At 42.4% G+C, this 144,179-nt stretch overlaps 1 protein-coding gene across 1 annotated transcript; it reads right to left on the reverse strand.

The window, feature by feature from the left end:
* Positions 1-15,179: 15,179 nt before the first annotated feature.
* LOC121865819 (protein maph-9-like) lies at positions 15,180-87,472 on the reverse strand. Its single transcript, XM_042365380.1, has 4 exons — positions 87,464-87,472; positions 84,506-84,796; positions 56,232-56,425; positions 15,180-15,816 (listed from the first exon to the last, which is right to left on the reverse strand). Exons 1-4 carry the CDS (start codon positions 87,470-87,472, stop codon positions 15,609-15,611), a joined length of 702 nt encoding a protein of 233 aa, XP_042221314.1. The 3' UTR covers positions 15,180-15,608.
* Between the last annotated feature and the right edge of the window lie 56,707 nt (positions 87,473-144,179).

The following is a 144,179-nucleotide window of genomic DNA, read 5'->3' on the forward strand; positions in this document are numbered from 1 at the left end:
AAGAGGCCTGCAACAGTGAAGATGACACCGACAGACCCTTCAACCAGCAAGAACTCCAGAAGTCGCTAAAACGAAGCAAGGACACAGCACCAGGGACCGACAGGATAACCTACTCCTTGCTTTCCCATGCCGGTACAGCCGGACACGAGGCTCTGCTACAAGTCATCAATGCTTCGTGGACAGCGCAAAGACTCCCACAGGAATGGAAGAAGGCAGATATACAGCCCATTCCGAAGCCCAGAGAACCAGACAAACCGAGGCCCATCTCCCTTCTCAGCTGCATAGCGAAGACGGGAGAAAGAATGGCTCTCAACCGACTCAAGTGGAAAGTAGGCAGCCCACACCCTCAGATCTTTGCTTACACCGAGAACACCGGCACAGGCAACAACATCACCGAGATACTCAGCACAGTGGACTACAAACCAGCTCTGGTGGTCTTCCTCGACCTGGAGAAGGCCTTCGAACTAGCAAATCCACTGGCCATTACAACAACGCTCGCTGAAAAGGGCGTCAAAGGAAGGTTGCTGGGGTGGATCCAGAACTACCTCACACAGAGAGAAGCAAGAGTACGCTTTCAGGGAGCAACCTCAAGCTACAGGGTCCATGAAAACGGAACCCCACAAGGAGGCATCCTCAGTCCAACGCTGTTCAATGTCCTGATGGAAAATCTTGTCAAACTTCCTTTCAGACAAACAGCCAAGCTCCTATGCTATGCAGACGACTTACAGCTTATAGTAAGAGGATCAAACAGACTAGCCAACACGCAACACGCACTCCAACTTATAGAAGAGGAGTGCAACAGACTTGGACTCAAGATAAATCCAGCCAAGTCGAAAGCGATGGCCATCTGCACAGACACACCAGACAAGATGCTCTCCATACAAAACACGCCGGTAGTCTGGACCAACACCCACCAGTGTCTTGGAATCTGGTTTGACCAGAAACTCACTTTCAAGCCGCAACTCGAGTATCTCAGGCACAGGACGAAGAGCAGACACAATATAATGAGGTCGCTCACCAGCACAACCGCAGGAGCAAACCTTCATGTGCTCAAAGCCTACTACACGGCCGCCATCAGATTGCTGGTAGATTACAGTGCTCCAGCACTCATTGGACTGAGAGAAGACCAAATAGCTAAGCTAGAAGTCATCCAAAATAATGCTCTCAGGACCATGCTCGGAGCACCCATGTGGACCAGAATTTGCAATTTGCAAATGGAAACCGAACTACCACCCCTGGCATCACGAGTCAAGCATGTGACAGCCGGTCTCCTCGCCAAAATCTGTAGACCAGATAAGCCCACAGCTGCCAAAATTCGAATCAGTGCCTCCCTCCACCTCGACCACAGAGTGCGAGGGGCCACCTGGTCGCACGTGGCAAGCGAGGTCATCCGACACCTGCAAGCAGAAACACTCGTCAAGAACAACCAAGACACACGAGACAATGGTTACGTAGTTCCTCCACCATGGAGCCCTCCACCAACCACATTCAAAATTACCGACCTAGGCGATAGTAAAGCCAACCTCCAGAAGGACCTCAAAAAATAACTCTGGAAGCCATAGCCACCGAGACACCGGCTGATGCAGCATCATACTTCACAGACGGCTCGGTGGATCCAAAACATCATAGATCCGGAGCGGCCTTCTACACCCAAGGTCAGACCCTCCGATGGAGACTTTCTAATGACTGCTCCACCCTACAAACAGAGCTGGTTGCAATCTCAAAGGCCCTACAACACGCTGCAACACAACACAACAAGTCCATCATAATTCACACAGACTCGAAATCGGCCATGCAGGCGCTGCAACACAGTCAACCAAGAGACAACGTCCACATCATAACCTCGATCCTCGCACAGCTACAGGAATTCCAAAGACAAAACCGCCCAGTCGTCTTACACTGGATTCCCAGTCATGTAGGGATCGGAGGAAACTACGTGGCAGACGAAGCAGCCAAGGCAGCTACACGTTCTAGTAGCGTACACATTCAAGTTCCAGCAAGCGTGCAACAGATCAACAATCACCTCAGAAAGACTAGCAAGCTCCACATCAAAAAGAGCTTCCTTCACGCATTCAACGCTGGTTCCCAATCAGCCAAATGGTACCTGGCGGCGACAAAAGGGAACCCACCTTTCGCTGACAAGAAAACACCAAGACAAACCCAAGTCAGCCTTCATCGACTACGACTAGGGTACAAGTGCTCCTGGCAGATGATCGGAAATGACGTCATGGAATGCACCTACTGTCAGGAGCCAGCAGCCAACCCACTTGAACACTATCTCCTCGACTGCGAAGTCACACAAAGCCTCCGAAACAGAACTCAAATCTCCCAAGAAGCACACACAACACCAGCGGCCACTCTAACCCGAAAGGCCCAAACAAACCACATTCACCACCTTCTCCGGGTCATCACACGATACCCACCACCCAGATCGCTTAGAAAGTATCCCCTCCCAGCAAGTGCGGACCCCAGTTCGGGGGGCACGCCACTCCAAAACTGACCACGTCCAAGAGTGGGGGTTGGTGGTAAGCGTCCACTGATCGGGGGTCCGCTCACACTTGCAACCTGCAGTATCCTTCCAAATCTGCAGGTAGGACCACCTCCAATCCCAATCCGGTCTGGCTGCTCTAGGAGCTCCAGCCGGAACCACCAAACGGGCCGCCTATAGGCAAAGGCCCGTGTCGGACTACGGTCTGACAATCTCAACAACAACAACAAGCTTGGTCATGTTCATGTTCTTGTAGGCGTGTGGCTTGCGGGCTGTGTGGATCACCGATAACTTCCGGCCCCGACACTTGCTGGCAGACTTGACAACGAAGGTCTTGGAAGGTAGCTTTTCCAAAAGAGACCAAATTCGTCCATGATGAACACCTGGTCGTCGGTGTACTGTCCTTCCTCCATAATCTCACGTAAGAACGGAGGAAAATCCCTAGCCACAACACGGTCAGCACTCGCTTCTTCACCACCAATGTTAATGTTGGTGATCTTGTTCTTCTTCTTATACCTGTGCAACCACCCAGAGGAAGCATTGAAGGCTTTGGGCTCTGCAATTCACATCTTACGTGACACTTCTGCGTACAGTTCACGTGCATACTCCTGAACTGAGCGCGTGTCGACCGCCATGTTCCGTCTTGCCTGACGAATTAAGTAGCTCACAAGTAACTTCTCCGTCTTGAGAAACACCTTGTTGTAGCAATACTTGATCATTGAAGCACCTGTAGACTTTGTGATGTTCATGTGTTCTCTTATCTTGGCTGCATCCTTCTTTATCGTCCAAATTGTAGATTTGTTCACACCATGCTGGCGCGCCAAATCAACCTGTCTTGTTCCTTTCTTCAACTCTAGGATGATCTTGGCCTCCACCTCGTAGCTTAGGGCACGTCGTATCTTCTTTGGCTTAGGGCGGCTGGGTCTAGGTAATGCAAGGTTTTTCTGTGGTGGTGGTGGTCCGGTGGCAGCCATTCTTATAAAATAGATACCGATATACACGGTGTAGCTGGGAGGGGTGTAACTGACGCGGGTAGGTCAAGGGGCTTTATCGCTCCCGCGGCAGGGCACGTCATATTACATTAAACCAATCACAGCTAGCGGGGAGGGAGGTAAGGATGCGTGGCCCAATCACAGTCCCATCGGTCATATGACGTCACCGATAACGCAACAAAGACATACACTACGCAACCTACTCGCGCAGCTTACCCAACATGGTGGGAGGTTTGAAACCAAAAATGGCGCGGCGCGAGATGACCGCCAGCCGCTCTCCGCGTATATGAGTAGATGCACCGCGTAAAGTGAACATTCCGGTTCTGGCGGGGTACCGCGTAAATGTAGAAACGCGTAAAGCGTGGTATTACTGTACTTGTTTCTAAATGGTTCTTTAAATCTCGGTCTAATTTAGATGCAAAATTTATTAATCCCCTAAATACACCTGGATTTACTGAATCATCTTTTTCATCATGTCCACGTAAAGGGATTTCAAAGTTTCCACAAAATGTAATGCAGTCTATTATCTTGGATAAAATTTCACGGTTCTTGGTAACCTTTCTGTTATGCTCATTGATCGAAAGTCTATAGGCTTCACTAAGTTTTTCTTTAATATTTACGCTTCCTAAAAGTGAGAGTGAAACCACGCTTTTAATATGCTTCTTTGACTTTTCATGTTTTTCAGTTTTTTCTTTCATTTTGTTTATATTTCTAAAGCCGTCTTTTGTCCAAGTTACATCACTTCTAATTCCAAACAACAAAACACGGAAAAAAAATAATGCATTTTTTACTTCACAAGCACAGAGCCAACTTTTCCTTTGGTACCATTCTGAATGAAAGCTACAAATATACCTCTTACTGTTGCTTATTCCTGGCTGAGATATTTGAATATCAGGTGAGGGACGGCCTCTTGTCTTAATAGCAACTTTCTCATGAAGAGACAACTGTGAAAATTTAAGTTGTTGAAGTTCACTCACTGTCACAGAACTTGTTTCTTGGGAAAACAAGGAGGCCATGTTTAATTAATTCAAATTCTTCTACACAATAAAATTTCTGGAAAAAACAATGAATACAAAATGTAGTCTCTATGAGTATGAATCATACGCATCATCCCGTGTGGTGCTTACGCGCCGTCTGCTATATCAAGAGTATTTGAATGTGATAAATTGTAGATTATGTGATATCATACAATTTATCACAATCAAATACTCTTGATATAGCAGACGGCGCGTAAGCACCACACAGGATGATGCATATACACTACCTCCCACACTGATAACCAGATCGGCACTGTGTGATCCACAGTGCTCGCCCCGGATTGCCTCCAGGACATGAGCGCATGCGTGTGACAAAGCAAACGCCCGTTATTGGAACTGTCATGTAAGATAGTTCCACATACAGGGATTTTTGTTGTTTTCTCGGAATTAGAGGATGGCCATTGACATTAAGTTTAAGGATTATTGATAATAGTTTTAAATATCTTGTACAAGTATAAATAAATAAACATATATGATATATTATATTATATAATACATATATATATCGGGTGAAATAGGGGGTGCTGCAGTTACACAGTGCCTACCGACGAGCCGCCACTGCTAGACAATGAAACCTTTATCTAATGGACTATATGGAAGGGAATGCTCATTAGATGGGGGTTTCACATTAGACGGATCCTCAATCTAGGCTGCTCGATGGAGGTTTCATAATTTGTATGTATGTGTGATTGAAGTTGTTAGTGTAAAGTATCTAGAGATCTAAATGATTTATATCCTAGCTTGTTTCACCTGACCAACGATTAAACACCTTTGCTTATTTTACCTGACAATTAAACACCCTTAATGCTATGTGATGGGGGTTAGATTAGGTTAATGTTTAACTGCAGTCAAACAGCATGTCCAAAGAGCTCTATGGATTGTGTGAAATAAGGAACTACTGGTAATACAGTATAATACAATGCACCATACTATATGAGATATTATCTTTTTTGCAGGTGCTGTACCGCTGACAGATAATAACTCCCAAAACAGTGGATCTTGAACTACTTTTGAGAGACTTAGAAGACAGTGGAATCCCCTGGTGTTTGGTCTGACAGCACAATAAGGTATGTACTGTACAGTAATGATTGCTCTGTGTAAATATTGTGGTATTTCTCAGTGATTTGATTGTCAACAACTGGGAAGCCTTAACCCATATCTAGTCATGATGGGAGGAAGGCGGGACTACAGGTGCCTCTCCAAGCAAAAAAATCCAAGCCAGACAACGAAACCGAGTATGGGAAAACCGAAGCCTATCAGAGCAACCCGAAGAGGAGGAATAAGCACCAGCTCGGAAACCACAGCAAGTGGCTACAAGGAACAGGTAAATGAGACAACAGCACTCACACAAAGAGGGTCACCCACGTAGGGAAAAATAACCTACTAAAGGAAGCCCTTGGCGTGAAGCACCAAACAAGAAGAAAAAGGGGGGGGAGGGAGGCCAAAACACGTAAAAGGAAGAGCAAAATCCTGAAAAAATGGCTGAAACCAGGGCACCTAACAATCCAAACAACCTGAACCTAGAAAAACAACACTCCCCCCTCCCAAATAGCTAAAGAAAACATTCTGGCAAACTGCTGACTAAAAAACACACAGATGGTGTGAAGGGCAACAGACACAAACCATAATGAAAAGCCATAATGTGAAGAAGCTGAAGCAAGAGAAGAGTCTGGAAAGTCTACCTACAGCAGGAGGCCAGAAGGAATGACTAGACCTGAATCAAACTCAGGTAAGCAGTAACATGGCGCATGTGCAGATTCCCATTCTCTGTTTCCAGTTTTCTTCAACTGCTAGTCACAGCCTATACTGATATAGATGTGTTTAAATTGGCCTTGTCACCTCTTATGGGTGGTATCTTATGAGGTCTAATAGCAAGTGCACTAGTGAAGCTTATCTCACTAAAAATGTATGTACACCTGCATAAGCAATTACACGGATAGAGAGGAAGAAGAAATAAACAATGAAATAGACAATTATTCCTGTGAAATTTATTACGTTAATAGCCACTATTGATATATAAAAGTATGAGAAAAACAGTCATTACTCCCAATATTATTGGATAGTTCATAATAATTTAGGATATTAAAACTTAGAGAATGCATTACATTTATTTGCTTATACAGGTGAAGGAAGACCAGATGCCATTGCATGTTGTAAGTGTCTAAACGTAAAATACAATACAGTATTCTTCGATTTGTCAGTAAATGTGTGAACATTTCTAAGGCCAAATTTCCAATCATTTCTTTTTTTCAGCTTGTGCTCATACAGTAGTCTTGAGTTTTTTACTGGTAACTCAAGAATAATGTTGCAGTGCAACTTTATGCTACGGGTTTGTACTTGTTATCGTGCTGTAAAATTGCATTTACCTACACTTAACTTCACTTGTGAGTAATATAACCTACATATTATTAAAACTAATTTATATATATATTACCTGACCTAATAAGCAGAAGAGTGATAGAAACATTATCTTCCTATGCTACATCAACGATTTTTACCTCAAAATATATTAAAAACAACCTAAATAGTCACATTGTATCGAAAATCGTGTTTTATTTTTTTCCTATGTGATTATCAGCATATACATTACACGGATCCACTCATCTACAGTGATCTATTTGCAAACCGATTAACATCCAGTTCTACTGTTCTACAGTCAGCATGGCCCTGGTTTCGATCCCCGGGCAGGATGAGAGTATAGGCATTTTTTTTATGCCATTTTCCTCTGTCTACTTAACAGTAATTGCCGCCCACACTCTGTGATTTTGTAATGTCTGCTTACCCACCAAACCCAGACCTTTGATATATCAAACAGCAACTAACTTTGTCATTATTAATAGCCAAGTCAATTGGTCATTAAGATCGATCTGAGGGTACTACTGTAATGTAAATGTGCATCGAATACAGTTCCTTCATTTCTTTGTTTTCCGTTATCTAAATTAATATCGAATATATTTCCTTCAGAATCTTTTTGTTCACCATCCTCAGAATTTGACTGGATATGTTTTATCGTAAACAAGCTATTTATATTTTCTGTAGTTACAGTCTGCCTATTTTTTTTCTTATGCGATATTCAGCTCCCGAAGGATGTTTCATAATCATATTTGCGAATTGATATTTTTTCAATGTTAAAAAGAGAAATTGTAAACTGATTGAGAAGCTGTGTAAACCACCAACTAGTTGACGTCGTAAACATACTGCTTAGACCAAGACACTTAGCCTACTCCAAAGTTTACTCGACTGCTCTCAAACGAGGAGGTGATCCACTCCTTTTATGCTCACATTAAATCTGCAATGCTCATCCCGATTGTGGCCTTAGTGTGACTATGATCATTGTTTGTTTTCTATGATCCCAGAGCATTTTTTCTGTGTTTTAAGGCCGTCAGCAGAACGTACAGTAGGTTTAACACACCAATGCCAAACATTTAAATGTAGCTACAGTTGTATTTTTTGGGGATAGCCCACCTGGACATAGGTCATCGATCCACAATGGGGCCTGTAGGGTGAAAAAACAAATGTATAAACAAAAATAAAAATTAGAGGAGAAATAGTGTATGTTAATCTACATCGTGAAGATGACTGAAAACCAGCTTTTTGAAGCGAGACAGATTGTAAGAGGATGGAAGCACAGAAGAAGGCAAAGCATTCCACAGTTTGGCTGTGCAAGGAAAGAGCGATGTACTATAACGGGTGATTCTAGTGTGACCAACATCCACACAGAAACCGCCCTGCCGGCGGTACACAGAATGCCAAATCCACCGAAAATTGCTCGTTAAAGTATTTGTAAAAGAGAGGGAGCGAAGAAACATTGCTGCAAAGAGAAAGTGAAGAGAGATTATTGATTAAAGGGAGAGAGTTAATTAGACGAAATGCCTTTGATTCCACTCTATCTAACAGCTCGAGAGAAGAAGAACCACCCCAGATATGAGAGCAGTACTCCAAGTTAGAACGAATGAATCCCTTATGAACCTGAAACAACTGCTTAGGAGTGAGGTAGCTACGGCATCTGTACATCATTCCCAGCTTTCGGGAGGCAGCTTTAGCTATGTTGTGAATGTGTGGCTTCCATGACATATTAGAGGAAGTGGTGAGGCCGAGCATATCTATTTTAGATATGTAATTTGTCGGAGATATTCTATTTTGGACAGTGTAATTGGTAAATACTGTGTTTTCCTACTATTGAATTTGATCAAATTTCTATCTTCCCATTCGGAGATGCTGCAGATCCGTACTGATAGAAGAAACGATATCAGTTCTAGAAACATATCTAGTTTGAGAGTTAGGGGGAAGAAAAGTGAAGAGTAGAATCATTAGCATAAGAACAGCTGGACTTAGTAGTAGTATGAAGTAAATTACTTTTAAAAAGAAGGAAGAGGGTAGGTGAAAGAACAGAACTCCGTGGAACACCACTATTGGTAAAGAAAGAGAGAGAGAGATATCCCTCGACAATAACTGCTATGGATCGGTTCTCAAGGAAGCTAGAAATGAGAGAACAGAGTGGAAGAGATAAACCATAGAAGAAAATTTAGAAAGCAGAAACTTGTGTCATACCCTGTCAAATGCTTTGGAGATGTCGAGGGCCACGACAAAGGTTTTCCTATCATCCCCAAGAGAGGATGACCAAAGATGGGCGCAGTGGCAGAGCAGATCACAAGTAGATCTCGCCTAGCGAAAATCGTACTGGTGATCCTACAAAAGAGAAAGGCGTTCAAGGTGACTAGAAAATAAGAGTTTAAGATAGTTTCGAATATATTAGAGAGGGGTGACGTTAGGGTAATGGGGCGACAGCTAGAGGGATTAGAATGGCCACCATTAGAATGCTTCCAAGAAGAAGGAGAAGTTTGGGTTTTGAGGCAAAGGCAAGAACAGCGGCCAGAACCTTAGCACAAAGGGGTATTCCGTCTGGTTCATGTGTCTTACTCACAGACAGATTGAATAACATACCGGCAACCTTACGATTGGAGATTATAGGAAAGTACATAGGTTCAGTAGAAGCAGGAGTAGGAGGGGTAGAGTTGGAATTATCTAAGGTGAAGTCAAAGGAATATAAGGTGCCAAAGAGATTGGCTTTACAAGAGGGAGTGTTGGCTATAAAGTTATCAGGTCGGAAAAGAGAAGGAAAAGAAGGATTGCAGAAGGTAATACAGGTTATTTTTGGTTAAGGACCGGAGAGATTTACTTGAGGAAGTTAGTCAGGTCAACGTTTTTTTTATTATTCCCTTAACCCTACGATTCCTATAAGTGATGAAAGAGAAGTGAGTAACAAGAGAAGATATAGTTTCTTAATTGATACGCCCTATCTCTCTCCCCTTACATGCAGGAGAACAGGAGCGTTCAAACCATGATTGTAAAGTGAAAGTTTTGGTAGAAGATGGGATAAATGCACTTATACCACCTCAGCAATGCTATCAGCACCTACCGAATGGAAAAGGCACCATTCATCCCAGGGAAAGTAGGAGAAGAATCCACGCAAAGATTGCCAATGTGCCCTCCGATGTTCGTAAGTTTGTCGTGTAGATCTGAAACACGTGTAGGGTGTTTAATTATTTGTTCCAGATCATTAAGTAAGGAAAAGAAAGTGCCTCGACCCACCTGGGTCATCCCTTGCAGAGCCAAGCCACTCTCTGTGATGTGCAGTACATGAAATCCCCTAGGTAGAGGATATCGGTGTTGGGGTGTGTGGATAGCAGTGATTCATGACAAGAAGTGAGAAAGTCAAAGAGTCCCATAAAGGGAAGATTCAAGATCCGTGAGTCGATCTATAGGTGTATTTGTGTTGCAGTTGGCGCATACACCTCCATTAGAACGGAAAGGGGTATAATTGTTGTAGTTGGAGATTTGAAAAGGTTTGGGTGAAGCTGCCTTGGTCAATTGAGTTTCAGATAGTAGTATGAGATCGGGAGAAGAGGTTAATGGATGGTGCTCCACGGAAGAAAAATTAGATCTCAGGCCGCGAATGTTGGAAAAATGAAGTGTGAAAAAAGCCGGTGACGTCAGTTGAAGCCCCAGTAGTTTGATGAGGGTCAGGTCAACCCTGGGGTTAACAACCTTCTCGACCAGTGGGACCCATCCAACTGATACCATAGGTTAATAAATGATTAGAATGAAATAAAGCGGATCAAGAGTGAGAGAAACTATTGAGATCCTGCATTTTTGTGTAAATGGGGCAGAAAATCAGATCATCAACTTGAGACTTGGTCACTAAGTCTAACCCATATAAGTAGGTCTCAAGGTTTTAAAGACAAACGTGGTTGCGAACAATGTGTACAACAATTATTGATACATTAGTTTGCCTAACAAAAAATAAATGTAATTTTTTTATCTATAAATATTCACTAGAATAGAGTACTTACCGCAAGTTCCGTATCCACTCGATAAATAAACGTGAACAGTAAAAAAATACTTTATTTTTCTTATCATTTCATTTACCTTAAAAATTTTCAAATGCCAATAAATAGCCTCATTTTTAATGGCCGCTGGCGCTAACATACAGTATTTAAATTTTTATTTTTTTTCGCTGTCTCACCTTTTTTCTAGGTATGTTACTGATTTTGAACAGACATGAATGCCGATAAAATCAATTTTCCTAAAATTCTGTTAAACTTTCAAACGAAAATGTCAAAACAAATATGGCAATGTCTGGCCTAAGCTGATCACTTTGAAATTTTTATGAAGTGTTTTATTATTTTGAATTTTTTTTATGAATATCGATCACTTCACTGGCAATAGTTAACGATATATAACATAAAAGACCTATTAGTAAGCCAAGCAGCCCACACCTGTCAAAAAGCAAACACCACACGCCAACGTTCAAAACAGACGACTGTGAGTCTCATTCTGTTGACAGAAGTTGACATCACGAATTGATAGCCGGCTTATCTTAAATATATTAATAATTAGAAGAAAAAACTCATAGTAATAAAATCAGATAAAATAGTAAGTCATTCACTTTAACTATTTGAAAATGGCGTAACATAAAATTTAACTACAAAAAAAGGAGATTATTCAAGAAGTAATTTGCTAAAATATCAGTCACATGTTGAGACATGAAGAAGACCCCCTACCCCTTGGGTAGCGCTCGGAGGGTTCCCCCCATGTGCTTCCTGAGCAGCTGTCCCTCCAGCCGTAGACTAGGCTACGATACACAAGAACACAACACAAGAACACAAGAATGGAGGAAACTGCAGCGGGCCTATTGGCCCATACTGGGCAGTCCCGTTTACACCCAACCCCTATTGCTCATATGAGCATCCAACCTATGTTTGAAGCAATTCAGCGTATTCGAGTTAATGATGATATTTGGTAACTTGTTCCATTCATCCACTACTCTGTTTCCAAACCAGTGTTTACCTATTTCACGCCTAAATCTAAATTTGTCCAATTTAAAACCATTGTTACGAGTTCGCTCCTGGTTGGATAATTTGAGTACCTTTGTAATGTCCCCTTTGTTTAGCCCTGCCTTCCACTTATACACCTCTATCAGGTCGCCCCTCGCTCTACGTCTCTCAAGGGAGTGCAGATTAAGATGCTTTAACCTGTCTCTATACTCAAGGTTCCTAATGCCCGGGATTAGTCTTGTCATTCTCCTCTGAATTCTTTCCAGGGATTCTATATCCATTCTGTAATACGGTGACCAGAACTGAACTGCATAATCCAGGTGTGGTCTCACAAGAGCAAGATACAGTTTTAGGATGACCTCGCTAGTCTTGTAACTAACACTCCTTTGTATGAACCCAAGTACTTTATTAGCCTTGTTACGAGCAAAAACACATTGTTTACTTGGCTTAAGGTTCCTACTTATCATTACTCCTAAATCTCTCTCGCAGTCGGATTTCTCTATGGCATCGTTGTTCATCTGGTATCTGGTTTCCCTGTTTACATTTCCTATACTGAGTACTTTACATTTGTCGATGTTGAATGTCATCTGCCATTTTTCAGACCATTCGAAAAATTTGTTTAGATCCTCCTGTAGTTTTGCCGAGTCCTCGTCAGATTTGATAACACGTCCTATTTTAGTATCATCAGCAAATTTACTTATGTTGCTGTCTATGCCGATATCTATGTCGTTTATGTATATAATAAACAATAATGGTCCAAGTACTGAGCCTTGGGGAACTCCACTTGTGACGTTGCTCCAATGGGACTTAGTGCCGTTAATGCTCACTCGCTGTTTTCTGTCCTGTAACCACGCCCTAATCCATTTAAGGATGCCACCTTTGATGCCATGAGCTTCTACCTTTCTAATTAGTCTTTCGTGGGGGACTCTGTCGAAGGCTTTGCTAAAGTCGAGATATACCACATCATAATTGTGCCCCTCGTCCACTGATTCAAAAACTGATGAAAAGAATGTTAATAGATTAGTTAGGCAAGAACGTCCGCTTGTGAAGCCATGCTGGGAATCATTGATCAATCGGTGCTTCTCCAGGTGATTTCGAATAGAGTTTGAAATGATTGCTTCCAGTAATTTGCCTACTATTGATGTTAGACTGATTGGGCGGTAGTTAGAAGATAGTGATCTATCCCCCTTCTTGAAAATCGGTATTACATTCGCTATCCTCCAGGATTCTGGTACTACACCTGTTTTTAAGGACATGTTAAACAACTTTGCTAAGGGCATACTAAGCTCTTCCTTACATTCCTTTAATACTCTGGCAAATATCTCATCGGGACCAGGTGACTTATTAGGCTTTAGTTTGTCTATTTGCTTACTAACATCGTTACTAGTCACTACTATCTCACTTAATTTGTTTTCTTCACTATCTCTGAATAGAGTCGGTGCCTCGGGTATCATGTTTAAATTTTCGGTGGTGAAAACTGTTGAAAAATATTTATTCAAATTATTGCTCATTTCTCCGTCGTTATCAGTGAGCTCGCCGGAGTCTGACCGTATTGGTCCAATCTTTTCTCGTGTTTTAGTTTGATACATTTGGTAGAATCCTTTGGGGTTTGTCTTCGCCTCCTTGCTATCCTTACCTCATTATTCCTCTTTGCTTTCCTTATCTCGGTTTTAACCCTACTCGCCAATACCCTATAATAGTCCCGGAGGTGAATTTCGCCACGATTTATCCTTCTACCTATAGCCTTCCTTTGGCCAATGATGTTCTTTAAATAATTATTTATCCATTTAGGGTCGTTGTTGTCTGATCTGAGTTTTTTGTATGGTATGTTCTGCCTTTGTGCATTAAGTAACTCGCTATTTAAATTGTCGTGGAACTCGGCAATCTCAGATCTCGTTATCAGGTCGGTGTCATCTGTCAGGTTCACGGCCAAGCGCGACACCCCCTCTCTCAGCTGCCTCTTTAAACTGTCAAAGTTTGCCCTTCTGAAATCTGGTACTTTAGTGGAATTTTCCTTACGTCTGCCCTGAAAATCTAACTGGAATCGAATTTCTTTGTGATCGCTGTTTGCAAGTTCGTTCCCTACCTCGACATTGCTAATGAGGTTTTCTCTGTTTGACAAGACTAAATCCAATATATTATTACCCCGTGTGGGTTCGGTTATATGTTGACTTAGGAAACAGTCCTGGATCGTCTCGAGAAAATCCTCTGATTCTGAGTTACCCGTAAGGTCGGTCCAATCTATTTGGCCAAGGTTAAAGTCGCCTACTATACAGACTTTGTTATGTATGGAAGCCCTGCGCATTTCATCCCAGATAAGTCGCTCATTGACTCTATCAAGATTGGGGGGTCTATATATTACTCCTGTGATTAATTTTTCCCGACCGTCGCTTAATTCTATCCAAATTGTTTCTGTATTCCTCTCAGTTTTTATTTCCTTATTTATTTCACACTTCAGATTATCCCTAACATAGATTGCTACTCCGCCTCCTTTCCTGGTCTGCCTATCGGTATGGAACAGTTTGTAACCCGCAATTTGGTATTCGACTGGTAATTCACGTGTGTCTAGGTTGATCCATGTTTCAGTGAATGCAATTATATCGATTTCTTCGGTACATACCAAGGCCTTAATATCATCCATTTTGTTTCTCATACTTCTACTGTTCGCGTAGTATACATTTAAGTTAGTCGTGTTCTGAGTCCTCCCCTTACCGCGTTTAGTTTTAAACTCCCTGTCTAATTTAGTTTTGTCATCATTCCTAACACTGCTTCCCTGTAATCTTTCGCCTTGTTTACCCACTCCCACTGCAGTCTCCTCCACCCCCGTGCCCCTACGTTCTCTTAGCAGTTTAAAGACTTCGATATCTTTTGAACTGCCCCCTCTAGAGCCCCAGCCAGGGTTGCTACTCCATCCCTAGACAGGTGCACCCCATCCCTAGCATAAAGGTCCCTTCTGCCATAGAAGTTGTCCCAGTTGTCAATGAATGGGACTGATATTGACTTGCAATATCTGTCAAGACGGTCGTTAACACCAACTGCCCTTGACAACCATTCACTGCCAACTCCCTTCTAGGCAGGACACCGCATATGATAGGGATCCCTCCCTTAGTCCTAATACAATCTATGGCTGCCTTGAACTTATCAAGAAGTTCCTCACTCCTAACCTTACCTATGTCGTTTCCTCCCACACTAAGACACACTACTGGTTTGGTACCCTCCCCTGACAAAACTCTGTCTAACCTCTCGGCTATATGCCCTATCCCAGCCCCAGGAAAACATACCCTAGTCCTACGTCTCCTATCTCTCGCACAAAAAGCGATGTGTGTGTGTGTGTGTGTGTGTTTTATGCTAAATAGGAATAATTGTCAATTATCGATAACTGCCATGTATTTCTTTTTGGAGGGGACTTCTGACAAGCCATAAAGGATCATGTAGATCATAACCTAACCTACTTGCTACATTATGATAGTAAACGACGACTTAGATGAAACATTAGAAATTTTGCCATATACAAATTAATTTCCATTGACATAGCAATAAAAACAAAAACTTATCCCTCTTCGGCAAAAACTTCAGCTACTGTATGCCCATAAACAACAACACCTTCCTATACATGTGCGCGAATTATGTGTGCGTAAGTTCATTATAGAATCATAATCAGAACATCTGATGTTTATCATAACTAATGGTTTCTTGTAACTACCAAAAATGGGGATTTATTCAACCAGAATTTCAGTTTAGTCATGAATCATCATCAACATCCCAGTAATGAGTTACTGGAGCCGCCGGGCCACCAGGGGGGTCGCAGCTGCGCCACAATGGATGTTCTTGCATCTTTGTAGAGCCGGAGAGGCTGGCGCTCCTCTACCTTGTCCAGCCACGCCTCGTAAGCCTTAATCGCTTCAGTTGACCGCTCTACGCGCCTTTGCCTCTCAGAGAGCTTTTCGAGTTCAGATGCAACGCTGTTAACGAAAATGCATATTACTATTCTCCACCCTTTCTTTCCCCATTTTGATTAAAATCTTCACAATTAACCTACAAGCATATGTCAACAATAAATCCATCATTTATCAACCTTTTCACCTATTTAAAAACTTGATAACCGACTATATATAAAATAATCTTTAAACATGGAAATAACAAGAATATTTTGTAAACATATAAATAATAAATGAACATTCTCTAAACTTATAAATAATAAATGAATGAATAAAGTATATGATATCCACAAAAAAAATCGTTATGACCTACTGTACGTATATGAGATTTAATGTAAATAAATTTTTAAGCTCCGCATGCAGGTCATAAAAATACATATAAATGGAAAGATTCATACAAAACTTAACTTAACATAACCTGACCTAACCAAACTTAACCTTACCTAGTCAACTTTCAGTATAATTTTGGTCTCTTATGCAAAAATTTCCCTTATCGGCTGAAACATCAGTTGCTTTTTAACCTTTTGGTGAGGAAAATCGAATATTTCCGTTAGTCTCACTCTGTAACGAATTGGGAACGACGAAACATTTCGGCGTTATGTTGAAAGTTCTATTGGAAATGTGAGTGGATTTGTATTTGACTGTGTCCAGAAGGTGCTTTCATCATTCAGTGATCTTTATCACTCACTGTAGCTACTCAACTATCAGTGGCAGTCAGTGTTCCCAGTTCCAAGACCATTTGGGTTTTTCTTGATATCTGTGGTTCTAGTTTACACAGCGGACTTAACTTATATTAATATGAGTAAATAAAGAAAAGGATATTCTTTTTACCTTATTTTTAACATTTTCATACATTTTACGACGCAATCTATCTTTAGAGTATATATATATATATATTTCATTAGCCCAATAAAGCACGCGGACTTCGACATACAATCAACACCTCAACCCGCAAGTAAATCACTGTAGTTGCGCGTGATCCAGGTATAAGCTGATAACCACAAGGAAAGAAGAAAACACGAAGTTCCCAAGCGCTTTCGTGTAATTCACATCTTCAGGGGTGAGTACAGACTAAGGAGAAGTACAAAACAAGGTGTATATATACAGAGGAGGGTGAGACCAGGTCCACAATGATCAGGTATTAGGTAATGACCCTACTAATCTTTAAAAAGCACCGCAACGGTCGGTAGTCAGGTCAGGTCAGGTCACCTGGTTACAAATCTTCTTAATTACAAAATTGTCCAGTTTGTACATGCCATTACTCAAATTCATGTTGACTGCTTCGGTATGTTTAATGAGACTAGATTCTATGATGTTCCTACTGTCAATTGAATTACAAGGTAATATTGAGGAGGCATTATCCCAGGCAATGCAATGCTTGTTATCCCTCAGATGAACAAACAGAGCATTGGATTCCTGGCCAGTCCTAACACCATATTTATGTTGTTTAAGTCTACTTACAAGATCTTTACCTGTCTGGCCTAAGTAAAACATATTACATTCCTTGCAAGGAACTTTATAAATGCAACCAATTGTGTTGTTGGAGGAGTTCTTGATTAACATTTGTTTAACAGTGCACGAGTTTTTAAATGCCACATTGACGTTCCAGGTTTTTAGTTGTACAGGAATTTGAGAGAAATTTTTGTGAAATGGTAATACTAAGAGATTCTTATGGTCATGGGTGGGCTTGGGATCAGTTCTATAAAAAGATTTCTTAGTAATGTTCAGGCATTTGTCTATGAAAGATCTAGGGTATTTAAGGTTTGAGCCAATATTATAGATATATTTATATTCCTCATCAATGAATTCCGGGCTGCAAATTCTCAAAGCACGTAAAAACATTGTTGAAAATACTGACTGTTTGACTCTATTATGGTGGGCAGAATAATAATGAATGTATGAACACACATTAGTAAGTTTTCTATAAATACTGAACTTAAAGGTGTTACCTATTCTGTGTATCACACAGTCTAGGAATGGCAATTTACAGTCATGCTCTAATTCCACAGTGAATTTGATCGAGGGGGCTAAGTTCTTAAATTGTGGCAGGAAAGCTTTTAGGTCCTCATTACTTGGCCAGAGACATAATACATCATCTACATATCTAAACCAGACTGCTGAAGGTGGTAAAATATTACTTAATAGTTTCTTTTCAAAGAATTCCACATAAAGGTTGCTTAATACAGGTGAGAGTGGATTACCCATTGCCATACCAAATTTTTGAGCATAATATTCTCCATTGATTTCAAATTTACAATCCTCAATACATAGTTTGATGAGTTCGATGAAGTCGTCTTTCGAGACGGGCAATGAAATATTTCCAGGGAATCTATGAGGAACTCCAGTAAATCATTAACTGGGACCTTTGTAAAGAGTGACGTTACATCAAAACTGACCAGTTTAAAATCATAATTAATATGTAAGTTATTGAGTTTATCAACCAAATCCATATTATTCTTGATATTAGAGTTAGAAATGTTGCCAACTAGGGGATTTAGTAAAGAAACTACCCATTTAGATAATTTATAAGAGATTGACCCAACTGAGCTAATGATGGGTCTTGCTGGGTTATTAGGCTTGTGGGTCTTGATTACACCGTACATGTATGGCAGTGGAGGGGACGTTGAAGTAAGATGTTTAATGAGAGTAGCTTTGCCTCTCAATAGAGACTTCAGTTTCTTGTTGAACTGGGTGTTAACTGTGTTGAGAGGATTATTTATGAGTTTAGAATATGTTGTAGTATCACATAAAAGGTCATTCATTTTAGAAATATAATCATCTTTGTTTAAAATCACTAATGTGTTGGCTTTATCTGCTTTAGTGACATGTAGATCCTTATTTTTCTTAAGGGCTTGGATTGCTTTGGTGAATCTTTTTGGGCAGTTTGGAATACAAGGCTTAGACATAGATGCATACACAACACCTTTACACATGTTCACTTCTTCACTTGTCAAATTACTGAATTTCTCCAAATTGCAAAATGCTCTGGCTATGTCAACACTGTCGACTCCCTTGTTAGAACCATCAAACTTAAACCATAGCCGAGGGCACACAAGGTATCATTGTCGAGTTGTTTAGAGGAGAGATTCACTACACAGTTGTGATTGGCATCCTTAGTCCAATCACTATTTCTAATAAGGAGTGCCAATTTGTGGTCTATCTTAGCTTGAATATCAGAACGCTCACGCCTCAGGTTATCAAAACAGTAATCCAACATGAATTTTTTCCAATAACTCGGTATGGTCATATTAAAAACACGCTTTTTTTGTCTTACAATACGGAAAGCTTCATCCACTTCAATTTTCTTTATTTCAAAATGTCTCTTGAGGATGATTTCTTGGAACTCATCAAAGGGGCGGTCAGAAATCTTCAGGACACGTTGTGGGAGGATTGATCTCAGCATAACTTTTTCACTAAGGCATGTCTGGAGAAATTTCAAACGTATTTTCAATTTGTGGGCCTTGATCATCGAAGAAGAGTATTCAGTAACGAAAGGAGACAGTCCAGGACAGCTTGTAGAGAAGTAGTAGAAGTGGCACGTGGAATCCATTTATGCAAGTAAATCACTGTAGTTGCGCGTGATCCAGCAACAGTAGGAACATCATAGAATCTAGTCATTAAACATACCGAAGCATTCACATGAATTTGAGTAATGGCATGTACAAACTGGACAATTTTGTAATTAAGAAGATTTGTAACCAGGTGAGAAGGTTGGGTCACCTTACCCTCTGACCTGACTACCGACCGTTGCAGTGCTTTTTAAAGATTAGTAGGGTCATTACCTAATACCTGACCATTGTGGACCTGATCTCACCCTCCTCTGTATATATACACCTTGTTTTGTACTTCTCCTTACTCTGTACTCACCCCTGAAGATGTGAATTACACGAAAGCGCTTCGGAACTTCGTGTTTTCTTCTTTCCTTGTGGTTATCAGCATATATATATATATATATATATATATATATATATATATATATATATATATATATATATATATATATATATATATATATATATATATATATATATATATATATATATATATATATATATATATATATATATATATATATATATATATATATATATATATATATATATATATATATATATATATATATATATATATATATATATATATATATATATATATATATATATATATATATATATGCTGATAACCATAAGGAAAGAAGAAAACACGAAGTTCCCAAGCGCTTTCGTGTAATTCACATCTTCAGGGGTGAGTGCAGACTAAGGAGAAGTACAAAACAAGGTATTTATATACAAAGGAGGGTGAGATCAAGTCCACAATGGCCAGGTACTAGGTAATGATCCTACTAATCTTCAAAAAGCACTGCAGCAGTTGGTAGTCAGGTCAGAGGGTAAGCTGACCCAACCTTCTCACCTGGTTACAAATCTTCTTAATTACGAAATTATCCAGTTTGTACATACCATTACTCAAATTCATGTTGACTGATTCGGTATGTTTAATGAGACTAGATTCTATAATGTTCCTTATGTCAATTGAATTACAAGGTAATATTGAGGAGGCATTATCCCAGTCAATGCAATGTTACCTTGTAATTCAATTGACAGTGGGAACATTATAGAATCTAGTCTCATTAAACATACCGAATCCGTCAAAATGTTTCTTTAGGATGATTTCTCGGAAATCATCAAAGGGGCGGTCAGACATCTTCAGGACACGTTGTGGGGGGATAGATCTAGGCATAACTTTTTCACTAAGGCATGTCTGGAGAAATTTCAAGCGTATTTTCAATTTGTAGGCCTTGATCATCGAAGAGGAGTATTCAGTAACGAAAGGAGAAGGTAAAGGACAGCTTGTAGAGAAGTAGAAGAAGTGGCGCCTGGAATCCATTATGCAAGCAAATCACTGTAGGTGTGCGTGATCCAGGTATACAACTAACAAACCTGGAACGTCAATGTGGCATTTAAAAACTCTTGCACTGTTAAACAAATGTTAATCAAGAACTCCCCCAACAATACAGGTGGCTGCATTTATAAGGTTCCTTGCAAGGAATGTAATATGTTTTACTTAGGCCAGACAGGTAAAGATCTTGTAACTAGACTTAAACAATTTATATATAGTGTTAGGACAGGCCAGCAATCCAATGCTCTGTTTGTTCATTTGAGGCATAATAAGCATTGCATTGACTGGGATAATGCCTCCTCAGTATTACCTTGTAAATCAATTGACAGGAGGAACATTATAGAATCCAGTCTCATTAAACATACCGAATCCGTCAACATGAATTTGAGTAATGGCATGTACAAACTGGATAATTTCGTAATTAAGAAGATTTGTAACCAGGTGAGAAGGTTGGGTCTTCTTACCCTCTAACCTGACTACCGACTGCTGCGGTGCTTTTTGAAGATTAGTAAGGTCACTACCTAATAACCTGACTATTGTGGACTTGATCTCACCTTCCTCTACTGTATATATATTTGTGTTGTTATGTATTTCTCCTTAGACTGTACTCACCCCTGAAGATGTGAATTACACGAAAGCACTTGGGAACTTCGTGTTTTCTTTTTACTTGTGGTTATCAGCATATACCTGGATCACGGCACCTACAGTGATTTACTTGCACATATATATATACTTTACACGGTTTCACTTTCGGCTTTCTCATTTACGCTGTACCTTGCCAGAACCGGACTTTCACTTTCTGCTGTGCATCTACTCATATGCTTGAAGTATAATTTTTTTTTATTTAGCTCATAAAATTCATACAAATTACCCGGCCAGAATATAATTTACATTGTTGGAATTCTTACAATATGATGATCATTTTGAATATAAACATCATGGATTTTGCATTAGACATACAAATTTTAGATCTAATGTAATAATTTGGTTTACACAAAGCAAGTATTTTATCTTTTGTGCAAAATATATGAAGTTTACATTCAAAATATTCCCTGACCTGCAAGGAATCCAGAAATGTCAATTATATTATCCTAATTTTAGTCTGAGGTATTATTTATTACTAAAAGTTAAAATCTAGTTCTTTCACCCAACATTTCTCTGGTAGGGAGGGAAGGTGGGGGGTGGGGGGGAGGGTTGGGACCGACCGACCATCTGGCGCGGTTGGAAGAGGGGGGAGGCAAGTTGGGGTACTTTGATTGACAGATAGTGTCGTGAAGAATATTTTTTTTTTATTAACTGAAGATATTTGTTTTAGCTCATAAAATTCATACAAATTACTGGACCAGAATATAATTTACATTGCTGGAATTCTTACAATATGATGATCATTTTGAATATAAACATCATGGATTTTGCATTAGACATACAAATTTTAGATCTAATGTAATAATTTGGTTTACACAAAGCAAGTATTTTATCTTTTGTGCAAAATATATGAAGTTTGCATTCAAAATATTCCCTGACCTGCAAGGAATCCAGAAATGTCAATTATATTATCTTAACTTTAGTCTGAGGTATTATTTATTACTAAACGTTAAAATCTAGTGTTTCACCCAATCATTTCTCAGAGAGGTAGGGGCCAGTGAGCTGGGAAGAGGGGGGGAGGGGGATTTGAGTCCATTATTTGAATGGACATTAACCTGGCGACTGTATTTCTCTTAAATATTAATTGTGTGAGCATACCATCATAAAATTTAGATGTTATTTTTACTACAACATAGGTATTGTGTCGGAAAAAGTGGAGTTTGGGGGTCGGGCCAGTCTCTATTGGAATTAATCCCATATGTTCTGTTGTTCACTTTACGCGGTTTTCACTTTCCGCGGTACCCTGTGGGTTCAATTGACCGCGTAAATCGGGGTACTACTGTATATATATATATATATATATATATATATATATATATATATATATATGTATATATATATGTATTTATTTATTTATTTGCAGGATTTTTCGTAAAAAAAAGCCAGTGGCATTTCGCCAAAGGAAAGTATATAACAGGAAGGGCGTCATAAAGCTATTTAATGTAGATCCCCATAGTGCACACACCTGGCCACTAGATGGCACTGATTAAATGACGGTAACAGTTGTGTCAGCTGTTTGTTTTGACTCTTGGCCACTGGGCATGGTGAGTGACATGACAGTAACACAAACATGGCGAGAAAGGAAAGGGTTTCACCGTTGTGTGCGGTACAAAAACAAAAACAAAAAACAAACAGAGGTTTCATTAATTATCAAAGGACAAGCAAAGGTAAGTAGATATATTTAGTAAGCACGACACAAAGATAAAGCATATTTTGAAAAGAGAGCAAAGAAGATGTGAGTAAAACTCATGAACCAAGGCTCATTTTCAAAAGTACACAATAGGGTAATGTTTTAGGAGACAGTAAGTACCAGAAGGATTTCATGGAATTGCACCAAATTTTCAGGAGAACTTGTTTGGATGGTATTAAGCAAAAAAAAAATTATGACAAGGCACAGAACCTATCAATACCTAACCTTACCTAACCTTATGTAACCTTACCTAACCTTATGTGACCTTACCTAATCTTACTTAACTTATGAAACATGTGAATAAAGTAAATAAACCCATCACATATTTTGAGCACAATTTATTTCCAGTAACATTTTCTGGTAATTATTGACGACTGACCCGCGGCCGATTTTTCATAGAAAACGATTATAAAAATGCCGCAAGTTCACTGTGTGTTATAGTGGACACTGTTGTAGTTTGTGCAAATGTGTTAAAAAGTGGTTATTTCTAAATTAAACCTAACCTAACCTTAGTTGAGATGAAAAACTAGCCGGACCCTCCGGTATATTAAACAGAAAGAACTTACTATAATATGGTGTAATTTTACGTTTTTTGTGGACGTTTGAGCAGCCGTCCGTACTGAGCATAGGAGTAGATCATACCCGGGCGGTGGACTGTTTTGAAATTCGTCAAAATGATTGCTTGTTTACATCAGAGGATGAGACGTCACCGCCGCATTCCCGCCAAGAAGACAAAGTAGTGTTTTCCTAGGCGCCTAATTATCCTACTGTGCCGCCTTGTGGCAACACATGGTAATTGGGAGCCTCGTGGGCCCAGGCTAGACCAGCAGGAGATCTTGGAGTAGCAGTGGGCCAGATGGATGGTGCATAGGCTCACTGGCATGTGGACACGTCCTGGCACCTACCAACCATTGCCCCGCTGGCTTGAGGATTAACCTTGGCTATAGGAGTAAACCCTAAACGAAAAATCTGTGGTGGAGCCCCACATCAGGCAGATATGCTTACAACAAGACCCGAACTACTACACCGGCAGACAAAGGCAATGCCTGATATACAGGCTACTCTGCCTCTCTCCAGTGTGGCTGCAGCTTGCACTCCTGTCTCACCACATAAATCAACTTACGTGCAGCCATCATCTAGCTCATCATACCTCTCATCATCATCAAAACCCCTATACACCCAAAAGTCCTATGGCGACGGACAAGTGGCGATGGGGTTAGGCAGATATGACTGCCGGGAGATGCTAGTCACACCTCTGCACGTGGGCGGCACATATAAGATGGTCGTTTATGCACTGGGATCTAGGCAGCAGTGCAGTCCGGTCCTGTCTGTGCGACTGAGCAGCCCTTTCGAGGAACCACTCTGCTCACCCCACATGGGGAGGGGGCTAGAAAAGGTGCCCTAAACATACCCTGCCAAAAAACAAACCTGACTGGGCAACTGCACCCAATAAGGTCGAAAACACAATCAAAATCACAGATCTTAACAAAAAACAAACTATACAACTTCTTATGGTCGCTGCATGGAATGTCAGGGCCTTTATGGATACTGGCACAAATGAGTGTCCTGAAAGAAGAAGCACCCTTGTGGCAAAAGAGTGGCTAGGTATAACATCGATACAGCACCCATTAGTGAGTCCCGTCTCCCACACGACGGTCAATTCACAGAATGGGGGTCTGGCTATATACCTTCTTCTGGAAGGGTAAGCCTGCTGAGGAGAGAAACCGCATTTATGGAGTTGGCTTTGACATCTGCCACCGCATCCTACACAGGCTAACTGAAATGCCTATTGGGATCAACGAGCGCCACATGGTGCTGCGAGTCCCATTGAATCACTCACGTCATGCTTTTTTCATCAGTGCATACGCCCCCAACACTGGATGCAGAGGATGATTCAAGGAGGCCTTTTACGCCGACCTCGACAGAGTGCTAACCTCTATCCCCAGAGAAGATAAGGTTGTGCTCTTTGGTAACTTCAATGCCAGAGTTGGCAGAGATGCTGACATTTGGCAGGGAACCATAGAGAGAAATGGACTAAGCATGTGTAATTCCAACGACTTACTCGTCCTCAGCAAGTGTGCTGCACACAACCTCACTATCACCAATACCTTGTTTCGGCAGGCCGACAAGTTCAAAGGTTCGTAGCAACACCCACGATCCAAATACTAGCATCTCAGAAAAAGAGATTGCCGAGATGTCCTCATCACCCATGCCATACGTGGCTCAGACCACTGGGACACTGATCATCGGCCCATCAGAGCCAAGCTCTTACTTCACATCGCCCCAAAACGGCGCAGGCAGCAAGCCTTCAGAAGAGGTTTTAACACCAAGCCTCTGAAGGATCCAGCGGTATGCTTTCAGAGAGCAGCTCGAACATGGGGTGATAAACAACCCGACAACAAACAACCCAAATTCCAATGCCGAATGGGATATTCTCGACACTATCATGATAAAAATCTGCAGAGAACCCTCGGCCACATTGTAAGAATACACCAGGATAAATGTGCTGCTTTAACGGACTGGAAGAACAACCCTTAGTCCTGGACCAAAGCTGATACATTCCACAAGAAGAAAGCGGAGACCTAGCGGGAATTTCACAATCTAAAGAACGACCTGCTTAAAAAAAAGTATGTGAAACACAAAAATTTGCAGATCAGCAGATGCACGAATTTTTAAATTCCACTTAAATATTTTATGGGTCAATCACTCGTGGCACAACCCCCCTCCGCTCATCCGGCACTAACTTAATAATTAAAGGTGATGAAGCCTTCCTTCAGCGCTAGAAAGAGCACTACCGATCTCTAATGTGGATGTCTTGACTACCCAGCAGGTCCCTCAGCATCCAGAGCTGACCCACCTCAGCTATCCTCCATCCCTGGATGAGGTGGCTACTGCAATCAAACAGATACAAAATAAGGAAGCCTCGGGGCCTGATGGAATCTCAGCCAAGGTGCTTAAGGCAGAAAAACCTCTGCTTTCCAGCCGTCTATGCTCTCTCCTGGAGAATATATGGGAAAAGGAGGAATCGTCTCCATCGTCAATATTTTTAAGAACAAGGGAGATCGGTGAAACTGTGGCAACTACCGCGGAATCTTGCTGCTGTCCGTACCTGGCAAGATTATCGCCTGCGTCCTCCTAAAGAGATTTCCTCCTCAGGCGGAAAACTTCCTCCCAGAATCTCATTGTGGCTTTAGACCATCAACCTGCACCACTGACATGATCTTTGCTACCCATCAGATACAGGACAAGTGCAGAGAACAGCATCGTGACCTGTACATGGCTTTCATCGACCTAACCAAGGCCTTCGACTTGGTCAACAGGGAAGCCCTCTGGTGGACCCTCAGCCGCTTTGGCTGTCCACCAAAATTCATCGCCAATGTGAGGCAATGCCGTGATGGCAAGAACGGTACTGTTCTGCACAATGGCACCAGTCTGAGCTCTTTCCCCACCCAAACGGGGGTTAATCAAGGATGTGAACTGGCACCAACTCTCTTCCATTTTCTTGGCTGCCTTCTTTACTCGTGCCAGCACCACTTTACCCAGTGGGGTGGACATCAAGTACTGGATGAAAGGGTCTTTTCAACATAAGACGACTCCACGCAGTAACAAAGGTGTCAGCAGCTTCCATTACTGAGCTTCAGTATGCAGATGACCTCACCCTTGTCGCTCACCATGAACGCGACCTCGACCTCGGCCTTAAGGTGAATGTACGTAAGACTCAAACTCTTTCACCTTGCCTTTGGTTCAGCCACACGTCCACCATCCATGCAGCTTAACGGTACTGCCCTCTCTAATGTTACCCACTTTCGGTATCTCGGCTCCCACCTGTCCACCAACGCGGACATCGATAAAGTGATTCAGCATCGGATCAGATGTGAATCTCAAGCCATTGGCAGACTCCGAAACCGTGTCTTCAACTGTAGGGAGCTAATTATCTACAAGTTACACGTATATCGAGCAGTGGTCCTCCCCACCCTGCTATATGGCAGCGAGACAGGGTCACATACAGGAGGCACATCAATGCACTTGAAAACATTCACCAACGTAGTCTACTTTCCATCTTCCAAGTTCGCTGGGAAGATAGAGAACAAATGCCAGTATTCTTGTTGACACCAATTGTAGGAGCTGCATTGTAGTCACCTAACGAACAGTAAACGTACCTCTGGCGTGCAACTGAAAAGGTATAATAGTGGAGCGGCATGGCTACAATTTTCATAACTTTTGTGCATTTAATGATGAAGGCACCAAATTTGGCACAGCGATGGAGTAATGGTATATGAACATTTTCAGATATGGAACCACTCGATACTGGATTTGAGTGGCCGCTATAAATCAGGGGCGGATCCAGGAAAAAAATTCAGGTTTCACCACCTTACTGTCTTAGTCCTGAGAGACCGTCTAATACTGCGAAGCATAGGGAAATAATAGGCTATAGGAAGAAAGAAAAGGGGGTTCAGAGGCATTCGATGAACCCATAATACGTCAACTGGCGGCCGCCCAAAATATATTTTTTACTTAATGTGCTATTGTGACATAATAATTAATGTGGTATTGTGCTATATAATTAATGTGCTTAATGTGCTATTGTGACTGGGCAACCACCCTCAACCTAGAGCTAAGTATCTTTATGTTTGTTAGATCACTACGAGAATCAAACTTCTCGCTATACATGGATGCTCTGGCTGAACTGTGTCATTGGTTCTTCGCCTTGGATCATACTCATTATTCTCGGTGGGTTCCAGTCCACCTGAAGAGCATGACAGAGCTCTCGGACAAGCATTCTGATGTGGCTGCAAAGTTTCAAGCTGGACATTTCACTGCAATAAAGACAGCCCGCCGTTTTTCTGCAATGGCACTCGACCAGGTCCATGAGCAGAACAATGCCTGCATCAAAGGTGATGGTGGTGCAGTCGGTTTGACTGGAAACCCTAGCGCACTTCGACGGTGGATGGTTGCAGGTCCAGAAGTAGCACGGGTCATTGCTGAATTGGAATCATCGCAGAAAGCTGAGCAAACCAAGGCTAACTTACACCATCATGAGCAAACCAACACGGCGCAGGACAAGTTTCTTCAGGATGTGAAAGCACTTACATTGTCATGGAAGAAATGGGAAACCCATTTGAAGAAGAAAGTGCTGACCTAATGGTTCTTCATACAAAGGAAATCTTGTGTCCAGAAGCCGTGAAGAGTGTGCAAAATGTTGTCAAGCTTGGACGAGAACAATTCCATTCATATGTAAGAGAACGCCTTGAAGACAAGTCTAAGCCTATTGGTGACACTATTAAGCTCAACAAGCTAACACTATTCAGTTCTATGGAAGAAATGGGAAACCCATTTGAAGAAGAAAGTGCTGATCTAATGGTTCTTCATACAAAGGAAATCTTGTGTCCAGAAGCCGTGAAGAGTGTGCAAAATGTTGTCAAGCTTGGATGAGAACAATGCTATTCGTATGTAAGAGAACGCCTTGAAGACAAGTCTAAGCCTATTGGTGACACTATTAAGCTCAACAAGCTAACACTATTCAGTTCTATGAAATCCAAGTCTCCAACTAGGAGTAAACAGCAACTAGCCTTCGCAAAAGACGACTGTGGACTCTTCTCCAGGCTCTACATAGCCTGTCAAACAAGAGAGGGTGATTTGGACGAATTCTTCAAACATGAAAACCGGGCCTATCCACCAGCACTCTCCAGTAATGGGAAACTCTGCTTCAGCAAGAAGGCCGACTTACTCACACCCCTTGAACAGCTTGCTGACAAGATCACTGACGCTCCACATGTCACCTCAATTATACTCGATGGACCTGCCGTTGTGGAAATGTTGAAGCTAGGAGGCAGTAGGACATTTCAAGAATACAGCACAGCTGTATTCATTCCCTATATTGAATCACAGCTCGAATATCGATCTCGACTTGATGTGGTATGGAATTGCTACCTGAAATCTGGGAGCCTAAAAGCAACAGTAAGATGTAACCGTGGCAAGGGCATTCGAAGACGCGTCACTGCCTCTGGTCCTCTACCTAGCAACTGGCAAAACTTTCTCCGCAACAGTGACAACAAAGAGGAACTTTTCAGTTTCCTGTCAGAACAGGATATGCAGTTGGTTGTCAAAGAAAGTAAACAGCTGGTTGTCACAGACAAGAAACAGGTACTCACTGTTCCATCCCGGAAGACACTGCCAACTTGGCACCATGCAACCACGAAGAGGCCGACACTAGGATGATGGTTCATGCAGCTGATGCCTTGGAATGTGGTCATCGGCGAATACTCATTCGTACCGTCGATACAGATGTTGTCATCCTTGCAGTTGCTCTAGCGAATGAACGGAGTGAGGTACTAGATGAACTATGGCTTACTTTTGGCACAGGAAAGAATCGACGTTACGTAGCAGCACATCAGATTGCAAAGACCCTGGGACCTGAGAAGTCGAGAGCTCTTCCAGTGTTTCACGCAATAACGGGCTGCGACACGGTATCTGCTTTTGCAGGTCATAGCAAGAAGGCAGCTTGGGCCACATGGAATGCACTTCCGGAAGTGACAACCGCCTTCCTCAGTCTGGCTTCCACCCCAAGTGGAAGCCAGATGGTGTCCTGTCGACACTGGAGAGATTCATCGTGCTGCTCTATGACCGTACGAATACATGCTGTGACGTGGACGTGCTGAGAAAGAAACTGTTTTCAAGAAAATCAAGATCACTGGAGGATCTCCCACCAACACGAGCAGCTCTGGAGCAGCACATAAAGGGAGCTGCTTATCAGGCTGGACATATCTGAGGACAGGCCGCAATAGCGTTTGTTAGTCTGCCATCACCATGTGACTGGGGTTTGATGAAGTCGGGTGATGAGCTGGAACCACTCTGGACCACACTCTCTGAAGTGTCAAAGTCATGCCACGAGCTCATCTCTTGCGGTTGCAGAAAACACTGCGGTGGCAAGTGTAGGTGCAAAAAAGCTGCACTTAAATGTACTGGACTTTGTGCATGTGAAGGTGGCTGTTAAGGGCAAATATCTACAGAGATTCGTCCTCAGTAGCCAAATGTTCAGAATTTTTTTTTTTAAGTTTTGGGAGTTCGGAAAATTTGTATGTTAATTTTCCAGTGTAGTGCTTTTACTTGTCTTTTTCATTGTAATAAACTTCGAAAACTATCACTAATGATTTTCGTAACCCGGATTATTTATATTGATGCATTGGAATGAGATATGCAACCGTAAAAACAGAAATACATAGTTTAACGTATCCTGAACGGCGGCCATCTTGAAATTCAACATTGCGCCCACATAGGTTGAGTTTCTACTGGTTCCATATCTGAAAATATTCACCATGCATTACTCTATATCTGTGCCAAAGTTAATGCTTTCATCATAAAATGCACAATTGTTTGGCTATGCCCCTGTACTGTAAGGATACTCTTAAGACAAACTTGAAAAAGTGCCAATTCGACCCCCTCACCTGGGAGACAATTATTCTACACCGTAATGCTTGGAGGATACCATACAAGAAGGCGTAAATAATGTCGCGTTAGACCGACTACATAACGAGGTAGACAAACGCCTACGCTGGAAAGACGCTGCCGCTGCCCCTCCCGCACTAGATGTAGCCCCGCACATGTGCAACATCTGTGATCGACCCTGCCGGTCCCTTATCGGCCTCTTTAGTCACCTCAGAACTCACCAACCTAGGTGACATCCTTAATAACTCATATCATTGTATCATAGCTGGATGATCGTCATACTCGATTCCGAGTGACAGCAAAGTAGTACTGTAGTAAGCAATAATTATCTACCAAACGAAGCATTTACACAAAAAATTATCATATCAGATCTTACTGATGTAAATAAAGTAAGAAAATAATCGTTAAAAAAAAACTCCTCCGTGGGTCAGTCATCAATATTAACTTATTTTTCTATTTGTGTCTGACAAATTTATTTTCATGCTGTATTTGGAAATGGGAAATAAAACTGGATTAGGTTAGGTTGGTTAGGTAAATCGAAATTAGTTTTCGTTAAGTTAGCTAAGGTTTGGTTAAGTTAATGGCACACATTTCCCTCATCACTTTCATTATTCAGTATCATCATTAAAACAATTGTGCAAAAATGAACATAATCAATAAGGTCCTTCAGGGGTTAGCTGTAAACTACATCTTTACCCATACATTCATCTGGAACTTAGATTAAAAGCCAAACACTAATGTTGTAACCATTAATATATCTTGCGAATATCCAAGCACAACTAATTGACAAAGGCATCAGAAATCATTCCCATGTCCAACTTAATTTCCTGAAATAATTGAAGAAAGAAAGTTCATATTCCAGATGTACTGTATGGCTTGGCTGAGAAACCCCAATACTGTATAGCCTATCTGAAGACTAAAACTCTACATCAAATAATTACATCTCATGTTGTCTGTAGCAACCACTTCAACTGCTGGTTGCCTTGTTCCTTCTGCACTTTCAATAACAGGTTAGTTGATAAGTTCTCTTTTTCCTATCTTTATTGCTATACAGCATTTATTTTATGTTGTTTTCTTCATCATGGGAAATGGTTGTTGTAATATTTTCATTTATTGTTCTGTTTTTTGGACCAGACTTTTGCTTCTGGGTGTAAGTATGGGACTCAAACACAGTTTAATCTTATTCAACCTTGTGCATAGTGGGGCATCACTACTCAGGTATCAGTGTTCCTTAACAGAAGCAATACTAATTATTATTAGATACAGAAGCTGAACTATGATGAGTAATCTTTAACCAATGTTTAATAGATGGTCCATCAGATGCTTTAAATCTTGTGGGTAGTGTTGATGGTGGTGATGGACATGCAGCTAATGGTAAATGTATTTACTTACTTTTTTGTTGATACATTAAGCAGGTTAATTTAAAGGGATGTGTGCTTGACTATTTGCTGATACAGGTATTAGAATATACAATAAAGGGCTTAAAACTCCTAGTGAAAATTGACATCTTGACTAGATTTATTCCCAGCATACTTCAGCTATCAAAATTATGAACATGAATCAACCCAATAATTTCACAATAATCTAACAAATACGTGTTACAAGTGAATACTTCCGTAAGTTATGCATAAATTTAGACAATGCTAACTAGTTTAATTTTACTGCAGTACACATACCACCCCATATGTACTATCGTGAACAAAAGTTCGGTCCCTCCAAAACTGAAGCAGTATCGACCCCAAATGAGACAAAACAGCACACCCGCACACAGTCAGGGTAAGTCAGTTCGGAGACTCATTCTTGTGACTCAGTTCCTCCACAGGGAGCGAACTTTCGTCCACGATAGTACACCAGTGAGAAATCAGCACCAAGCAATGATAAATGTTTCACCGTATAATGTAGAAATTTATGATTTGGACATCCAACAATACTGACCTAATCTCATGCAGCATACTGTTGTATACTGTATGCGAGTTTCAAGCAATTTTGTTTTGCACGGCTGCTTTTTGGTTTTGCTTATACTATGTACAGTAGTGCTTATTGTTGTCCTCAGCAAGTTATGCATCAATGCCGTTTTTTTATTTTGTGTATTTAAGAATGTGTATTAGTATTTATTGTGCACTTGTTCATGTTATGCGTTAATTGTTACTGCTTCTGGTTGTCATGAGTATGCTTATAATTTGCATGTACAGTATGCCTTTTTAAAATGATGATGTTCATTGTCTCTGTAAATGGTTCTTATATTTGCTACCTTGAACTGATAAAAAATGTGTAACAAGTAAATATGATTGTTAGACAATAAAGGTAGCATAGCTATTCAATTACTGTAAAAAATGTAGCACATTAAATAATATAATTAAAGTGTTTTGTTGTCTGTAAGACCATTGAATAAAATACTTATAAAGAACACAATAAAAGTTTCTCGTCAATTAAACCTTACATGAATAAAATACCTGTGACTTGAGACTTTTAGAAATGTGCCTTTGAACATAATCATAAAAAAAAATATTGGACTTTTTTTCATGTAACTTTGTTTGTGATCACCAACAGGTTGACCTCAGCAGAAGTACATGAATTGTATAGGAAATCCTTCAACTTGATCATAGGGGGAGGCATCCCCCAGGATCTCTGCTTTTGTGTATAATAATAATTTATGTACAACAAATAAATCTAAAGGGAAATTTTGAGTCATATATATATATATATAAATAAATAAATAAATATATATATATATATATATATATATATATATATATATATATATATATATATATATATATATATATATATATATATATATATATATATATATATATGCTGATAACCACAAGGAAGGAAGAAAACACGAAGTTCCCAAGCGCTTTCGTGTAATTCACATCTTCAGGGGTGAGTACTGACTAAGGAGAAGTACAAAACAAGGTGTATATATACAGAGGAGGGTGAGACCAGGTCCACAATGATCAGGTATTAGGTAATGACCCTACTAATCTTTAAATAGCGCCGCAACGGTCGGTAGTCAGGTCAGAGAGTAAGGTGACCCAACCTTCTCACCTGGTTACAAATCTTCTTAATTACAAAATTGTCCAGTTTGTACATGCCATTACTCAAATTCATGTTGAATGCTGCGGTATGTTTAATGAGACTAGATTCTATGATGTTCCTAGCTATCAATTGAATTACAAGTTAATATTGAGGAGGCATTATCCCAGGCAATGCAATGCTTGTTATCCCTCAAATGAACAAACAGAGCATTGGATTCCTGGCCTGTCCTCACACTATATTTATGTTGTTTAAGTCTACTTACAAGATCTTTACCTGTCTGGCCTAAGTAAAACATATTACATTCCTTGCAAGGAACTTTATAAATGCAACCAATTGTGTTGTTGGGGAAGTTCTTGATTAACATTTGTTTAACAGTGCATGAGTTTTTAAATGCCACATTGACGTTCCAGGTTTTTAGTTGCAAAGGAATTTGAGAGAAATTTTTGTGAAATGGTAATATTAAGAGATTCTTATGGTCATGGGTGGGCTTGGGATCAGTTCTATAAAAAGATTTCTTAGTAATGTTCAGGCATTTGTCTATGAAAGATCTAGGATATTTAAGGTTTGAGCCAATATTATAGATATATTTATATTCCTCATCAATGAATTCCGGGCTGCAAATTCTCAAAGCACGTAAAAACATTGTTGAAAATACTGACTGTTTGACTCTATTATGGTGGGCAGAATAATAATGAATGTATGAACACACATTAGTAGGTTTTCTATAAATACTGAACTTAAAAGTGTTACCTATTCTGTGTATCAGACAGTCTAGGAATGGCAATTTACAGTCATGCTCTAATTCCACAGTGAATTTGATCGAGGGGGCTAAGTTATTAAGTTGTGGCAGGAAGGCTTTTAGGTCCTCATTACATGGCTAGAGACATAATACATCATTAACATATCTAAACCAGACTGCTGAAGGTAGTAAGATATTACTTAATAGTTTCTTTTCAAAGAATTCCATATATAGGTTGCTTAATACAGGTGAGAGTGGATTACCCATTGCCATACCAAATTTTTGAACATAATATTCTCCATTGAATTCAAATTTACAATCCTTAATACATAGTTTGTTGAGTTCGATGAGGTCATCTTTCGAGACGGGCAATGAAATATTATCCAAGGAATCTATGAAGAACTCTAGTAAATCATCAACTGGGTCCTTTGTAAAACCGGAATTCATTGATGAGGAATATAAATATACCTATAATATTGGCTCAAACCTTAATTACCCTAGATCTTTCATAGACAAATGCCTCAACATTACTAAGAAATCTTTTTATAGAACTGATCCCAAGCCCACCCATGACCATAAGAATCTCTTAATATTACTATTTTACAAAAATTTCTCTTAAATTCCTTTACAACTAAAAATCTGGAACGTCAATGTGGCATTTAAGAACTCATGCACTGTTAAACAAATGTTAATCAAGAACTTCCCCAACAACACAATTGGTTGCATTTATAAAGTTCCTTGCAAGGAATGTAATATGTTTTACTTAAGCCAGACAGGTAAAGATCTTGTAACTAGACTTAAACAACATAAATATAGTGTTAGGACAGGCCAGGAATCCAATGCTCTGTTTGTTCATTTGAGTGATAACAGGCATTGCATTGACTTTGATAATGCCTCCTCAATATTACCTTGTAATTCAATTGATTGTAGGAACATCATAGAATCTAGTCTCATTAACCATACCGAAGGTTTCAACATGAATTTGAGTAATGGCATGTACAAACTGGACAATTTTGTAATTAGAAGATTTGTAACCAGGTGAGAAGGTTGGGTCACCTTACCCTCTGACCTGACTACCGACCGTTGCGGTGCTATTTAAAGATTAGTAGGGTCATTACCTAATACCTGACCGTTGTGGACCTGATCTCACCCTCCTCTGTATATATACACCTTGTTTTGTACTTCTCCTTAGTCTGTACTCACCCCTGAAGATGTGAATTACACGAAAGCGCTTGGGAACTTCGTGTTTTCTTCCTTCCTTGTGGTTATCAGCATATACCTGGATCACGCGCAACCACAGTGATTTACTTGCACACACACACACACATATATATATATATATATATATATATATATATATATATATATATATATATATATATATATATATATATATACAGTATACTATTTTTAGTCCATATAACACGCGGACTTTGATATATATATATATATATATATATATATATATATATATATATATATATATATATATATATATATATATATATATATATATATATATATATATATATATATATATCGCGGTTTTTTTTTAATATTAATTTTCTATCATAGTGTGCCCTTAAGAGATAAAGAAACTTGTTCTCTCTCTTAGGAACGCCTGGCCACTAGATAGCAGGCCAATCGGATGCCTCAAAGTAAAGTAAGGGAGACGCGCTTCCTCCTTTATACTTTCCTTGGTTACTCCATTCAAAATATGTTCCAATGCCAGACAGATGATATATGGAAACTTCTCGTACATTTTAATGTAAAAAAAGCTAAAATTAAAGAATAAATAATTCTAACTGTAACTACCTTGTAAAAATTATAATTATAAAAATAGAAAGGATATATTTATGGTACTTTTCAATTCATCATCATGTGTATGGTATGTTTTGACTTTTGAAACACGCTGGTACTGGCTTTGTCCACAAAGGGGAAACATCTCGAAGGAAATCAGTAAAGAACAGAAAGAAATTTCTGCAAACTCTTAATATGTGAGTCAAAAAAAGAGGGAGCGTCAAAAGAAAACGGACGCTAAAAAGTTCATTATTCCAGATGCACTGTATAACTTTGGCTGAGAAACCCCAATACTGTATAGCCTATCTGAAGACTAAAATGCTACATCAATTAATTACATCTCATGTTGTCTGTAGCAACCACTTCAACTGCTGGTTGCTTTGTTCCTTCTACACTTTCAATAACAGGTTAGTTGATAAGTTGTCTTTCTCCTATCTTTATTGCTATACAGCATTTATTTTATGTTGTTTTCTTCATCATGGGAAATGGTTGTTGTAATATTTTCATTTATTATTCTGTTTTTTTGACCAGATTTTTACTTCTGGGTGTAAGTATGTGACTCAAACACAATTTAATCTTATTCAACCTTGTGCATAGTGGGGCATCACTGCTTAGGTATCAGTGACACGCGTCAACCTGGCGTGTAGAAATGATACTCGATCGAATCGATGGGTGAAGCAAAGCGTGAAGAGATCTTGATACTGGTGCGTAGATTGGTGATACGGAAACTGGACTTGAAGAATGATGGTGGAGTTTGGAGGGACTTGGTGTTGGTGGATAGTGCAAGAAGAAAGGCGAGGATATTGGAAAGTAGTAGTAGGGTGCTAGGTCTTGGGGCTCAATCCAAGAGCTTCTGTTTTCTCATGTTTGTGTTTCAGCTAATTTTCGTCTTAGGTGTTATATTTATGTCAAGTGTTCGTATGTTTAGCAAGTGTTGCCATTTTATGCCTTACATTTTCGTGTCTTGTGTCCTAACCAATGGTGGGGAGTCTAGGGCAGGTACTTGTGTTTCTGCTAAGAGCATCCCGTCTTTTTATGATCTAATGTTGTAAGTGGTAGGGCAACCAAGGTTGTCACTGGGGTAACGTTACATTCTCTCAATAGAGTGGAGTTGATGTGGGTTCCAGGGCTCTTCTTTTATTGCGAGGGAACCACAAGTGTTCTCTTCTTCCTTCTTCTGTCTCTTCCATCCATTCTGTGATTGGTCCTGGCTCTATTCTTCTAACTTTGTCCAGATTCTTTTTGAGTGTTCGTGTAGGTAAATGTTTAGGGGTTCTATTTGTGCTCGTTGGTGTAGTTGACGGTTGGTGACTATGTCAGGATATCTGATGTTATATACAACCCTTAGGGCTAAGTTTTGAATTGTCTGCAGTTTCTTTATGTTTGTTTGTTTTATTGCATGGAGGGGAATTGGTGGATATACTAGTCGGGATTGCACATAGGCTCTATATAACTTTAACTTGATTTTTTGCTGACAGGTTTCTGAAGCGTTTTAATTTAATTGCCATGTTTCTGGTTTTTGCAAGTTTTTCGGTGATGAATGTTTTGTAGCCTTTTGTTGTTATCTTCAGCCCTAGGACAGTGCCTTCCATGGCATATGGAATTAATTTGTTGTCTACTATAATGGGGTCTTTTTTCCTTTTAGCGATTGGTATTATTTTGAACTTGTTGGTGTTCGTTTGTATCTTCCACTTTTTTTCGTACTGGTTGATTTTCTCTATTGCGTTGGCAGTATGTTGTGCCATTATTGCTGTTGATTTGCCGGGGTATGTGATGATTTGTGTGATATCGTCTGCAAAACTTATGTACTCACTGGTGGGAGCTGGTTTTGGTAGTTCTGCTGTATAGATATTGTACAACGTTGGTGAAAGAGCACTGCAATGACCACGGTCGTACACGTCAGTCATCGTAAAATCAGAAGACTCATATTACGCTCAATAGCCCACGATTCTCTGCCCGCCATATTAAGTCGGTTTAACTCAGTGAATTTTGTGAATATCAGTGTTCATGTTGTAACAGTGAAATTGTCATTTACCCAGTGAAAGAATTAATATAACATAAATGTTGTCTGTCGTTGCTAGGCAAAAGATTGTTTGTGATTGAGTTATTATTCTCATCTCTGAAGCTTCTCCATTAGGGTGTGTCATACGGAGGCGAATTTATTTTTTGAGTTTGAAAAATTGGCCCATGGTATTAATGATGTAGTTCTATGTGCAGAATCATGTGATATCTTCAGATTTGAAAAGTTTTCATTTTTTGCTAGGTAAATTTTAACTTGAAATCTTATGAAAATTCAGTATTCCCACCCTTTTACCAACACCACTAAATAGCTTATTTAAAGTAAAGTAAATGTATCAGGTTAATTTATTAGGATGAAAATGATCCAGAATAGTGAAACGAATGATCTTGACACATTTATTAAATTTAATATTCCTTTAGAAAACAAAATCATCAAATACAAAAACCGGTTTTACTATTACGACCCGGTGTTGCTGCACACCATAGAGAACATGTCTTTCTTGCTTCTGTTTCTACTCATCACCTCCCTGCTGACCACCTGAGCTCGGATGTAGCCTTCCCTCCTCTCCTGGCTGTACACGTGACTGCTGGCCTCGCTCACTTGCTGTACACAACGCTCTATACTCTGGGTGTGCGAGGGCCAGGCAGGGACATGCATGGGGTTGTCCAGGAAAGCTCTGACTTGAACATTGGTGAGGCTGCAGGTAAGAGGGGGCTCACTGCCAGCCTGGATGTTATCCAGATCTATGAGATCAATGAGGGTCTTGGCACCTAGATTGACTTTAGGAGTCTTCCTGACCCTGAAGGAATCATCACCAACTGATTCGTCATGCCCAGATCTTCTCATAAGTCTCATATCCAAGATCTTTTTGACTGCCACTCTTCTCTCCTCCTCATCCTTACTGCAGAGCATTGTCTGCAGAACTGCCTCGGGATGAGCATACCAGGAAGATCTCCTCACAGTCTGCTCCACAATCTGAACAACCTTCCTTGGCTGACTCCTCAGGAGCTCAAGCTGGAAGAGAACATGCCTCGGACCTTCGGAGAACGATGACTTGACCTTGGTGTTGAACCAATTTGGCAAGTAGACACTCACGATGAATTGGACAATAAGTCTCGGGTTGTGAAGCTGGTTCCCTTTCAGTTTATGATGAGCGACCCAAATTCTGCAGAACCTGAGAGCCGTTGTGAGCCACCTAGAATGTGAGACTGGACCTATCTGCAGGTAAGCAAGTCTATCAGGCATGACCCCTGTTTTGATGGCACTGCAAATCATGTAACCATAGTACTGGTCAGTACTCAGGTCGTCAATGACAGTATGTGCAAGCTCAACGAGTGGAGGGCCAACTGTGATTTTTTCAAAGCTCGGATTTATTTCTAACTCAGTGGCAGAGTCCAGCATCTTGCCAAGAGGACCAGACCATCTGTTGTTTGAAAGAGTCTTGCCATCCAGCTCCTGGATCAGATGTCTGAGTGGCAACTCGTTGGTGTGGAGGTCACAAACAATCCAGACCAGCTTCCTCCCAATCTTCCGCTCTATCCACTGTATGACCCCCCCTTGCCACCATGTGTTCGTGTTGGTGCTGTCCCCTCCAATGGCCTGCAGGGTCTGGTCTACGTTCCTCTCTCTGAGCAAGTTCACAATGTTATCTGCCACTATCTCAGCTGGTTTCCTGATGTCATCTTTCTCTGGAGTGAAATGCCACAAATACTTCCCTCCTGGTTCACTGCAGCAGGAGTAGTGTTCCTCCTTCACCATGGCAGGGAACAACTTGTCAGAATCTCCAACTTTCATGAACACTTTAGTGTCATCCCTTCTCCCATCAAAGAACAAACAATTGATTCCATTTTCTCTTATCCCCTTATCAAACTCCTCTTCTAGGTTACTGACAAGTTTCTCCTGAGCTCTCCTTACTTTGTTATGATCTATCACCAGGTGAACATCATCAGGTGTTATCAAACCACCGTCAACCCAGGCAGCTGTTGCTATCTCTGCAGTTTCTCTGAGACCAGTGTGGTGTCGCATGCTGGCCAGAGCTATGCTCGGGATATCTTTCCTATTTCGAATCTTATGCCTGGAAGGTTTGGGATCATTATTTTCTGGGTTAGGGACAAAGTCACCATTCTCCTGGTCAGCACTCGGATCAGCCATGGGGAAGTCATTAAACTCTGAATCAGCTTGACTCCAATCATCGGCCTTTTTTACCTCACCCTGGGCCTTCTCAAGTCTCTTTTCCTCGGCAACTCTTCTCCTCTTCTGTCTCTCTGTGGCAGCCTCCTGTCTCTTGGACTCCGGAATATCTTGGCTAGAAATCATGAGAGCCCCTTTACTGCCAGTCTTCTCTCTCTGTGCTTTGACAAATGCCAGTTCGATCACAGGAATCTTCAGTTCACGCTTGCAAATACAGGAGATGTGGGCCTCGGATTTACAGTCACGATCGCATCCAAACTCAGGACAGAGAACAATTGGGCACTTGCAAGTAATTATGTCAAATAACTGGTCCAGTTGCTTGGCAAACTGTCCTTAACTGCAAGTTTTCCTCTCCCAAGAGAGATATCTCTTGCCTTTTCCCAACTGGCTAGCAGTCTCTCACTAATCTTCTTCTGACTTGTTATGACTGGAGGCTTGAACTGAGCATTAGCCAGAGTGTACTGTGCCAAGACAGCTTTGGTCATATCACTGGCAATGTCTTTGTTTGTGTAAGTTCTTTGGTTCTTTTCACTGATTTGCCTGATTAAAACACCGTATCTCAAAGCATCTCTCAATGTAGGCAACTCCGACTTCAGGAGCTCTCTCCCAGACCCAAGATAGTGACTGAGATGGCTGGATTTTTGGTTCCTCGTCCTGACACAAGCAGCCATCGCAAATATTATCAACTTATAAATGCATCAGAATCTGAAACAGAAAAAAATATTGTTAGTTGGGTTGTTAAAGAATGAAGTCAGAAAGCAATGTTCACTTTTTAATTGTAATGCACTAATGCAGCTGTACGTTAGATTTTCGATAAATTTCACGCTAAAATTTACCTAGCAAAAGGTTGCAAAATATTGAAACTGAAATTATTTTCTGTTTATATACACTAAAATCTACCAAAAAAGTGATGGGCCATTAGTTTTAGCTGATCTTCCCTCCTATGACACACCCTATCTCCATCATTATCTCAGGCACAGCTGGCTGTATTGGAAGATGTCGTTAATTTGGCAGGATTAAACTGTGCGAGTCCGCACCCTGGGAAACTAGGCCCCAAAGTCCCTCGCCGTGTGGCAGACTACAACCGACCTTAACAGCGATCTTCAGTTGTTGTGGAGACACCAGTGTTATACCCTGGGGCACTCCTTACAGTTATATGGGCCAAAGTATTATTGTTGTATATGATTGGAGATAACTAGCAGAAATTTAGTTATCCCAGGTTGAGTAGTGATCCCATAACAATTGATAGTATCAGTAAATATGTACAGTCTCGTTCAAGATTCTTCGAACACTGCTGGAGACAGCTGGCAACTCAAGGCCGTTTGTTTACTATACTAAGTAGTAAAAATTATGAATGAATGTAAAAGTGATCGGTGATTGGTTACTTAGTTCCCGTTGCTTAATTGTTGGTTGGGCTTTGTTGTTTCGTATTATATTATACCTTTCTGCTGGTATATACTGTTAATTTGATTTTAAAATGGATAGAGCAAAGGGCCAACCTATATGAATTTATGTTTAGACAATTAAACATAAGAAAAAATCGGTAAGTATGTTAAAGAACATCATGCATCGGGCACAGCTGTGTGCAGGCTGTTTATGAGGTTGCCTGTTTATCATTAATTTATACTAATATTATCTTGAAACGTTTCATCCATTTCAGGTAATTAATCCAGTTGTATGTAACCGATGCTAAACAGACTTATTTCTAAAGACGCTGATTTCATGCAACACAAACTGTTGTTTTAATTCGCTGTGGGATTAAGCAGAATCATCGGTTCACTGCTACCTGTAGTAAGTGTGTGTGTGTGCGCATGTGGAGTGTGTGTGTGTGTGCGCATGTGGAGTGTGTGTGTGTGTGCACATGTGGAGTGTGTGTGTGTGCGTGTGGAGTTTGTGTGTGTGCATGTGGAGAGTGTGTGTGTGTGTGTGTGTATGTGTGTCAGCCTGTGTCTGTATTTAATAATGACATTGTTCAATTGAAGGTGATGGTATATAATCTTACGAACTATCCGTCTGATGGTGTGAACTAGTGCGGTAGCATATGCCTAATACTTTTACAAGCCTTTATCTAGCAATATCACTGTCATTCCAAGACTCTGAATATTGTAAACAGCAAATGGTATTTCTTTCATTGAGTGACTAGTCGCCCACTCCCCCCCCCCCCCACAAAAAAATACAAAATCCTTGTTTCTGACTTGTGTAGATTGTCACCTTTAGTCTGGTGTCTTTTAAAAAATATATATATTCTATTTTTTTTTCAAATATGTGTATGATGAATTATAAATTTGTATCTTATTTATTTATTTATTTATTTATTCATTCAACTGTTTTTTTATAAAATGCCGAATGAAATATAAATATAACGCTAACGTAATGGGCGGGAAGGTGGGGTAGACAGAGGTTTTGTCAGTGCTGACTCCCCTTCCACTCCCTCAATTGTAGAAGGCCCCTGCCAACGTGGAATACCACACGTAGAAAATCACTGAATGTGGAAGAATAATCGGCATGAAGGAGGCTGGGTTTTCACCTACTGAAATTGCCCGAGAATTGGGGTTTTGTCGGTCAACTGTACATTATTGGATTAAGCGATGGGAAGAGGAAGAAAGTTTAAAGGACCACCACAGGACGGGAATGGCGCTCAGAACAACACTTGCACAAGTTGAAGCCATCCGGAATTTCGCTGAGGCCAACCCCTTCAAGACTTCATTTTCAATAAGCGAGGATCTCCAATTAAATATTTCCCCTTTAACAATAGGGCGAAGACTTCACGACGGAGGCATTCACCATAGAATTCCCGCCACCAAGGAGAAGTAAAATGAGCGACATCGCGAGGGCAGGTTGTAACTTGCTCGATGGTATGCTGAAGAAGGCCTAGATTTCTGGGGATGAGTAATATTCACTGACGAAAAAACTTTCTCATCTACCTCTCACGGAAGGTTGCATTGCTGGAAGAGGAACAACACCCAATATGCTAGACAGCATATTTATGAGGAAGCAAGGAGTGGCCATGTGACTTGCAATGTTTGGGGATGGATATATTTGCACGGAGTTGAAGAGCTGACTGACATAGAAGGAAGATTCACAGTTGAACAGTATTTAGAAATACTCGAAGAAGTTATGCTTCCCTCGGTACGTGCATATGCTTTCCCGTTTCCCGAAAACATAGTTTTCATGCCCGATAGGTGTCCAATCCATACTGCACGGATTGTAAAAAGGTGGTTTGCAGAACAAAGAAATTTGCAAGTCTTAGACTGGCCAGGTAAAGGTTGTGACATGAACCCTATAGAGAACGTTTGGGCCAATATTGTGAGCGTGTAGGATCCAACTGAAGAGAGAGCCAGGGTGCAGCTACAGGAGCATACACACCGTGAGTGGGAGGTACTGAGACGGAAACCGCAACTGATACACAACCACCACCCCGCCTCCGTTCCCAACAGGCTGCAGCAAGTAATCGAGAATGAAGGTGGCTGGACTAAATATTAATGTGTCAGAAATAATTTCCCTATGTAATCAACGTCACATACTGAATGCACATCGATATTATTTTTTTCCATGTTAACTGAAATAAATAAAATTTTCATGAATATATGTCAAATTGTATAATAAATGTAAATAAAACAATCCTCTTCTAATATGCTCACTTATGCAGTATGTATTCAGGATGATTTAAGTCAAACAAATCCTAACGTTATACTTATAATTATTATGAAAGAGTACAGTATAATATATGTTAAATATATTACATGTGAAATAATTACCATATATACCACGGAAAAAATCAGTCAAAGAAACAACTGTATAACGACACAATTCATACAATACTGTACAGTATGTAATGGTTCCGATCACAGCTGTCCGATCAGGCTCTTCAAGGCACTTGCGACGAGGAAATTGATCTTTCATATTTCAATCTCATAATCTCATATTTAATAAGTTCATGTCATGCCGTTCACAATATATTTATGTATTATTGGAAAACGTTTATTGTAATAATTGTATTTGTATATATTTTTCTCTCCATTTATTTATAAGAAATGGGAATTTTTTTTTTGCCAAAATACCCAACTGTTACAACGTTACCTCACAATTATTTCATAACTTACAATAATGCTCCAACACTCAAGCACACTTGCACGGAAACATACGCACTCGCTCGTGAATAATGTCGATTTCACTCCCCCCTTCCTTTGCCGTTTATATTAATCATAAAAAATATTACATTAATTACTGAAATTTCGTACTGAAGGTATAGCTAATGCCGTAGCATAAGTACTGTAACCCTGTAGCACTTTCAACTGTCATTACCTTTGTCATCTGAGTAGACTTAGCTTATTATATATTTCAAATGACATTTCTTTCGATTTGATTGTTTGCCCGCAAAAAAAGCCTTGTTTTTAATCTGGTTCACCACAGGATCGCATTGAAACTGTGTAGTATCCATTTCATAACATATAATTGAAATATAAATAAATATATGAATAAATGAAACATTATATATAAATTTCTATTTCCAATGCCTCACAGGGAATGTAAAATAAATAACGTCATTAAATAAACTTCATAATACTGTTTCATTTATATAACTGTTTTTACAGACAAGCATTGACACATACACAGGCTAAGGCACACACACACACACACACACACACTACAGGTAGCAGTGAACCGATGATTCTGCTTATTCCCACAGCAAATTAAAACAGCAGTTTGTGTTGCATGAAATCAGTGTCTTTAGAAAGAAGTTTGTCTAGCATCAGTTACATACGACTGGATTAATTACCCGAAATGGATTAAACGTTTGAAAATAACATTAGTATAAATTAATGATGAACAGGCAACCTCATAAACTACCTGCACACAGCTGTGCCCTATGTATGATGTTCTATAATACACTTACCGGTTTTTTCTTATGTTTAATTGTCCCATTGCTCTATCCATTTTGAAATAAAATTAACAGTACATACCAGCAGAAAGGTATAATATAATACGAAACAACAAAGCCCAACCATTAATTAACGGGGAGCTAAGTAACCAGTCACTGATCACTTTTACATTCATTCATAATATTTACTACGTACTATAGTAAACAAACAGCAGTGTTCGAAGAATCTTGGACGAGACTGTACGTGAGTTGAGTACATCAACTGACGGAAAAGTGCCATGTTATTCATGCCGGAAGAACATGATGTTATAAGTTAATTTGGGATATTGTCAAGTGTGTCATATAACCATCTGTTTTGGCAATGAAAAATAATACAACAGTTGTTTAATGCTGTCATAAGAATTGAAGATTTAATTTGTTACTTGTAAAGTAAGACTTAAGTTGTCCAGCCTGGTCTGAGTGAACTTAATAAACATCTTATTCACTCCTTATGTTAATAAATATTAAATGAGTAAACTACGAGTATCACCGCTTATTCCTTCTACCTATTGGTTCTCAGAAAATAACTATTGTAACTCACGTGCCTAGAAGCTCGCTAGCAGGCTACCTAACAGTTCCGTGAGATATGTTATATTCTAATAAAAATCTGGGTGGTGGCAGGCTACCGTTGAAAGTATAATAAGTGCAGTAATAAGAATATCATGGTTCCCCAGACTAATCCACGGTTTAGAATATAATTAAAAACAGGGTATACTTCAGAAGGGTAAGGACATAGAAATTCAGAAAATACAATACTATATATGAAAAGAAGTGAGGTAAAGAAAAGAATATTGACTTGGAAGATATAAGCAGAGAAATATAAGATATATATTTATACTGTGGAAATAAAGACACAGCATATGAAAGTATTAAATATATACACCAGAAAAGATTAATATAAAAGATAGATATGAGCAGGAATATAAGTATACAAGTATTGAAGAATAATAACTATAACTAAAACAGGATACTTATTGAAGAGAATAAATATTTGAAATAAGTATATAAATATAATGAAGAAGAAATATGAATAAATCTGAAGAATAGTGTAAAGTAAGGAAAATCACGCCCTTACAACACTACCTTGGGGTACTCCACATTTCAGTTTTATGGGCGGTCCTATATCGCCGCCAATTTGTATTTGCACAGTGCGATTGCCTAGGAAGTCACAGACGATTTTTTCTAGTGGATCTGGAAGATTTAATTGAAGCAGTTTAAAATTTAATCCTAGGTGCCATACTTTATCAAACGCTTCCTTAACGTCTCTTAATATAATGTTGACTTGGTTTCTTTCTGCTTTCTTGTTGGCTAACGTTTCCGTGATTATGGCTAGTGCAGTATGTGTTCCCTATCTTTCATTGAAACCGTGTTGTCTCGGGTTTAGTAGTCCGTTTTCGCTCCTGTGTTTTCTGATTCTCATGTTTATTGCCTTTTCAAAAAGTTTTTCTATAACTTCGAGTAGAAAAATCGGTCTGTAGTTATTATTTGAGTGAGGTCTTTGGCTGGTTTCGGTATGAATATGAGTTTTACGTTTTTGAATGCGTCAATGAAGTATCCACTTGCCAATGCTGAATTTAATATTTCAAGGATGCCTTGTGTGCAGTTGTTGGGTAGGTATAGGATCATATTTCTGGTGATTTTTGTGAATTCTGGTGCTTTATCTTTAGTGTGTCTGATGTAGCGTAGCAGTCACCTTCTGTAATTGGTTCTATTGTGGTGAGCCTGGTTTTGTCCACCACATGGTATGGGGTTATCCTATTTATCTTTTCAGCCATCTCTCTGCAGATATGATTCTCGTGTTCCTCATCAAATTGCTCATTTTCTTCTTCTGTTATATGAAATACTTTTGTCCATTCTCTTCTGTATGCGGATTCTGTCTCTTTTTCTTCAAAGAGTTTTTTCCCGTTTTGGTCTTTTATGTACTTTTGTTGGGGTTTGTCGTTTCCTAGAATTTTGTTTACTTTCTGCCAGAAGTTCTTGTCATTTCTTGTGGTATCCAGGTTGTTTATGAGTTCGTTCCATATCTGTTGGTGTGCTGTCAGGCTTTCATCTCTTAACTTTTGTTGTATTTGCCTTAAGTTTCTAATAAGCTCTGTTGTTGGTGGATAGTTTTGTATGTACATCATTATGTTATTATATTGTACTTGGAGCATTCGCAATTCGATATGTTGTCTTTTGCCTTTTTGATGTTAAGTATAGGGGTATCTGTTTCGTTGTCTATATCTTCTAGTATTTTGCCTTGGAGGTCTGGGATATTAACTTGTTCTAGTTGCTTCCTGTAACCTTCCCAGTCTGCTTTTTGCATTTGGAAACGTGGGGTTGTTGGAACCTGGATTGGGCTTGTAGATAGTTTTATTTTCATTGGAATGGGGTCACTGGTAGTTAATGGTCCATGTTTTATATGGTAATTCAGGGAATCCTTGTTATTGGTGAAGACTTTGTCTGGGGTTGTTGTTTTCTTAATGCCAATGAATGTGGTGAAGTGTGGTCCTAGGTGGATCAACTTCCCTGTGTTCATTATGGTATGCAGTGCAGTGCCTACCTTGTTCCTGTTTTCGTGGCCGAATATTGGATGTCTTGGGTTTAAATCTCCTATTATATATGTTGGGCAGTTGTAGTTCAATAGTTTTATTAAGTCTGGGGCCGGTAGGTAGATTCTTCTTGGCGGTAGATATGCTGTGGCTATTGCTATTTCTCCAAGTGTGGTAGTTATTTTGATTCCCAGGAATTCGTCCTCGAAATCGTTGATGATTTGATGTTTGAGTCTGTGTTTAACAGCAATGGCCACGCCATCATTTAATTCTTCTGTTTTATTTCTTTGGTAGGTTGTATATCCAAATATTTTTATTTTCTTGGAATTTGAATTGCCGTGACTATTTATTATAATTATGTCCGGATCAATGCTGAGATATGTGTTTGCAAGGTTGTTTTTATTTGTTTCCCAGTTGCAGACGTTGTGTTGTATGGTGGTAAGTGTTCTGTGTTTGTCGTTATTCATTGAGTTTTGATTTTGTTTCTTGTTTGTTGCGCGGATGGCGATCTCTTGTCCGGAACCAGTCCGTTACAGATTCTTTGGAATTTCCATTGTTCTTCTTTTTTGAATATGTGTCTCCTTATTTCAATTCTTTAGTTTATGAGGTAGTCTTTTACTAGTGCTTCAGAGTATTTATCGTTAGAGTAGGTCCATTTTAGTTCTTTTTTCGTTATGGGTTGCATTATGTCTGGCATCGTTTTGCATTCACTAGGGACTAATATTTTATCACACCAGTGAATCTGTAGTTCACAGTCGTCTGCATATTCTAAAGTCTGGAGCGTTTCCTCGGCCTGGGTATCCATGGTTGCTGTTGTGACTTTTTTCCTTACGGCACCTGTCTCTCTTTGGGTGGTATTTTGAAGGTCCTGCCTCTCTACTGTACTTTGGGTGGATGTTTTGATCATTTGTGACTTTGCCTTGTCAGCTTCGTTTGTTTCGTGTACTGTTGCGGCTGGTGTTTGCTCTGCTGCTCCTTTTTCTTCTGCGTTGTCTGTCTCCTGTGGTGCATCTGGGTTGGTTAGGCGGGACGCATGTAGCACAGATCCAGAAGCTGGGTTGTCTGGGAAACTCATTGTTGGGAGGTTGCTTCTTTCAAGCATTTTGTTCATCTCTGTTTCGAACGTGCCTGGGTTCCCTATGTTCATTATGTGAGAATATAATAGGCAGATGAGCACTTTGTAGTCTCGTATTTCGCTCAATACAATTTTGGTGGTATTCTGTGGTTGTGTTGTTTCTTCAACTACTTTCTTTGCAATAGCAGCATATGTTATATTCTTCTTCTGTTCTTGTTGTTGTATTTACTTTGCTAATTTTTCATTCATTATTTTCTTTTTGTATGGACAGGCCATTGATAGGATTCTGTGGGTCTCATATCCTGGCTCCTTCCGCTTTTTACAGTTTATACATGCTTTAGCTTGATTCTTGCAGTCCCGGAAAGTATGGCCTTCTTCTGCGCATTTAGAGCATGTTTTAAGTTCCTTTTGTGGACAGTCTTATGTTGCATGAGATTCATGTGCATAGCAGATAAAGCAGGTGAGAATATTAACGTATTTCTCCCTTTCTAGTTGTTTAGGGAAGATTGACATGTTGAACCCTAAGATTTCAGATTCCAGGGCCTTGTCTGCCATTGAAGTGTCAGTGAATCTCAACTTTAAGCAATGTGTGTATTGCTTTATTTTTACCAATTCTTCGACTTTTAACCAGTTGTTTTTTATTTCTAGTTCTTCTTTTATTTCTTGTGCCGATTGCTTTCCGAATTCATAGTCAAGTCCACTCACAAATACTGATCTTTTTGCTTTAACCTCTGGTGGCATGATGACCTGGAGTCCTATGCCTCCAAAGGTTGTATTCCTTCGGGGCTCAGAATGGTATCTGGGTCCCTGTAGTCCCTGCATATTGCAGTGTATCCAGTGTATCCAGTTATCTGAGAACGTGAAGGGGCTGTTCTTTTGTCTATGATCTTGAATCTAACCTTGGTAGCCATGGTTTATTTGTTTATGTCTTCCTAGCATGTATTAATTGTGGATGATAAAGAAGGTTATTCAAGACCCTTCTTAGTGTGCCTATAGGCGACCCCCGGACAGTGGTGTAACTGCACTATCACTGTTTTTCCACTGCTGGATTGCCCTGTGTTCCCCCGACCTCAAACGGACACACACAATCCCCCCTACTGTGAGGTATGCACCACTGGAGGGGCTCTAGCACGAATACTTAAATATAAGCAGGTGCCTCAGCCAGGGTAAGTAATGAAGGATTTCAGCAAGAGAGAAAAACCTCAAACCACGTCAGTATTGCCAACCAATAGCTGCCCTCCAGCAGGAGTGTGGGTCACTCACTCTACCCGTGGGGAGGACTAACTAGGGTTGACAATCCTGAACGCTCGTGAGGTAGTCCGGTGACAATCGTGGTCGTTTTCCAAAGGTGGACGCCCACAAAGGGCGTTGCCCCAAACAGGATTTCTGGGACGTCCAGTGGTAGTCAGAGAGGTCGAGTTGTGGTCCGGTCGTCAACAGTGGAAAAAAAGGTGTCTTCTCATTTCAGCAAGACGAGCGAGAAGCTATTTACTGAGCAGAACGTAAACTTTGTTCATTATCACTCCTCACTATTGTTAGATTATTTTGCTAAGTATCTTCTTGGGTGATAAAATACTTGTATAATTAGATTGTCATCATTATGTGTTTGTGTGTGTGTGTGTGTGTGTGTGTGTGTGTGTGTGTGTGTGACTTCATTATGATGCGTCCACACGTGCGTTCATTTTGTCGTCAACATGTGATCGACAAAACGAATTGAGGCACATGGGTCCGATTATGGTAGGGTGCTGCCGCGTACACAAGATCGGTGATTCCTCTTGTTGATCACATGTTAGCAGCAAAATGTACGCACGTATGGACGCACCCTAATGAAGTCACAAACACATAACACACACACACACACACACACACTACTACTACTACTAATACTTTGCTTGCTGTCACTCGGAATCGAGTATGACGATGATCCAGCTATGAGTTATTAGGGATGTCACCTTCGTTGGTGAGCACCGAGGTGACTAAAGAGGCCGATACGTAGGGGGCTACATCTAGTGCGGGAGGGGCGGCGGCAACGTCCTTCTGGAGTTTGCACTTGTCTGCCTCGGTATGCAGTCGGGCTAACACGAAAGTATTGACAACTTCTCGTGTGGTGCTCCTCCAAGTGTTACGGTGTGGATTAATCATCTCCCTGGTGAGGGAGTTGATTTGGCACTTTTACAGGTTTGTCTTAAGACTGTCCTTATACCTTTTCAGTTGCTAGCCAGCGTTACATTTACTATTCGTTAGTGACTTTAAAGTAGCTGCTTTGGAAGTCTACTGTCGTCCATGAGGGTAGCATGGACAGTCCAACGTAGTTGTTCATGGATAACGGTAGCCTCGCTGCTCCTACAGTTAGTGTCAGTGAGAATACCGGCATTTGTTTTCTTGTCTTCCCAGCGAACTCGGAGGATGGAATATAGGATGCGTTAATGAAAGTTTTCTAGTACCTTGAGGTGCCTCCTGTATGTAACCCATGTCTCGCTGCCATATAGCAGGGTGGGGAGGACCACTGCTCGATATACGTGCAACTTTGTAGAAAATTTCAGCTCCCTACAACTGAAGACTGCCAAAGGCATGAGATGCACATCTGATGCGATATCTGCGGTGGTGGATGAATGGAAGCCAAAATACTGAAAGTGGGGAATATGGATGATGAAGTGTGGCTGAACCAGGGGCAGGATGAAAGATAATCTGAGACTTATGTACATTCAGCTCAAGGCCGAAATGTGCATATGCATCTGGAAAAGTGTTCAGGATCTCCTGTAGGTCTTCTTCAGTGTGAAAGACAAGGGTGAGGTCGTCTGCATACTGAAGTTCAGTAATGGAAGCTGCTGACACCTTTGTTCTTGCCTGGAGTCGTCTTATGTTGAAAATACCCTTCATTTTGTGCTGGATGACACCGCACCGGCTAAATTGGCACTGGCACGAGTATGGAAGGCAGCCAAGAAAATGGAAAAGAGAGTTGGTGCCAGTGCACATCCCTGTTTTACTTCAGTTTGGACGGGGAAGAACTCAGACCGAGTGCCATTGTGCAGGGCACTGCCATTCATGCCATCACAATAGCGATGAATTTTGGTGGGCAACCAAAACGGCTGAGGGTCCGCCAGAGGGCTTCTCTGTTAACCGAGTCAAAGTCCTTGGTTAGGTCGATGTACAGGTCACGACGCGGTTCTCTGCACTTTTCCTGTATCTAGCCTGGCAGCAAATATCATGTCAAGGTGCCACGTGATGGTCTAAGGCCACATTGAAATTCTGGGAGGAAGTTTTCCACCTTAGAAAGAAGTGTGTTTAGGGGGACTCGGGCAATCATTTGGCCAATTACGAACAGCAGCGAGATCCTGCGGTAGTTGCCACAGTCTGACCGGTCTCCCTTGTTCTTATAAATATTGACGATTGAGGCGTCTTTAAGAGCTTGGTAGATTTCCTCCTTTTCCCATATATTCTCCAGGAGAGAGTGGAGACGGCTGGGATTCCATCAGGCCCCGAGGCTTTGTTATTTTTCATCTGTTTGATGATAGTAGCTACTTCATTTTTTTGATGGAGGATAGCTGAGGTGGGTCAGCTCTGGACCCTGAGGGACCTGCTGAGTAGTTAGGACATCCACATTGTTTTTTTCTATTGAGCAGCGAATGTTACTGCTCTTTCCACTGCTGAAGGATGTCTTCTTCGTCTTTAATTAGGGAGTTACCATCGCATGAGCGGAGTGGATTTGAAAAATTCGAGCATCTTATGTTGATCTGCAAGTTTTTTCATTTAATATGCTTTACTTTTTAAACCAGTCGTTCTTTAGATTGTGAAGTTCGTGCTGAGCCGCTGCTTTCTTCTCGCGAAAGGTATCAGCTTTGGTTTGAGACTGTGGATTGTTCTGCCAGTCAGTTAAAGCAGCACGTTTATGAACTACGAGTACATTGATTTCCAAGTCATTTTCATCAATCTCGTCCTGGTGTAGCGTTAGACGATTACACTCAATCTCTGAAACCCCGTCGATATTGTTAAAGCGTTAATCTGCATTGTAATCTTCCCAACTGAGATACTGTACACTTCCCTCTTCACTCACAGTACCCACGCTCACTGGTCGAATGCTTTGAATCAGAGTTCAGTGTTTGGGGTTCAGTCCTCAGGGAGAGAGAGGATTGGCTACTGTACAGTACCAGTAAACATTACCAAATATATTGCTCACTACATCCATGCATCAAATGAAAAGTATGATGAGCTGGATAACGGCTGAACCTGAGTTGATTTATGTGATGAGGCAGGAGTGCAAGCAGCAACCACACATATTGGCTTTCCCTTTTCATGATCCACTTGCTTTATTTCACACAAAGCTTGCCCATTCATCTTATTTTTAAGCAACGTAAGCCTCTCCTGGGGATTGCCCATGCCAACTATGTGGTCATCCATGTGTCTCTGGACTGATGAGATATATTGATAGCCTCATGTTTCCTTGCTGGATTCGGTACCGTTAAATGCTACTACGACCACATAGTTGTTCGTTCGACGGTAACTCCCTGATTAAAGATGAAAAAGGCATGCGTCAGCACTGGATAGAGCACTACCACTTATTGTTTAACCGAAACACCGATGTGGATATCCTAACAACCATACAGGTCCCACAGCACCCAGAGTTGACCAACCTCAGCTATCTTCCACCTCCTGGATGAGGTAGCTATTGTCATCAGTCAGATGAAAAACAGGAAAACCACAAGGCCTCACGGAATACCAGCTGACGTGTAAAAAGCAGGATGACCTCTGCTTATCAGCCGTCTTCACACTCTCCTGGAGAATATATGGGAGAAGGAGGATATCCCCCAAGCTTTTAAAGATGTCTCTATTGTCAATATTTATACGCACAAGGGAGACTGGTCAGACAGTTGCAACTACAGTGGGATCTCTCTGCTGTCCATAGCTGACAAGATTATCACCCGAGTTCTCCTAAATTCTTCTTCCCGAGGCGGAAAAGTTCCTCCCAGAATCTCAATATGGCTTTAGACCATCACATGGCACTACTGACATGACCTTTGCTGCCCTCCAGATCCAGGAAAAGTGTAGAGAACAGCTTCATGACATGTACATGGCCTTCATCGTCCTTACTAAGACGCTCAGTCGTTTTAGTTATCCACCAAAATTCATAGCTATTGTGAGGCAACTCCACGATGGTATGGACGGCAGTGTCCTGCAAAATGGCACCCAGTCTGAGTTCTTCCCCATCGAAACAGGGGTAAAACAAGGATGTGAACTGGCACCGAATCTCTTTTTTATTTTCTTGGCTGCTTTTCTTGCTCGTGCTAGTGCCAATTTAGCCGGCGAGGTGGACAACTAGTGTCGGTTGAAGGTACTCTTCACCATAAGATGACTTCAGGCAGGAACAAAGGTGTAGGTCGCTTCCATCAATGAACTTTAGTATGCAAACGCATCACCCTCGTCGCTCACACTGAACATGATCTACGGGAGATCTTGAACACCTACGCAGATGAGTATGCACACTTCAGCATTGATGTTTATGGATGTAAGACTCGGATTCTCTTTCAGGCTTCCCCTGGTTCTGCCACACCTCCATCCTCCATCCAGGTTAACGGCACTACCCTCTCTAACATTACCCATTTACAGTGTCTTGGCTCTCACCTGTCCACCACAGCAGACACCGATGAAGAGATTTAACATCGGATCAGATTTGCATCTCAAGCCTTTGGCAGCCTCCGTACTCGTGTCTTCAGTTGTAGGGAGATGAAATTATCGACAAAGTTACACGTTTATCGATCAGTGGTCCTCCCCACCTTGCTGTATGGCAGCGAGACATGGGTCACATGCAGGAGGCACCTCAAGGCAGTTGAAAACTTTCACCAACGCAGTCTATGTTCCATCTTCCAAGTTCACTGGAAAGACAAGAGAACAATTGCCAGTACTCTAGCTGACATCAACTGCAGGAGCATCAATGAACAACTATATTGGACTGGCCATGTTACCTGCATGGACGACAATAGACTGTCAAAACAACTATATACAGTCACCTAACGAATGGTAAACGTGACACTGGCGGGCAACGGAAAAGGTATAAGGTTAGTCTTAAGACAAATCGACCCCCCAACATGGGAGGCGGTCACTCTACGCCAAACAAGAATGTATCAACATTTTCGAGTTAGCCCGACTGCATACTCGAGTCACCTCAGAGCTCATGAACGAAGGTGACATCCTTAATTACGCATAACATATAATCATAGCTGGATGATCATTATACTCGATTCCAAGTGACAGCAAAGTGGTAGTAGTAAGTAGTAGTAGTAGTAGTACGCGTGTGTGTGTGTGTGTGTGTGTGTGTGTGGTGTAATGGTCAGCATGCTCGTCTCGCAAACGAGTGGACTCTGGCTCGGTTCCCTGGCATGTTGAAACTATGAGCAAGTTTCTTAGCGTTAGTTGCCTCTGTCTATCCAGCAGTAATTGGGGACCTGGATGTTAATCGATTTGCAGATCGTGTTGCAGGGTAATGGTTAGCCAGTGCAGTTGGTGAGTTGTCCGGTTTTCTCGGATTATTCCTTGACACTGGGTCATGCAACTCGTTAACTTAGGTGAGGTTGTTGTGCTGACGACAACTTCCAAACCTTAAACAAATTCCGCTTAGTAGTCCATGAGCAAGGACACAAAATCTGGCTCATTGGTACTAAAAAGGGAACGTTATCTCATATGTATTTTTGGTTAGTTTCATGTCTCTAGAGGATAGAAATATTTGATAGTAGTCTGGATTATACAACGTTCCGTATGCTATCACCAATTTCAGGGACTAACTTTTGTAGAAAGGTATTTTGAATCCCTCTTTTCTACCTTCCAACAAATATTGGGTACTGAAGTTAGAATTCTGGCTTTTACACTCCACCTTGTAAAATCCACCCTTGAAGTGTGAGAGTCAAATAGGCTATTTTGCCAGTGATATTTGTAATATTTCACCTTTTACTTTTAATACAGACCCAATCTCTTCCTTGGTCTGTTATTCATAATTTTAGACATCACATGAGTTGTTTCTCCCGCTGCTGTGACATTGGTGCGGCTGGGGAGAGATTTGCCATATCTGATAGCCTTGTTTAAACAAAATATTTCATGCTGCATCTCTCACGTTATAAGCCATAACCTATTAGAATTTATAGTTTTCCATTTTTCTTTAAGTATCTCAAGAAGTGGTATCCTCGTCGGTCCACAGAGAGAATATACCCCATGTCAAAATTAGCTCAACGTTGTAAGAACACTGTTGCTGTTGCATGTTACGTGATATGGAGTTTAGCACCTTGATACGTTATGTAACTCAAACTTGCCCTCACTTTCAAATTTATGAAAATTTTCATCTCCCAAGCATGATGAAACCATCATATTCTTCCCATTTCAGATGTGCAATATTTCCTACGACTATCCTCCTTCGCCAGTGAAAAAAAAAGAGGACAATATTAAGTAACTTACTCACGTGACTTTCCTCATATTTTCGCCTTGTTCCTGCAATTTATTTCTCTTCCATGCTGCAAAAGCTAAATCTGCTATCTCTCTTTTCTCCAGATTGTCATTCTCTTCTTTCCTTCTTACTTCTTCGTCTTCCTGTATTTTTCTCCTTCGCTTCTCCTTCTCTTCTTCATTTTTTTGTTTCTTCCACATGAGAAATGCCTGAGAAATGTATTGCAGTAAATTATAAGCATTAGTTATTTAAATAAAAAATAATTATTTCAATATGTTTTGAAGTGCTTTATAATTTATCAAGGTATTATTCTATTAACGTGGTAATAACTTTAACTACGTTTATAAAAAATGAGAGCTATATTTTTGTCAGTGACCTGAAGAGTGATTTTTTTATAGGTAGATATCTTTTAATCCTATACACCAAGATATTTCACCAAGTCCGTTGTTACTGTTACTGCCCCGCACTGGGCGAGCGGTTATTGTGGAAATTGTGAACGATAATATGGGAAATTAGTTAATTAGTTGATATGAACATGGAGTTAACTAGTGAGGCTGAATGGAGGGGTGAGAGGAGGCAAGCAGTGTTGATCATGGAGGTACACACACTGACATTGCTTGTCTCCTGGCCACTCATCTGGCTTAGAACTGGCCTGGGGGTCAGTCCAGACGTTGTCACACTCTGAGCATCATCACCTGCGGACTAGTATAAGACCCCGTTACACGTAAGTCTATGCTCATACGAGGCTTTATTGTTCTCAAATGTTGTATTGGGAGATAATGCGGTAAGTTTATGCTTTTGTAATATTAAAATTAGGGCTCCCGGACAGATGGCCGAAGGACATTTGGCCGACGGACGTTTCACCGACGGACATTTGACCGAACGGACATCGAGCCGACGGACATTTGGCCGAACGGACAATAGAACGAACGGACAAATGGCCGAACGGACATTTGGCCGAATGGGCATATTAAATAAAGTAATAATAATAATAATAATAATAATAATAATAATAATAATAATAATAATAATGATGATGATGAAGATGATGATGATAATAATAACAATAATAACAACAATAAAAACATCGACTTACCTTTACAACCTCTGAAGAGCGACTGCATCAGAATCCAGGCAAGCAGGGCTAACATTTGGTTGGTTTGGGGCGTGGCTAAAAAGTTCAAACAAGCATTCTTTTAAAAACTTGACCTGACTTAACATGACTAGTTATGTCGCCTTTTATTTTGTGTTTGTGATGGTGTTGGTGTGTGGATTAGCGGATGTCATGTTATTGACCTGATCTCATGTTTTGTAAGGTCACCCTGTGTACGTAAACCTCTGTCAGTCCTTGTAATTCACTAGTTAAATTGAAATTGGGGAAAATAATGCTGATTGTTTCTGAATAATGCTGATTATTTCCGACGACTACCGGATATTAAACACAAGACTGAAGAAATTTTTATAAAGCAATTACATTACAATGAATATCTTTTATCCTTTAGTAAATGTGCAGAAAATACATTGCAAAGAAGAAAGAAAAAATAAAAGAAAAAGGCCATATGTCCATTCAGCCAAATGTCCGTTCGGCCATTTGTCCATTCGGTCTATTGTCCGTTCGGCCATTTATCCGTTCGGTCTATTGTCCGTTCGGCCAAATGTCCGTCGGCTCGATGTCCGTTCGGTCAAATGTCCGTCGGTGAAACGTCCGTTGGCCAAATGTTCTTCGGCCATCTGTCCGGTCACGAAAATTAGCGTGTAGTAAATGCTGTTGCCATTGTACACAATACGAAGCTGTGTTTGTCACCTAACTTGTAATCCACAAATCATGAGTAACATTAACATTGTATTGACATATTTTGACCATTAAGCACAATTGAGTCCACGTGGACGGGTTTTCTTATCCAGACGTCATATACTTACTGCTTCATAGACGGTAACAGTCAAAATGTGGGTCTACGACTGCAGTTGACATCGGAGAGGTGATGTCTATACTCACTCTGGCAACGGGAGGAAGGTCACGGCGCTTCTCCACCCACCCATACACACACACACACCCATGGCTGGGCGGGGCGTGCGTGCGTGTATTAGTGTGCCTTAGCATGCCCCCTTCCCTTCCAGTTCTCCACACCCACAATTGGAACAGGCATAGAGTACACCGGGCCACCCTACCAGGTGGACGGTACCAAGGGTCGCCCGCCTATAACCAGGCTTGGAGTACACCGGGCCACCCTACCAGATGGACCAGGAGTTTTTTGAGGCTAGATTACTACCCAATATAGTAGACTTTATTCCTTCATGGTATAGATACGTAGATGATGTTCTTTGTCTTTGGCCTAGAAACAGTGACCCATTGGAATTTTTAGACAAGCTTAATGATATTGTCCCAAGTATCACGTTCAAAATTGATAAGCTTATCATTAGAAATGGCCATGACTACAATTTTAAGGTGTACAGAAAGCCTACACAGGTAGACTGTTTCATACATTTTTTATCGGATCACCTGGAGTCTACCAAAATGTCAGTTTTTTCTGCTATGTTCTTGAGATGTTTGCGTATTTGTGACGCTGAATTTATTGATGAAGAATTGAAACACATTCGTTCCATTGCACAAAAACTTGGGTACCCTTCTGTGTTTGTTGATCATTGTTTTAAAAGGGCTAAAAAATCCTTTCATTCTACTCAAACCAGGCAAATTCCTACACATAAGAATATTTTGACTCTGCCCTATCGCAATGAATTTGTCCCGTTAGTTCGGTCCCTTAAATTACTAAATATTTATGTTGTTTTCAAGTATGACTAAACTATTACCAATATGTTAATCAAAAATAGCCCAAGTTTGAATGTAAATGGAAGTGTTTATTGTATTCCATGTAGCAAATGTAATGGTAATTATGTAGGACAGACAGGAAAAACATTGCAGCTCAGAATCAAACAACAGAAGTACAATATCAGAACAACATCTGAAAGCAGTGCCCTGTTCGTTCATGTTAGGAATCATAATCATCTCATTGCTTGGGAAAAAAGCTTAGAAGTATTCAAATCATCTTGTGTCACAGAAAGACTTCTGGTTGAAGCTAGTTTCATTAAGGAATTAAAATAAATAAACCTTAGTGATGGTCAGTTCAAAACTGATATTATGTTACATACATTATTTGTCAGTGGCCCAAGGTTAAACATGCTTTGAAAACATTGGAGCTAGATGTAGGATAGTTATTTAGTGGGTCACTTATCTTTTTGACCTGACCTGACCTGGCTAGTCACGTCACCTCCCTTCTTTTAAGCTCCTCTACGTGTGTGTTGGTGTGGGGATTAGTGGATGTCTTCATTATGACCTGACCTCATGTTTTTAAGGTCACCCTGTATATTTAAGCCTCTCTCTGTCCATGTAATCCAGTTGCCTCTGAAGATGTCTTGAATAAAGACGAAAGCTAAGGTACTCCGTTGTTTCCATTTTCTCGTGTGATTTTATCAAGATATATATATATATATATATATATATATATATATATATATATATATATATATATATATATATATATATATATATATATATATATATATATATATATATATATAGTAAATGCCATAGCTGAGTTTCCCTTCTCACCGTCATCTTAGTGCGATCCATCATCACGTAATCGTAAACCCCACAGTAGCCATCCCTGTTCACAAGCAAAGGTCCAGGGTTTGATTCCTGGCTAGTGAGGTAGTAGTGGATTCCTCCCCTACAAACGCCATGTGTCGCTGACTAGCCGACCCCCAGCGAATCTACCAGTGTATCCCTTGTGGTCAAGGTCAGGTAACCAGCTACGTCAAATAAAGCGGGGGCCTACCATTAAGCCACGCCTAGTTCCGCTATATAAGACCTCCTCCGCTCCTGCCTGGCGGCTCCCACTCCAGCCGGCGATCATGGCGACCCACAAGCTGGTCCTCCTCTGAGCACTCTCACCAACCAGCTCTCTCTACTCAACGCTTGTAACCATGCTACCTTCCCAGCACCAAGCTGCATCGTACATCCAATACAATATGTATACAGAGAGCACATTGTGAGTTTCCTTTCTCCAACCCATCCTGAGTGTGAACCAATATCACATAACCCCACAATTGGTGACCCCTGGAGCTGTGAACACCACACCCCTTTCTGCTGCCTTACTCCTGGAGCTGAGAAGATCGTCCTGCCTGCTGCCAGCCTAGGCCTTACCCGCACCACGTGCTACCCCACTCCTCCACAACGACACCACCCGCACCACATGCTACCCCACTCCTCCACGACGACACCACCCGCACCACGTGCTACCCCACTACGACACCATCTCACGACCGTGTGACACACTTCCATAAGAATGGACAGACGGATCTCTCGACCGACTTTCAACCACAACGTCGAGGACTGGTTAGATCATGTGGAAGCAATCCTCATCGGCTCACAAGCTACTGACGAGCAAAAGTACGGCACCCTGCTCTCTTTCTTGCCCACAGAAGTCGCCACACATGTATCACGGACTATTTCCAACCCTCCAGAGTACAACAAATTCGCCACCCTGCAGGACGCCTTAAAAACGCATTACCTATGGACCCGCCCCAGTCTCTCGCAGAACTTATCTTCTATCTCCCTTGGAAACTCAACTCCGGGACTTCTCTGGGAGATGTGTAGGCTGAACTCCCGGCACACAGACAGACTTCCCGACCCTATCCTGCACCAGCTTCACGCACAAAAGCTCCCCACACAAATACGTACCATCCTGTCCGCAGTAGATTACTCGACGACACCTGAACTCTGCGCAACCGTGGCAGACAGAATATTCAACGAGTGCGTGGCTGCGTGCCTGGCGGCCGCGGACAACCCAACAACCACACCATTACTTACCTCCGAACTTGTAAGCCGGGTCAACACCCCTCAGCCGAGCAATACCTCACAAGACATCAGGGACCTGTTGCAAACCTTGAACCGCAGTATGAACACCATTGAACAGTTCTGCTTCTAGGCCTGTTCCTATCCCACGCACCGCGCCCTTCCTGCCCCGGAAACCGCCGCCAGCCCCCAGCACAACGAATATGCCCTCTGCTGGTATCACCGGCGTTTTGGCCCCAATGCTCAACGCTGTGAGCCCCATTGCACCTACTCGGGAAACGGCAACATCGGAGGTTGGTAGAAGCCTCAGCCCCCGTCCCTTCAGGCGTCTCACTACTGCACGTCGCCGATCGCACCTCCGGCACGAAATTCCTTGCCGATACAGGTTCATCGGTCAGTATCATCCCTCCCTCACGAAAAGACACATCAAGGCAACCCTCTTATGACCTGTTCGCCGCCAACGGTACCCCATCGCCTCCTACGGCGCACGCACCCTCGCCTTAGACCTCGGTCTCCCCAAGACTCTGCGCTGGTCATTCCTAGTCGCAGACGTGTCTCAACCCATCCTTGGCTTCGACTTCCTCACCTTCCACAAGCTCGGAGTCGACCCAAGCCACCTTCGCCTCATCCATGAGCCTACAGCAAGCAAGATCCAGGGTTCACGTGCCAAAGACACCGACACTATCACCTGTCTTTCGCCGTCCAACGAGTTCTCCCCCCTGCTTGAAGAGTTCAAGGAACTTTTATCACCCCGAGTCTCTCCACCCCCACCACCTACATCGGGAATTTTCGACCACATGGAGACCAAAGGACCTCCAGTCTTCTCACGCCCCTGCCGTCTGCGCCCTGAGCTCCTGAACGCAGCCAAGGCGGAATTCAACAGACTACTGCAAGACTGCATCATTTGTCCTTCAAAGAGTCCCTGGGCATCGCCTCTTCACATGGTTCTTAAGCCATCATCCGGCGACTGGAGGGTGTGTGGCGACTACAGAGCCCTGAAGCTCGTCACCAAACCCGACAGATACCCTATTCCGCATGACCAGGGCTTCCACCACAAACTTCATGGCAAGACAATCTTCTCGAAGATCGACTTAGAACATGCCTTCCACCAAATCCCTGTAGCACCTGCAAATACCCAGAAGACAGCCATCACCACTCCATTCGGACTCTTCGAGTATACTTTCATGAGTTTTGGCCTACGCAATGCAGCACAGACTTTCCAGAGGTACATGGACCATATGCTTCGCGACCTCGATTTTGTCACAGTCTACATAGACGACATCCTAGACGCATCTTCGACTCCTGCCGAGCATCATCACCACCTACAGCTCCTCCTCCAACTCCTGCAGAAGAACAACGTGAAAGTTCACCCTGCTAAGTGTGTCTTCGGAGCCACATCCATCGATTTCCTTGGTCACAGAGTCTCACCTAGTGGCTTCCAACCCCTACCACAGAAGATAACTGCCATCAGGGAGTTCCCCAAACCTGAAACGGGGAAGAAACTCCGAGAATTCCTGGGTTTAGTCAACTACTACCACCACTTCATTGCCAACGCTGCCATCGTCCTAGTTCCCCTCTACGACCTTCTCAAGGGACTCCCAAAGAAGTCTCACAAGCCTCTCGTGTGGACTGAAGAGGCTGTTACGGCATTCATCGCTATCAAACAGCACATCACATGCTTTACCCTCCTAGTCCAACCCGCACCCAACGCCTGACCACTCTCACAACAGATGCTTCTTCTACTGCAGTGGGCGCCGTCTTATAGCAGATCAACGTAGTTCCCATGACCGTTGCATTCTTCTCACAACGGCTTCAACCACCACACCTCAAATACAGCGCCTTCGATCGAGAACTCCTGGCCGTATACCTGTCTGTCAAGCATTTCCAGCACTTCCTAGAGGCCCGTCAGTTCACCATCTTCACTGATCACAAGCCCCTCGTCCACGCCTTTACTTCAGCCTCCCAGTCACATACACCTCGCTTCCTGCGCCACTTGGTGTATATCTCAGAGTTCTCCAGCGACGTCCAACTTATTAAAGGCAGCCACAACGAGATCGCCGACGCCCTCTCTCGTTGTATATCCAACATTCTCCCCTCATCTCCACCCATTGATTACGGGCAACTCGCCGCGGCTCAAGAGAATGACGAAGACCTGGCAGCATACAAGACATCTCCCTCAGGCCTCACACTCCAAGAACTCCCAATCCCCGGCACGAACATCAAATTGTGGTGCGACGTATCCTGTGGGCAGCCTAGACCGTTTGTGCCTCACTTCCACCGCCGCGCTGTTTTCGACAGCATCCATGGTCTCAGCCACCTGGGTGTGTGGGCCTCCCAGCGCCTCCTCACGCAATGTGTCGTCTGGCCCGGCATCAAGACCGATACTAAGAAATGGGCTGCCCAGTACCTGGCGTGTCAGTCCTCCAAAATACATCGTCACACACCGGCCCCTTTAGAAACCTTCCCTATACCCGAAGGACGTTTCCAAGTAGTGTACCTCGACATAGTGGGACCTCTTCCATCATCCTGCAGTAGCACCTACATCTTCACCTGCATCGACCATTTCACCAGGTGGACAGAAGCCATCCCCATGCCCAATGCTACAGCAGAGTCTGCCATCCATGCCTTCATGTCCGGTTGGGTTTTCCGCTTCGGCCCCCCCCCCCGCTACCGTCGTCACCGACCTAGGAGCCCAGTTTGAGTCACAACTCTGGCACAGCATCCTACAGTTCCTCGGCGCGACTATGCATCGCACCACCGCATACCACCCTCAATCCAACGGCATGGTAGAGCGGTTTCATTGGCAGCTGAAGGACGCACTCAAAGTACAGCACGACCCTTACAGCTGGACGGATGCGCTACCCTTAGTGGTCCTCGGCATCCGTGCTTCACACAAGGAGGATATGGACTGTAGCCCAGCAGATCTCACCCTAGGCAAGCGCCTTCGCCTACCCGGGGATTTCTCACTCCCTCCTGACCTCCACCAAACCACTCCTGCCGTCCATCACGACTTACTCCAAAAGCTACGACAAGCAGTTTCTGCATTCAGAGCTACTGCTCCACGCCAGCCTCAGAAGGCGCCCTGAACACATCCCTGCTGCATTACTCACAGCCGAGTAAGTTTTCGTCAGGCATGATGCTCACCGTAACCCACTACAACGCCCCTACGATGGACCCTTCCAGGTTGTTACCCGTTCAGCGAAGTTCCTGACGATTATCCGGAATGGCAGACACAAGACCGTCAGCATAGACAGAGTCAAGCCGGCCACCTTACCCATTAAGCCCCCGACCCAGCAGCACCACCAACAAACGATGGCTGCACCAGTCTACCCGCATTTGCCACCAGCAGCAACACCCCGCCCACGACATTGTTGGGCACCCTCTTTTCACCCTCAATTACCCCCTGCTCCTGTCCTGGACCCTGCTGCAGTAGTAGAACCTGCTCCTATCATAGACCCTCTTCCTCTCGTGAACCTGCTCCTGTCATAGAACCTGCTCCTGTCATGGACCCTCCTCCTGACGTCGCCTCTGACCCAGTCAACCCAGCCAGTGCCCCTGAGGACGCTGCCCCAGCTGCGATAGAAGCACAACAACCATTGCCCGTACAACCTCCTCTAATCCAAAACCCTCCTTCTCCCCCTGATTCCCCCCACAGGTTCTGTGTCACTAGACGGAGTTGTCACCCGCAGCGGCCGAGTCGTACGTACACCTGCCCGGTATGTATCACGTGTGGGACGCAACCCGGCCAACATCCCTGTCGCGCCCGGAGGGGAGGGGGAGTATTGTAGTGGATTCCTCCCCTACAAACGCCGTGTGTCGCTGACTAGCCGACCCCCGCAAATCTACCGGCGTATCCCTCGTGGTCAAGGTCAGATAACCAGCGACGCCGAACAAAGCCACGCCTAGCACAGCTATATAAGACCTCACCTCGTGGTGACCTATCTCTTTCTACCTACAGCCACCAGCAAGCAACACCTCCTCCTCCGCTCCTGCCTGGCAGCTCCAGCTCCAGCCGGCGACCATAGCGACCCACAAGCTGGTCCTCCTCTGAGTACCCTCACCAACCAGCTCTCTCTACTCAACGCTTGTAATCATGCTGCCTTCCCAGCACCAAGCTGCATCGTACATCCAATACAATATGTATACAGAGAGCACATTGTGAGTTTCCTTTCTCCAACCCATCCTGAGTGTGAACCAATATCTCATAACCCCACAAGGTATTGTTTGTGTATTGAAGTCTGCGTGTATAGGGACTGTTGATATATATATATATATATATATATATATATATATATATATATATATATATATATATATATATATATATATATATATATATATATATATATATATATATATATATATATATATAATGAAGAGGAGAATCAGCTTGGAGAAGGTCGTGCCCGCGAGTGCTCCCGTTAGAGACCAAGGAAAATGGCCGCTTTGGATCGTTGTGTCGTGGGGGAAGAGGAGGGGAGTGTGGGGAAAGACGACCTCCTTGCCACGCTGTTAAGGCAGCTGGGGCAGTTGAGGAGTGAGGTTGACACTCTAAAGGGGGAAAATGAAGCCCTCAGGACGGAACTCCTTCAGGTAGGTGTCCTGCCTAGCAGGACACCTGCGAAGGAGGAGCAGGCGTGGAGAGTGGTTGTCTCCAAGGGGACTAGGGTCAGGCTCAGGAAAACTGACCAGGGTGTGGAGTGTAGTAACCCTTACAAGGTGCTGCAGGAAGCTGGCGAGGAAGAGAAGAGGCAGGACGGTATGGATCAAGGAGAGGAAAGGGCAGTTGTACAAACCCTGCCCACAGGTAAGGTCATGGTAGTTGGGGATAGCCAGGTGAGGTTTGTAGATAGGGATTTTTGTGCGAGAGATAGGAAACGAAGGACTAGGGTGTGTTTCCCTGGGGCTGGGATAGGGCATGTAGCCGAGAGGTTAGACAGGGTTTTGTCAGGGGAGGGTACCAATCCAGTAGTGTGGGAGGAAACGACATAGGTAAGGCAAGGAGTGAGGAACTTTTCAAGAGGTATAGGGAGGCGCTGGGGAAGATTAGAGATAGAGGAGGGATCCCAATAGTATGTGGTGTCTTGCCTAGAAGAGGGGTTGGTCGTGAATGGCTGTCCAGGGCAATTGCTATAAATAGCCGACTGGAAAAACATTGTGCAAACAATGGTTGGGCATTCATTGATAACTGGCAACGATTCTATGGCAACGACTATCTGTACAGTCGCGACGGAGTACACTTGTCTCGTGAGGGGGTAAAGACGTTGTCTGCATCCCTGGAGCGTGAAATTGTCACTCCGAAGGGGGGGTTTCGCCAGTAGAGAGAGGTCGGGGAAAGTGGGAGTCAAAAAACAAGCAGGTCCTGGGAAATAAAATTAGTTGCTCAGGACAAGGGGTAAAACAGGACCAGGGAAGGGTAGGTTTAAATGTATACTATACAAACAGTAGGAGCGTTAGAAATAAAATAGACTTGCTGAGAGCGGTTGTATGGACCGAGAATGTAGACGTCATAGCAATCACCGAAACTTGGATGAATCTGGCGAGTTAAATTTTTTTATCAGAGTACCACATAGAAGGGTACAACCTTTTTCACAAAGACAGGGAAGGTAGGAAGGGGGGAGGGGTCGCACTCTTCGTCAAGGATACATTAAAATGTTGTATTAATAATTCAATAAAGGGTGAAATAGGAACCGAGTCTGTGTGGGTAGAAATCACGGAAGGAAGAGAAAAACTAATTATGGGAGTGAATTACAGGCCCCCAAGTCTTGGCAAAGAAGCAGCTCAGCCCATATGGCAGGAAATGAGTAGGGCAGCAAAATATAACAACCTATGCATTATGGGGGATTTCAACTTCAGAAATATTGACTGGGACAACATTGTAGGCGACTATGAATCTGAAGACTTCCTAGACGCAGTACAGGACAATTTTTTGAAACAACTAATTACAGAACCTACTAGAGGTGACAATATATTAGACCTAGTATTAACAAATAAAGAAAATATTATCAGAGATATCACAGTAGGGGAAGAACTAGGTAACAGTGATCACAGAGAAATCAGGTTCACCCTAAATTGGGAAACGAAAAACAATGACAATATGGTCAGAGTCCCAAATTTTCGGTTGGCGGATTATCAGGGGTTAAGAAGGTACCTAGGTGAGGTCACCTGGGAACAGTCACGTCAGTCCCCAGTAGGAAGGGGTGAGGTCATAGATGACACAACAATTGATCATGACTATAATATATTCACTAGTATACTACATAAAGCACAAGAACAAAATATACCATACAGAAAAATTAGGTCAAATAAGAATGAGCCAAGGTGGATGACCAGAAAACTTAAACATGACATAGGAATAAAGAAAGGAAGATATAAGAAATTAAAGGGAGGGGAGGAGCAGCTCAGAAATAGGTATAATGAACTATCTAGGAATGTTAAGAAAAATGTAAGGAAAGCAAAGAGAGACTATGAAATCAAAATAGCAAGAGAATCCAAGGCGAATCCCAAGGGATTTTTCCAGGTATATAGGACAAAGGTCAAGGACAAAGTTGGGCCTTTAAAGTCAGAGAGGGGAGAAGTGATAAATGGCAGTGAAGAAATAAGCAAAGCATTGAACAGCTACTTCTTATCAGTTTTCACAGAAGAAATTTGGGATGAAATTCCAGAGGTGGAAGTGATATTTAAGGGAAAGGAAGAAGAGAAATTAAAGAATATAACTATCAGAAAAGAGGATGTTCTAAAGAAGATAAATAAACTAAAGAAAACAAAATCCCCAGGGCAGGATGAAATTTTCCCTAGAGTCTTGAAAGAGTGTAGGGAACAGATTAGCAGACCCCTCGTAAACTTATTTACAAAATCATTTGACACTGGAGTTGTGCCAGACTTGTGGAAACAGGCAAATGTAGTACCCATATTCAAAAAGGGAGACAGAGCATCAGCGTCAAATTACCGGCCGATCAGTTTGACGTTAGTAGTGGGGAAATTTCTTGAATCAATTATAGCAGATAGCATCAGATCGCATCTAGAGAAAAGCAAATTAATCTACGACTCTCAACATGGGTTTACAAAGGGAAAATCTTGTCTAACAAATCTGCTAACGTTTTTTAGGAAAGTCTTCGAGGTAGTAGATAATGACGAAAATTACGATGTTATTTACTTTGACGTTAGCAAAGCATTTGACAGAGTACCGCATCAGAGGCTTCTGAGGAAAATTAAGGCTCATGGTATCGAGGGGAAAGTTTTAAATTGGATAAAATCATGGCTTACCGATAGAACGCAGAGGGTCAGCGTAGATGGTGTTAAATCTGAGTGGGGCCGTGTAACCAGTGGGGTTCCCCAGGGGTCAGTACTAGGCCCACTCCTGTTCATAATCTACATTAACTATCTAGACACTGGGATCAGCAGTGACATAAGCAAGTTTGCGGATGACACCAAAATAGGGCTGCAGATTAATTCAGGGCAGGATGCAAATGCATTACAGGAGGATCTAAATAAACTGCAGGGGTGGTCTGAAAAATGGCAAATGAAATTCAACACCAGCAAATGCAGCGTACTTAATATTGGAAGAACAAATACTTATAATGTATACAGCCTTAACAACATCAACCTAGAGAAGTCGACTTGTGAAAGAGACTTAGGGGTACTTGTAAGCCCGCACCTACGGCCTAGAAAACAGTGCGTTAATGTTCGAAATAAGGCAAACAGAGTATTGGGTTTTATATCTAGAAGTGTAAGTAACAAGAGTGCAGAGGTCTTATTGCTACTATATCTTGCGCTAGTCAGGCCGCACCTCGATTATGCGGTTCAGTTCTGGTGCCCCTATTATAGAATGGATATAAATTCACTTGAGTCGGTGCAGCGAAGAATGACAAAAATGATTCCGGGACTTAGAAACCTTCCATATCAGGATAGGTTAAAGAAACTTAACTTGCATTCCCTAGAAAGACGAAGAGTGCGGGGAGACATGATAGAAGTATTTAAGTGGGTGAAAGGAATCAATAAAGGGGATATAGATAAAGTTCTTATAATATCCGAGCAGGATAGGACTCGGAGCAACGGATTCAAGTTGGATAAGTTTAGGTTTAGGAGGGAGATAGGAAGAAACTGGTTCACAAATAGGGTGGTGGACGAGTGGAACAAGCTTACCAACTTTGTAGTAAGTGCGGGAACTCTGGAAAGTTTCAAAAGGAGGCTAGATAGATTCATGGATGATAGAGAGTGGTAGTAACTCTCGACAGGAGCTGCCTGCGCAGGCCAACCGGCCTATTGCAGATTCCTTATTTTCTTATGTTCTTATGTTCTTATCTTGAAGTAGAGCTTCTTTTAATTGCTAACGTTTCGGAAATAATCCTTTTCCATCCTCAGAGCCTAAAAAGTTTTGAAAAAGTTTAAAATACAGGTGATATCCAATAAAAACATAATATTATACGAAAATTTACCATACGATAAACTTCAAAAATTTTAAAAAGAGCAATCCACTTCAAAACCGACAAAAATGACGAGAGACCGACATACAAAGCTAAAGTCAGGAAATAAAATGTATGAAATATAATCTACAGGGGGGTATTACCTTAATTCAGACGAGCCTTAATGTGAAAAACATAACAATTCACTAGAGGCCATATCACAAAGCGATGGCTTTTCTTTGTACTGGTGTAATGCTTCCATAATGAGGAGGTCTGTATCACAGTCGTCCTTGCCAAGAACTGAGAAATCAGACGGCGAAAACGGGTGGTCATGTTGGTGGGCGTGGTTACGAATAGCTGAATGTGGTGGTTGTGTTATTAAATGGCTTGTTCGAACGGAACGGCCCAAGTGTTCATGGATGCGAGTTATCAAATGTCTTTTAGTTTTACCTATATATGCTGCCCTACAGCTAGCACACGTAAATTGATAAACAACTGAGGATTGCAGGTGTGTGGGTATGGTGTCTTCAATTTTAAAGAATTTCTTAATTGAACTCTGGGTTTTAAGGATTAGTCTAAGAGATTTATGAATAGAATTAATTGAAAAGAGTCTTTTTAAGAAAGTGTCTCCTCTCAGGTTATATGATCGAGTATCAAGAGGTTTGCATTATTTCATTAACTCTTTCCGCCACTTAGCGTTTTGGTCATATTATTCATACAACTCGTTCAGCACCAAACAAGCTCTTTCTAAGGAAGAATTTCTCGCACTTAAAAATTTGGCATCCAACGACAATATTATCATCACTAAACCAGATAAGGGTAATGGGGTTGTTATACTCAATAAAACGTCCTACGTTGAGAAAATGATGAATATACTTAACGACCGAACTAAATTTGTCCCCATTCTAGACGACTTATTCAGGGTAATTCTTAAGTATGAGGACAAGATTAACAGATTTCTTCGTAAACTTAGAAAAAATAATGTCATTAACGACTCCGCCTTTTTAAAACTCTTTGTTAGCGGATCTAAACCAGATTTCCTGTATGGTCTACCAAAGGTACACAAGGATGAGTGTCCCTTACGCCCTATATTGTCTGCCCTTGGCACCTTCAACTCAACTATAACACAGGTCAACACAATTTTTCTGGCACAAGGTTTTTAAACGGATTTTAAGTAAATTTGGGGTGCAGAATCCAAATATGACTTTGGTTTTTGTCTATCACATCAGGTTTTTGAGATATACCATATTGCACTTTTGCTGGGAAACGTAAACTTTTGGATCAAAATTGACGGTTTAAACATGTATACATAAATTTTTTCAGCATTATAATTTGTATTTTTCAATAACCAAAAATTGTTAATATCAAATTGGAAAGTTAATGCACATATAATATTTAAATGCAACATTGAAGGGTGAAAAAAAACAATTAATGTACGGTAGAAATAGTGCAAGTATTAAGATCAAGTTACAGTTACATAAACTTCCTCTTTTTGGCCGATCTCTTATGTACAGCTTCTGGAATGTGTCTCATCAAACTCCAGCAGTAGTCCGCCATCATGTTCGAGTCCCATCGACCTTGGTAACGTTCTTCCATTACTTTAATGTCTTGATGAAAGCGCTCCCCTTGCTCCTCGCTCACTTCTCCCAGATTTTCTGGAAACTCGTCCAAGTGACTGTGTAAGTAGTGAACCTTGATACTCATTCTGCATCCAAGTGCTTGTAAACTCAAGAGCAGCTCTTCCACAATTTCTTGATAGTTGTCCGCTTTCTTGTTCCCTAAGAAGTTCCGCACCACATTAGAGAAAGCATTCCAAGTTCTTGCCTGTGCCTCAGTCATTGTTGCAAGGAAGTGTGGATCTCTGAGTAGTGTTCTTATTTGAGGTCCATCAAAAATCCCTGCCTTTTTCTTCTCGTCGCTAAGACTTGGAAAGGTTGAGCATATATATCTGAAACACTCTCCACTATGATCAAGAGCCTTGACGAATTGATTCATGATACCAAGTTTTATGTGCAGAGGAGGAAGGACAATGTTTTTCCTGTCAACCAGAGGATCGTTAATGATATTCTTGTCACCAGGCGTCAAACTATGTCTTGGTGGCCAATTCTTTTTCACCCAATGGTCTGCTGTAGCCCTGCTGTCCCAGTAGCACAGAAAACAGGGGTATTTTGTGTACCCTCCTTGCTGGCCCAATAGAAAGTTTACCAGTTTCAAGTCCACACAAATTAACCATTCATGAGCATGGTATTGCAACCTCTCTAGAACAGTCTTAATGTTTTCATACTCTTCTTTAATTTGTACAGAATGTCCGATTGGAATTGAACCATACTTATTTCCGTTATGAAGAAGAACACATTTCAAGCTCCTTTTAGAACTGTCAATAAAAAGTCTCCAATCCTTACTATCATATGCTGGTAGACCCATGGGGAGAAGAAGTCCTTCTACATCATTACAAAAAACAAGCTGGTCATATGAATGAAAGTACTTCCGCAGTTGCTCTTCTCTGTTTCGATAAAAGGAGACACTCGTGCCAGGTTTTAAGAGTCGTTTCTCTTGAAGCCTGGAAGCTAACAATTCAGCAGACTGTTTTGGCAAATTTAGATCTCTGACCAGATCATTCAATTCTGAATGAGTAAACAACGTTGGCTTTTCACAATCTTCACCAGATGGCTTGAAAAGATCAGTCTCTTCATCTTCATCAGTAGAAACAGGTGAATTCCGGTCTATATCCTCAGTCTCTGGTAGCTCAGTAAATTCTGGCACGTTACGTGATGGAGCAAATCTGAGATCAGATTTGGATTCAGCACCTTAAAGTTAGTAAAAAAGGTTTCATGCCAGAAAAAAAAAAAATTTGTAGACCAGTGTAATCTGTCTAAATTCCTCGTTCTCATACTGTCACCAATCACCATTAATCAATACTCTGTTAAAGACTCTTTTAGTTTTGTTAAGGAACTAACTAGCATCTCATTCAACAACTGTGTTATGGCTAGCTTTGATATACAGTCTCTATTTACCAACATCCCTCTTGCCGAAACTATTGACATATGTACAGATGAACTGTTCTCAAATAGTGATATAATTGATGGATTCAATGGACCACAATTTAAAGAATTTTTAAAACTGGCTGTAAATGATTGTTTGTTTTTATTTAATAACAAAGCTTATAAACAATGTGATGGTGTTGCTATGGGTTCACCTTTAGGTCCCACGTTGGCCAACGCTTTCCTCTGTCACCACGAGAAGCTTTGGCTTACCGAATGTCCCCCCCAATTTAAGCCTTTGTTCTATCGTCGGTATGTTGATGACACTTTTTTAATTTTCAGATCACTTGATCACGTCCCTATGTTCCTAAATTATTTAAATTCGAAACATGGCAACATCAAATTTACTTGTGAATTGGAAAAGGAAAATATTCTTCCATTCCTTGATGTTACTATCCTCCGTCTTCATAATAGTTTCGAGACAGCCTTATACAGAAAACCAACTTTCACTGGTTTGAGTTCAAAATTTTTCATCTTTTATTCCTCTTAATTACAAACGTAATCTAGTCCGTACTCTTACCAACAGAGCCTTCAATATATGTTCTAGCTATTTCCACATGGATATTGAACTAAAATACATAAATGAACTACTCTTTAACAATGGCTTCCCTAAGAGATTTACAGACACTTATATTTGGCAAAAACCCTTAATAGGTTTTATAGTCCCACACAGCCTCAAATCCACACTGTCCCTAAATATTCTCTATTTCACCATCCCGTACACAGGCCCACTCAGTTTCACCCTTAGAAACAAACTTAAGAAGCTTTTCAATGAATTCTATCCACAAATTTCTCTTAGACTAATCTTTAAAACCCAGAGTTCAATTAAGAAATTCTTTAAAATTAAAGACACCATACCCACACACCTGCATACCCACACACCTGCAATCCTCAGTTGTTTATCAATTTACGTGTGCTAGCTGTAGGGCAGCATATATAGGTAAAACTAAAAGACATTTGATAACTCTCATCCATGAACACTTGGGCCGTTCCGTTCGAACAAGCCATTTAATAACACAACCACCACATTCAGCTATTCGTAACCACGCCCACCAACATGACCACCCGTTTTCGCCGTCTGATTTCTCAGTTCTTGGCAAGAACGACTGTGATACAGACCTCCTCATTATGGAAGCATTACACCAGTATAAAGAAAAGCCATCGCTTTGTGATATGGCCTCTAGTGAATTGTTATGTTTTTCACATTAAGGCTCGTCTGAATTAAGGTAATACCCCCCTGTATATTTTATTTCATACATTTTATTTAGTGACTTTAGCTTTGTATGTAGGTCTCTCGTCATTTTTGTCGGTTTTGAAGTGGATTGCTCTTTTTAAAATTTTTGAAGTTTATCGTATGGTAAATTTTCGTATAATATTATGTTTTTATTGTATATCACCTGTATTTTAAACTTTTTCAAAACTTTTTAGGCTCTGAGGATGGAAAAGGATTAATTCCGAAACGTTAGCAATTAAAAGAAGCCCTACTTCAAGATGTTTGTGTTTACCCTGGTTCTCCTCTTCATTATAAAACTACGCTTTCCACGTAACAAGTCCATTGCTGAAGTTATATATATATATATATATATATATATATATATATATATATATATATATATATATATATATATATATATATATATATATATATATATATATATATATATATGTGTGTGTGTGTGTGTGTGTTTGTCTAACATAAAATATCCCCTTAAAAATATCAAGTATCTTCCTCACTTTGTCGGATGAATATTGAAACTTGGCGAAATATTCTGGTCAATTGGCATGCCTGATTAGATAGAATCTTCGAATTCTTACATGAATCATAGGGGGCGTAGATTCATAATCTCAAAAATATGTTACCCGACACGTATGGGTGTCATAGTGGTGACAGTCTAACAAGTTACAACAATATTTCAGTGCTTCTAGAGATTTCTCTGAACGCTGGCCGTACTGGTCGGACGTGTCAGCCTTGTAATCTGAGACAATATTGCTGACTTTCACTAGCTGCCTAAGCTTTTCACCATGCCTGGGGCAAGTGGTGGGCAGAAATTTGTGAAGGCTTTGGCTAGAGAAGAAAAGATCGCGCTATTGAACAGCGGCTTTCAAGTAGTGATTGGGAACCAGATGATCCGCGGCCAACAGCATTGGAGATGACAAACAGTTTTTAAAAGATGATTAGTAAGAAAGAAAAGAAGAAGAGGCGAGAGTTGGCGAAGAAAGGCGAAGGAAGTGATAGTGATGAGATCATGAATGATAGGAAGAAAAGGACTGAACAAGCAGAAGAAAGCAGAAAGAATTCAATTGGGAATTAAACTCAGCAGGTTAGTTGAATGAATCATCGTGACAGTACCTATGTGACGATCAACCCGGGTGGTGGAAACAGCTCAGGTTGGAGGAGGTTCAACTTTCCAAATGATTTACGCATGTCATTCTATGAGCCGTTGCTGTGGGCTGCTACACTGGGAAGACGTCATAAAAAGCTTGTACCTGCTTAAGGAAGGTCGTAATAATTCCTATTTGACTGTAGCTGGGGATGAAGCGGTATGGGTTTTGACGACGACATGATTTAAGAAGGTGATAATGACGATGCCTCAGGACACAGAACAGCACACCAAGATGATCGTCATCATGTATCCGGTAATACTGGATCCTGATTTTCTTCTTGACGATACACGATTTGTATGGGCAAAGTGACACAAAATCAGGGGTGAAAAGAAGAACCAAGTGGTAGCTTTGATTAAGGGAGACTTTCCAGATAAGATATTCATTTCTGGAATAGGATATAGGAGAATTGCAAAGTTTATTGAACAACCTTGTTTTGTGTTACAAGTGTAGCAGGTGGGGCCATTTGGCCTGGAAATGTCAGAATGAATATCGGTGTCGCTACTGTGAAAACAATCATAATTCAATAAAATGTTCAACTAAAATAAAGTCTGGGCAACATGTTGTGCCGTGCTGTTGCAATTGTGGCAGCGCGCATAATGCAGGTTCCTCAATTTGCAATAAGAATCCACAGATGCGTGGTGTGCGGCAGCAGAGCATGGGGGAGGTGCAACAGCGAGAAAAGAAAGAAGGACGAGGAGTTGCAGGAGATACAAATCTACCTTCAACTGAGAACGTGTGGAAGAAGAGGATGGAACAGAATGACACGTTGAAAGTAACAGGAAATGGTGCAAGAGCTGCACCAAAACTTGTTCAAGAAGATAAGGGGTAATTGACAAGTTTGGTGATGTGTATGGCGTAGTAGTTCAACTCAGGCAAGAAATTCAGATGCTTAGAAAAAGGTAGAGGACAACCATAAGGTAATTGCTCATTTTTGTGAACATAGAAATGTGGATGTTGAACTAAGAGGAAAGAATGCTGAAAATAATACAGTAATAAATTCGGATAAACCATCTTTGCTATGGGGGACCAGAAATGTGGACATTAGGTAAGAGATAACCCGCAAGTGTGGTGACATCCCCGAAGTATTACACGATAAGACATTAGCTCGAGTGTAAGAAGTAATGGAACAGTTTGTGAATGAGAGAATCAGGTTACTTTCTGTTATTAATAATAAGGAAAATGGAGGACACTAGTTTAAGTATACTTTCATGGTATGTAAATATCTTACGTCCTTGGACCACAGACGTGCATGCTTATGCTCTGTTGTATAAGGTGGATGTTATAGCCTTACAAGAGACGGTCACGGAGGATGGTAATTTGATGAATTTACGGGATTATTAATGTTTCTGTTTACCAGCTGATAATATAAATAATACAAGAGGTCTGTTAACTTATGTTCGGAAAAAAAATACCGGTTGAATTGGTAATAGCTGACAAGCAGAATGGGGTTGAAAATTTGTGTGTTAAAATCTACGTCCAAGGGAGGTTTATATGTATTGCTAACATCTATTGTACATCCTCAAAATTTGAATAATGATGACATGCCTGAGTGCCTATTTAATGATGCTAGTGTTTTGGTTGGTGATATTAATGCTAAGCACGAAGTCCTGGGTACTATGGGACCCAGCAACATTAATGGAAGGAGATGGTTACACTTCTTGGAGGAAGATTAGATTATGCAGTATGTTTTAATACATGTGGAATAAGAGCGAATGATGAGATAGTTAGGGATTTGCATATTGATAATTTTGCATTACGAATTACTAGACCTTTTAACAAAATATAGAAGTTAATTAAGCGGAAGACAAAAAATAGGAGCTCATCACTACTATTCAGGATTGGTATACAGATTATGAAGCAAAGGATGTTGATAGCTTTTATGATGATTTAATACATATTATTGATTCTGTTTTGACGACAAGTTTAATTATAAAGGAGAAATAAATCTACAAGGGTCCTGTATGTAGCCTTTGAGTTATTCAAACACTTTACAACACAGTCTACAGTACTTCTCCCTTTCATAAATCCATGTAAACTTGTCACCAAGAGAGTTTCCACTTTATACAACAGCCTGTTTAATACTATTATTTCCACCATTATATTAAAACAAGAGGTCAAAGATATTGGACGAAAATCTCCATTGTTCTTTGGTATTGGTACAATTACTGCTTTCTTCCACTTAATAGGGATACAACCTCCATTATAAGACACTCATATTAAACAAGTCTAACAGGGGCCCTTCTCTATACCCAGCCAGACAGTTAAGGATATCGGCACCCGGTGCCGTAGACTTTCCTTTTTTAATCGCATATAATAATATACCTCTCGTTATAGGAACACATGTATCATCCTCCAGTGCACACTGACCTTGCACTAGCTCACGCCTAAGTCTGCAGCAGTTCCAGCCCATTTCCTACTAAGTTGACTGGTCCTGTCCTGCGGGTCAGCGTAGCTGTTGCCCTTGCTTGGAACACCTCGCATTTTATTCACTTCCTTCCATATGTCACCAATCTTTTGCCTTGAGCAGTTCTCCCTAAAAAGTCTGTCCAGTATTTATTCCGAGCCTCTTGCTTGATTTCACTTCACATTTTTGCAGTTTCTTTCAGTACTTCCTTGATTTCATTATCAATTGGACTTGCACTCCATTCTCTTTGCACCTTTCTAAAGAGTTTACCAATTCGTCTTTAACATACATATTACGTTTTCCATGATTTATTTCTCCTTTATAATTACATTTGTCGTCAAAACAGAACCAATAATATGTAATTAATCTCCATAAAAGCTATCAACATCCTTTGGTTCATAATCTGTATACCAATCCTGTATGACCTCCTCTTTTTTGTCTTCCACTTAATTTTATTTTTTTATTTTTATTTTTAACGGGGATTAGCCCACCCGGGCACAGGTGATTGACCCACATCGGGGCTTGCGGGGCGAAAATGTAATAATAATAATATTAATAATAATAATAATAATAATAATAATAATAATAATAATAATAATAATAATAATAATAATAATAATAATAATAATAATTCATAATAAATACAAAATAATAATAAATAACTCAAAATTAAAAATTCAATAATAAAATAATAATGATAATAATAATAACAACACTGTAATAATAATAATAAAAATAATAATAATAATGAAAAAAAGATCAATAGTGAGAAATTATACAAAATACTGTATGTATGTTGTGTTGTCAATAGTAAGAGAAACAATTGAGACCCTGCAATTGTGTGTAAATGAGGCAGAAAGTCAGATCAGCAACCTGGGACTTGGTCACAATTTTCGTGATGCCATATTGCAGCAAGGTCTACCATTAGACAATACATTATTCTTCCAATATCTTCCCAGGTGGTAGTACTCACTGCTTGGTAGCTGTCTACTACCTACTTCTGATCACTACTCTGCAGGATTGGTATACAGATTATGAACCAAAGGATGTTGATAGCTTTTATGATTTCCCGTAAAAAAAAAAAAAGAGACGCTACTCTTAGGACCATTAGGAAAAGAAGAGATAATAGGTTGCCCCGTACAATAATGTGCTTAAATGAAAGAACAGATCTTGGCATTGTGTCCAAGTATGCAAGGCTATTGTATAATATTATGATGGAGTATGGAGTAGATAAATAATGCGTTTCATTACAAACTTATTTAAGGTTAAGGTCATGGTAGGAATGATGCATTACAGTAGATATTTTACAACTTAAAGGGAAAAAAGAAAATTGGCATCTTATTTATTTGCGAAATGTATTTTTAGAGAAAATCAATAGTTTTTCCAGTCGAAACACTGTGCATGTATATATTGTGATGGATCAGTATTAAGTAATGGTCAAGCGGGATGTGGTGTTTTCATAAGGGAATATTTTATCAATGAGTGTTATGCAGATGAAACAGTTTGTAAAAGAATTACTAGCAACACCTCATCCACGCTGGCTGAACTACAGTATAGTCTGCATTTACGCGGTCAATTGAACCTGTGGAGTACCGCGTAAAACGAGAAACGCGAAAATGAAATAACAGAACATATGGGATTAATTGAAATAGAGACTGTGCCGACCCCCAAACTCCATTTTTTCCAACACAATACGTACGTTGTAGTAAAAATAGTATCTTAATTTTATGATGGTATGCACACACACACAATATAGAAGAGAAATATCAATAAGAGAATAATATACTGTACCAGGTAAAAGAAAATCAAGGTTTAACACTTACGTTAGTAGAAGAGATGGGTCGGCATACGAGGATGGGGGCTGGTTCCGAGGCAGAGGGCAGATTAATGGCCCTCAGGTGAATCACCATCACTATCCACCATAGTTGTCAGGGCCTCATTGACAAACCCCTCAAAGTCACCATCACTGTCACTATCACTGGCTTGGGCTGGTTGTGGTGGGTTGCGAGCGAAGAAGTCAGTGATGATATGCTGACGGCTAGTGTTGATTTGGTCGTGATACATCTGGATGTACTGCTCCATACTTTGGTCTAGAAGGTTATTGAAGACTTCATACCGGTGATTGACATGGTCTTTTGAAAGGGTGAGCTTTAGTTTCTCGGCAAACTCGATAGCATCCTTTACATCATCAAGAGTTAACTTCTGTTCTCTTGCTGCCGCACTACCTGCCTCCTCACTGACGTCATCGTCTTCCAACATCTCGCCGGCAGTCACCTCAGGATCCCTGATTACCTCCATGATGTCGTCGTTGGTGGTCTCGGAGAAGCCTGCAGCTGTAACACTCTGTGCAGCTTCTCTTGCAAGGTCCACTGCCACTGCAACAGACTGAACCTCACCAGCCACAGGTTGACTCTGCCTCCCACGCATGACGAATCGTTGCCACAGACAGCTGCCCCCATGCCTCCACGAAGAAATCAACAGCTTTCTTTACGTTAAACATTTTCCAAAACTGTTTAACTCGCACTTCATGCTCCGCCAACTCTTGTTCTGCATCCTCGTTGTCGTTGCTCTCACTATCTGTGCCACTCAGAAGGTTACGCAACTCGTCCTTGGTGTTGGTACAGTCGTTCAGGAGCTTAAACTTCTTTGCAGAGAATGCAGCCTTAATGGTGCATATCAACTCTTGGTCCATGGGCTGGATTAACGACGTAGTGTTGGGAGGAAGGAAGACCACTTTTACACTGGGGTGACGATCCAACAGTTGGGGCGAGTGTCCTGGTGCGTTGTCAAGCAGCAACAAAATGTTGAATGGCACATTATTTTGCGCGCAGAATTTCTTCACGTCGGGAACGAAACAGTCGTCAAACCAGGAGAGGGACAGACCAGTGAACATCCACGCCTTACGTGAGTTTAGCCAGTGGACATTTAGCTTGGTCATGTCCATGTTCTTGTAGGCGTGCCGCTTGCGGGCTGTGTGGATCACCGACAACTTGAGCTTACAGATACCGGAGGCATTTATGGTAAACAGGACGGTGATGCGCTCCTTCTGCAATTTTCGACCCCGACACTTGCTGGCAGACTGGACAACAAAGGTCTTGGAAGGTAATTTTTTCCAAAACAGACCGGATTCATCCATGTTGAACACTTGGTCGTCGGTGTACTGTCCTTCCTCCATAACTTCTCGTAAGAGTGGAGGAAAATCCATGGTGGCAGCACGGTCAGCACTGGCTCCTTCACCAACAATGTTAATGTTGGTAATCTTGTTTCTTTTCTTAAATCCTTGCAGCCACCCAGAGGAAGCAGTGAAGGGTTTGGGCTTGGCAATTCCCATCTTGCGCGCCACTGATAAGTACAGTTCACGAGCATAGTCCTGCACTGCCCGTGTGTCGATCGCCATGTTCCGTCTTGCCTGACGAATTAAGTAGCTCACCAGTAAGTTCTCAGTCTTGAGCAGCACCTTATTCTGACAATACTTCACCATTGGAGCACCTGCAGACTTTGTGATGCTCATGTATTCTTTAATCTTAGCGGCATCCTTCTTGATCGTCCGGATCATAGATTCGTTCACGCCATGCTGGCGCGCCAAATCAACTTGTCTCGTTCCTTTCTCTAAATCTTGCACGATCTTGTACTTAACTTCGTAATTTAGGGCATGTCGTATCTTCTTGGGCTTGAGGCGGCTGGGTCCAGGTAATGCAAGGTTTTTCTGGGGTGGTGGGGGTCCAGTGGATGCCATTGTTGAACAGATTAGCGAGCACAAGGGAGAACAGTATACGCGTTGACTGAGAACAATGAGACTGACGCGGCTGGGTCAGTAGCTTCCCTCCCGTGCCAGGCCACGTCATATAACATTAGACCAATACAGTCCGATACGTCATATAACGTCAGGGGTAACGCATAACGCAACAGCGACATACTGCACATCCATATCCACGCCGCTTCCCGTGTATGGTCGAGAATGGACCACATGAATGAAAAATGGCGCTGCGAGTCTGGACCTCCAGCCGCTCTCCACATAAATGACCAAATTTACCGCGTAATTAAAGCATCTACATTATGGCAAGGCTCAGCGTAAATGACTAAACGCGTAAACAAAAACCGCGTAAATGCAGACTATACTATACACGTAATTTGTGAAGGACTCCAGGTTGCTGTAGAAAAATGTGAAGAACCATAAATTTTTTTGATAATAAAAGTGTATTGGAAGCCTTGCAGAGTAAAAATCCATGTAACTTTCATATTGTTAATATCTGTAAACAACTGGTCATAGTAATGTAAGAAATGAAATGCACTGTGCAGTTTTATTGATTCCATCACATTGGGGATTCTTAAATGAAATGGCTGACAAATTGGCCAAAAAGCTGCAGAAAAGATGTATATAAATATTGTTAGCAATGTAAGTATGAGAACGATAAAGGGGGAAATGAAAAGAAAAAGAGAGGAATGGGAAAATGCAAGAAGAGAAGTGATTGCCATATGTAGCGAGAGTTTTCAGCATTATTTGTATGTTTTACAAAACACCAATGTAACTTATGGGACTAACTTATCATCTGTTGATACTGTAATAATGAGACTAAGATTGGGATACAAATATTACTGAGAGATAAGTCGAGGGGCGGGTCAACCTTGTCAACTGCGTCATCTTAGGGATTCACAGACACTACAACATTATGTATTAGGATGTGAAAAATCCAACCATACAGGAACAGTGAGATCACTACTTTAAAGAAACAATTTTGTTGGATGATTAGTAATGTAAAGATTAAAATAATTTTTGCAATGTATAAAATTTTTTGTACTTTTACATTATCTGTTCTTTTATTGTAGTACAGTGTTCATGTCAAAATGAACTATTTCATTGCTGTAAAAATAATTCTTGTGTTGTAAAAACATTTATAACATTTTGTATTCCCCAGAAGGGGATGGCAAAGGTGAAGGTGAGAAGGTGAGAGTACAGTAGTATACTACTACTATCTTGTCCATTTGATGTAATGGTTTTTATTGTTAATAAAATATTTCAATATCAATTTCAATTTCAGTGCGTCTAGAGTCTCTAGAATACCAATAAACGCAGCGCGCTAGCCATGGATAGGTTAACAAGGAGGCACGAGACTACGATGGCAATGATAGGTGTTATGATATCGTTGTACAGGAGTGGTTTGCACTCAGTGGAGATTGCAGAGAGATACGAAGTAAGCACAAAAAACTGCGACGAAATGGATCAGGCGGTATATGGAAGAAGCACATTAATAAATCAGACACCGTTCAGGCCATCCTCGCTCAACAACACCACATGAAGATGAACAGATTTATGAACAGATAAGAGCTACGCTTACAATAAATTCATGTAAAATAGAGGAGTTGCAACTGCAGTGCACATCGCGAACGATAAGGAAAAGACCGAATTTACAAGGTTTTTACATACGCATCCCAGCAATGAAACGTGTATTAACCGAACCACATAAAATCAACGCCTGGCATTTGCGAGACAATATGCAAACAAGAACAAGAACTTTTGGGAACGAGTCATATTTTGTGTTGAGAAAACATTTTCTACAGATGGTCTGGGACCACCATGCATTTGGCGAATGCAGAACACAAGGTAGTGTGAATATTGCGTCACTGTTGTTCCGCAAAATTGGTAAAACAATACAGACATTATTCGTAGTAGCAGGCATCCATAACAGCTTATATATAATGCTAATCATTTCTTTTACTGTATTATATTAAGTTGTTTACTACCGTGTGAAGAATTCCGTAGAACTATTTTGGTGGTGTCTCACTTGCTCACTTTCTTCAACATCCTCTGACATTTTACCACCGAAAACTACTGGTGCTTTTCATTAGATTTTTCCTCATTAGGCACAATGTTTCCGTTAGATTTATGTCATAAGCACTATAACAGTATACGTTAGTAACACTGAATACATTTAGCAACTTTTCTAGCATTCTTGACAAAAATCTGGTATAAGACTAGGAGAAATTCTAGAGAGAAGAGTTGACAATTGTGATTTTCGGCGGCAGAATGCTAAATAATCCACAAAATATTAGATTGTGTGACACCGCCTTTATGAATACATTACCATCACTGTTGCTTAAGTATACAGTACAATGCTTGATGCAGTGTTTAATATAGCATGGCCCCAACATAACTTATCGCCATGCTACCTGTCCATATGTCGTACCACCGCGATCTCCGAAATCGTCCCCCCCTGTCATTTACATAATCTCTTCTCGCAGATATGACGACGGCAACGTTGTTGCGTCAAGGCGGAGTGGCCACATTACTGCTTATTTTTTGGGTGGGTTGGGTGGCCGGGAGTGGTGTTGGTCTAGAAATACATTGGAATATTACAAGATGTCATGCTCCCATCTGTAACGGCAGTTCTGGTACCAGAGGGTGAACAGTTCTATTTCGTTCAGGACAACGGCCTGATCAACATTGCCAGGATTGTTAGGGACTAGTCTGCGGCTCATCAAAACATCACAGATTTGCAATGGCCGCCCAAGTCACCGAATCTTAATCCTAAAGAAAACCCAAGCCTGGGTTGGATGTGAAGGTCAAAGAAACTATAATATGCGGAATAACGAGGTGAACATCTTGTGGGAGACCTTCCGACTCCAGGAAAACATTATACAACACCTCGTCGAATCTATGCCAACGAGACTCCAGCACGTAATATTATAGATGCTAACGGAAGATATACGAAGTACTGATGTATTCGCAGTAAAATTGTCATATAACGATCCTTATTTGTTTTGATGATCTAATAAAACTTTCGATTGTTTTCTCCATGTTTACCTTATTAGTTTCAACTATTAATAAAATTTTACTTTCACAACAAATGCTGTGGAAAACCTAATACAGTATAGTGGTTGAGGGATATATGAGATGGAACCAGGGATTCAGTATATATTAATATAAACGTTCACATAAGCATATAAAAACAATTTGTGAACGATTGAATAAATGTATTTACATTGTCACATTACGAAGCCCCAAAATGGTGTAACTGCCAACTCCTTTCCAAGTTTCACCAGGCCTGCCAACCCCCTCTGCGATGTAAACAAATAGGTGCGTCGTATGTCTCAATCTTTCCTTGATGTATTCGTCAAATGTGAGGAAGATACTTGATTCCTTGACTGTACCTATATTATCTATAACTTAAATGTCAGGCACCTAGAAGGCTGCAATAACTAACCATTTCTGAATCTTCTTTCTTCAAAAATTGCTCTTTTACTGCTTGTTTCTTGGCTTCTCTTTCTCTCTTCTTCATCTCCCTCTTCTTTTTCACCAATTCGTTTTTCTCCGTCTCCCAAGCTATCAAAGTAGCTGTTACCTTCATTTGCTTCTTATCCTTTACCTGGACTTCGTCTAATTTTTTCTGGGCCTCCTTTTTCTTTTTTTCTTTTGCCTTTTTTATTTGTTCCGTCTTTGTTTTCTCCCACTCCAAGATAGCGGCGCCCACCTTCACTTCCTGTTCTTTCTTGGCCTGTAAACAAGAAAAAATATTACTTTTTTCTTTTCCAGTCATGTATGGTTAACAAAAATAAATGCCACGTACAGTACCATTTTTTTCTCATGAAGTCATTTTCAAGGCAACTGAAGTTCGTGCACAGGAGCAAAAAAAATTGCACAGAAAGATTAAACAAATGAACCAGAAAAAGAGGAAATAAATGGGGTGGGACTATTAAAAGCAACGGCAATAAGATCCTCTCTGAGAGATGGGCAGAGTACGTAGAAAAACTATACAATGGTAAGGGTCGAGTAGAGGTAAGAAACGAAAAGGAATTATAGATCGAAATGCCAAAAGTTGGGGCAACTGTGAGTAAAATAAAAATAATATACAGTTTGTGGGTTTGATCAGCTTCCAGCAGAATTTATAAAACAAATGGGCAAGAATGGTATAAATTGTTAGATTTAAATGTGTAATTCTGTGGAATTCAAAGGAGACCTTCCTAGTGATTTAAAAAAAATCAATATTTGTATTATTACCTAAAATACTAGGAGCCTTACAGTGCACCCAATTTATAACAATAAGCTTAATAAGTCATGCCTGTAAGGATTTATGAAAAATTATTTTAAATAGAATGAAGTTTAGAATAAAAAGTAATTTATCTGAAGTAGAAAATGGATTTAGAAAGGGAAAAGGAACTAGAGAAGCTGTATTTGGTTTGAGAATTTTGAGTGAAAGGGCTTTAGAAGTCCGAAGAAATTTGTACATCTGGAAAGAATAGGCATTAATAAAGGATATATTAGAAGTTTAAATCATCTTTACTGGCAACAGGAGGCTGCAGTGTTAGTAAATAATGAAATTATTAATGTTCACAATTAGACAGTGAGTAAGACAGGGCTGTGTTCTGTCCCCAAAATTGTATAATATATATTCAGAATTCGTATTGAGGAAAGTTATAAGTGATAATGAAGGAATAAAAGTTAATTGTAAATTAATGTCAAATGTTAGATAGGGTGGAATCAAGGGCATTTCGTCTTAATAACTCTCCTCCTTTAATTGATAATATCTCTTTCATTTCTCTTCGTCGCAATTTTGCTTTACTCTCTCTCATTTACAGATACTTTAACGGGCAATGTTCGGTGGATTTGGCAGCCTGTGTATCGCCGGCAAGGCAGTGAGCTCGTAACAATCGTCTTGCCCGCGGTGCCCACCGTTTCTGTGTGGATGTTGGTCACACTAGAATATCCCGTTGTATTACATCATTATTTCCTCACACAGCCAAACTGTGGGATTCTCTGCCTTCTGTGTTTTCATACGATTACAATCTGTCTCAATTCAAAAAGCTGGTTTTCCGGAATCTTCGTGGTGTCGATTAATGTAGTCTTTTTCTCTTCTATTTTTATTTTTAATTTCTTTTTACTCTTATTTTTGTGTGATAGCAGCGTGAAAGGGCGAATGATTATTAGGCTTGTTCGCCGGAATAATTGTTGTGTGTGAGTGCTGTCCACTGTCATATTGTCATGGTCACAATGACTGCTGGTCTGTTTGAAACCTGATGATTCATATTATGCTCCACACCCGCAAAACATGTGGATAACTGGTGAGTTATCCCGAAGAAGAAACGCGTTTTCTCTGGCTTAAGGTGCCGTCCATTTTCTCAGACTTCCTGAAACCAACCTTCCTATAAAGTAAATTTGAATGTGAGAGAGAACACCATTGTTTTGATTCAACTTAGATATGTCTGATTACAGTTAAAGCATTCAAGATCCTTTGTGAGTGATGTTGAAAGGTTCAACCACTAGACAAGAGAAGTTGAATGAGTTAATTAGAAACCAACCGTGGAACCATCTAGACCGAGAAATGCGTAAACATTTGCGGAAAGTAATTCTAGCTCATGATTCCTTGTTTGTTTTAGGACCACATGAAATAGGGTCAATTGCGGGTATACCCGCTAACATTCAGCTCGCCAACCACAATCCTGTCCGAGGACCACAGTATAGACACCCCGAGAAAGCAAAGGAGATAATTAAAGAAATGATAACAGATATGAGGGATCGAAATATCATTGAACCATCGACTGCCGCCTGGTTATCCCCCATTGTTCTGGTAACAAAACCCAACGGTTCAAAGCGTATGTGCTTAGATTTTCGAGCGGTCAATAAGCATTTGAAGGTCGACATACAACCCTTGCCACGAATTGACGAATTAGTAGAGAAAGCTGCGGGAAATAAATATTATGCCACATTAGATTTGAAGGATGCATATTATCAGGTCATCCTTAACGACAGTAGCCGAGATCTAACTACTTTTAGCGATGGGTACAATCTATGGAGGTTCACACGCCTTCCGTTTGGGCTCTCAGCTAGTCCTGCCGTTTTCACTCGAGAAGTAAACCGAGTATTAGCTCCATCAGCAGTTGAAGACTGGGTACGAAACTATCTTGATGATGTAATAGTATGGGCTCCTGACTTCCCCACCTTGTTGCAAAGACTCACCAGAGTATTTGAGAGATTTGAAGAGATGGGTATTAAACTAAATTTGTCTAAGTGTCAATTTGGCCATAAGCAAGTTAAATTCTTAGGACATGTAGTTTCAGAGAGAGGCATTGAGCCTGACCCAGAAAATGTCCAGGCTTTGACTGAGTGTAAACCCCCAGCTAATGTTAAACAAGTCCGCCAATTTTTGGGTATGTGTGGATTTTACCGTAAACATGTTCCCGAGTTTGCCAAAGTAGCTTACCCCCTCACTGAGTTAACGAAACAGACTGTTGATTTTGCATGGTCTAATGAGTGTCAAGAAGCATTTCAGAAGTTAAAGCAAGCACTAGCTTCATACCCAGTTCTTGTCAAGGCAGATATTTATAAACCATTCGAACTGCATAGTGATGCCAGCAATTTCTGTGTGGGCGCTTCCCTTAATCAGATACAAGAAGATGGCTCTTTGCGACCAGTGGGTTATTTTTCTAGAAAGTTAAAGCCGGCAGAAACTCGTTATTCCACCACCGATAAAGAAGCGTTGGGCATTGTATTAGCGTGCAGGTTCTTCCATCATTTTCTTTGGGGTACGCAGTTTACAATTAAGACAGATCACCAACCTCTAACCTCCGTCTTTAGAAAGAAAACCAAAAGTCAGCGAATGAACCGTTGGATCTTAGAAATGAGAGATTACGCTTATAACATTGAATACAAACCCGGTAGAGCTAATGTAGTGGCTGATGCATTAAGTCGACCAGTCAGAACCTTGAGAAAAGTCATGCACGACCATGTTGCCGCTCAATTTCCCACACTAGAAGGTTTCACACAGGCAGACTTTGGTAAAGAACAACAAAAAGAACCCAGGTGGCAAGAGTTAAAACAGTATTTAGCAGGAGGTAAAATTCCACAACATAAGTACCCAAAGGCCACCGTTGATAGCTTTGAAGTAATAAATGGAGTATTGTATCTAGTAAAAGAACAACTCGATAAAGCATTGAAGTATTGTCTAGTAATCCCTCAACATTTACGTAAAGCCGCATTAGAGTTGGCACATGACAATGCCGCCTCAGGTCATTTAGGACGGTGGAAGACCATCACCCGAGTAGCAAATTTGTTTTATTGGCCTAACTACCGTAAAGATTGTGTTGATTATGTAGCATCATGCGAGACGTGTCAAAGGTTCAAGGGAACTAAGGGACTTACGCAACTTTGGCAAGAACTACCAGTCGTAAGCAAACCACTGGAACGAGTTTCGGTGGATTTAACCGACATGCATTCCGGGATCAATGATTACCGATATGTGTTAACGATCATAGATCATTACTCAAGGTTCGTTAACTTCTATCCATTGCGCATGAAGACAACGCAAGAAGTTACCCGTGAATTTGAAAAGTTTGTTAATGTCTTCGGTAGTCCTAAAGTAGTGATTGCGGATAATGGAGGAGAATTTACTGCCGCACAATTCAGGGAGCTCTGTCGATTAACTAACATTCAAGTGTGTTTTACCTTGCCTTACCACCCCCGAGGTAACAGTATCACGGAGAGAATGCACCGAACTTTTAAGAACATTTTGTCAATAATGTGTGAAGATAACCCGCGTCGCTGGCCACGATTCTTGGGTCCGACCCAATATGCGTTGAACACTTCTGTTCACACAACGACTGGAGTGCAGCCACACTTCGCATTCTTCTCCCGGCATGCGCAGAGACAAGTGGGAATTGAGTTACCAATAATAGAAAACGAGAGTACTGAAGGGTTGAGAGAAGCTCACAGAGTAATTAAAGAAACTTCTGAACGAATGTCTAGAGAATTCCGGAACGTAGCAAACCGAGATAGAGTCAATCAGACAGTACAGCTAGGGGAAACTGTTTGGGTGAGAGATGAAGCTCCTATCCCAGGTACCAGTAGGAAATTAAATGCTAAGTGGAAGGGCCCATATACAGTAACTGAAGTAATACGTAATGGTGCAGCGTATGAGTTAACCCACCTTTCAGATGAGACAGAAGTAATTCGACGAGCAGCAGAAAAGGTGAAAAGATGTATCAACAGAGATATGTTTCTCCATGTAAATGACATCCAGGTTCCCCCTAATGATTCTTCCTCAGAATCAGAGCCTGATGAGAGAGATGCTATACGGGATGAGGAGAGAACAGTAGTTGCTCCTGCTCCCCGATTTCCCGTAAGGATGAGAAAACCAGTGGTGAGACTGGATCTTTAAAAGCAGTGAGCTTTTAAGTGACCCTCATTGGTTGATAATGAAGTGTGCAATCAGTTATAAGTAACTTGTGGTAAGGGGAGAGGTAAAGAATTGATGATTTTTTTTTATTAAAAGTATTTTGCAGATGAAGGGTCAATTTTCAGTAAAGACAGAGATTGGAAGATGGATTGGCTGGGTGTTGTTGATATATAGGTGTAGAGTTCGTGACTTTCAGGGAGTATTCGGGCATATAAATATGGTGCTATTACTTCTACATGGCAAATGCCATAAGTACAGACAGTTTTTGGTTTGGTGGTGTTCTCATGAGGACCGTTTCGTTAGCATTGATTCTTGGGAATACCCGCTCGTTCGGAGTCCCTTGAATGGTGCTGCCTCTCGCGAGTGCGACACAACTCTTTAGATTAAGGGCAACAAATCATTCCTTCGACTTGATGGGGTCCGTTCGTCTATGTCCTAGCTTGAGAAATCTATGTTAAATCTCAGTGTGTCCTGTACGCATTTGACCAATCGCATAAAAGAAACTTTCATGATCTATGAACATTGAAATTTGAGTTCTGTAAGGAAATTTTGAGTGTGCACTTTATCTACCGATGTGAGGGTGTATTTTGTAACATGTAACCCCATTTATTATTATTATTATATGATATGAGGTATCTAACTCAATTCATTATTATTCTATGATGATGTACTTAACCCCATTTATTATTATATGATATGATGTATGTAACACCATTTATTATTATTATGATATGATATGATGTATTTACCACCATTCAGTATTATTATGACATGATGTACCTAACCCCATGTGCTATTATTTTTGGTGCTATTTTGTAATATGTATCCCAATAAATTTTTTTATGAAGGTGTGTCACATTCTAGTTGTATGTTAACAGATTTCCATTTCTTTTACCCAATCCTGACCACCGGTAGGGAATTATTTTTCTATTTTTATTGATATAATTTGTGCAATGTTTTGTATGAGGATTTATTCTTTATATTAATCATTTACTGTGTATGTTACTACTTATGTGTTTTCTGAACGTTACCGCATAATATAAATCTTGGGGAAAGGGGAAGCTTTGTAATGATCATGATAATAGCTAACCTGAAAACCTTAAGGATTCATATTACGCTCAAACGTCCACAAAACCCTCTTGAGTCCCCCAGTGGAAACATCCCCCGTTTTCTCTGTTTCCCCCGTCTTTGTCTTATGGGAACCTTGAATATAATCCACGGATTTCGTAGCCGACGCTGTATGCTGGGACCTGTTGCCATCCAACCCTTTGTAATCAATTTAATTTTGCTTTTGATAGCTGAGTCAGAGCATTGTTAGTGAAGATAATAGTAGGGAATGAAACTGAATTCATAGTCTCAATTTCAACGTCAGAGTGTACAGTGAATTAATTCATCGGAATAGAAGTAGGTGGACTCCCTGGTCTGTTTTGAGTGAGGGCCCCGCGGGCATTTCTACCGTTAGTAAGTGCCCGTCCCTTCATCCATACAGGTATGCCATTCCACTCTGTGTTGTAATTCGCCCTTCTTTAAGTGATTTGACCCAATTAATAGTTGATTGTGCAAGTGTTCCAGTAACGTAGTTGATATGCTCTGAGTGAAGTCATATTTACGTCTTTAACGTCCCCTGAAACGTGATGTTGTTGTCACCGGTTAGTAAGTGCCCGTCCCTTCATCCATACAGGTCCCTAACGCAGCCTAGGCCGTGTCTGTAGCGTGGATGTTGTATCCACTATGTCTGGGGAGATGTCCGAGGTCCAGTAGGATCAGTTACCTTCGTGAGACCCGGCCGTCAGACACTTCAGACTACCTATAGCCCCCATAGCTGGCTCGTCTGGCCCTAACGCTCGGTCTGCGAGGTGACCCCGGATCACCAAGCCACACACCACTACCAGCCCCCATCATTGGTGGATGAGTGTCTAACTCAGTAGGGCTATTTGTGTGGTGGAATTAATCCACGGGGATCTTCAGAGTTCGTCGGAAAGTACTCCATGGTGGCTGTGTAATGACCACGGTCTTACACGTCAGTTAGCGCCAAAATCAAATGATTCATATTACGCTTAATAGCCCACAAAACATGTAACTTGGCTTTCGTTTGAGTCCTCCATCTGAGGAGTCCGTTTTCTCATCACTTCAAGACACCTCAGTCCTCCGTTATCCCATTTTCTCTGACTTACTGAAACCAACCTCTCTATAAAATGAATTTGAGTGTGAGAGAGAACACCCTTGTTTTGAGTCAACTTAGATATGTCTGTTTACAGTTGGAACATTCAAGATCCATTGTGAGTGGGGTAGAATGCTTCAACTGTCCTTATCGTTAGTAGAACGTGTCAAGTAAGTGAGTGTCGAGTTTGCCAGCTAGAGTGGCGTATTTTATGTCGTCCGTGGGGGTATCCATGAGTTTCTGATCGTGCCTGAAGTTATATCATTTTGTTGCCCCGACATCAGAGAATCTGATGTTTATAGTTTAATTAGTGTCAGTTGTCTATTTGAGAAAGTCATTAATCTCCTGAACTATTCTGTCAACTGGTATAATCTCCAAGATCTAGCGCCTCCCCGTGACTAGCTCCTTGTTTCGTCTCAGGCCTGAGCTTGCAGAAGTAATGTTATCGACGTGTATATTCCACCTTTTCCTGGCAAGCTCAACCTCTCATTAGATTATATGAATAGACATAGGAAATTACCCTGATCAAGAACACCGGAGTTCATAACTAAGTATACAGTGATCCAAAATGATAGAGAAGTTTTGTTGTTGGTAAGATCGACCCTTCTGGTATGAATACGGAGGCCCAAGCTGCCCCGCGAGTGCACGTATATACCTCGACACGAGGGAGAATCACGCATTCGTGACTTCCTCAACGTCTCTCCAGGTATGTTAACGTGTGTTCCCGCCGCCTATTAATTCAGTTTAACTTAGTCAATTTTGGTGAATATCAGTGCTCATGTGTTAACATAGTGAATTCTGTGCCAATTAAGTCGAGTAACGTAGAGATTTAGATATTGTCTGAACCGTTGCCAGGCGTATGTTTTGTATAGTTGAAGTTAGACCTTTAGGCATTCGTGACTTCCTCAACGTCTCTCCAGTGTGTTGAGCTGAATACTCATCGGCTACGTGGGTCGGTAACCGGGTTGGACGATGCCGTTAATTCGACAGGACTGAACTGGGAAGTCCGTTTCCTGCAAATCAGACGCCCACTCCCTGAGCGTGTGTCGGTCTACAACCGACCCCTAACAGCGATCTTCATTTGTAGTAGAGACCAGCGTTACCCTGGGGCACTCCTCACAGTTACATAGGCCTAAGTGAGTGTCGAGTTTGCCAGCTAGAGTGGCGTATTTTATGTCGTCCGTGGGGGTATCCATGAGTTTCTGATCGCGCCTGAAGTTATATCATTTTGTCGCCCCGACATCAGAGAATCTGATGTTTATAGTTTAATTAGTGTCAGTTGTCTATTTGAGAAAGTCATTAATCTCCTGAACTATTCTGTCAACTGGTATAATCTCCAAGATCTAGCGCCTCCCCGTGAATAGCCCCTTGTTCGCCTCAGGCCTGAGCTTGCAGAATTAATGTTATCGACGTGTATATTCCACCTTTTCCTGGCAAGCTCAACCTCTGATTAGATTATATGAATAGACATAGGAAATTACCCTGATCAAGAACACCGGAGTTCATAACTAAGTATACAGTGATCCAAAATGATAGAGAAGTTTTGTTGTTGGTAAGATCGACCCTTCTGGTATGAATACGGAGGCCCAAGCTGCCCCGCGAGTGCACGTATATACCTCGACACGAGGGAGAATCACGCATTCGTGACTTCCTCAACGTCTCTCCAGGTATGTTAACGTGTGTTCCCGCCGCCTATTAATTCAGTTTAACTTAGTCAATTTTGGTGAATATCAGTGCTCATGTGTTAACATAGTGAATTCTGTGCCAATTAAGTCGAGTAACGTAGAGATTTAGATATTGTCTGAACCGTTGCCAGGCGTATGTTTTGTATAGTTGAAGTTAGACCTTTAGGCATTCGTGACTTCCTCAACGTCTCTCCAGTGTGTTGAGCTGAATACTCATCGGCTAACGTGGGGCGGTAACCGGGTTGGACGATGCCGTTGATTCGACAGGACTGAACTGGGAAGTCCGTTTCCTGCAAATCAGGCGCCCACTCCCTGAGCGTGTGTCGGTCTACAACCGACCCCTAACAGCGATCTTCATTTGTTGTAGAGACCAGCGTTACCCTGGGGCACTCCTCACGGTTACATAGGCCTAAGTACTATGGTATCTTGTTTGGGGGATAACTAGCAGAAATATAGTATCCCAGGTTAAGTATTGAACCACCGAATGAGAGTTAAAAGTGCCATGTCGTTCCTTGTGAATTAACAGGAGGTATTGTATGTTGAGATAATTGTGGAGTTGTTCAGTGTGTTATGTATTCATTGGTAGTGACCATGAAATGATAATCTGAGAGTATAATGATATAACCAAGAAGTGAAGAGTTAATTTGCTACTTGGTAAGGTAAGACCTGAGGGTCCAGTGATATCTGGTGTATACCCAGTACTGACTATCATTTGGCAGAGTGACAATACCACAATTGTCGATTGAAGTAATAAGTATTTGGAGGTATTTAATGAGGTAATAAGTTCTTGAAGTGTTTGATGACTTAAGAAATAAATTGCAGTTCTGCTTTGTCTGAGTGAATCTAAGATGCATCTTATCCAATCATTGTGTTAATAAATATTGAATTAGTAATCTACGTCTACGAGTATCACCACTCTATCCTTTCCCACATTGGTTCTCAGAAAATAACTAACTCACGTGCCTAGAAGCTCGCTACCTAACAGTTAACTAAGAGATGTTATATTCTAGAAAAATCCTGGGTGGTGGCAGGCTACCGTTGTAAGTATAATAAGTGTGGTAATAACAAAGACATGGTTTCCCAGGTTAATCCATGGTTTAGAATATAACTAGAACAAAAGATATGGAAGAGATTATAAATATGGGAAAGTTGAAAGAACATTGACTTGGAAAAAATAAGCAGAGAAGCATAAGAGTTACTTATATAAGAATATATAAGAATATAAGGTATATAGAGATAAAGAACATATAAGAATATAAGCAAGAGTATATAAAGTAAGTAGGTGTGTAAAGAACTGAAGAAGGATAAGTATATAAAACCGGATACTCATTGGAAAGAATGCTACAGAACAAATAAGTATATGAATAAATAGAATACTAACAGAAAAAGAATAGCTGGATGGTAAATTATTGAAAAGAGGAAACTCGGCCCGTTACAGCTGGACCCCATGGCTGTTGCTTGAGTATCACCCCTGACGACTGAGTGTTGTAGTGGCAGTTGCCCTGGTCTTTATGGTGCTAAGTGACTATAATAGTTGTGTTATTGAGTATGTCCACCCAGTAGGGTTGGAAGTGTTATTATGTCCACCCAGTAATGGTGTGAGTATGTTGAGCCTGAGGGCCTAGTACTAGATTTCGTCTGTTGGCACAAATAAATTCTTTCTCCTAATTTCATATTCATGTTTAAATAAATTTTGTATTTGTATAATTGTGTCTATTATTTCCCTACAGTATTTACCGTTATTTCTTCCCTATTGCTTGATACTATCATTAGATCTACCCACGAGCCTCCTCTCGTCATGCTACCAATGGTAATAAGTATAAGAGTAAAAGGAATTGTTACTGGCACACATAGGCCCTCATAAATGGTGGAAGCCCAGACCCTCATAAATGGTGGCAGTAGTGGCCCTCATAAATGGTGGCAGTTCAGGCCCTCATAGCGTACTGTATGTGGCCTCTCTAACCCTCTCTCACCGTGAACGATTACGAGTTTGATAACGTGGCGCGGATACGTTCGGATACGCCGACCTGCCCCAAGAAATTAAACCTCCTAGTTCTCAAGAAGTTCTTTGAAACTAATGAGATCGTGGGGGTCACCAAGGTGGAACGACTGAAGCTCCATGGTGACATCAAGATCACCTTCGCCGAGAAGGGTATGCCCGTACAGCTCGCGGAGATCCCAGACATCAACGGCATTCCATTTAAAATGATTGCCTACAAGTGGGACAACCTGAAGCTGGGAGTAATCTCCCACGCCGAAATTGCCCACGTGGACCAAGCAGAGCTGAGTGAGCTCCTCAAGGGGCAACTCCAAGTTGTGAAGAAGCTGTCCGACACCACTGCCCTCATTGGACACCATACAACCCTACCCAAGGAGGCTCAACTGGCGTGGGTAACCGTGCCAGTCAAGCCCTACTGCAGACCGAAACGCTGTTACAAATGCCAGCACTACGGACACACTGTCAACAAGTGTGAGGCGCAGGAGGACACCTGCTCCCTGTGCGGCAGCCCCGGACACCACTACACGGTCTGCCCCAACACAGTAAAAACATGCGCTGCCTGTGGCGGCCCACACTCCTCCGCCGATCGGACCTGCCCGAAATGGAAGGAGGAATGCAGGATAGCCAAGGCGCGACTCGACAAGAAACTGAGCTACAAAGAGGCCCTCCTTGCTGTACGCTCCCAAGACAAGAAAAAACCAGCAGAAAAGAAAAACCAAGAAAAGAAAACCCAAAAAAAGAAAACACAAGAAAAAACACCAGCCACACAGAATCAAGAACACCACGAGGCCCGTGGAGCTGAAGCCCACGTGGTCAACCTCACCGTCTCCGACTTCTTCCACACCTATGAGGACTTAAGACACGAGGAAGACGAACAACAAGACCCAAACACGAACGAATGGACACTCCAAGAGAGCAAGAAGAGGAGGAGAGTTAGAAGAACATCTACATCAAGCTAAGAAGAATACCAAGACATTTCCTCCACACAAGAAAACAACACACACCATCTAGCCGACCAAGCACTGAGAGTCCATGGCCCAACCCAACACGCACCAGACGCTTGACCTGACGCTAGCCTGACTCTGTCCTGTCGCCTCCTGGCCGCGTCCGGGCGAGTTGCTGCTACCTCCAACTTATACTCCCTCACGCAAGCGGTGTTTAGCCACTGCACCTATTCTCTCCTTCTAAAATTCACTTCAATCCTCCCTTTATTCTTCCCCTGAACCTCCTTCCCCCCTGTCACTAGCATTTTTCGATTCGATTCGCTGTATGCAGCAGCACTCTCTAACCCTCTCTCACCATGAACGGTTACGAGTTTGATAACGTGGACGGATACGTCCGGATAAGCCTACCTGCCCCAAGAAATTAAACCTCCTAGTTCTCAAGAAGTTCTTTGAAACTAATGAGATCGTGGGGGTCACCAAGGTGTGTAGGTTATGTATATAAGCTACTGTGCCGAGTAACAACCCTGTACATAAGCTACTGTGCCGAGTAGCATTTATATATATATAATCACGTGGCAACACTGCACGTGTTATGTGGCAACATTGCCCCGAGGCTGCCATATGGCAAGGCGCCTCAGTCTGACTGTGTGAGCCGCGCATGGCACACGCGAGTCACCACTTGTATTTCTCTCATCCACAATAAACGGACTCAGTGTTACTCAGTGTTTCCCTAGCCATCACTGCATTCTTCAGGGCACACTAGTAACCTTCATGGCGCAGTGTCTAGGATCTGTGGCCTTACAAAGTGTGTGAACAATGCCGACAGTTACGTCTGCTGGTGATGCGCGTCGACTCATAGTGTGTTGTGTTGTGTTGCGCTGTGTTTCGCCGCGATGTGCAGTGTTGCGCCGTCACAGTGCGTTTTAGTGACGGTGCCAGTGTTAGTGTCAGTGTATTAGTGTGTGTCTTGAGCTGAGTTGAGCATTGGCCTGTTTTTTTGTGGTACCCACGGAGCACGCAGGCGTACACCCTTCTCGTGCGACATCCGGTGGGACACTGGTCTTGCCTCCGCCGACCACCGGACACCACGCTCCGCTCTCTGAGACACACACACACACACACACACACACACACACACACGCACGCACTCACTCACGGACAGAACAGTGGACTATATGCGTTATTCCTGTGCTGTTTATGTCACATATATGTGGTTCGAGCTGTTGAGGCGCCACTTTATATATTAAACAGTGCAGTCCACGCACACACAAAGATGGGAGGTAAGAAGGGACGTCAAGATGGGAGACACGACTACCCACCACCTTCTCCTCCACCGGGCGCAGACTCTCATCCTCCACCTCCAGTGACGGACATCGCCACAATTCTGAAGTGGATGGACGACCGGGACGAGAGACGCAGAGAGATGGAACTTCAGAGGGAGGAGACACGAAGAGAGGAGGAAAAGTTGCGTTTTGAGGCGCTATTGGCGACCCTGGCGCTAACCCACCCCCCCTCACTTGCAGGTAGCGCGCTTCAAGGCGCCAGTACACTCCCTCCTCCACTACACCAGCGTCCTCCAGGTACTCTTGCTACCCCAACAGCTCCCAAGGCATCTGTTCAACCCTCACCCGCCCTCTCACCAGACGTCACGTTTCAGCTTTTTCGTGAGTGGAGGCGGCGTTGGACAGATTACTCCACGATGGTGGACCTTGACAGCATGCCTCCAAACAAACAGCTCATCCAACTGCGGATGTGTTTGTCGCTGGAGACCAAGAGAGTTTTGGAGCACACGTTGCACGTGCCTCCCGACTCTACCTCTTCAGTGACGGATGTGCTCGACCTTTTACAGGAGCATGTTAAGGGTCGGAACAACGAGGCTTTGCGTCGCCGTGCCTTTACCAGCTGCAAGCAGGAGGAGAACGAATCCTTTGACTACTTTTTTGTACGTTTGAAGAGTTTGTCGGAGGAGATCGACGTCTGCAAGGCGCACAGCCGGGAATGTGAGGAAGCCTGGATGAAGCACGGGGTCTTGACAGGTGTCAGGCACGAAGAGTTGATGCAGCGACTCATCCCCCTGGACGCTTCCTCCACACTCCAGGTGGTAGTGACTGAATGTCGGTCATACGAGGCCACTAAGTCCGCCACCTCTGCCTTATGGGCCCCACCTGCTGTGAGAGCTATCTCACAATACAAGAAGGATAAGAAGGCGGCCAACAACGCGAAGGCTGCCACACGTTCTTCCACGCCTCCGCCTAGTGCTTCCTGTGGCAGCTGTGGAAAGCAGCACAGCCCCAAGACTTGCCCGGCCGCCGACGCACTGTGTCGTGGATGTGACCGTAAGGGCCACTGGTCTAACACAGACAGGTGCCCTGCACGAGGCCACAAGTGTCAGGCCTGCGGTCGCTATGGACACTACGACAAGTGCTGCCGCCAACCCAAGCCCAAAAGCCCGAGACGAGGAGGACAGCAGCGCACTTCCCTCGGGGTGATTCGCACGCAGCCCCTTCCAGATGGCCCACGCAGCCCCAAGCAGCAGCGGAGTCACATCAGGAGGGTGGAATCGACCACACGCCCCAGGGCTACCCCTGCCCAGACCCTGTATGGTCACCCTCTCTGATCTTGCGTTCCTACACAGGCCAAGGCCTTTGCGAAGGACTGGCAGACCAGAGCCGAGAGCTGCTACCGCAGCGCCGCTACACGTGCCCAGGACGCCAAGGCTCGGTATGACAACCGTGCCCGCCCTCTTCAGCCGCTGGAGATTGGTGTCCTTGTCCTCGTCCAGGACCAGACGACGACACGTTGGGACAAGGTGGGCATAGTGATGGGCGTCGGCCGGTCGCGGGACTACAAGGTCAGGATGCCGAGCGGCCGTGTCTGGTGGAGGAACCGCCGGTTCCTCCGGCCAGTCCCACCCCCTGCTGCTGGCCCCCCTGACCGAAGACGAGTCACCTACACCTTACGAAGATCCGCCCCACAGTGCACCTCGACGCTCGGAGCGACTTAGGACTAAGAAGTCCGCTCAAGACAAAGACTATGAGCGTGAGGGGGGAGGGAGATGTAGGTTATGTATATAAGCTACTGTGCCGAGTAGCAACCCTGTACATAAGCTACTGTGCCGAGTAGCATTTATATATATAATCACGTGGCAACACTGCACGTGTTTAGTGGCAACATTGCCCCGAGGCTGCCATCACTGTATTCTTCAGGGCACACTAGTAACCTTCAAGGTGGAACGACTGAAGCTCCATGGTGACATCAAGATCACCGTCGCCGAGAAGGGTATGCCCGTACAGCTCGCGGAGATCCCAGACATCAACGGCATTCCATTTAAAATGATTGCCTACAAGTGGGACAACCTGAAGCTGGGAGTAATCTCCCACGCCGAAATTGCCCACGTGGACCAAGCAGAGCTGAGTGAGCTCCTCAAGGGGCAACTCCAAGTTGTGAAGAAGCTGTCCGACACCACTGCCCTCATCGGACACCATACAACCTTACCCAAGGAGGCTCAACTGGCGTGGGTAACTGTGCCAGTCAAGCCCTACTGCAGACCGAAATGCTATTACAAATGCCAGCACTACGGACACACTGTCAACAAGTGTGAGGCGCAGGAGGACACCTGCTCCCTGTGCGGCAGCCCCGGACGCGGCTACACGGTCTGCCCCAACACAGTTAAAAAATGCGCTGCCTGCGGCGGCCCACACTCCTCCACGGATCGGACCTGCCCGAAATGGAAGGAGGAATGCAGGATAGACAAGGCTCGACTCGACAAGAAACTGAGCTACAAAGAGGCCCTCCTTGCTGTACGCTCCCAAGACAAGAAAAAAACAGCAGAAAAGAAAAACCAAGAAAAGAAAACCCAAGAAAAGAAAACTCAAGAAAAGACACCCGCCACACAGAATCAAGAACACCATGAGGCGAACAACAAGACCCAAACACGAATGAATGGACACTTCAAGAGAGCAAGAAGAGGAAGAGAGTTAGAAGAAAATCTACATCAAGCTAAGAAGAATACCAAGACATTTCCTCCACACAAGAAAACAACACACACAATCAAGCCGACCAAGCACTGAGAACCCATGGCCTAACCCAACACGCACCTGACGCTTGACCTGACGCTAGCCTGACTCTGTCCTGTCGCCTCCTGGCCGCGTCCAGGCGAGTTGCTGCTGCCTCCAACTTATACTCCCTCACGCAAGCGGTGTTTAGCCACTGCACCTATTCTCTCCTCCTAAGATTCACTTCAATCCTCCCTTTATTCTTCCCCTGAACCTCCTTCCCCCCTGTCACTAGCATTTCATGTCATGTCATGGCTGTATGCTGATTGGCTGGTAGGCGTGCGGCCGGAGCTCAGTTGGGAGTTGTAGGGGAGAGGAGCCACTACAAGCTCATGCACGGGGGTGGGGGGAGCGTCACATCTCTGACACTTCTCCATCATTATCTCAGGTATGTGTACGATTTTCCGCCCGCCATATTAAGTCAGTTTAACTCAGTGAATTTTGTGAATATCAGTGTTCATGTTGTAACAGTGAAATTGTCATTTTCCCAGTGAAAGAATTAATATAACGTAAATCGTCTGTCGTTTGTAGACGAAAGATTGTTTGTGATTGAGTTATTATTCACATCTCTGACGCTTTTTTATCATTATCTCTGGATGTGTGTTAGCTGAATACCCAACAGTCACCGGGGGACCGGTAGCTGCATACCAGCTGGCTGTATTGGAAGATGTCGTTAATTTGGCAGGATTAAACTGTGCGAGTCCGCACCCTGGGAACTAGGCCGGAACTCCCTCGCCGTGTGTCAGACTACAACCGACCCCTACAGTGATCTTCATTTGTTGTGGAGACACCAGTGTTATACCCTGGGGCACTCCTTACCGTTATATGGGCCAAAGTATTATTGTTGTATATGATTGGGGATAATTAGCCGAAATCTAGTTATCCCATGTTGAGTAGTGAACCCATAAAAATTGATAGTATCAGTAATGACGTGTTGTGTGTTGTGAGTGCATCCTCCATATGTACTACCAACAGTTCTTGTGAAGATACCATATGTAAGCTTGTCAAGTGGAGTGTTCTTTTAAATGTACAACCAGTAATGATGTAAGAAGCAAGAGTATCTAATTGGAATTGTAGATGAGTAAAGCCAAGGAGTTGATACTTGTAGTTGAATGTTAATGACATCTTTAACCAAATTGAATTTCACATTAATAAACCATTTTAGAGCATGTTAAGGGTATCATTTTCCCTCAGTATCTACCTTTATTCTTGTCCAATAACTTGATACCAGAATTACAGAACCCATGTGCCCTAACCTTCGCCATGCTACCAAAGGTCAGAGGTTATGAAGTAACTATAGGAAATGAAATAATATGATAGAACAAATGGAAATAAGAAAAAGAAAGAAGTATGAAATAAGTATATAAGGGTAAGAAAAAGAAAGAGAAAGCAGAAAAGAAAAAACGCCCCGCCCCCTTACAGTATGAGTGGGAATGTCTGAGCCCACCACCTGAGGGCATATTTCTAGTCCGTATATGATGGTCGACGTGGCGGGAATGAGTGACTAACTCAGAGCAATGGGGGTTAAAGAATGTGTGGAAGGCAAAAATAAGGCAGAATTTCGTGTTTGATTACCTGGGAAAACCTTTAATGTTAAATATAATAATTATATTTTGTTTTTAGTAAACAGGGACTAAAGATATGTTATCCATGAATAAAATGTTTGTAGGGTGAAATAATTGAATGTATAAATATTTCGATATATGATCCCCTTCAACATTCAACCTTCCCAAAGGAGCAACAGAGGTAAGTGTAATGAGGAAAATAAACGGTATAATTGCGTTTTGAAACACATTTTTTTATCTTATGCATCATTCATAATGAGGTAAGGTTAGGGCCTAACCCTACCTACCTTTAGGACAAGGTTAGGTTTAGTTTAGTTTAGTAAATTACATGGACGAGAAATAGTTCCATAGCAGTTAGCCTGTTGGGGAGACAGCCCCAGTGAGTTAGCTTATTTACAAGGGTGTAGGATCATGATTTACGCCGGAAATTAGTATTATTAGAGTGTTTTCCCCTAATCACATACCCTTTTGCGTGTGTTCTTTCATATTATTGGCCCAAAATAGGGAGAATCGTATTATTGCAGTTTTTCACAACCAAAGAATCTAGATTTTTTTATTTGCGTAACATACTTAAAGGGTTATTATAAGAAACTTTTCTCTACACCATTTTCGTTGCAAATGCATAATAGCGTCGGAAATTAAATAATTTATTTACGTAAACACTGTAATAATAATAAAAAATAACAGTGTTTAATAACGTAATGATTTGGGGCCAAACGCTCTACATTTACGAAGCAATGAAGTCAAAATCGTTTAATACCCACAAAAAACACACACAACCAAAAATTTCCATTTTGAAAGAGGTGTGTGGTTGAAAATGCAATTTTACCCAAGAAAATAACAATGAAGAACAATCCTTGCAATAGTTGAATTAGATTTCTCTTTAATAACATCTTCTCCTCCTTGCAGGTGCGAAAAGTGGTTACAGGTTGCACAACTGTGTTTAAATAAGCCACTCTCAAACCTCACAGGAGTTTTGTTCTATGCAGCCAACACTTCACACAGGATTCGTTCAAACCACAGACCTCTCCTCCAAAATTGAAACATTTGAATGGTTACTTCATGTGTTCAGAAATAGTTGTGCTTGTGTTTGTCTGACACTTCTTGTAATAAAAATATATATTAGTATACTTCTGTTTTTGACAAATTACAATATAATGTAATCCCCCATACACTTTTTTGGATGGTTTTGTAGTGCAAGCAAACTAATTTGTCAGTATAAAGGGGACACAAGATTTTCAGTTTACGCTCTCAAACAGACAAGACCTCCTCTCAACAAGCTCCTCGTCACACAGCACCTCTCTAGCACTGCATTGAACATATAATATATATCTAGAAAACGCCATTGTGAGTTTCCCTTCTCACCTCCATCCATGTACTTATGTATGTGAGCCTAACAGAGAAAATAGACAAACACAAAGATAAATTTGACAACTGGCCGCTTACACTACGCTACAATTGGTGACCCACGGAGTGACGCACTCACACAAGGATGGATGAGAAACGGATCTATCTTCCAGTCTTCAATAACAACATCGAGGACTGGATAATTCATGTGGAGGCAGCTCTCACCGGCTCAACAGCTAAAGACGAGCAAAAGTACGTCACCCTGGTCTGTTCCTTGCCCACAGAAGTCGCCACGCAAGTCTCAGAAGTCATCACCAACCCTCCAGCTGACAACAAATTCGCAGTTTTACGAGATGCTCTGAAGAGACGATACCAGCGGCCTGGCGCCAGTCTCCTGCAAGGCCTATCAAGTCTACCCCTCGGCAACTCAACTTCTGTACGTCTCTGGGACGAGATGCGTAGATTGAACTCAGGCCACACAGACAGGCTTCATGACACTGTCCTGCGCCAGCTTCACGCCCAGAAGCTCCCCGCAGAAGTTAGCCTCGCTCTGTCCGCACTGAACTACTCTATAACCCCGGCGACCTACGCAGCCACGGCAGACAGAGTATTCCATGAATACACTGCTGTGCACCATGCTGCCGCGAACAACTCAGCGGCCACACCGTCACTTTCCTCTGGTCTTGTCAACCGGATCAACGCTCCTCAGATGAGCAACACCTAAGAAGACATGCGGGACCTGCTGCAGTCTCTACACCGCAGGATAGACACCCTCGAGCAGCTCTGCTCCTCCATGCCTGCTACTGTTCCTGTTCCTGTCCCACGCACTGTGTCCTACCAACTCCGACGTCTTCATCCTGCCTCGAACACCGTCGCCAGTTCCCAGCACAGTGCACCTTCCTTTTTTTTTTTTTTTTTTATTGGGCACCCCTACATCCTTGTGTAAGGTGAAGCGCAGAAGCGTTTACAGCGCCCAACAGGGAAGCATGCTAAGTTCATGCTTGCCTTTATGTCTCACGAGTTAAGGGCGTAGAAGCCTGAAGAGTCAGTGGTTTATGTCATCAAGTTATTGGAAGCTCCAACAACTTTCCCTGAATACGAATTCGCAACTTTCGACTTACAACAGGTACCTACTTTACTGCTAGGTGAACAGGGACTAATGGGGGCTAGGAAGTAAATCCAAACAACTTCCACCGGCCCGGGAATCGAACCCATGACATCTTGCTTGCGAGGCAAGAACGGTACCGCTTCTACCACCGGTCCCCACACCTTCCCTCTACTGATACCATCAACGCTTCGGTGCTAACGCTAGACGTTGTGAAGCTCCCTGCAACTACTCGGGAAACGGCATCGACGGGGATTAGTATACGCCACATCCTCTGTTACTTCAGGAGTCTCACTGGTGCATATCACCGACCGCATCTCCGGCAGGAAATTCCTCGTTGACACAGGGCATCGGTCAGCATCATCCCTCCCTCACCGCAAGACACATCAAGGCAACCCTCATATGACCTCTTCGCTGCCAACGGTACCCCCATCGTCTCCTACGGCGCACACATCCTCGCTTTAGACCTTGGTCTTCCCAAGACTCTGCGCTCGTCCTTTATGGTGGCAGATGTCTCTCAATCCATCTTCGGCTTCGACTTCCTCACCTTCCACAACCTCGTCATCGACCCAAAAAACCTCTGCCTCATCCATGAGCCTACAGCACACACGATCCGAGGTACACGCGCCGCAGTCGCCGACACTATCACCTGCTTATCGCCGTCCAACGAGTTCTCCTCCCAGCCCAAGGAGTTCAAGGAACTTTTCTCACCCCGAGTCTCTCCACCACCACCTACGTCGGGAATCTTCCACCACATCGAGACTACAGGACCTCCAATCTTCTCACGCCCTCGACGCCTTCATCCTGAGCTCAACACAGCCAAGGCGGAATTCACATACTTCTGCAAGACGGCATCGTTCGACCTTCAAAGAGTCCTTGAGCATCTCCTCTTCATATGGTTCCAAAGCCATCAATCATCTAACGGCTGGAGGATATGTGGTGACTACAGAGCCATGATCCTCGTCACCAAACCTGACAGGTACCCTATCCCGCATGTCCAGGACTTCCACCACAAACTCCACGGCAAGACCATCTTCTTGAAGATCGACTTGGAGCGTGCCTTCCATCAGATTCCAGTGGCACCTGCAGATATCCAGAAGACTGCCCTCACCACTCCATTTGGTCTCTTCGAGTATGCCTACATGAGTTTTGGACTACGCACTGCAGCCTAGACCTTCCAGAGGTACTCTCGCACCAAAAAGTATCGGTGCAGGGTGAGATCGACGACTTCCGAAACGATACGTATACACTGTGATATGTCGAGAAGGTTGGTAAGTGTATCCTCATAACCCCCCCCACCCCCCCAACTAGGTGTTGCCATATGGCTGACAATCAGTGTGTTTGTTTCCTCTTTTCAGATTGTTGCTTTGTGTCGACTGAATGATGAGCGAGGGTACGGTCTCGGTGAACGTGGGTATAAAACAGAGGAAATTTGAAGCAGTAGAGATCTACACATGCCAGACGACATGGAAACCTCAGAGGGAACACGAGGAGCTATTATTGCCCTTCATAACGAAGGGTTCGGCGTCACCGATATTAGCCGGCGGGTTGGTGTCCACAGGAACACCTCTGCACAATGGATTCGGCAATACCTCGAAACTGGTGCTACAGACGACAGGTCTCGGAGCAGCCGTCCACGCTGCACCACCCCTCTGGACGACCAGGTTGAGTAGTTTATTTGGTAACATAAATTAATGTGGCAATATTCACAAGTATCACAAATAATTTTGTTAACAGGGAGCTCCTCATATTTCATACCGTCTATTTGTCACTTCCCGACCTTATTTATAACGGTTTGTTTCACTTGACCAGGCCATAGTAGCTGCTCAGCAGGATTACAGGGCTGCAAACATACGGCTGGAACAACTCGCCTTTCCCAATACCTATCGTCACTGGTGTCAAATTGTTCACACTACAATATGCATCGATACTTTTTCTTGCAAGTGTACATGGACCACATGCTTTGCGACCTCGACTTTGTCACTGTCTACTTAGACGACATTCTCGTCGCATCTACGACGCCTGCCGAACATCACCACCACCTACAGCTCCTTCTCCAACGCCTGCAGAACAACAACATGAAAGTTCATCCCGCCAAGTGCGTCTTCAGAGCCTCCTCCATCGACTTCCTCGGTCACAGAGCCTCGTCGAGCAGCATCCAACCCCTACCACAGAAGGTAACTGCCATCAAGGAGTTCCCCAAACCTGAAACAGCGAAGAAGCTCCGAGAATTCCTGGGTTTAATCAACTGCTACCACCGCTTCATTGCCCAGGCTGCTAACATCCTCGCTCCTCTCCACGATCTTCTCAAGGGACTCCCCAAGACGTCTCACAAGCCTCTCATATGGATTCAAGAGTCTTTTACAGCATTGACCACTATCAAGCAGCACATCACACGCTTTACCCTGCTGGCTCACCCTGCCCCCAACGCTCGGACCAGTCTCACAACAGACGCTTCTTCTACTGCCGTGGGCGCCGTCTTACAACAGGATATCAACGGAACTCTCATGCACATTGCCTTCTTCTCACAGCGGCTTCAACCACCTCAACTCAGGTACAGCGCCTTTGATCGAGAGCTCCTGGCCATATATCTTGTTGTCAAGCATTTCCAGCACTTCCTCGAGGCCTGTCAGTTCACCATCTTCACTGATCACAAGCCCCTCGTCGACGCCTTCACTTCAGCCCGGCATCAAAGCTGATACTCGGAAATGGGCTGCCCAGTCCTCTAAGATACATCGACACACACTGGCTCCCTTAGAAACCTTTCCTGTACCCAAAAGGACGCTTCCAGGCAGTGCATCTCGACATCGTGGCACCTCTTCCAGCATCCTGCGGCAACACCTACATCTTCACCTGCATTGATCGGTTCACCAGGTGGACAAAAGCCATTCCCATGCTTAATGCTGCAGCAGAGTCAGCCATCCGCGCCTTCTTGTCTGCTTGGGTCTCCCGTTTCAGTCCTCCCACGACTGTCATCACTGACTGAGGAGCCCAGTTTGAGTCACAACTCTGGCATAGTCTCCTACAGTTCCTCGGCACTTCCAGGCACCGCACCACTGCTTACCATCCTCAATCCAACGGCATGGTAGAGAGGTTTCATCGGCAGTTGAAGGACGCCATCAAGGCACAGCACGACCCCTACAGCTGGACGTATGCTCTACCGTTAGTGCTCCATGGCATCCGCGTATCACACAAAGAGGAAATGGACTGCAGCCCAGCAGATCTCACCCTAGGCGAGCCCCTTCGCCTACCCGGGGACTTATCACCTCAGTGAAGGACACCATGCCGGGCCCCACACGAGTGACAGCCGAGGTATACTCTACACCGAAAAAGGCCACCAGGGAACCAAAGCTACCGTCAGCTCCCAGAAAGAAGCTGGACGTTTCAGCTCCCCAGAACCGAACCACGATTGAGAAGGCAAAAACCACCAAAGAGAAAGGAGATATGAACCTGATCCAGTCGGAATCAGACCTGAACATATCCATTGAGGATCACCAGAAGTCCCCTGAACATCCTTTCATGGAATGCTCAGGGCTACTGTCCCAGGGTGAAAGAACTCAACCACAGAGTGAGCATGGCCCGAAGAAACTACAGAAGACATCCCACGGACACGAACAGACATCTCCTGCAAGACATAGTCAACCAGGCTTAAGTGGTGCTCCGAACTGAACGAGCACACCTCCCTCGGCAAAATGTGGGCCCAGATCCGAAGGGCATCTGGGAAAGCAACACCACCACCACCACCAACCCATTCCAACAGATGATCGAAGAGGCCTGTAATGTTGAAGATGACACCGATAGACCCTTCAACCAGCAAGAACTCCAGAAGTCGATAAAACGAAGCAAGGACACAGCACCAAGGGCCGACAGGATAACCTACTCCATGCTTTCCCATGCCGGTGAAGCCGGGCACGAGGCTTTGCTTCAAGTCATCAATGCTTCGTGGCTAGCACAGAGACTTCCGCCGGAATGGAAAAAGGCAGATATACAGCCCATTCCGAAGCCCAGAGAACCAGACAAACCGAGACCCGTCTCCCTCCTCAGATGCATAGCGAAGATGGGAGAAAGAATGGCTCTCAACAGACTCAAGTGGAAAGTTGGCAACCCACACCCTCACATTTTTGCTTACACCGAGAACACCGGCACAAGCAAGAACATTGCCGAGATACTCAGCACAGTGGACAATAAACAAGCTTTGGTGGTCTTCCTCGACCTGGAGAAGGCCTTCGATCTAGCAAATCCACTGGCCATTATAACGACGCTCGCTGAAAAAGGCGTCAAAGGAAGGTTGCTGGGGTGGATCCAGAACTATCTTACACAAAGAGAAGCAAGAGTACGCTTTCAGGGAGCAACGTCAAGCTACAGGGTCCAAGAAAACGGAACTCCACAAGGAGGCATCCTCAGTCCAACGCTGTTCAATGTCCTGATGGAAAATCTTGTCAGACTTCCTTTCAGACAAACAGCCAAGCTCCTATGCTATGCAGACGACTTACAGCTTATAGTAAGAGGAGCAAACAGACTAGTCAACACGCAACACTCACTCCAACTTATAGAAGAGGAGTGTAACAGACTTGGACTCAAGATAAATCCAGCCAAGTCGAAAGCGATGGCCATCTGCACAGACACACCAGACATGATGTTTTCCATACAAAACACGCCGGTAGTCTGGACCAACACCCACCAGTGTCTTGGAATCTGGTTTGACCAGAAACTCACTTTCAAGTCGCAACTCGAGTATCTCAGGTACAAGACGAAGAGCAGACAACATAATGAGGTCGCTCACCAGCACAACCGCAGGAGCGAACATACACGTGCTCAAAGCCTTCTACACGGCTGCCATCAGATCGCTGGTAGATTACAGTGCTCCAGCACTCATTGGACTGAGAGAAGACCAGATAGCTAAGCTAGAAGTTATCCAAAATAATGCTCTCAGGACCATGCTCGAAGCACCCATGTGGACCAGAATTTGCAATTTGCAAATGGAAATTGAACTACCACCCTTGGCAGTGTTCCAGCGCTTATCAATTAGTATTATATAAATATGGGCTAAGGACATATATTCATTATATACATTCTATCACCCAGACTATTGAGCATACAGCTATATGAGCATTTGTTCTCTCACACCTCCTAGGGTGGACAGAACACATAAACATTTGTTGTTTCACACAGATTCAGGTTACAACCCATAAATATATGTCCCCAGGCCTCCGTGAGAGTAGACCTGTGGAGTGTAGCCTCTTATCTCTGTGTTGACGTATAGATTACATACATACCCCCTTACAAGCAGACAGAAAGAGGTTCGCCTAGTTCACAGTTCCACACAGTTCACCAGTTGATAGCCAGACACTGTACCAAAGAGACGTGTGTGAGCATAGCTCCCAAGGCTGTATCTCTCTCTAATTATATAAGCTAATTACAAGCTAATAGCTAATGCTCAGTAGTCTGTCAACAAACAATTCTGTAACTACCAGAGCATCCAATATAACTAGAAAATCACCACGGGTGTATACATTAAACCAAGGAACCACAAATGAAGATAACAGAACCTGTGTACACTTGTGTATACTTACAAGATAAGATAATTACAAGTTTAACCCAGGGCGGCTGGGAAAACTCAATGATTCAACGACTGTATCAAAGGTGACACGCCGTGAGACTACCTAATAGGTAGTACCTATTATCTCACCCAGCTTCATCAAAGGTACTATCGTGTACAAAAGTCGTGTCCACTACCCAACCACAGTGAGGTTTCACATAGCCTTGAGTCTGAAGTTTCGAAACTGCTGGGCGAAATGCTATGGTCGGCCAACAGATGTCGCCGAAACTGCTGGGCGAAATGCTATGGTCGGCCAACAGATGTCGCCCCCTGTAGTGTGTATGGGGGGAGTGGAATAGAGGAGGTGGGGGCTGGATGAGAGGCAGGTTTATTTATTATTTATACCACCATAATTTCAAGTTGCCTTTTTAACTACGTTTTTTCTTACAGTTGTTTCTTTATGGTTACGAATTCATGGAACAGGTGCAGTGTCCTGGGTTCTTATTGCCGCTCAGGTCACAATGATACTTTAAAGAATGGAATATATTAAGGATAAAAGTGAAATATGCAAGGATCAGTTAGTTTTACTCAGCGACCACGTCACAATTTCGTTGTTATTCCGACAAAGAGATTCTGGTAATATTTATTTATATTCCACCCATCCTTTGCTTAATAAATATTTGTGATAATATGCAATATTATATAATTATATACTTATGTTTAAAAGAGTGGAGTGAAAAAGTTATCAATATTGTAAAATAGTATTCAGACTTAATCTAGTTCCAATTCTTCCAAGTTCCAGTGTTTAAACACCCCACCACAATATGCAAGCTTCATATATTTTGGAGTGTGCTCAGTTACCGTTAATATTGTGTGCTGAACATCATGAGCATTTCAATGATGGAAGCAATTGTAACTACAAATCATTGTATACAACACAATACATAATTTGTGGCTGTTAAGTTACTTTGTTATGAATTTTCATGCGATATAATTTAAGACATCATTAAGGACATGGATTTAAGATAACACTGTAGGCGAGTTAATATATATTAATTGTATTTACAAACAGTACTAAAATCCAAACAATACACCAATACACACATCTTAGTTTTTGCTCCAGCCACCCATTGCATTCAGGACTTCATCAAGGCGAATAGGGATGGAGTCGACCAGCTTCAGGCACACCCCTGGTCGTCGACGTATACTCTCCCAAATGTCGTAAGCTTTGGCCTCCATTGCTGCGCAGGTTCGCTGCTCCCCAATATCCCAATCACGTTTCATCATGGCCCAAATATGTTCAATTGGATTAATATCTCATCCTAGTGTTGGCCAGTCGATGACCTCAATTTCAGGGTGATCCTGGAGGTAGTCCTTCACTATGTTGCTTGTATGAATGGGACTGTTGTCATGAACCAGCCTGATAGTGTGGGGGGCTGGAACTGCCATAGCCCGGACTGTAGGAATTAGCACTTGCTCCAGGATGTCTACATACTGCTCACCAGTGATAAGGCCATTGATCTTGACCAGTTCACCTGGCACATGTGCCCACATCCACCCCCAGAATGACACTGACACCCTACCACTCACTGCGCGATGTTGAATGTGTTTCTCATGGTAGCGTGTGTTGGGGGGCCGCCAGCATTGCCTTGCTTCGGCTCCCACTGACCTGAACACCGTTTCATGGGTAAATATAATGGTTCTCCAGTATTCTTCTCTATGTGGAAGGTGTTCCAATGCAAAGCCGAGTCGACACTCCTTGTGAGTAGGTGTTAGCCACCCTTTGTGAGCTGGAATATGGTAGTCGATCCTGGCTTCATGAAGTCGGCGTCTCGTCGTCATGTGATGGCAGTTGAGGCCCAGATTTCTTGTATGCTCCACTGATGTTCGCATTGGATATGCTGTTGCAGTTGCCACGATCATGGCGTCCATCCTTGCCGACGTCACTCGTGGCCTCCCGCTTCGAGGTTTCGTCTCCACTGAGCCCTCTTCCTCCCACCGGCGGATTCACCTCCTAATCGTCTTGGTGCTCCTTCCCACTTTGACAGCATTGTTCGGCACAGTTGCCCCGGCTCTCCACATCCCGATGATTTGGCCTCGCTCAGCAATCACTGCCAACGAATTTGCTCGTCCTGCAGGCATCTCTGGAATGGCAGAGTAATATTATGTTGTGGTAACTGATGCAGGCTTTTATATACAAGAGTAAATTAATGGTATTAGTAACACCTAGGTTAAGTATTATTACTCTGACATAACGTTTTGGTAAATCTTTTTGGATCAACTGACCAAGAAACCCTGCAAGTGGATCCTCCCACCCAAACCTCCACCACCACCCCTGCGACTGTAGAGTGAACATTCGCCGATAATCATCATCATCATCAAGATTTAGTTTAACCATACCACTGACACCCATTTGAGTCTCTCCTAGGGCTGGCCAGAGGGATTAGTTAACACATATTTGTGTTTCTATAATTCAGTGTTATATTGTTTGGAGGAGATTACAGTATTTCAAAAAGGTCAAAACTGAATTTGGCAAAAAATTTGGGATAACTGCTAAAATATCTTACATTGTAGGGTTAGTGAAGCACATTGTTCGATACCGATTATAAAGGGCATTCGATGAGAATATGTTGGACTGTTATTTGTGTTCGGCAGTTGGAACATATAGGTGGGGCTCCATTAGGGGAAGACATGAGTTGGCCATGCGTCAATCGCGCATGCCCAATTCCTAGACGATTCAGAATAATTTCGTGATGCTAAGAGGATTGTTTTGATGATGACCAAGGATAAACTGATAATTTGATCATTTTTAGCTTATGACTTGTTGGTTCATTTTCCCAGGACTTTTGCCAATCGTCAAATATTAATTGTTTATAGGTAGTTAGCCTCGCATATAATCAAAATATATGGTTTTCCACTGATTTACATATTTCATTGACAATTTTCAGCTATGACATGTTCGTCCCAGATTACATATAACTGTAATAGTTACATTACGTTAGGTTCAAGTTATATAAAAACGTTTTTCTTTATGTTCATTGAGTCGCTCTGAATTCCATTTCTGCTCAAAATACTAAGACATTCAACCCAAACTCCCAGGTTGCAACTGGGGTTTAACATAACCGGTGTAAGGTAACGCGGTAAACGTGATAGCACATCAAACACCATATTTTTATGGTGAAGTTAACTAAGGAGCTCATGTAACAACTGTCATATAATTATAATAGGGTGTCCCACTAATTACAGCAGATATTTGAAGAGGGAAAGAATATGTGATTCTTGAGTATAAAACTTCTACAGTATAAGCATATATGGATTTTTCGGTTTACGTTTACCGTGAGGTGGATTTTACAAATTACGCAAGGCAACCATTACAAAATGGCGGAGTCGAGGCGAAGATACAGATAGCAAGAAGGAAATATAGGAAAGTGTGTAAGAAGTGCTTAGTAGTGAAAGAATGTGGGTTAAATCGGAACAGACTTTAGGAGGAGAGAAAGGGCCTTCTCTGCCCACTGCATGGTATTGGGTGGTAGGTTGGGGTGACTGGGGCGATGGGAGAGGGAAAGGATGTGGAGAAAAGAAGGCAAAAAGGAAATGGAGGGCCCATCCCTATTTGGGTGGGGTGCATCTCATCTCTCTTAATTTGTTTGAGGGCCATTCATTATTTTCCTGGAGTAGGGTTACACTTTTTTACTATAGATAGAGGAAACGATGGAGATAGAGAAGCAGGCCTGGTCACATATTCTTCACCTCTACAAATATCTGCTGTCACCATGGACACCCTGCAATAGTATAAGGACGACATGGGCTATGCTGACAAATTAATGTGACTTACCTGTTGGTGATTTAATGATGGTAGGAATGAGACCTCGGCATGCTTCCAGTGTTCGACATCATCTCCTTTCCATTGGTTTGGGTGGCGCCAACCTTGGTAACAATCTTGTATTCTCCTCGCGACTACCAGTACGGTAGTCATGGAGAATTAATTACTGGTGTGCCCATCAGTCTCAATGTAGCCATGAACGGCAGAGATATGGTCGTTAGTGCTTTCTTTTATTTACCCATTACACATCTCTCACACCATGCTTAATAATACTAACTATCTCATGATATTTTTGTTATCAGTGATTGTGGAATTCACGATGTTATGCTCCACCTACACACAGCCTGTTACTAGACTAACCCCCACCTCCTCTATTCCCCCACACACACTACATTGGGCGACATGTGTTGGCCGATCATAGCAATTCCCCCAGTTGTTTCGAAACTTCAGACTCAAGGCAATTCAAATCCTCACTGTGGTTGGGTAGTGGACACGACTTTGGTGCACGATAGTACCAGCGATTACTCTACACTCATTCAGGCAAGTGTTAACAAGTGAGATCGTTTGATATCAAAACCCGGCCCAAACAATGGTGGTAGCGGTTACGAATCTAAAATCAACTTAATCAGTGCTTCAAAGTTCCAGTGATTTCTCGTGAATTAAAGAGAAAACTTTATAAGTACCAAAAAATACTTATAAGGTAACACAACAAATAAGTGACTACTACAGGTAACAAATAACAAGTTACTTTGACTGTGAACCAATACAAGTGGTAACAATAACTCTTAAGTGGTAACAACACTTAACCTACAGAAAACCCCTACAGAGCAGATGTGTATGGTTTACAAGAGCCATTAGTCACCTTGACTGGAAGGCGATAAGCAGAGACCCAGCGGTACCTTCTCAGGATATCACTGTCGACCTAACCCTCATCGACCTGTCGACTCATCACCCTCATCGACCTATCGACCCAACCCTCATCGACCTGGACCAGAACAGATGTTGTGGGTAGAGAACCTCCAACAGTGACGTCATCAAGAGAGGCGCCATCTGGCCGATTACGTCATACACCCAGCCCAGCTGACCAGATGTAAACAAGAGGATTTCTCAGAGATACTACAATCAACTCTACGGTATTAGGTATTTCACAAACAATCATTAAGTATATATACACATAATATATATAATTTAAAACATATCTTCACACGGTAGACATTGTGATAGATTATTAATTATCAAGTGCCTTGTAACAATTAATGGAAAAATAACTTATACAATTAATTATCACTAAAATTACATTTCACATTACCTTATTGTGAATGGATTGGCAAAGTTATTAAACATTTAAATCTAAGAAACATTTATGGATCATTCATATATGTTAACGATCAACTTAATGAAGACTTAGATGGTGATTCAAGTGACACTGTACCTCATGACCCTCTTAACACTGACACATGTGAACTCGAAGGTGCGCATGAATTACAAGTCATTGAACCTGAACTAACAGTAAACACTTCAATAGAAGCTAGTGAAGCAATCATAGATAAAACAAATAATGAGTTATTATTCACACAACTTAGGTCAGGACGTTCTTACGACACTACACCTCTGTATAGTGAACCTACCTCTGACAGTGTATTGACATCTTCTGATCAATGCACGAGTAATTTACCATCATTGCCATTAACTAGTAAACCCATAACCACTAACATGACTAACCCAGTGACGCAAGCAACTAATGTGTGGAAAATATTACCACAGCATGATCGGATTCGAGACTTCACAGGGGAAGAACCTAACTATAATGTATTCGCGTTTCTCCGAGCATGTGAGGATGCGATGAGACACAATAATGTCCAAGATGACGAGGATCGTAAAACATTCGTCCGTGGTCACATTAAACCGGCATGTCGCGCAAGTAACCTAATGAATGCTTTAGCCTTTACTAGATCAACATATGATGAGTTCAAAAGAAATTTGATACGATTTTTTGATCAGGGAGGAGGTGACAGTCATCTTACATGGGTTTTTAGAATGGTAAGCAGAACATTAACGCGAATCCAAACACAGGATATCCTCATGGTACAGTCGATCGATCGATCGAAAATGCTAGTGACAGGGGGGAAGGAGGTTCAGAAGAATAAAGGGAGGATTGAAGTGAATTTTAGGAGGAGAGAACAGATGCAGTGGCTAAACACCGCTTGCGTGAGGGATTATAAGATGGAGGCAGCCACAGCAACCCGCCTGGACGCGGCAGGGAGGCGACAAGACAGGCCAGGCTAGCGTCAGGTCAAGCGTCAGGTGCGTGTTGGGTTGGGCAATGGATGTTCAGTGCTTGGTCGGCTTGATTGTGTTTTTGGTTTCTTGTGTGGAGGGGATGTCTTGGTCTTCTTAGCTTGATGACGATTTTCTTCTCACTCTCCTTCTCTTCTTGCTCTCTTGGAGTGTCCATTCGTTTGTGTTTGGGTCTTCTTGTTCGTCTTCCTCGTGTATTAAGTCCTCATAGGTGTGGAAGAAGTCAGAGAGGGTGAGGTTGACCTCGTGGGCTTCAGCACCACGGGCCGCGTGGGCTTCAGCACCACGGGCCACGTGGTGTTCTTGGTTCTGTGTGGTGGGCGGCTTCTGTTGAGTTTTCTTTTCTTGGTTTTTCTTTACTGCTGGTTTTTTCTTTTCTTGGGAGCGTACAGCAAGGAGGGCCTCTTTGTAGCTCAGTTTTTTCTCGAGACGAGCCTTGGCTACCCTGCATTCCTCCTTCCATCTGGGGCAGGTCCGGTCGGCGGAGGAGTGTGGGCCACCACAGGCAACGCATTTTTTCTCTGTGTTGGGGCAGGCCGTGTAGCGGTGTCCAGGGCTGCCACACATGGAGTAGGTGTCTTCCTGCGCCTCACACTTGTTTACAGTGTGTCCATAGTGCTGGCATTTGTAACACCGTTTCGGTCTGCAGTAGGGCTTGACTGGCATAGTTACCCACGCCAGTTGAGCTTCCTTGGGTAGGGTGGAGTGGTGTCCGATGAGGGCAGTGGTGTCGGACAGCTTCTTCACAACTTGGAGCTGCTGCTCCTTGAGGAGCTCACTCAGCTCTGCTTTGTCCATGTGGGCAATTTCGGCGTGGGAGATTACACCCAGCTTCAAGTTGTCCCACATGTAGGCAAACATTTTAAAAGGAATGCCGTTGATGTCTGGGATCTCCGCGAGCTGTGCGGGCATGCCCTTCCATGGCGGGACAAGCTTATGACGACGCGAAAACACACTTCTCCGCTTCTGATTGGTGGGAAAACAACCGTACCATGAAGGAGGAAAACGTGTATCGTCTTATCGAGTATATCCAATTTATATTTCTTATTCAAGAAATAGAGTCTAAACAAGCTAAAAGGGAAAATTACCCCCAGTCAGAGAAACTCAGATTATGCAGAAAAGATAATACAGAGAACCCCTTACATACCTCGTGCTAGTACCATTGCACCGGTGGCAACAACACCAATTAAGGTTCAAAAAGAAACAGGTACCAAGCCTAAACAAAAGACTGTTTGTAAAATTTGCAAGAAACAGAATCATAAGACTGAAGACTGTTTCTATGCACCACAAGACGGTAATACCTATCAGTTTAATAAAGCCAAGAAAGGCAACTTCAAAAATCAAAATCAAAAGTTAAATCCAAATGCAGTAAGCAAGACATACAATGCTTCTGAACCCAAAAGTGACCAGTGGTGTTTACTACGTCATTCTACATCACACAGTTCAGAGGATTGTGTAACTCTGCAGCAATGCATGCAGGATTATTTAGAGCGCAATCAACAGCGGCAAATTCAAAATCCGTCGGGGGAAGATGATATATTACTTGTACTTATGCCAGAGAATTATATAAAGAGGGTTTGACAACCTGCTGCCAAATAGCATGCCAGCAGCACCACAGGGCAGTGTATTGGGTTCTCTCCAGTGATTGGCTCTCGCGCTACGAGCGCCTCAAATCCTGAGGTTTCTAAATCACATAAATACTGACCCGGCTGGCCGGGGAGGTCACTCTACACTCGGCTACCTGACCAGCAACATCTCTCAACAGCTCCTCACCACCCGCTCCGTCAGAAGGCTCCTCGCCCAACAGGAACTGTGAGCAAGCTTCTCCTGACCTAGTAACTCCTTAACACTGCACTGTACAACAAAATATATATATATACAGAAAACGCATTGTGAGTTTCTATTCTACCTCAATCCTGAGTGTTAGATATATTACTTGTACGTACGTTGTGAGACCATATAAAGAGGGTTTGACAACCTGCCACAACAGTACGCTACAGTACCACAGGGCAGTGTATTGGGCCCGCTGTTGTTGTTTGCTTCATAAATGACATGCCTGACGTTGGACACTCCTCCATACAAATGTTTGCCGATGACGCAAAATTATTTCGGGAAATCAAGAACCAAGCGGACTGTGAAGAGCTGCAGAAGGACCTCTGTGGGCTCCAAGAATGGTCAAAGAAATGGCTGCTGAGATTCAATGTCACAAAGTGTAAGAGGATGCACCTGGGGCATACCAACGGTAAGGAGGCGTATCACATGTCCCAATGGGATGAAGAAACTGCACTATTTGAGACTGAATGTGAGAAGGACCTAGGTGTGTATATTGACAAGGAGCTGAAGTTCTCGGGCCATTGTGAGAAGAAGGTAAATCAGGCAAATAAATTATTGGGTCTTATAAGAAGGTCGTTCAGATATCTAGACGGTCCATCCCTCGTAACGATCTTGAAGAGCGAAGTGCTTTCCCATCTGGAGTACTGTCACTCCGGCTGGTCCCCGAGATATGCTAGGGACTGTCAGTTGGTTGAAAATGTTCAGAGGAGGTCCACCAGACGGGTGCCTGCACTTCGGCACCTCAGCTACCCTGAGAGATTGGAGCGCCTGAACTTGCCTAGCTTATACTATAAGGGGCAAGGGTGACCTAATTGAGGTGTACAGGCAGTTCCCGACTTACGACAGGGTTAGGGACCCCTATCCAGGTCGTATGTCGAAAATGCTTAAATAATACATTGAAAATCTAAAAAGGGTGTCTCTTTTTCTTCTCAGCACCACAAAACTCTCACTTTTAAGCTTGCCAACCATTTTAAAGGGAATTACAAACAAAAATTTTGTCAGTGCACAGCGCAATCACTAACGTCGGGACTCGAAAATACGTAATTTGAAAAATTTTGGGTAAGACTAAAGAGGTCGTATGTCCGGGAGGTCGTAAGTCGAGTAGGTCGTAAGTCAAGGAGTACCTAAGCATCTCAAGGGGCACTACTCAGTCGAGTGTCCATACTTGGAGCTGGCAGACGCTCGCCCCACAAGGGGTCACAGCTCAAGATTGAAGAAGCCACAAGTCCCGAAAACTGTGAGGGCAAACGTTTTCGGAGTGAGAGTTGTGAACTCTTGGAACAATCTACCAGAAAGTGTTGTAACGGCACCGAGTATGAGCTCTTTCAAGACAAGACTTGACCAACACTGGAGCAGGTTTAGGTACATTCAGGAGCCGGTGCATGCCCAGTACTTGCCAAAGTGCATAACATAGAAGTGACAGATCGCCCAAGAGGCTAAAGAGCCTATCATTTGGTGAAGAGGATAAAAGAAAAGGAAAAGTAACAGAGACGTGACGGATCGCCCAAGCGGATAACGAGCCGATCAGTGGTGAAGAGGATAAAAGTAAAGTAAAGAAAAGGAGAGTTCTGTCAAGGGAAGTGGAGCGACTCTGTTTGGGACAAACACATACCTATAAAAGAATTAGCAGTAGTCCTATTCTTTTTGTTGGCAAACCCAAATTTCAAAAACATGACGATTCTGTTTGCCATGGACAACAGAGCGGCAGTGTTTTGTCTCAATCATCAAGGCTCAACCAGATCTTGGCCCCTTCTGAAACTGTCAGAAAAAAATTTCAAAGTTTGTGTAACACAAACACTTTATCTCAATGCAACTTACATACCGGGAGTACAAAACAATTGGGCAGATGCGTTGTCCCGTCTCAGGCCAATATCGACGGAAACAGAATGGTCCCTAAAGATATCAAGTTCAAGACTCTAGTGAGGAGGTTTAGGACTCCACAAATAGATCTCTTTGCCTCACAAAACAATCACAAGATGCCAATTTATGCATCTCTGGAACGATCGAATCTTTAGGAAATGCTCTACTAATAGATTGGAACCGTTGGAATTCAATCTATCTGTTCCCACCTGTGAAAATGTTGCCCAAAGTGGTTCACAAACTAAGATACTTCCAAGGAAAGGTCCTCTTAATTGCACCATATTGGATCCTACAACCGTGGTATCTCGATCTCTTGGAATGGTGCCCGCATCCACTACAATTGCAACAAGGATGTCTAGGCCAGGTGCTGCACCCTCAGTTCGAGATATCCTTGTCACTTCACGCTTGGAGTTTCTCAAAAGATGTTTAAATAGGTTGTTGGGTAATTCCAATATAGTTAACCAAGTGATAGCAGGTCATAGACCCCAAACTTCTATGCAATATGAGAAAGCTTGGAAACTTTTTCAACAATTTATCAGATTAACGACTCCAATCACATTGTCGGAAACAGTGGTGTTAGAATATTTAGATTTTCTGTTCAGAGTTAAAGGCCTTCAAGGATCGACAATTGCAATTAATAAATCAGCATTGCTTGACCCTCTGGCATGGGGTTTTAATATTACAGGTTGACAACCCCTTACTCGAAATTCCGAAAACCTCTGAAAACCGAAAGTTTTTTTGTGGAACATTTTTTTTTTTTTTTTTTTTTTTTAGGAAGAGTCCACCTGGGCACAGGCCACTGACCCACATCAGGCCTGGGGAGGGGCGAAAATATAATAATAATAATAATAATAATAATAATAATAATAATAATAATAATAATAATAATAATAATAATAATAATAATAATAATAATAATAATGATAATAATAATAATAATAATAATGATAATAATAATAATAATAATAAAGAAATACAGGAATGAAAAAAAGATCAAAAGTGAGAAACACGACCTAGATCTATGAATTATTATTATTATTACTATTATTATAATTATTATTATATTTTAGCCCCCCAGGCCCCAGTGTGGGTCAGTGACCTGTGCCCTGGTGGGCTGATCCCTGTAAAAAAATAAAAAAATAAAAAATAACTTAACCATTCTGAAATCCGAAAAATTCCGAAATTCGAAATGCATCTGGCCCGAAGATTTCGGATAAGGGATTGTCAACCTGGTACTTTGAACCCAAGAATTTATCAAATGCTCAGATCGTTCTTTTTTCATTTAGAGACCCCCTCGGCCTAAGAGAATCCCACCTTGGTCTCTAGATAAAATTATTAAATTTCTTATGGGGCCTAATTACAATATAAATCTGAACCGGGACAGATTGCTCCAGAAGGCAGCCGTCCTTCTAGCAATAGCAACAGGTATGAGAATCAGTGGGCTGATTTCAATTTCCAATAATCCATCATTATTTGTATTTTCGGAGGAAAATGTCGCCCTTTTTCCTACGGAAATCCTAAGAAAAAATGTGAAAGGGAGGATTTTCAAGCTCAACCTATCAGGATAAAACGGTTAATGGATGAGACAAGGGTTCCTCATATATTGTGCCCAGTTAGGAATCTTTAAGAATGGTTAACCAGATTCCCTAATCGAGGCCCCTATGTATTCTCATCAAAAGATGGTAAGAAATTGTCTCCTAGTCAAATGACAAAATATTTATCTCAGTTAGTGAGTAAAGCAGACCATGGCAAGAAATTTTTGGCACATGACACCAGGAAATATGCAGGGTTTGTGGCCTTTCTGCGGCATGTGAGCCTCAGTCAGATCAAAGAAGTGGGCTTTTGGAAATCTTCAAAAACCTTTCAAAACAGCTATCTTCATCTATCTCTGAAAGATGCTTCACATGTGGTGGTGCTGGGGTCCCCTCCCCCACCTAGTCAATCTCCACAACCAGGACCTTCTTCTTCCTCATCAGAGTAAAGTGAGTATCCTAATTGGGATATATAAATTAACATTTTACCTTCCGGTAAATGTTCCTAATACTGAATAGGAAAATATTCCAAAAAGTTTATAATTATAATCTGAACCTAAGCTAGCGGAGCCTTATACGCAATGTGACCTCCCTCTCCACCTCCTGCTCGGGTAATAAAAGCTAGACGTTGCATTCTGGATTGAACAATACGTCGGGTTTTTTTTCTAAAAACAGTTTTTGATATATAGTCCAGAATGCGACGTCGACATCCCACCCATCTCCACCCCTTGAGAGTTGACAATTGTTTACTGCTTGCTCTAGGGCAAGAGATGACGGTAGCAATGCGTGTGATGGAGGGTGTGGGAACGGGTTTTGAGAATTGCAATTAAATGCCAGGTAGCGACGTGTCCACTTTATATTACATATTTAAGTAATTATTAGAAGTTTTAATTGCGTGTATGTTGGCCTGGCGAGTTAATGCTAGGCATTTACATACCTTGGTATAAAGCTAGAAGTCGCCTTCTGGACTATATCACAAAAACTGGTTTTTAGAAAAAAACGTCTTTTTTCCCAGGTTTGAGAGATGAATATCAAGCATATTTTCCGGAAATTCCAAGAAAAATTTTACGGTACCCAGGGATGGGGGATATTTTTCTGGGTTCAAGAGATGATGTAATGGGCAATTTCTGGAACTCCTGAGAACATTTTTCCATGACCCGAAAAATTCAGGAGATGAGGGATTTTTTCCGGCATTCAGAGAGTCGTCTCGTTACCCAGAAATCTCTCATTCCTGGAAGTGCTCTGCATCAGGCATGTGCACAGGTAGGGCTCAAGGAGGGCTTGAGCCCCTGCCCCTTTGCCCTGCAAGTTACGAAGTGTCCTCCTTGATGGGTTCTTTTTTTTCAATCATCATTAACAAGATTCAAGGGACATTCATAGCAAGTGCATATGAGCTTAAAATGGCCCACAAATAAATCAGCTGTAAGGGCTCGCTTTGCTTGCCTCCTCCGTCAGGGAATGGTGCCATTTTTGCAAACTCTCAGCCCCCTCAACTGACAGATCTTGTGCACGTCCCTGCTTTGCACCAATTGTTCCAGCTAACGGAGATATCACTAATACAGCTAGTGTGTATATATCTATATATATATATATATATATATATATATATATATATATATATATATATATATATATATATATATATATATATATATATATATATATATATATATATACACACACTAGCAGAAACACCGCCCTCCAGGCGACTCATTCGCTAGGCCACGGTAGGACGCCACCCTCTGGGAGGCTCCACATTGTCTCACTGTTCAATCCCCAAAACTTCTTTCATCAACAGTTCATTAATGGTGTATGTAAGTTCCACCATGTTCTTCACTACAACGGTACAGCAAAATATATTTTTTAGCATTAAGCTGTTATTATTTTATTGTCTAATCATCACTACATATAACACCACCCATCATCACTACATATAACATCATCCATCATCACTACATATAACACCATCCATCATCACTACATATAACACCACCCATCATCACTACACATAACAACATCCATCATCACTACATATAACATCATCCATCATCACTACATATAACACCATCCATCATCACTACATATAACACTATCCATCATCACTACATATAACATCATCCATCATCACTACATATAACACCATCCATCATCACTACATATAACGCCATCCATCATCACTACAGATCGGTAAGGTAGTTTCGGAGATTTTCGTGCGGACACACACACAAACAGACATACTTCTTTGTTTTGTATAGATAGAAGATATATAGGAGGTCCCTGACCTTCAAATGTCCGACTTACAAACGCCCACCGAAACGAAACTGATGACTTATTTTTTTTACTTTCATTTACTGTATTTAATCATTCTATTTCTTCTTTTGTCTTAAACTAAATTGTTTTCGATGTACATAAGGACTTAGGCTATGATATACAGAAGTGGGATTTTAAACGTTGTTTTGTAAGTATGGTATGCACATAGCATGTTCCAAATTACTTACAAATCCGACTTTAAGAAGATCCTAAGTACAGACTTTGGAGTTAATGGAATTTAAAACAAAGACTACTAATAAAGATTTCTACTCCCCAGCTCTCCAGGTAACTCGTCACTTAGTTCAACATTTCTATTACAATTTGAGGCACAAAGAGTCCACGAACAATGGAAAAATAAAATAAAATTAATGTCCATCATTATGACACAGATACAACTCACGACCTGGTAAACAAACCTGATTTACTGGACATCTGAGTTTTTTGTTTGTTTGTTTGTTTTTTTTACGGGAATTAGCCCACCCGGGCACAGGTCAAACGACCCACAACGGAGCCTGGGGGGCGAAAAAAAAAGAACGGAAAGAAATTGAAAATATAGAAAAAAAGGTTATACTGTATTAATCTACACCACGGAGATGCCGGAAAACCAGCTTTTTAAAGTGAGACAGATTGTAAGAGCATGGAAACACAGAAGAAGGCAAAGCAATTACCCAATTTACACTGAATATGAATCATTTTTATAGAATGTCATCAGCATATTAGGGAGCAACATTCTATATAAGTTGCGCAAGACCGATATAACACTTTTATTTGTGCATCAAGTGATCCAGTGTAGAGCCAGGTTTGCCCATCATTCTGCCAGTGTAGAAGTGTCATACTCACTAGGCATGGTGGGTGGAACAGCTTTGTTTGTCCCAGTCTCATGTACTTCACCTTGTGGTCAAAGGTGACTACGTTTTTCATGTGTTAATTGTACAGTATATTTGTATTTAACTTTCAAGATACTGTACAGTATTGTACTCTTAACCATGAGTGGATACCATTTTGTAAGTATTCCTGCAGGTGTTCCGGTAAAGAAGACATAAGTACAGTATTAGGTGCGGAGCAGAGTGAGTGTGCAGTGGACATAGGTTGTGCTATGGGCAGAGCCGGATTAAGGGGTTGGGGGGCCCTGGGCGACACCTAGCAGTGGGGGGCCCCCTGCTGACAACTGAAAATAAACATAGTTAATATCCAAGGTCAATAGAAACAATAAAATCTAGTAATAATGACACATTTACAAATTATTTATTCCATTCAAAGAAAGCGTATACATTAATTTACAAATGCACTTTTCGTGATTTTTTTTCTAGCAAATAAACGTATCACATTTTCAAATGGAAGTTCTCTTGAAATGTCTGACTCGGTGCTTAATAGCAACATTTTGTTGAGTCTCTCCTGGCGCATCGGGGTCCGCAGCCTGTTTTTGATCAGTTTAATTTTTGAGAAGGAACGCTCCCCGGTAGAATTGGAGACCATTAACACCAGATATATCCTCAAAACCGTTTCTACATTTGGAAATGCTGATTGTAAGCCATCGCTTTCCTTTATAATTATGTAATAAAACGACTCATTGGGCTCATCCGCGGCTTTTGCATACAACTTTACCAGAGACGAGAATTGAATAATTTCATTGGAGATGTTTTCATCAATATCTTTTCCATAAGTTTGTAGAAGATTTTCTGAAGCAGAATGAATGGCATCGGCTGATATGGTTTCCAGATTGCTTAAAAAGCCGAAGCGATCCTTCACCAACGTGTATGCAGAAATCCTTTCGATTAGTGATACCACTAGGTGATCAATGACTGTGAGGAAGCATTTTTATTGTGGGCGGGCCCTAAATGTGGGGGTCCCTAGATGTGGTGGCCCCTAGATGTGGGGGGGCCCTGGGCGTGCGCCCGGTATGCCCTCCCCATAATCCGGGCCTGGCTCTGGGTATGCGACCTACAAGGTTTAAAACCATAGTGAGTATGAGATGGTATAAAACCAAAGATTATTGCACATAATCTGATTCCAGGAAGTGCATTATGTAATATGAAGGATAGAGACTAATGAAAATTATGGAAGACTAAAACCCACATCTCTCCCGTCCTGGACAAGCAATCTTGCCCCTACATTTTGGTGAGTGGCCCTGTAACTGTGTTCATTACATGGTCTATTTGTGTATTTCATTAAAGTTCTTCTATAAAGTATATTAATTTCTTTAATTTTTGTCTAATAGGTAGTAAAGTGAAGTTCAAGTTAGGTTATAACAGCCAAAAATTTGCCCTACGAATGCATGCCCCCATTGTAACACTAGAATCTTTAGTAAAATCATGTACGTATGGACAATGTCGGTTAGGAAAACGTCTTATTTTTTGGGAATGCATCCAAGACATAAATTGGAGACTTGCTGTACTGGTATGGAAATTAAAATAATGTTAATAAAAGCTCAATCCTTCAAAATCTTGGTATAATGTTATATAATACTATAGCTACCATGGTCCTTATATTCATCATTCAAAAAAAATATCTTTTAAAAATACCATCAATAAAGCACACACACACAAAAATAATATAGTACACTGTATACATGATTATCATCTTACAATAAAAATTTCAGCGTACAAAGTATCAAAACTAGACAGATTCATAATGATATAAAATATATGCTCTTGCATCTGAAGACACAGCTTGTACTGCAACGTAAACCCACTCAGCATATATATATATATATATATATATATATATATATATATATATATATATATATATATATATATATATATATATATATATATATATATATATATATATATATATATATATATATATATATATGTAATGAGTGATTGTCAGACCAAACCTTACAGCCCAGAATTATGCCGCATATAACAGCAAGTACAGTGCAGACCTCGTGGTACCACCACATTCCGGGTTGACACACCTCAGGTCGACCCAAGGGACTTGACCTCGCCCGCTAATGACGTGAGGCGGGTGACCTACAACCGCACCTAGCCAAGACACCTGGCCAGGACCACACCTGCACACGGCTATCTAGATCAAACCAGTTTAGTGTTAATTGTTAGAGGTCAGAAGCCGGCTGGGCCGACCCCATATATAGGCCCTACAGTCCCGTCCACGGGCATTCGATTATCATTATCATTCTGATCCTGGTCATACTGATTCTCATTCCGGTTGCTGTCATCTCCCTCCCGTTCGGGTCGTCACTCGGTTCACTAAGCAGAGTCACGCACGTCCCCTCCCCAGGTCGGGAGGGAGACCTCCCGACCAGACCACGGCATCGCCAGCTAAGCAGACTCTCCCATAGGAGGCAGCCCAGCCAGCACTCACTGGGCCTACGTCAGGGTACACGTGAGTCTTGTCAGAACGTCCTAGGGTGAGTTACCTACTGTGGGAAGTGTATTCATTCAGGTGTGTCCGAGAGTCAGTGTCAAGTAACGTAAAGCATAATGTGTTAGTACCCCGATATAATAGTGATATTAATGTGTCCATGTCATTGAGTGAAGGAATAAATAGTTGTATCAAGAGGTGTTTAACAAGTTGTCCCTTTAAGAAGTGATATATGTGTATTGACATACGAGATAAGATAAGCATAGTGACGCTGGGCAAATAACATCCAGGCCACGCTACCAAGTTTCCTATCTTTACATTCCTACTCTCTATACTTCCTATATATATATATATATATATATTCTTTCTCTTCTTGTGATTTTTGACTCATTACATATATATATATATATATATATATATATATATATATATATATATATATATATATATATATATATATATATATATATATATATATATATATATATATATATATACGCTGTATGTCTTGATAATTTAATTTAAAAACCTTTAAAACTTAAAAAAGAAGAAATTTACTACAAAAAGATCATCCACACAATATCAGCAAGAACATTAAATGAAATATTACTCTTTATAAGTGCCATTATACTCTTATCATGAATGCTATTAAAAACAAACTCCAATCTATTTTGTAAACTATTGTAAAAGAGTTGATTAAGCTTCAATTAAAACTATAATGGTAAGAGACAGTCAGCATGCACACTAAACAAGGATGAAATGTGTGGATTACAAACCATGTGCTAATGGTAGTCTCCATATCCATATCCAGCATGCTAGTTCATCCAATCACAGCAGCATCAGCAATAATAATCTTCTCTGAACACTTTGTTATCACCTATTTTAATCAATTTAACATATTAAATAATCACAAATGATGCTGGTATACTACCAGATCTGGGGTCACTAATTCTAAGGGGAAAACTTAACTATAGTCTTAATTTTAAGGGTTGCTGCCACCAGACCCCCTCTGGGCAGCATGTAGCTCGTTAGGTAGCGGGCAGAGTGGACTAGGCATTGAGTTAGGTTTTTCATTGACCAGATCGATAAGGGGAAAGAAGGGTGAAACCATAACATGTCTTAATTAATTTATTCCTCATAAAACATACTTATTGCATAACAATCAGTGACCTCCTTACCCTGTCATCCAATCTTACAATAACACTCAACACGTCAGACTGCACCTGTATGGAATATAGCACCTTAGGTTATCATACATGGTAGCATCATCTCACCTCCCCGTAGCATCACCTCCACACCTGTTACACTCCATACCTGCAAGTATGGGACTCCTTGTAATTTCTAGGTACACATATCAGGCACCTCGTTCGCAGACCGCCCTCGATTGGTAGAGACAAGGGATTCACCAAGAGACATACCAGTACTGTTTCTACGCCTGGTATTATAGGTCGCTCCAAGTGACGACCGCGGAATTTCTCAACCTTCCTTATGTATTTCTACTCATTTGGGGTGGTATGCTGGGAATCCACAGGTTCACAGTGGAAGTGCATGACCACTGTGGTGTGGCCTTCACAGTGTGGTCATGGCTGACGCCCGGTAGGCGCTCAGAACGCGTCGTCCTGTGTTGAGAGAAGTCGAGGCATCACATTATGGCGTCAGGCAAGGCTTTAAGATGTAAAAACTGCTAGATAAGTCTTTTTAGGGCTGAATAAAGCATGATGAAGGACACTGACCTGTGTCGGGAGAAGTCGAGGCATCACTCCCGACTCCCACACTCCTCTCTGTTTTGGCCTACAGTTTCCAATCTTCAATTTTCACTTTGGATTCTTATGGTTCCCACATCTCCATTTTCCTATCTATTGTGACCTCATGCTTTATAAATACATATCTTAATCCTAAATTACACACTAAGGTAAGGGTCTGGTTTGCTAGTTCCTGGGTAAATTCATTGGGTTATAATATCAACGCGGCACACCCGAGGCGGCCTAGGCGCCAACCCAAACAAAGCCTAGCATCGTATTTTCATGGCGTGGGTATACAAGATATTCTTTTTGAAGCATAGTTTCCAGATCACTTCCAACACTTCACATAGTTCTGATACCTTTATCCTTTTTCCAGATCATTGTTCTCATGTATTTTCATATGATAATTGTGGAAGTTATGTTCGCTACACGTTTACAGACGTAAATAGTATGACCTTCAAACCATGATCCACACTTAGTCCTACAGTACACTAGTCCGGCTCAACTGGACTTTCCCAATCATCTTATGGATACCATGAGTTCTCCTTAATGCTATGAATACATACAATTAATATTCTATAACCGTACCTGGGTACAATACAACACATGATTCAGTAACATTGAGTAGGTGAGTTATCCTTTATCAATGTTTCCCATTTTCTGATATTCTACAAGAGCGGTGGATTTGAATGTTATGTAGCGTAATATGAATTAAAGGTGGTTTTTAGGAATGACAATGATGTGCGCAGTACACCGGAACTGTTTACAAAATAATTCATCTTATATCTACTGTACTGAACAGTAAATAGTAATCATATACATCCAGAGTCATTGCCACACTGACTAGTGTATGTGTAATTTGACAGGTAGTTTCCTCCTTCCAGATATCAATTCACATTATTTGTTTACAAATGAAAACTTTATTTTATTCACTCATAATTATGAACTACAGTACTGTATGTCGCTAACAATAAAATGTTCTTCAGAAATGTAAATGAAAATGTTAGATTTTGACCATGTAGTAATTTATTTGAATTTTAGGAATGTATTTATATACTGTATTGTACAGCTGATGGTGGTTATAAATTATTACTATTGTATTATCATGAAGGCTAAACAAAGAATGTCAGGCATGCTCACTTCTTTCTTTATTACTTTTATCCTCTTCGCCACTGATCGGCTTGTTAGCCGCTTGGGCGATCGGTCACGTCTCTGATTACTTTTCCTTTTCATTTATCTTCTTCACCAAAAGATCGGCTCGCTAGCCGCCCGGGCGATCGGCCACGTCTCTGTCACGCACTGTTGGCAAATACTGGGCATGCACCGGCTCCTGAATGTACCTGAAACCGCTCCAGTGTTGGTCAAGTCTTGTCTTGAAAGAGCTCACACTCGGTGACGTCACAACACTCTCTGGTAGATTGCTCCAAGAGTTTACAATCCTCACTCCGAAAAGGTTTGCCCTCACGGTTTTCTGGACTTATGGCTTCTTCAATCTTGAGCTGTGACCCCTTGTGGGACGAGCGTCCGCCAGCTCCAAGTAAGGACACTCAACTGAGCAGTGCCCCCTCAGATGCTTATACACCTCAACTAGGTCCCCCCTTGCCCGTCTGTAGTATAAGCTAGGCAAGTTCAGGCGCTCCAATCTCTCAGGGTAGCTGAGGTGCCGAAGTGCAGGCACCAGTCTGGTGGCCCTCCTTTGAACATTTTCAACCAACTGACAGTCCCTAGCATATCTCGGGGACCAGACGGGGTTACAGTACTCCAGATGGGGAAGCACTTCACTCTTGAAGATCGTTGGAGGGACGGACCGTCTAGATATCTGAACGACCTTATTATAAGACCCAATAATTTGTTTGCCTGGTTTACCTTCTTCCCACAATGGCCCGAGAACTTCAGCTCATTATCAACATACACACCTAGGTCCTTCTCACATTCAGTTTCAACTAGTGCAGTTTCTTCATCCCGTTGGGACATATGATACGCCTCCTTACCGTTGGTACGCCCCAGGTGCATCCTCTTACACTTCGTGACATTAAATCTCAACAGCTATTTCTTCGACCATTCGTGGAGCCCACAGAGGTCCTTCTGCAGTTCTTCACAGTCCGCTTGGTTCTTAATTTTCCGAAATAACTTGGCGTCATCGGCAAACATTTGTATGGAGGAGTGTACAACGTCAGGAATGTCATTTATGAAACAAACAAACAACAACAGGCCCAATTCACTGCCCTGTGGTACCCCACTTGTGACAGGTACAGATGACGATTTCGTGCCATTAATCACCAAACACACTGCTTGCGGTCATGCAGAAAGTCTTCTATCCACGCTAGGACACTTCCCCGAATTCCGTACCCTTCCAGTTTGATTTTCAGCCTTTCGTGGGGTACACTGTCGAAAGCCTTGGCAAAATCTAGGTAAATATTGTCGATATTACCACCCCGTTCCAGAATATGGGTCCAAATATCCAATACCTTGAGCAATTGTGTTAAGCAGGAACGTCCCGGCATAAAACCGTGTTGGCAATCTTTTGCAAGGATGTTTCGTATTAGATGTTCCATTGCAGCATCTCTGATAATACTCTCAAGTACTTTACATATTATGCAGGTCAGGCTCACCGGTCTATAGTTGTTCGTGGAGTGACGATCGCCCTTCTTGAAGATTGGACTTACATAAGCCACTTTCCATTCACTGGGGACCATTTGTTCATCCAGGCATTTACAAAACAGGATCTTCAGGGGCTCTGCAAGCTCGTTGCACAACTCTCTTAGCACTCTAGGATGCACCATGTCAGGTCCGGGACTCTTATGGACCTTTAGCCTGGACAGTTTATTTCTAATACCCTCCTCTGTGAACACAATGTGGGTCAGTGCTGTGTCGAACCGTCTGTCCTCAAACGCAGGAAGGTTAGTTGCATCCTCTCTTGTGAACACTGAGGAAAAGAAGCTGTTCAATGCCTCAGCTTTATCCTGGTCAGAATCTGCGTAACTACCATCCACCAGCCTCAGGTCTGATACTCCTACTCGCGTTTTCAATTTCGACTTTGCATAGCGGTAAAACGCCTTTGGGTTTGACTTGACCTCGCTTGCAACCAGCCTCTGGAACTCCTTTTCAGCCCTCCTACACTCTATCTTTGCTTGGTTTCTGGCTCTTGCATACATCCTCCTGTCTTGCTCATCGTTTGACCCAACCCACGTCTTGAATTTCTGGGTTTTCTTCTTAATTTTGTCGACCGCCGCATGGTTCATGTGTAGGGATCCCCTCGTATTCCTAGAAGCACTGGGTTTGGTCTTGGGTATATATTTATCGATCAAATGGGTCACTTTACTAGTTATGATATTCAGCGTAGTGTCTGCGTTCTTGTACCTTAATAAGTCAGGCCAGTTGATACCCCTCATCTCTTCCCTCATCCCATTGTAATTTCCCTTGTAATATTTGCACCTTGGCCTGGCCTTATCCTGAACTAGGTAACAGTTAAATCTGAATGACAACACTGTATGGTGACTGGTGCCAACTGGGGCAAGGTGTTCCAGTTTGGCCACCATACCCTCCTCGTTTGTTATGATGAGGTCAAGTGGCTTGGGTGTTTGCTCCCCTCTGTAATGTGTCGGGTCTCTAACATGTTGGAACAGAAAATTATCTCTCAGAGTTTCTACAAAAAGAGTAGCAGGGTTATTCAAGTCATTCGGGGTGGACTCGTTTCTCCAGTCGATGTCGCCATAGTTAAAGTCCCCCATGATAAGGAGGTGGCTAGGGTTGAGCATCGCCGCATTGTTTATTAAGGTTCTTAAGTTCCTTTGATTTAGTGGGCCACAGTTTGGGGATCTGTAGATACACCCGACGATAAGTAAGTCCCCTCCCTTTAATTTAATTTTACACCACTTGGACTCTTCAAAAACATCCTCTCCCTGTACCCTCGCCTGGCTGGCTCTAAGGTCTTGCCTAGCATAGATAACCACACCCCTCTTGCAAGTTTCTTGAGAAAGGTTCGTAAATGAGTCATATCCAGCAATACTGAACTCACATTCCTCTGGGTCGATTCTCCTGTTCTTGTACAACAGTTCTACAACACCTACAATATCTGGTTGGTGTACTCTTAGTAGTGTTTCAAACTCCTCTCTCTTATCAAGGAACGTGTCAGTATTAGTGTACATGACATTCAAGCCAGAATTTGTTCTCGGTAACGTCTCTGCTCTTAGTAATAAACCCGCTCCACCCACATTCTCAGAAGCTGCAGCATTTGCTAAGTACACTGTATTTTGCAGGGTGTGGTTAGAAATGTCATTGTTTACACGGCGCTCGTTCCCTCCTGTCCGGTAGGCTGAGCTGGTGCTGCCTCCCGGGTGGAGGGTTGAGTGGGTGGAGGGTGCATTGCTGCCCCCTGGCCCTGTGTCGGCACACTTGTTTCCACTACCCTCCCCCTGAGTATAACCCATGTACACCTATCCCCGTTCCTCCTCGACTCCTCCATCTTTTGCTTCAAGTCCTGCAGGAGCTTCTTGTGCTGTTCCCTCTGCATTACCGTGCGATCTGGGTGAATGAATACATCCCGAAATGCCTCGCTCTTTGCTAAGTTTTTTGCCTGCCGAATAACCTGCCATTTCCCCTCCTCACTCACTAGTGTGATCCTGAGGGGGCGAGGCTTAGCCCCCTGCTTTTGTCCCAGCCTCCTCACATCCTGAGGGGTTGATGGAATCTTCAAAACCTCTGTACAAATATTTTGAAACAGCACCTTATCGTGTGTTTCCTTACTCATAGTTCCCTCCGCCTGGCTCTCTGGGACTCCAAAAACTATTACATTGTTCCTGCGCTGGAGACGTTCCTGGTGTTCCTCCTCTCCCCTAACAGTAGGTCCGTTAATTTTCATTTCTTCGACACACTTCTTCAAAATCCCTAGCTGTTGTAGGACCTGTTTTGATCCTGCATTACTCTCCGCCCCCTCCCGTGGCCTTGCTAATACGTCAGCATAACTCCTCTTAGCAATCACCTCCATTCTATCGGCTACTTCCTCAGTCTTAGCAAGGATCTCTTTCCCAACTTGCTCCAGTTTGGCAACCAGCAGGGCTCCAGCTTCATCTATTTTCGTCCCTAGAGAACTCGTTCCCTTATGGCTTGCAATTGCTTCATTCACCTTGACTAAGCAGCCAGGGCAATACCAGCAACAGCCATCATGCTTTACGGCAGTTAGTAACTTCCTAAACGTTGCATTACTCATGCCTGTATCCTCCATATGCGACGTCTCCCTGCAGTAATCACATATCAAACTCATGGTTGTTGTTGTTGTTGTGGGGGTGGGGGGGGGGTGCAGACTGTGTATAGATCTACACCTATTTAAAAAAAGGAAAGAGAGAAAAAGAACAGTACTTAGCTACTCTCTGTTGCCTATAGAGTTGTCTTCTGTGACTGCGTACACTGTATCTCCCTGTGAATGGTGTATTGTAGGCACAGTTTCAGTCCGTGAGAAAGCACACAAACAAAATAAAATTTAAAGTTTCTGTGGCCCCTATAACACGACTTGGTTTCAGCTGGCACGGTGCCTTTCCAGCTTGCTTGGTAGTTAGCGCTCACTTTAAGTTATTTACAACTTCCGCGGTCACTGATGACACTATGAACTATCACTGTGTACACTGTATCTCCCTGTGAGTGGTGTATTATAAACACAGTTTCAGTCCTTGAGAAAGCACACAAACAAAATAAAATTTAAAGTCTCTGTGGCACCTATGACACAAATAGGCTAGCAGTTGTCCTTACCAGCTTGATTGCCAATATGTATTCACTTTAAGTTATTTACAGTCTCTTCTGCGGTCACTGATGACACTATGAATTGGTTGACCTAAAATCACAGTACTACACTCCCTGGTTGGCCTTTATCACAGCCGTGACCACAACTCCTTAAAAAAAATAAAATAAAAGCTTTGTCATGTGGCAGTGATTTTGTGGTTTTAGTGTGGGGTAGGGGTTGTTTGGTTCACACTCAGGATGGGATGGAGAAAGGAAATTCACAATGTGCTCTCTGTATACATGTTGTATTGGATGTACAATGCAGCTTGGTGCTGGGAAGTGGCAGCGTGGTTACAAGCGTGATGTAGAGAGAGCTGGTTGGTGAGGGTGCTCAGAGGAGGACAGCTTGTGGGTCGCCATGCTCGCCGGCGGGAGCGAGGGCCGCCAGGCAGCGGCGGAGGAGGTGGTGTAGCTTGCTGCAAATGTAGCTAGAAGAAGAGAGAGGTCACCACGAATCAGGTCTTAAATAGCTGAGGTAGGCGTGGCTTAGTAGTTGTCCTCCGTCATGTAAGGCGGCGCTGGTTGACCTAGACCACGAGGCATCACTGGGGAATTCGCGGGATCGGCTACTCAGCGACAAACAGCGTTTGTAGGGGAGAAATCCACTACAATACTCCCTCCTTCCCTCCAGGCGGTGTAGGAGACTTGTTGTCTGCAGGGTTGCATGGCACATATGAGGCAGAACAGCGATGGCGTGGATGAGCCGGCCTCTAGAGGAGACAACTGTCTAGATACACAATATCTGTGGGAGTAGAGAGGGAGAAAAAGGGTGTGTGGAGGTGATGAATGTTGTGCTTCCCTCACAGCAGGTACAGAGTCGTCAGATGCGCCTGCTGGGGTGTGTGGGCCTGGGTCAGGAGCAGGGGCTGCGTCAGCAGAAGCGGATGAGGGCTCGTGACAGCAGCTGGGTCCACGACAGCACCAGGGTGCAGGACAGTAGCAGGGAGTACCTGAGGGAGAAAAGAGGGGTGAGTGGGTCCGCACTCAGGCGCATGGGCCGCGTCGGGAGGTGGGGCTGCATCAGGAGCGGCAGGAGGTACTGCTGGGCCAGGGGCAGCGTCAGAGGCAGGACGGGTGTGTTGGGCTCGATAGGACGTGGTGCTTGGGGCAGGAAGAGGAGCGCCTGTCTGCTTAGAGTAGCAAAGCTGCTCTTGGGTGTCTAACCTGCGGTGTAGAGACAGTAGCTGTAGAGCCGATGAGAGCTGCCTCTGGGTGGATAAACCAGTCTTCCATGTTGCTTGAAGACTGGGAGCGTGATCTGTTTCTCCTCCATCCTGTGTGAGTGCGAATCTCCAGGGGTCACCATTTGTGGGGTATGAGTTGTTTGGTTCACACTCAGGATGGGATGGAGAAAGGAAACTCACAATGTGCTCTCTGTATACATGTTGTATTGGATGTACAATGCAGCTTGGTGCTGGGAAGTGGCAGCGTGGTTACAAGCGTAATGTAGAGAGAGTTGGTTGGTGAGGGTGCTCAGAAGGAGGACAGCTTGTGGGTCGCCATGCTCGCCAGCAGGAGCGAGGGCCGCCAGGCAGCGGCGGAGGAGGTGGTGTTCTCATGATCGTGATGACGGCTAACCTGAAAACCTTAAGGATTCATATTACGCTCAAACGTCCACAAAACCTTCCGAGTCCCCCAGTGGAAACGTCCCCCGTTTTCTCTGTTTCCTTTGAATATAATCCGCGGATTTCGTAGCAGACGCTGTGTGTTGGGACCTGTTGCCATCCAACCCTTTGTAATCAATTTAATTTTGCTTTTGACAGCTGAGTCAGAGCATTGTTAGTGAAGATAATAGTAGGGAATGAAACTGAGTTCATAGTCTCAGTTTCAACTTCAGAGTGTACAGTAAATTAATTCATCGAAATAGAAGTAGGTGGACTCCCTGGCCTATTTTGAGGTGCCGCAGGCATTTCTACCGTTAGTAAGTGCCCGTCCCTTCATCCATACAGGTCCCTAACGCAGCCTAGGCCGTGTCTGTAGCGTGGATGTTGTATCCACTATGTCTGGGGAGATGTCCGAGGTCCAGTAGGATCAGTTACCTTCGTGAGACCCGGCCGTCAGACGCTTCAGACTACCTATGGCCCCCATAGCTGGCTTGTCTGGCCCTAACGCTCGGCCTGCGAGGTGACCCCGGATCACCAAGCCACACACCACTACCAGCCCCCATCATTGGTGGATGAGTGTCTAACTCAGTAGGGCTATTTGTATGGTGGGATTAATCCACTGGGATCTTCAGAGTTCGTCGGAAAGTACCCCATGGTGGCTGGACCCCATGGCTGTTGCTTGAGTATCACTCCTGATGACTGAGTGTTGTAGTGGCAGTTGCCCTGGTCTTTATGGTGCTAAGTGACTATAAGAGTTATGTGTTATTGAGTATGTCCACCCAGTAGGGTTGGGAGTGTTCTTGAGTATGTCCACCCAGTAGGGTTGGGAGTGTTATTGAGTATGTCCACCCAGTGGGGTTGTGAGAGTTATTGAGTATGTCCACCCAGTAGTGGTGTGAGTATGTTGAGCCTGAGGGCATAGTACCAGATTTCGTCTGTTGGTACATATATATTCTTTCTCCTAATTCCATATTAATGTTAAAATAAATTTTGTATTTGTATATTGTGTCTATTATTTACCTACAGTATTTACCGTTATTTCTTCCCTATTGCTTGTTACTATCATTACATCTACCCACGAGCCTCCTCTCGTCACGCTACCAATGGTAATAAGTATGAGAGTAAAAGGAATTGTTACTGAGACACAGGCCCTTATAAAATGGTGGCAGCTCAGGCCCTCATAGTGTAGCTTGCTGCGGCTGTAGCTAGAAGAAGAGAGAGGTCACCACGAGGTCAGGTCTTAAATAGCGGAGGTAGGCGTGGCTTAGTAGTTGACCTCCGTCATGTAAGGCGGCGCTGGTTGACCTAGACCACGAGGCATCACTGGGGAATTCGCGGGATCGGCTACTCAGCGACAAACAGCGTTTGTAGGGGAGAAATCCACTACAATAGGCCTCGTGACCTTGGCTGTACCTCCAACTCGGTGGAAATTGAGTTTTCAAAAATACAATCACGTCTAGCATTAAAAGTCCTACATCGATTTACACTTTCACATCACTAAGACGATCTTGACGATCTTATGTAATCACTGTCCAATTTCTGCTGTTCTACATCGAAGGCCCGAATGCCGAACACACTTTGTTACAGAGACGCAACACGACCCGCCCGCCCGCTTTAGTTGTAAAAATTTCAATTTTTATTCCGCTTTCTACTGGAATCCCCCAGCTAGTCCAATCTTACATATCTGTCTATCTTTGTCTTTTTAATTAGGTACAAAAGCACATCTGCTCTATAATTTTACATAAGAAATACTGTACGTATACACAAAGTATAAAACTATGAGCACTAAGCTACATGACTACTGCTCTCTACTCAACCCAAAAAGCCCATGTGTGATAAAGGGGTTTAATTGGGTACAGGATTACAATACTTACTCCAAAATGTGCATGGCTGGTCACTGCTATTTAATCTCTAAATAAAGTTAACACTTCTCACCTGAGAGGATGAGACCATGCAATAATTAATGAATTATAGCAGGATAAGTTTTTTTATATTATTTACTTTATGGAAAATACATTCTACATTTAAAAAGCTCAAAGGATTGGGCTGTGATGTGTATATTTCAACTGTTGCTCTAAGATACATGTACAGTACAGTACTGTACATTTAACTGAACTTAATAATTTTTGTGTGATATTTGTAACTTCAACAAAACTGTCCTTGACTATTCCACTAACTTAAAAGTAATCTACATACAGTAATGAGTAAATATAAATATTAAAGCAAAGTTTGTATTAGTTAACTAAATATGTTCTACAGTCACATTATATCCAAGTATGAGAATTACCAGCATCATTGTATTTTCTTGGGTAATGTGATTATCTGATTGCTCGACCCTGACTACTTACAAGTGGAGCTATTATGTACCAACCACATTCTTAATATAGACGAAATCTGTACTCTATCTGCAAGTGTAGGCCCATCATGGCTTATTTCTCATCCATAAGCATTCATGCATATTCAGCCTAAAGGTGCAAAACTGTAGAGAAACAATTCTTTCTAAATAACATCTAAACCCATGGAAATGAACAATATGTAAAAAAAAATGCAAAATTCTGCTAGATATGTTCATGAATGAGAGAGAGAGAGAGAGAGAGAGAGAGAGAGAGAGAGAGAGAGAGAGAGAGAGAGAGAGTTTTAAAACATAAACATAATACTGTACTGTACAAACTATGAATTTATATCTTCATTACTAACTAACATAGCCTGATTTAACCTAACCTAACCTAATTTTGTTGTAAAATGCTTAATTTGCATAGTTAACAACATCATCTATGATATATAGTAAATTTTAGTATACATATGCAGTATACAGTAGTCTCGATTTACGTGGATTTCCTTTACACGGTTGGTCATTTACGTGGCACCTGGCCAGACTGGCAATTATTAGTTACGCGGTACATTCCATCATTTATGCGGGAAGTGGCGCGGGCAGGGTGCGCTAGGTCGCCCAGTCAACAAAACATAACCGAGTTCTTCCCCCGCCACCCACCACAGCCAGCCCAAGTCAGTGATAGTGAGGATATGGACTTTGAGGGGTTTGACAAAGAGGCCCTGTGGTCGATAGTGATACAGGTGAGGGCCAATAATCTGCCCTCTGCCTCGGAACCAGCACCCCATCACCCGTGTGCCCAGCCATCTCTTCTACTAACGTAAGGTTTAAAAAACCTAATATTATTTATATTTCTTTTAAAAATTAATTGTGTGTGCATACCATCATAAAATTAAGATGCTACTTTTCCTACAGCGTACGTATTGTGTTAGAAAAAGGGTAGTCTGGGGGTCGGCCCAGTCTCTATTTCAATTAATCCCATACGTTCTGTTATTTCGTTTACGCGTTTCTCGTTTTCCGCGGACCACTAGCGTAGCTAGGGGGGGGGCGGGGGGGCTGTCCGCCCCGGGCGGCACTTTTGGGTCTGCTCATCACCCATAACTGCAGCTACTGGAGACGTTAATCCATCCCTTTGTATCGGCGGCAAGTTAATCCTTGCCGTGTCTGACCTAACACCTGACCCACATCATCACGGCCACGTCATGAGCTACACCCTTGCTATGCGCCCCCCCCCGTGTGTGTGTGTATTTAAAGCATACTATATTTGAGTATGTGAAAGTACAGTAATATTATAATGGTACACAAACTATATATATATATATATATATATATATATATATATATATATATATATATATATATATATATATATATATATATATATATATATATATATATATATATATATATATATATATATATAAGAGTGAGTCACTGTGCAATATGTATTTTTTGTGGGGGCAGGGGCGGCAAACTCAAGGGCCGCCCCGGGCGGCACACACTCTAGCTACGCCACTGACGCGGACCTCCACGGGTTTAATTGATCGCGTAAACCGAGACTATACTGTAATGAACAGTGCTGCATGGTACTGTATTAACTAATTTACTAATTTCCATTGAGTTATTGCAATAACAACAAAAAATTAGCTCTACTTGGCAAAATTTTTGTTGCAATCAAAGGCTTAAGTAAGATAATTTGTCAATTTTTATTCAAAAAACCCCACCGGGTTATGATAAATAAAAAACTAAGAGCTGCATTGTATTATGAAAGCCTGTGTCATTTTCCTTACATTTTAGAGCACATTGTTATACTGCAGGCTCTACTGTATTGTACTGTACCATTGTAACACTTGACTGCATCTGCTGGATACTTAATATAAAAAAACATCCTATCATTTTAGCAGACAAAGGCATATAAGATATTCATCTCTATAGGGTTTCTTTTACAATAAGTTTCCTGCTGATCGAATTAGGTGATAAAGTGCCCCAAAATATATGGGGACATCACAGCTCTGAAAGATTCAGTAAAATAACCACAGGTATAGTTTTATAAGAAGACATAGATAAATGATCTTGAATTCCAGATTTACAACTGATTAAGAATCAAGCAATACTGTACTGTATTCATTATCTCTAGAGATTGTACTTCCAGGATCCAAACTTGTGTCTGGGATCTGAAACTTTCTTGCACAAATTACCCATTTTTTATAAATACAATCGATACTCTCATTTCATACCAGAAAGAGGGAAAAATTTTGAGTTTTGCCAATGAAATTTGTTTACAAACTGCTCAAACCTTATCAACCACCTCAAAATCAGTTTATTTCAGCACCCCGAAGAGATAATGGAGGGATAACATGGTGCTTCATTCTGACTCAGCAATAAATTATGATTTCAGGATCTTATCCTATGCTAATGTGCTCTCCCAAGGGAAAATCCTACGAAACAAATCTAAGATTATATTAATAATAAGAAATAAAGAAGCAATCATGAGCTCCCCTTAGCCATGCATTCACCTTGAGGCCCTACATTCCTTTAGCACAACCAGTTAAAACAAGGTAAATTACAACCCCCACCTGATAACCTGAATAGATCCAGATTCTGACACCCCTCTTCATCATTAAATTCCAGTTTTTTCAAAACATACATAACTGTAACTAACAGAATTGAGCGCAAGGATGCCAAACCTTATTTCCTCCCACCATATTATTCAGGGAAGGAGCCTGAAGTGGAATAGGATTAGGACAGCTGAACCAGTTGAAGAAAATAAACCCTTTGGGCCAAAAGAGAAGCCACCAAAACAATAACCCTGTAGGGGTATTGAGATATTAATGTTGTCTAGCACTCAGGATGGAAGGAAACTCTAATGTGGTTTTCTTGTATAATATATAAGTTATATGATAGACAGTCTGGTGCTGGAGGTGCCGTGTGGTGAGGGGCTGCACGGTAGAGACGTTCGGTGAGTAGCTTGTTGAAGGAGGTAGATGTGCAGGAGCTTCGTTAGAGAAGATGTTGCCTGTTGCTGGCCTCCTGGTTGAATGAATGCTGGACAGCTAGGAGCTTGCTGAGAGGAGGTGTTGCGTGTTCAGGAAGATGGGCCAGTATGAGAGTTGGTTGGTGAGGAAGCTCAGAGAAGGACAGCTGGTGGGTCGCCATGCTCGCTGGCGGGAGCGAGGACCGCCAGGCAGGCGAGGAGGAGCGAAGGGCGCCAGGCAGCGGCAGAGGAGGAGGTGTTGCTTGTTCAAGAAGAATGGTCTGAATGAAAGTTGGTTGGTGAGGAAGCTCAGAGAAGGACATGCTCGCTGGCGGGAGCGAGGACCGCCAGGCAGGCGAGGAGAAGCGAGGGGCCGCCAGGCAGCGGCGGAGGAGGAGGTGTTGCTTGTTCAAGAAGAATGGTCGGAATGAATCTCAATGGAGAGACAGAGCTTATATACCCAGCAGCCGCTATGAGTCATGTTGGGAAAACCCGAGAAGTCGTTTTGTAATAGTTTTGTTACAGGGCACGGCACGTTGGAATGTGATAGCAGGTGGTGACTGCTACGCAGTTTGTAGGGGAGACGTCCACTACAACCCCCATGAACTTCACAGCTTTAACTTCACCTGAAGCACACTATAAAGAGGAGGAAAGAAATAAACCTGCTCCCAAGAACTCCAGTTCATGGATAATGCAACCACCTGCGCTCAGTCCCATTGTGGAACAGTTGATATGAAGACCAGCAGTTGGTGATTAACTGACACACTTCAATGGCTAGATCTAACCCCCACACAGGCCTTGCCTCACTACACAACTGCACAGGAGAGTTGTGAAGCCAGGATGAACAGTTCCCTCAATATGTCCAATGCAAGGAGAGACTTAGATGTTATCGGCACAAAAAAATAAAAGATCTCTTCTGAAGCCTGTGACTCTCGGAGCTTAGAAAAAATGAAGTAATTATCAGTTTTCAGGTTAATACAAAATCTGGTTCCTGAACCCGCAGCTAGTCATGCACGTTCAAGTACGTGATCGCCGATGTTACTATCACTGGTCATTCACGTACTAGAACGGTTTCTAAATATACTTTTCCTGTGTCTGAAACCGAGCCCAGCTACAATAATCTGTTGGCAGGTTTCCCGCCACTCTGCAGTAGAGTCTCAATAGCCATGGCACGTGAACGTAACTCAATCAGAATGAGATATACTGTACTCTGAATTATTTGGTAAGAATGAAGATAAACTTGGTATTGACAAAGAGGCATTTATTGATATTTATATTGAAGATGATTATAATGATAAAAACCCAGACTAAGTGTTTGAACAAGAGGAAAGTAATGATGATGACAATGATGAGTGGCAAGTGGAGGAGAGAGGGTTGCTGTCCTCCCCATCTCCAGGAACGTCCAGTACTCCCTCCACTTTGCCGACCCCTACCACTCCCAGTCTCACTATATGGGTACATCCACCCACACTCCTTCCTCTCTCCCACACTGATCCCTCCCTCCCATACTCCTTCCTCCAACCCACACTGTTCCCTCCCTCCCACACTCCTTCCTCCCTCCCACACTGCTCCCTCTCTCCCACACTGCTCCCTCTCTCCCACACTGCTCCCTCCCTCCCACACTGCTCCTTCTCTCCCACACTGTTCCTCCTCCTCCCCACAGTTACCTCTATCCCACACGGCCCCCCTCCCCTCTCCCACACTGCTCTTTCTCTCCCACACTGCTTTCCTCCCCCTTCCACACTGTTCCTTCCTTTCCCCACACCTTCCTCCCTCTCACACTGATCCCTCTCTCCCACACTGCCCCTTCCCTCCCCACACTGGCTCTCCCTTCCATCCCACACTGCTCCTCTCTCCCTCCCCACACTGCTCCTTTCCCTCTCCCCACACTGTTCCCTCCCCACACTGATCCTTCTCTCCCCACACTCCTTCCTCCCTCTCACACCGCTCCCTCCTCCCCACACTGCTCCCTCTCTCCCACACTGTTCCCTCCCCCTCCCACACTGATCCTTCTCCTGCACTCCTCCTCCCTCCCCACACCGCTCCTTCCCTCCCCACACTGTTCCCCTCCCTCCCCACACTGATCCTTCTCCCACACTCCTTCCCTCCTCCTCACACTGCCCCTCCTCTCCCCACACTGCTCCCTCCTCCCCACACCGCTCCCCCTCCCCTCCCCACACTGCCCTCCCTCCCACACCCCTCTTCCCTCCCTCCCCACACTGCTCCCTCCCTCCCGCACCGCTCCCTCTCCCCACTGCTCCCCCTCCCTCCCCACACTGCCCCTCTTCCACTGCCACACCACCCTCCCTCCCACACTGCTCTCTCCCACACTGCTCCCTCCCTCTCCCACACTGCTCCATCTCTCCCACACTCCTTCCTCCCCTCTCACACTGCTCCCTCTCTCCCCATACTGCTCCTTCTCTCCCACACTGCTCCCTCCCTCCCACACTGCTCCATCTCTCCCACACTCCTTCCTCCCTCTCACACTGCTCCCTCTCTCCCATACTGCTCCCTCCCTCCCACACTGTTCCTTCCATCCCACACTGTTCCCTCCCTCCCACACTCCTTCCTTCTCTCCCACACTGCTCCCTCTCTTCCACACTGCTCCCTTCCTCCCACACTTCTTCCTCCTCCTACAAGTTCCTCCTTCCCACACTGCTCCCTTCCTCCACACTTCTTCCTCCTCCCCCTGCATATTGCCATAATAATCTAAGTACAATATAAGCGAATAATATCAGTAAAATGTCAAGAAAATAAACCGTGAGGCGAATGCCTCCCCCGACCTTAGTGTGTAGTGGAATTCTCCCCTACAAACGCTGTTTGTCGCTGAACAGCCAATCTCTACCTGACTCGCAGTGCATGCCTCGTGGTTCCGCGCCAACCAGCGCCATATATC

The sequence above is a fragment of the Homarus americanus genome, unplaced genomic scaffold, assembly GCF_018991925.1.
Source record: "Homarus americanus isolate GMGI-L3 unplaced genomic scaffold, GMGI_Hamer_2.0 scaffold32583, whole genome shotgun sequence".
NCBI lineage: Eukaryota > Metazoa > Arthropoda > Malacostraca > Decapoda > Nephropidae > Homarus > Homarus americanus.

Coding starts and splice junctions, on each gene's coding strand:
- LOC121865819 (XM_042365380.1), bottom strand. Junction 56,426..84,505: donor AGAAAGAAGATTCAGAAATG/GTTAGTTATTGC, acceptor TACATTTCTCAG/GCATTTCTCATGTGGAAGAA. Junction 15,817..56,231: donor GAAAATATGAGGAAAGTCAC/GTGAGTAAGTTA, acceptor TTTCGTTAACAG/CGTTGCATCTGAACTCGAAA.